Source organism: Solea solea, chromosome 4, assembly GCF_958295425.1.
Source record: "Solea solea chromosome 4, fSolSol10.1, whole genome shotgun sequence".
Lineage (NCBI taxonomy): Eukaryota > Metazoa > Chordata > Actinopteri > Pleuronectiformes > Soleidae > Solea > Solea solea.
The window spans coordinates 6,132,037-6,241,915 of NC_081137.1; the positions used below are offsets into that span (position 1 = coordinate 6,132,037).

The 109,879-nt window shown below is 40.4% G+C and overlaps 9 protein-coding genes across 11 annotated transcripts; 3 read left to right on the forward strand and 6 right to left on the reverse strand.

Annotated features, from left to right (window-relative positions):
* Positions 1–1,929: 1,929 nt before the first annotated feature.
* LOC131458553 (tripartite motif-containing protein 44-like) lies at positions 1,930–6,687 on the forward strand. Its single transcript, XM_058627727.1, has 3 exons — positions 1,930–2,393; positions 3,274–3,429; positions 5,326–6,687. Exons 2-3 carry the CDS (start codon positions 3,278–3,280, stop codon positions 5,546–5,548), a joined length of 375 nt encoding a protein of 124 aa, XP_058483710.1. The 5' UTR covers positions 1,930–2,393; positions 3,274–3,277; the 3' UTR covers positions 5,549–6,687.
* Positions 6,688–12,454: 5,767 nt separating this feature from the next.
* On the reverse strand, positions 12,455–17,243 carry htatsf1 (HIV-1 Tat specific factor 1). The gene is made up of 10 exons (XM_058627176.1): positions 17,072–17,243; positions 15,788–15,952; positions 15,059–15,287; positions 14,899–14,946; positions 14,638–14,792; positions 14,201–14,364; positions 13,999–14,095; positions 13,743–13,832; positions 13,507–13,644; positions 12,455–13,104 (listed from the first exon to the last, which is right to left on the reverse strand). Exons 2-10 carry the CDS (start codon positions 15,950–15,952, stop codon positions 12,796–12,798), a joined length of 1,395 nt encoding a protein of 464 aa, XP_058483159.1. The 5' UTR covers positions 17,072–17,243; the 3' UTR covers positions 12,455–12,795.
* A 117-nt stretch (positions 17,244–17,360) lies between these two features.
* On the forward strand, positions 17,361–32,557 carry LOC131458644 (uncharacterized). The gene is made up of 7 exons (XM_058627843.1): positions 17,361–17,648; positions 18,461–18,585; positions 18,700–18,911; positions 23,932–24,087; positions 27,066–27,208; positions 30,383–30,594; positions 31,581–32,557. Exons 1-7 carry the CDS (start codon positions 17,499–17,501, stop codon positions 31,909–31,911), a joined length of 1,329 nt encoding a protein of 442 aa, XP_058483826.1. The 5' UTR covers positions 17,361–17,498; the 3' UTR covers positions 31,912–32,557.
* Positions 32,558–33,345: 788 nt separating this feature from the next.
* On the reverse strand, positions 33,346–36,586 carry bnip1b (BCL2 interacting protein 1b). Its single transcript, XM_058627177.1, has 6 exons — positions 36,491–36,586; positions 35,664–35,756; positions 35,496–35,587; positions 35,253–35,357; positions 34,660–34,778; positions 33,346–34,525 (listed from the first exon to the last, which is right to left on the reverse strand). Exons 1-6 carry the CDS (start codon positions 36,572–36,574, stop codon positions 34,329–34,331), a joined length of 690 nt encoding a protein of 229 aa, XP_058483160.1. The 5' UTR covers positions 36,575–36,586; the 3' UTR covers positions 33,346–34,328.
* A 668-nt stretch (positions 36,587–37,254) lies between these two features.
* crebrf (creb3 regulatory factor) lies at positions 37,255–63,719 on the reverse strand. Its single transcript, XM_058627100.1, has 10 exons — positions 63,587–63,719; positions 54,461–54,698; positions 53,146–53,271; positions 51,278–51,453; positions 49,343–50,523; positions 49,013–49,210; positions 48,602–48,791; positions 48,431–48,504; positions 48,078–48,197; positions 37,255–47,234 (listed from the first exon to the last, which is right to left on the reverse strand). Exons 2-10 carry the CDS (start codon positions 54,467–54,469, stop codon positions 47,116–47,118), a joined length of 2,193 nt encoding a protein of 730 aa, XP_058483083.1. The 5' UTR covers positions 54,470–54,698; positions 63,587–63,719; the 3' UTR covers positions 37,255–47,115.
* Positions 63,720–64,587: 868 nt separating this feature from the next.
* LOC131458861 (prenylcysteine oxidase-like) lies at positions 64,588–73,890 on the reverse strand. Its single transcript, XM_058628166.1, has 7 exons — positions 73,522–73,890; positions 72,607–72,813; positions 71,139–71,313; positions 69,880–70,091; positions 69,381–69,521; positions 68,308–68,719; positions 64,588–67,993 (listed from the first exon to the last, which is right to left on the reverse strand). The coding sequence occupies exons 1-7, from the start codon at positions 73,628–73,630 to the stop codon at positions 67,744–67,746; spliced, it is 1,506 nt and encodes a 501-aa protein (XP_058484149.1). The 5' UTR covers positions 73,631–73,890; the 3' UTR covers positions 64,588–67,743.
* A 688-nt stretch (positions 73,891–74,578) lies between these two features.
* On the reverse strand, positions 74,579–89,846 carry tcerg1b (transcription elongation regulator 1b (CA150)). 3 transcript variants are annotated; one of them, XM_058627043.1, is made up of 21 exons: positions 89,753–89,846; positions 87,669–87,918; positions 86,434–86,586; positions 84,900–85,179; positions 84,503–84,745; positions 82,924–82,983; positions 81,775–81,975; positions 81,321–81,427; positions 80,732–80,820; positions 80,461–80,621; positions 80,141–80,222; positions 79,848–79,983; positions 79,589–79,678; positions 79,344–79,462; positions 78,776–78,926; positions 78,200–78,364; positions 77,570–77,752; positions 77,118–77,297; positions 76,886–76,969; positions 76,613–76,713; positions 74,579–75,341 (listed from the first exon to the last, which is right to left on the reverse strand). In XM_058627043.1, the coding sequence occupies exons 1-21, from the start codon at positions 89,797–89,799 to the stop codon at positions 75,140–75,142; spliced, it is 3,084 nt and encodes a 1,027-aa protein (XP_058483026.1). In that variant the 5' UTR covers positions 89,800–89,846; the 3' UTR covers positions 74,579–75,139. The 3 variants fall into 3 exon arrangements, with proteins under 3 accessions (XP_058483026.1, XP_058483027.1, XP_058483028.1); XM_058627044.1 differs by lacking the exon at positions 82,924–82,983; XM_058627045.1 differs by lacking the exons at positions 87,669–87,918; positions 89,753–89,846 and adding an exon at positions 85,863–85,918 and having other exon boundaries at positions 86,434–86,557.
* Positions 89,847–90,712: 866 nt separating this feature from the next.
* LOC131458189 (clathrin interactor 1-like) lies at positions 90,713–104,146 on the reverse strand. Its single transcript, XM_058627046.1, has 12 exons — positions 103,946–104,146; positions 99,010–99,114; positions 98,643–98,739; positions 97,884–97,992; positions 97,345–97,611; positions 96,619–96,787; positions 95,635–95,851; positions 95,467–95,548; positions 95,267–95,344; positions 94,813–95,132; positions 93,647–93,830; positions 90,713–92,782 (listed from the first exon to the last, which is right to left on the reverse strand). The coding sequence occupies exons 1-12, from the start codon at positions 103,984–103,986 to the stop codon at positions 92,424–92,426; spliced, it is 2,028 nt and encodes a 675-aa protein (XP_058483029.1). The 5' UTR covers positions 103,987–104,146; the 3' UTR covers positions 90,713–92,423.
* LOC131458192 (creatine kinase, testis isozyme) lies at positions 101,401–102,623 on the forward strand. The gene has a single exon (XM_058627050.1). It carries the CDS (start codon positions 101,484–101,486, stop codon positions 102,621–102,623), a length of 1,140 nt encoding a protein of 379 aa, XP_058483033.1. The 5' UTR covers positions 101,401–101,483.
* Positions 104,147–109,879: the final 5,733 nt, after the last annotated feature.

Genomic DNA, 109,879 nt, shown 5'->3' on the forward strand with positions numbered 1-109,879 from the left:
TGGAGCACAGTGTTTTACACAAACTTCCAGCCTCAGAGGATTTCACCGACGTACAAACACACACATTTTTAAGAAAAGGTCAAATAGAGCTCATAACTGACCATTCTGACACTTCCTAATTAAAAATATTTGTTCAGTACGTCCTCCATGACCGGAGCAAAGACTCAGTCTGATACAGTCACATACAGCGGCAGTTTATGCAGCTCGCCGCTCGCCACTGGCGATCAGCGGTGGCGATCAGCGGTGCTGTCCCTAAGTGTTTTTAACTGATTTACAGTTGGGCGGTGTTCGGCTTGATCCTTGTGTCGGACGTCTCTTCCTGTGACGGCACTCTCGCTGTTTTCCGCGCACGCTGCCATGATGATATTGTCAGTGAACTAGTGGAGGGAGGGGGAGAGGAATGGAGCGGAGGGAACAGGAGCTGAGCGAGTGAGCACTGTAAAAAGGACAAATCAGAAACCCCCTGGAAGAAGTGGGTGTGTGTTTGCCTGTGTCTCATTTGCATATAAAGGGACCATGCACAAAACCGAGCATTCTGAAAGGGGCAGGTTTAGCAGGGTTATTGAACTGCTATGGTGCTTCATCCTTATGGTATTTTGACCAAAGCATGCCACTGACATGTTCATTAGGACACCAGGGAACTCTTTTAACTTGTGAAATAGGGTATAATATGTCTGCTTTAACTCACCCTCGTTGAAATGTCAACTCTTTGATGTAGTACTACACTTTTACCACTGGAGGGTGGTAATTCTCTGCGATATGAAAGAACCCACTTAATCTCCCAGCCACCCAACATTTATAGGGGGTTATAAATGACAGTGACAAGAAGTAATCAAACTGGTATTTAAGAGTTAAAATCCTCAAAATGATAGAGTGTTTGGTAGTTTAGGACAGGGCTGAAGTTGTTTAAGAGACTTATCTAAGATTCTACTAAATTGGATGGACTGGGAATAAATTGGGGAAAAGATGTGGGTGGGAAGATAATAGAAGAGGAGTGGGAAGGGCGTGTTACCTTTTTCATGTGAAGCTCATACTCAGCGAATACAATATAAAATCTGCTGGAGGTGTAGGAGAGAAGCACATGGAACTGTGCTCCTGCCTCTTTGGGAGGTTGTGATTAACTTTCTTCAATCAAGTCGTTATCTTTATGTATTCTGGGTACATGTAGCCACAGGGTGTAGAATAATAATGAGACACTGGAAATCAACCAGCACCTGATTTTTTAGTGAGTGCATGGAATTATTGACAAAAATGGCTAAGTTTGAACATGTGACGTACACAATAATGTATGACCAGTATTTACTGGCACCTGGTTAAATAAACCAATGAGGGCATTTTCCTTTTTTTAAATGTATTTCTGCCATTTACTTGTTCATTTGTTAATCTCTAAGATTTATGTTTTTGTGTGTATGAGTTTGTTGTAAGTATATTTTGTTATTGCTAAGACAAAGCTTTTTAAGTTACCAAGGAAAATTGACCATAAGCAAACAATCTTTCTAAACACAGTGATCATTCAAAATGGACAGTACTTTATGAATAATCCACTGCTATACTAATATTGTTGGGGGAAGTAATAAACCTTTCCATTTACTTGAATGAGGAAGTGTGTCCAAACTTTTGACTGGTGGTTTTATAACTCCACATTCCTTCACTCAACCAGTGAAGGAATGTGGAGTTATAAAACTACTTTTAAACACCTAGTTATTGTTCCTAATAATATGATCATGTTAGAGTCGGCAGGTTTTCTGGCCTGACTTTATTTTAATATTTTATGATTATTATACTAACCATAAATTGTAATTCTAACGATAAGTTAGCTTTATATGTAAACCACCCCTACAAAAACACACAATTTGAACTTTGACATTTAAACCAAAATACAAAGCATAGCAATGAGACCAAAAAATCCTATTCATGGTTAATATCCAATGGAATTGTTTTGTTTTGTTTTTAATCATCATAAAAGTACTTAATGTTGTCATAATTTTCTTGGACAATAATATATAAAATCTCAGATTTCTGTGACAGCAAGATGTTGTATTTTACAACATTTTTGATTATTAGTATACAGTGTATCAGTGAATGGAAAATCAAGCAAAAAGCATCCAAGAAAACAACATGATTCCTGCAACAACACATATTAACTAATAGCCAGTCAATTAAATAAACCATGAAATTGATCATTTTAACCTTTAATTAAGTCATTATAATTTTCAGCTTACTGCATTCACTATCGATTGGTTTTGCCATTTATTTAGAAAAGTGGACTCCTCCTGGCTTAGTGTGGTCCGCGCCCTCCCCTCATAAATCTAATTGGAATCATCCACTTCCTGTTTGCCACTCGGACCTTCCACGCACGCGGAGCCAGCAGGAGCAGCGGGGACTAACGTATGGTAAGTGCTGCTTAAAAATGATCCACACATTTCTTAGACTTTCTGTTGACGCTCTGTTCACAGTTGTTGTTAACATTCGACCTGAGTGATCCGATCACAGGTGTTCAGATTACACCTGCGACTGACAATGTGACGTCACTGCTCCACAGCAAACACACGATCACCGTCTAACCATGTACGTGTGGTCAATGCGATAGTATGTCTTTAAAACTGTCATAATATGAACTTTTCGAGTATAGAGTGTCATCAAAAACGTTAAAATATAAATTGTCCACATATGTCGTCAAAAAACTGTCCAAAATGTCAAAGAATGTCCTCAACAATAAATGTCAATATACCATTAAAACTGTTATCTAGTCTAGCCAGTAGGGGGCAGGTTAATAAAAAAAACTTAAGGAGCAGTGATTTAGGAGAATTTGCAAAATAAAAGGACCGATATATAGTAAACAATAACAAGGTTTTAATGTATTTTACTCTCATTGTTTTCACTCATTTACTGCAATGACCACATTTTAACAACTGGACACTACTTTGTCTCATCATGTCCCCTGACTGAAGACCTCCCAACAGCTGCAGTTAAAGGCACAGTTCATTTGTTTTGAAGCATTGTTGAATGAGGACATTATCATCAGAATTTAGGGCAATAAGAAAAAAAAAAACACAAAAACAAGCGATGACTTTACAGTGAAGAGTAAAATGACACATGACACACAACTGACAATGGCAGCAAACTTTGTCTGTAACTGAAACATTTGCAGACATTAATCAGTTGACAGTTGACTGTCACTAAATACACCAGAATCCTCTGTTAAATATTGAGATTTTTAAATGTTTAATGTTTTCAGGATTTTTAAAGTCTTTGTTACTTTGTTTGGACCAGGACCATGAGCCGGCAGGAGCAGGAGGACCTGGAGGAGGACCTGGAGGAGGACCTGGAGGAGGACCTGGAGGAGGACCTGGAGGAGGACCTGGAGGAGGACCTGGAGGAGGACCTGGAGGAGGACCTGGAGGAGGACGAGGAGCAGCGCGGACAAACGTGTAGTAACTGCTGCTTAAAAATGATCCACACATTTCTTAGACGTTCTGTTGACGCTCTGTTCACACCTGCTGTTAACATCCCACCTGAGTGATCCGATCACAGGTGTTCAGATTACACCTGCTGCTGCTAATGTGACGTCACTGCTCCATATGTAAATACACACAAACCAAAAATGATTTAGTTTTAATTATTTCTTTGTTATAAAGAACAAAGAAACCGGAAAAAAAACAATCGATTATGAAAGTACTCGTACTCGTAATAGTTTAATAATTCAGTAATCGTTGCATCCCTACTTGTTTTATATATATATTTTTAAAAATCATCAGAGACCCCAAGTAATCAAGATATTTGGGAAATCACATGAAATGTTTATTTGTTCATTTAATGCTAATCCACAAAAATGTTTGACGTGTATTTGTAACATCAGTTCAAAAAATATACGCTAAAAAAAATTAATAACAATCTGTCCTTGGGGCTCATTTACACCTGTGGTCATGTGCTATCCCATTACAATCCCATCACAGAAAATATGCATTTTTAGGGGTGATTGGACTTTTTGACCATATCCAATATGCCCATATATCACAGTGCTGGGGCCCATATCAATACCAATATATATGTCTTTCCTTTTGCACAACTGCAGAGGTCATTAAGTCTCTTCTCTAGTCAAAATAACAGACTATGTTTCATACTTATGTCGCAGCACATGTGGATATGAAATATCTTTATTGTGCAAAATAAATAAGCAGAAAAAATAGCTGTAGGGGGCGCGAGCATACAAGTCAAGGAGGTAGAAACCTTTTCAGTCTACTATTGTAGTCATTAGTCATATCGGCACATCTCGCCGTCTTTGCCCACATCCCATAAAACTTTTCAAAGCCAATATCTGCCCATACCGATAATATCGTCATATCCCCACACATTTTCATGTCGGGTGTAAACTAACAACATCTTTTGCTCTCAACAAACTTCTTTTTTAAAGACTTAAATTAACCTTAATGATTTTACAGCTTCTTAAATGGCAACATGTTCTGCTTTCTTGACTCCATAGAACAAAGAAATCATTCAAACGCAATCATTTTTGCTTTCTGGACAAAACAACACATTTGACAACATCATCATTTCCATCTTTGAAAAACCCTCATCAACATTTGAGCACATTTTATGGACCAAACCATCACTCTTTCACCCGTCATTTCATCACCTCACACGGACGATGTTAACAGCACTTGTCAACAGAGCCTCTGTTTAATGTGTGCACGTCATTTTTACATTGTTAACAGGTGAAAACTATGGAAGACACAAAGTGACAAAATTCAATCAATAAATTCACCATTAAATAATGACTCAAATGTGCCATTCATTCATATTGAAATTAAATACATACATGTCTTATTAAATGTGACATTCATTCATTCAAAAGACAATTCATTTCATGTAAAAAAAACAAAAACATATAGAATTACAAATAGTCAATTAACTCCTTATGTTTTGGTTTTTTTTTTTACATGAAATGAATTAGTATTTGAATGAATGAATGTCACATTTAATAAGACATGTATGTATTAAATTCCAATTTGAATGAATGACACATTTGAGTCATTATTTAATGGTGTATTTATTGATTGAATGTTGCCACTTTGACTCGTCCATAGTTTTCACCTGTTAACAATGTAAAAATGATGTGAACACCTTAATGACACAGAAGTCTAATTAATGTGCTGATCATTTTTAAGCATCAGTTACTGGACACCGGTACCCCGACTGTGTGGTCAACAGTCCAGAGAGTGGACCCCTGTCAAATTATTATTTTTTTTTTTTTATGGCTTTTTTTGGGGAATTTCGTTGGCCAAAAATGTGAAATAAAATGGTATAACCCCCGGTTGTTATCAGTGTGGGGAGCCGGGGGAGCACAGCCCAGCCCCGGCCCCAGTTTGGCCCCGGCGCCGGGGCCAAGTGTTCGGAGCATGCTGGATTTGAACCAGCCACAGCCGGACTGGCACAACCTCCTCGCGGTTGCGAACCAACCCACCACGCCACGAACCCTTTGGAGGTGTGGGATGGAGCTCCGGGCGTTTTTGAGTCTTCACTTTGGCTGTGGAACCTTAAACGTTGAAGTATAAAGGAATTGAACTCTCAACGTCAGGACTGAAAGGCAGCTTTCTAAGCAGTTGAGCTAACTGTCCACGCTCTTCCTTATGTTTTCTCAGACTTATTTACTCTCTGCGTTGAATAGCGTGCCTAAAAATTCACTTCATCCAAGTTTCAAACCCATGACCTGAGGAACTCCAGTCTTTCTCTTAACCTTGTGAGCTATTTGTCCTCACATGGTGTGTGCCAACCTTTGGAAGTCTTTCAATGATAGATTACCCATGACTTCACAAACCTCAGACTGATGAGATATTTAAGGATGTCTATCCTCCCTCTTGGGCCAGATCTTTGGTGTAGTGGTTATTGCTCTTCCCTTTGAAACAAGAAGTCCTGGGTTCGAGACCCAGTGGGAACAAGTGTCTTAATGCATGGAGTTTTTCATGTTCTCCCCGTGTGTGCGTGGCTTTTCTCCCGTTTCTCTGGCTTCCTCCCACAGTCCATCAATCATCTACCGCTTTGTCCTACACTGGAGGGTTGCGGGGGGTGCTGTGCCAAGCTCAGCTGTCATATGGTGATAGGCGTGGTTCACCCTCGACTCTTCCCCAGTCCATTCAAAACATGCAGTACAGTGATGAGGTAAATTTCTGCTTAAACATTGACTTCATGTAAGATTCGAACCCATGACCATAGGAACGCCAGTCAACGTCTGAAACATGTGAGCTATTTGTCATTGCATGCTTTTTCGCACAATTTGGAAGTATTTCAATAATAGAACACATGACTTCAAAAAACGTCAGACTGATGATATATTTTAGAACGTTTGTCCCCGAAAACGGACAACATGGTTGGTGTAGTGGTTAGTGCTCTTGCCTTTGAAACAAGACTTTCAGGGTTCAAGACCCATTTGGAACAAGTATCTTTCTGGAGTTTTTCATGTTCTCCCCGTGTGTGCGTGGCTTTTCTCCCGTTTCTCTGGCTTCCTCCCACAGTCCATCAATCATCTACCGCTTTGTCCTACACTGGAGGGTTGCGGGGGGTGCTGTGCAAAGCTCAGCTGTCATATGGTGATAGGCGTGGTTCACCCTCGACTCTTCCCCAGTCCATTCAAAACATGCAGTACAGTGATGAGGTAAATTTCTGCTTAAACATTGACTTCATGTAAGATTCGAACCCATGACCATAGGAACGCCAGTCAACGTCTGAAACATGTGAGCCAGAACACATGACTTCAAAAAACGTCAGACTGATGATATATTTTAGAACGTTTGTCCCCGAAAACGGACAACATGGTTGGTGTAGTGGTTAGTGCTCTTGCCTTTGAAACAAGACTTTCAGGGTTCAAGACCCATTTGGAACAAGTATCTTTCTGGAGTTTTTCATGTTCTCCCCGTGTGTGCGTGGCTTTTCTCCCGTTTCTCTGGCTTCCTCCCACAGTCCATCAATCATCTACCGCTTTGTCCTACACTGGAGGGTTGCGGGGGGTGCTGTGCCAAGCTCAGCTGTCATATGGTGATAGGCGTGGTTCACCCTCGACTCTTCCCCAGTCCATTCAAAACATGCAGTACAGTGATGAGGTAAATTTCTGCTTAAACATTGACTTCATGTAAGATTCGAACCCATGACCATAGGAACGCCAGTCAACGTCTGAAACATGTGAACTATTTGTCTTTGTTTGCTTTTGTGCACAATTTGGATGTCTTTCAATAATAGAACCCATGACTTCAAAAAACGTCAGACTCATGATATATTTTAGAACGTTTGTCCCCGAAAATGGACAACATGGTTGGTGTAGTGGTTAGTGCTCTTACCTTTGCAGCGACAGGGTCCTAGTTCAAGCCCAGCTTGGAACAAGAGTCTTCGTGCATGGAGTTTTAGAGACTAACAACCTTTCAACACATTTACAAGTGTTTCAATAGCAGATTCACAGAACTCAGTTGGTCAATTTAGAGTGACCAATTAACCTCATAGTATATATTGCATGTTGTTCGGAGGAAGCCACAGAAGCCGGCGAAAAGCCACACACACAGGCAGAACATGAAAAACTCCATGCATTAGGACACTTGTCCAAACTGGGTCTCGAACCCTGAATGTCTTGTTTCAAAGGCAAGAGCACTAACCACTACACCAACCATGTTGTCCATTTTCGGGGACAAACGTTCTAAAATATATCATGAGTCTGACGTTTTTTGAAGTCATGGATTCTATTATTGAAAGACATCCAAATTGTGCACAAAAGCAAACAAAGACAAATAGTTCACATGGTTCAGACGTGGACTGGCATTCCTATGGTCATGGGTTCGAATCTTACATGAAGTCATTGTTTAGGTCGAAATTTACCTCATCACTGTACTGCATGTTTTGAATGGACTGGCGAACAGTGCAGGGTGAACCACGCCTATCACCATATGACAGCTGAGCTTGGCACTGCACCCCCCACAACCCTCCAGTGTAGGACAAAGCGGTAGATGATTGATGGACTGTGGGAGGAAGCCAGAGAAACGGGAGAAAAGCCACGCACACACGGGGAGAACATGAAAAACTCCATGCATTAAGACACTTGTTCCCACTGGGTCTCGAACCCAGGACTTCTTGTTTCAAAGGGAAGAGCAATAACCACTACACCAAAGATCTGGCCCAAGAGGGAGGATAGACATTGTTAAATATCTCATCAGTCTGAGGTTTGTGAAGTCATGGGTAATCTATCATTGAAAGACTTCCAAAGGTTGGCACACACCATGTGAGGACAAATAGCTCACAAGGTTAAGAGAAAGACTGGAGTTCCTCAGGTCATGGGTTTGAAACTTGGATGAAGTGAATTTTTAGGCACGCTATTCAACGCAGAGAGTAAATAAGTCTGAGAAAACATAAGGAAGAGCGTGGACAGTTAGCTCAACTGCTTAGAGAGCTGCCTTTCAGTCCTGACGTTGAGAGTTCAATTCCTTTATACTTCAACGTTTAAGGTTCCACAGCCAAAGTGAAGACTCAAAAACGCCCGGAGCTCCATCCCACACCTCCAAAGGGTTCGTGGCGTGGTGGGTTGGTTCGCAACCGCGAGGAGGTTGTGCCAGTCCGGCTGTGGCTGGTTCAAATCCAGCATGCTCCGAACACTTGGCCCCGGCGCCGGGGCCAAACTGGGGCCGGGGCTGGGCTGTGCTCCCCCGGCTCCCCACACTGATAACAACAGGGGGTTATACCATTTTATTTCACATTTTTGGCCAACGAAATTCCCAAAAAAAGCCATAAAAACACAAAAAAAATTTGACAGGGGTCCACTCTCTGGACTGTTGACCACACAGTCGGGGTACCGGTGTCCAGTAACTGATGCTTAAAAATGATCAGCACATTAATTAGACTTCTGTGTCATTAACGTGTTCACATCATTTTTACATTGTTAACAGGTGAAAACTATGGACGAGTCAAAGTGGCAACATTCAATCAATAAATACACCATTAAATAATGACTCAAATGTGTCATTCATTCAAATTGGAATTTAATACATACATGTCTTATTAAATGTGACATTCATTCATTCAAATACTAATTCATTTCATGTAAAAAAAAAAACCAAAACATAAGGAGTTAATTGACTATTTGTAATTCTATATGTTTTTGTTTTTTTTACATGAAATGAATTGTCTTTTGAATGAATGAATGTCACATTTAATAAGACATGTATGTATTTAATTTCAATATGAATGAATGGCACATTTGAGTCATTATTTAATGGTGAATTTATTGATTGAATTTTGTCACTTTGTGTCTTCCATAGTTTTCACCTGTTAACAATGTAAAAATGACGTGCACACATTAAACAGAGGCTCTGTTGACAAGTGCTGTTAACATCGTCCGTGTGAGGTGATGAAATGACGGGTGAAAGAGTGATGGTTTGGTCCATAAAATGTGCTCAAATGTTGATGAGGGTTTTTCAAAGATGGAAATGATGATGTTGTCAAATGTGTTGTTTTGTCCAGAAAGCAAAAATGATTGCGTTTGAATGATTTCTTTGTTCTATGGAGTCAAGAAAGCAGAACATGTTGCCATTTAAGAAGCTGTAAAATCATTAAGGTTAATTTAAGTCTTTAAAAAAGAAGTTTGTTGAGAGCAAAAGATGTTGTTAGTTTACACCCGACATGAAAATGTGTGGGGATATGACGATATTATCGGTATGGGCAGATATTGGCTTTGAAAAGTTTTATGGGATGTGGGCAAAGACGGCGAGATGTGCCGATATGACTAATGACTACAATAGTAGACTGAAAAGGTTTCTACCTCCTTGACTTGTATGCTCGCGCCCCCTACAGCTATTTTTTCTGCTTATTTATTTTGCACAATAAAGATATTTCATATCCACATGTGCTGCGACATAAGTATGAAACATAGTCTGTTATTTTGACTAGAGAAGAGACTTAATGACCTCTGCAGTTGTGCAAAAGGAAAGACATATATATTGGTATTGATATGGGCCCCAGCACTGTGATATATGGGCATATTGGATATGGTCAAAAAGTCCAATCACCCCTAAAAATGCATATTTTCTGTGATGGGATTGTAATGGGATAGCACATGACCACAGGTGTAAATGAGCCCCAAGGACAGATTGTTATTAATTTTTTTTAGCGTATATTTTTTGAACTGATGTTACAAATACACGTCAACATTTTTGTGGATTAGCATTAAATGAACAAATAAACATTTCATGTGATTTCCCAAATATCTTGATTACTTGGGGTCTCTGATGATTTTTAAAAATATATATATAAAACAAGTAGGGATGCAATGATTACTGAATTATTAAACTATACTTTAATAATCGATTGTTTTTTTCCCGGTTTCTTTGTTCTTTATAACAAAGAAATAATTAAAACTAAATCATTTTTGGTTTGTGTGTATTTACATATGAAGCAGTGACGTCACATTAGCAGCAGCAGGTGTAATCTGAACACCTGTGATCGGATCACTCAGGTGGGATGTTAACAGCAAGTGTGAACAGAGTGTCAACAGAACGTCTAAGAAATGTGTGGATCATTTTTAAGCAGCAGTTACTACACGTTTGTCCGCGCTGCTCCTCGTCCTCCTCCAGGTCCTCCTCCAGGTCCTCCTCCAGGTCCTCCTCCAGGTCCTCCTCCAGGTCCTCCTCCAGGTCCTCCTGCTCCTGCCGGCTCATGGTCCTGGTCCAAACAAAGTTACAAAGACTTTAAAAATCCTGAAAACATTAAACATTTAAAAATCTCAATATTTAACAGAGGATTCTGGTGTATTTAGTGACAGTCAACTGTCAACTGATTAATGTCTGCAAACGTTTCAGTTACAAAGTTTGCTGCCATTGTCAGTTGTGTGTCATTTTACTCTTCACTGTAAAGTCATCCCTTGTTTTTGTGTTTTTTTTTTGAACTACAGCTGTTGGGAGGTCTTCAGTCAGGGGACATGATGAGACAAAGTAGTGTCCAGTAGTTAAAATGTGGTCATTGCAGTAAATGAGTGAAAACAATGAGAGTAAAATACATTAAAACCTTGTTATTGTTTACTTTATATTGGTCCTTATCAACAGGGACACTTTTATTTTGAAATTCTACTAAATCACTGCTCCTTAAGTTTTTTTTATTAACCTGCCCCCTACTGGCCAGACTAGATAACAGTTTTAATGGTATATTGACATTTATTGTTGAGGACATTCTTTGACATTTTGGACAGTTTTTTGACGACATATGTGGACAATTTATATTTTAACGTTTTTGATGACATTCTATACTCGAAAAGTTCATATTATGACAGTTTTAAAGACATACTATCGCATTGACCACACGTACATGGTTAGACGGGGATCGTGTGTTTGCTGTGGAGCAGTGACGTCACATTGTCAGTCGCAGGTGTAATCTGAACACCTGTGATCGGATCACTCAGGTCGGATGTTAACAACAACTGTGATCAGAGCGTCAACAGAAAGTCTAAGAAATGTGTGGATCATTTTTAAACAGCACTTACCATACGTTAGTCCCCGCTGCTCCTGCTGGCTCCGCGTGCGTGGAAGGTCCGAGTGGCAAACAGGAAGTGGATGATTCCAATTAGATTTACCGAGAGGGGAGGGCGCGGACCGCACTCAGCCAGGAGCAGTCCACTTTTCCTCGTTGTGTTTTGTTTGTTATTTGTTGGTGTTTTCTTCCTATTTGTGGTAGTGTCGTCAATTTGTTGTCATACTTTAACGTAGAGACGTGATTGTAACTTCAAACGGGTCACAAGACTTGGCACTTTTATCACTTAAGTCAAAATGTTGATACATATTACGAATTTTCAACAATCACAGTCAATAGGTTTTGGTTTGCGTGGGCAGAAGAGTGGCCCACTGAGCTGAGATCCAGAAAAATAATCACAAAAATCTCTAAACAAACTCTTCTCCTGCCCACAATTTCCTACCTACACTGACCATTCTGCAGAAGAACACATTGCTGGTATTTTTTAAATTCTTATTTTCGTCTGAAGTTTTAAAGTTGTGTGAACTCACCACCTCAGAGATGGACATAGGCTTTTATAGACCTTTATATTCGATATTTTAATTCATGGAGTTTCATATTTGTAAAACCTTCCTAAAGTCCAGAAAAAGCCCAGAAAAATTTCCTAGAGTAACGAAACAGCGGTGTACGAGCACACCAAAGCGCAGTCATGTGGCGTCTCGGGAATGGCGCTACTTTCCAGGATCCATTCTTACAGCACAAGCTTTACATGAGTTGCAACAATTGCTCTGAAAGGAAAGGTTTTATCATTGTCTTTTTTTGACAAGTAAACAAATATTACATAAGCATTGTTTTTGTTGTCTTTATAATGTGTTTTTAATGTCTTCATCTGAAATGTCTCATTGGTTTTCATCTCCATGGTTTTGTAAAACACTTTACACAATCTGTCACGTATTCCAAGACAAAAAACAAACAAACAAACTGGTATTTAAAATAAATGTAATGAGTATTGAAGCTGAGCAATCTACTACAATCCAAACCAAAACAGATTCATTCTCAGTCTTCTAATTGTTTAGATTTACAACTCTGTATGCAAAGTGACACACTGCCTTTACAAGTCAAGACAAAGCTTGGAATTTAAGGAACAACCACTATGTGGAGTAGCAGTCAAATTGCATTATAAACCTAAATAAAGACGTTAAAAATTGCCCAAATCATCCAGATTCTCTCTCTTGTTCACAACACAGTTTTGCAGCAGTCCAAGTACAAACGCAACTGTCCTAATTGGCTGCCATGGCAACCATAGATGTGCAAGAAAGTGTCTTAAGCCTCTTCATCATCACTTCCTTCAAGGCTGCTGTCTGTAGAGTCAATGTCCTGTTCCTGCTCTGCTTTCTGTTTCCGTTTAGGTTGTGGTTCCTTTTCTGGGAGCTTTTCAGGCTCTGCTGGGTCTGAGGGCTCTGTCGGTTCTGCGACTGCTGGTTCTGCTGGTTCGGCTGGTTCGGTAGCTGCAGTGCTGCTGGGGGTGGGGGTGGTGGTGGAGGAGGGGTTCTTCCCGTCTTTATCATCCACCTCTAGAAACGTAGACCAACCCTTCAGTCGCTCCTCTCGCTCTCGTGACGTCTCTTCAATCTGCACAAAAACAATGAATGTAAAAGGTGTTTGTTTTGGTGTGCATTTGTTGGTTTACTAGTAATTAGTATTGTTGTAAATATATATAAATAATATAATCAGCCATTTCTGTATTTTCTTTAGCTGTATTTTTAAAAAAACATTTTTTTATTAAATTGCCAGTTATACAAAGTGTGAGCATCATGAAAGTGACTGAAGTTTTGTGAAGTTTTTTTTTTAACCACCACATTTCTTAAGGCCTGTACATACTCCACACGAACGGAGAGATTTGTTCTTTTTCTCAAGGTGGCAAGAACAAGTTAGTTCTGGCCAGAACATTTCATACTTTCATACATTTCAACTCCAGGGAACTCCTAATCACACCCGCAGTTTTCGGACACCACATAAAATATGTTTGTTTACCTGATAATCTGTAGTTCCGTCCCAAGCCTCTGCAGTCAGCTGCCTTCCTCCAAACCAGCGGCCATTGAATGACGAAATACAGGCATCTGCTTGATCGGGGTCCTTGAATGCAACTGACGCGACACCGTCAGGGTGTCTCTGCGGCACAAACACAGACATCAAACCCAGCTCTTCATTCATGCCACTGACAATAAGCAAATCCAAACTGCTCTACTATGACGCGACGTTAAACTCACATCAAAGAGGATGACCTTTTTAACCTCCCCGAACTTTTCACACTCTGTCCGCAGATCTTCGCGATACTCGTTCAATTCAAGTGGGTCTTCCTGAAAAAGAGATCGAAGCAGAGATCAAAACAGGTGACGCCCAAAGGTGTGCGTGTGTATATCTTGGTGAGGACCATAATACATGTGTAACCATAGGAAGTGAGGACATTTTAGCTCATCCTCACAACAGGGTAAAACCTGTGTATGTGCATATGGATCTGTGTACCTCAAAGTCACTGGGATGGAACATGTTCCTGATGATGACAACTTTTTCATTCCTCTTCCTCAGTTCTCCTTGCTTCTCTGGTCTCCAGTCCAACTGCCTACAGGGACAGAGACACACAGAAACAACACAGACATTATCAGTCAGGTGCTTCATCCTTGCAGGCAGAAAAGAAAAATAAAAAAGAACAGGAAGCAGACGCTACTTTTGCTGCTGCTGCAGCTTCTTTTTGTATTCTTTGTTCTTCTTTTTCTTCTTACTGGCGTCGTACTGGCCCTTCAGCTCAAACCGTGCCGCTTCCACGTGGAGCCTGTAACCTCTGACCTCTGACTCGTCGATCAGACGCATAGCTAACGCCACTGACTCCTTCTGCAGAACACACAAACACACACTAGCTGGTCAGACAAACATTCATGCTCAGTGTCTTTCACAGCAAACATGTTCACATTTTCAAGGTGATATGTTGACTCTTTTTCTGCCTTTTTGAGTTTTGTCTTTTGCATGTGACTGACTCAAAGGGCAGATAAGAGTTGCACATGTTGACACAAAGAAGCAGAAGGTTAATTTAACATTTTATAAACCCTCATTGACGAGAGGAAGGGGACATTCTAAAAGAAATAGAAGCAGAAGGAAAGGCTGAACCTTGAGGTAGCAGCAAAGGCCGTCGCCCTTCAGATTCCCTTGTTTGTCCTTGTAGAGTTTGACCTTGTATTCCTCTGTGATGGGATCCCGCATCACGATGCCACACTTGGACATTAACTCGGCAAACTCTTCATTGCTGATGTCGAGGGGCAGGCCTTAGGTAAGTGGAGAAAAATCCATTGATAGGATGATCAGAGTTAATGACTTACTGGACAGCTGGTCATCTTGACTATGAGGGAAAAAAATGAAAGCAGTGCTCACCTGATACATAGACGTTTGTGTTTTTGTGATCGTCAATATCAAACCAGCCTATGTTCACAGAACAAAGGGGAAAGGTACATTTTACACAAAGTTAGACTTGAATACTGTACATCAAACTCTACACAGTTTAGACTTTAGACAGGGAGAAATGTTGCTTTACCTGGCTCTGCTTTCCTCTTCTCTCCTTTCTGCTTGGTTTCTTTAGCTGTCGTCTCTTGCTGGTCTGGGTCCTCTGTGGAATCAGCTGCTTTCTGCCTTTCTGTAGGTTTGCCGTCTGGTTCAGAAGGTGCCAGGTCTTTGCTGCTCACTGCAGCACTGTTTGCATCTGGAGTTCCATCCTGAGTGAAGCCATAGTTGGCCTGGTAGGCTGCTATAAAATCCTCTGTTATCTAGGAAAACAGAGCAAACCTTCTTAACATTAACACAAAAACGGGGCTCTAAACTGTGATTCTGCCCATCTAAAAGAGTTATCTTCAGTGGGAAAGCACGATACTGCATTTGCAATCTCTCACAAATATATCAGGAGTGCTCTGGCAGATACCCGATACCTACAGTTTTACCCAGTACCCAACTGCAGAGCAAGTTGGTCTCTTCTGCAGTGAAAGTAACATAATATTTGCATACTCATGTTGCAGCAGCAGTAGATAGAAATGCATTTCTTCACAGTGTAAAGTACATAAACAAAAACATTAAAATAGCTGGAGAGGGTGCAAGCACAAAAGACAAGAAGGTAGCAGCATATTCTCGGCTGATAACCTGCTATCGTGCATCCCTAATCATCAGCAGAAAGTAAACTTAATACTGTATTGTACATATTGTAATTAATATGTATGAATATATTCAATAAATAGAAAAACAATGACAAAAAGAGAGGTAGAAATGTCCATACTTTGGGAAACCAGGCTTTCTTTTCATGGTCCCAATCATAGACGGTCCCGTCCTCGGGGTCAGTGAAGGTGTTCGGGTCAGAGCCATCGACGTTCTTCTGACCATAGAGTTCCTGCAGCCGCAGCTGCTCCGTAAACTCTTTGTTGGCATCTGAGTCACCACTCATCTACAACAAGGACATGATGAGGTTAGTAAGTTTATCAGCATGTATTAAGTGGTTACCATGTGGAATGTTTTATCCCACTACTGACACATAACTGTTCACTACTGATGAGACAAAAGTATTCAAAATAAGTGAATCCTTGGTAAAATTCCTTTATCGATCATCATAATGGATTTGTGTTGTTTTTTTTGCGTTCTACAGTATTTTATTGTTTTATTGTATGTTTTACATTTTGTTTTTTACGTCTATTAGGCATTAGGTTTCTATATTTATTTGTTTTACTTATATCTGATGTACAGCACTTTGTTTCAGCTGTTGTTTTTAAAGTGCTTTATAAATCAAGTTGGATTGGACATCTCGGACATACTGTAGGTTTCCGTCCATTAACGTGTATATCGCTAAGAGAATACCGTTATATTGAAGCAAGTGTTAAAGCAATAATATCGCGCATCTCAATCAATGTTCCTTTAGTCCCATGTCTACTAAACATAAGATAAAACTTCATCATACATAGTCCCCGTCCGTAACATTTAAACAACATGGGAATCCATCAATTCATTTTATACAGCTTTATCCCCCACACGAGGGCGCTGGTGGCAATCCCAGCTGACACAGGGCAAGAGGCGGGGTACACCCTTCTAGTCCATCATAACCATCCACTCTCACAGCGATGGTCAATTTAGAATGTCCAATTGCCTAATCCTCCAATCTGCATAAAAGTCAACGAGGTAGCAGTTTAATCTGTTTAATCTGATATTATCGTACACCCCTAATCTTCAACAGAAAGCAGCATGTTTTACGTGCACACAAGCAAACTCAAAACCACTGTTCCAACCGGGTCACGAACACGGGACTTATTGTTGCATGGGCAAGAGCGCTAACCACTACACCAACCGTATGACCCAACGTGGGAATCGAGCGCTCTACTTCAGCACACTTTCATTGTCAGGTAGTCTAATCTAGGCTTGTAGACACCACCCTTAATAAAACATGGTGGTCTTGTTTCCCCTGACATTAAAATAATATACAGTTGCACATTTAATAACACGTGAACGTATTTATTGGTGGGTTTAAACAGCAGAAGACTCGTAAATGTTAGCCACAATAGCTAGTTAGCGTTACCTTCTGCGGGGATAGTCCGACGTATCAAACGTCTGCGAAGGTGAACGAAACAGATGATGTTTTTTTTTTTTTTAATCCAAGAACAAATAACAGTGTTCAGATGTTGTAACTTGTGCTCTTAAGTACATTTAATACAAATGCGCTGCTATGACGCGGATCGCTAACGTTTACCCTAAATCCGCGACGGCGCTTGAATGAAGCACTTCCGAGGTCAGAGTCCGAGTGCGCGTGGGGGCACTTGATTTGTAGTACAGTATCTACCGTTTCACTCCCAATGACCGTCACCGTGAACAGTGATACTTTATAATCATAATAACTCCACCCGCAGTGTTTCAGATGGAGACTAAATCAAACGCAACTCCAACAAGCGCCCAACCTTCGCTAACTTGACTTGTTTTGCCGACAGGGAGCTGATGCTAGGACTGACATGGCGGAAGGTAACGCTAACGTGAACGTGAGTGCGCCGAACCTTCCACCGGGCGACCCGCAGCTCATCGGTATGATCGTGGAGCATCTGAAGAACCGGGGTCTCTTTGACGAGTTTCGCCGGGACTGTTTGGCCGACGTTGATACGAAGGTAGGCTGCTAACTTTAGCCAGAGACAAGCTAATAGTAGCGAGTGTTGAACTAGCTTAGTAATAACTCGTTAATTAAATATTGTGAATTACGAATTATTGATCTCATTATTAAGATCGTATACACTACGACTGCACATTTTATAATTGTTTTTACTTCATTGCTGCACAGTGTTATGTTCAAACACACTAGAAGTATTTACATATTTATGCTGACTTTTTAAGTACATGAAAATACAGAGAAAATTCGCATAATATTCTGTAAATTGTGATATATTTGTGCAAGTACTTGAACATAAAAATTCATGTCTTGCAGACAGGAAATATATAAACAATCAGTCAATCAGTGTTTATTTATATAGCACTTTACAATATCTGCAAGGTGCTCAAAGTGCTTTCCTAAAAAAGAAAGTAAGAAATACATGAGAAGTAAGTAAGAAAATAAGAAAAAGTAATAAAAAACACTTAACTAAACTGGCAGGAATAAAATATGCAGTAAACAGTAAGGAAATCCAATAAAATAGGATGTACAGTACAGTTAAGAACAGAGGGAAAGTGTCCCCTTGCTACTGAATTTTAAAAGACAGTTTACTTTTAAAAACAGGTCAGTGATGGAACGTAAATCGGGGGGAAACCTGTTCCAGAGGTTAGGAGCAGCCCCTTACCTGGATGTTACTGAACATCTGTGTAGCTCTTAAATATGCTGCATGTGTATGAAAGTGAAGTGATCTGCAGGAAGAATGAAAAACACCAGAGCTATTTCACAGTTTTGAATATACGTGTGACTCTTTGCTGTGTTTTTCATTGCTGCCAGCCTGCTTACCAGAACCTGCGTCAGAAAGTCGACAACTTTGTCACGTCTCACCTGAGCACACAAGACTGGAGCTCGTCCATCAACAAGAACCAGATGAGGAACGGGCTGAGGCAGACAGTTGTTCAGTGAGTGTTGCTTTTAGAGTTTTACTCTCTCCTGATTATAATATTATATGTGCTGTATAACTCATTGTCTTTTTCTATGTGTAACTCCTGTTTGTGTTGTTTTTGTTTTCTTAGATCTGGTATGTTGGAGTCTGGTGTGGACAGGATCATCACGCAAGTCGTGGACCCCAAAATGAACCACACTTTCCGGCCGAACATAGAAAGTGCCATCCATGATTTCTTGTCAGGTGATCGGAAGGAGGAGAACATGTTGGGTGGTAACTCTGCACCATCTGAACAGACTGAACCACAGGAGCCCCCCTCCACCTCTGGACCCAAAACCCCCTGAAGTCCATTAACAGTCTCAATAACAGTTAATAAATACAGTAAAGAGATCTGTACTCCCTCTCTCTCTCTCTCTTGCATCAGGTACACATACTGGTACCTTTTGAAAGTTGCAGGATCAGAGGGGAAATGGTTGTTTCCCACTATGCCAGTTTGAGGGGCTCGGAACGTTCAGCAATAGTTGTAGTTCTACACTACAGAGGATACAGGGCAATAAAGCATATTAAAAGATGGATGAACTCTCTTTTTTTACACCCAGCCATAGTTGTTTTGTTGCCCATCTGTGCTGCATGGAGGTACGGCTGAAGGAGATGCACTGTCACTGCATCACACAAACCTGGATTAATGTCTTTTATATGTTTAAGTCATTTCTTGTCATGTGTGATGTGCTTTTGACTTTTGAAATTCAGATGTTTTCCTCACAATGTTTGTGCACATGGAGACATTTTCCACCAATAAGGTATATACTGTATATTTCAAACTTGCAATCTGTCTGTTATGATTCACACTGACAAGTGAAGTTGATTTTCTCTTGGTAAAAACATCTGTAAATATTGTTGCTTCTGTGGCGAACGGTCTTCATTTTTCATCGCAAGATGTCAGGTTTCCATTGTGTGCTTTCATTTAGTTTTGCTTATAAAGCCCATTTTTTACTGAACACACTTGTCCTCATGTTCTTATTTTCCTTCTTAACTTCTGGACTTTTATCAGTAAAGATATTATGAAAAAGTGCACAGTAACAAAGCTGTACCACTAGGTGGGGTCATTGTTCTTGTTTGGGTTTTTTTATGACAGAATTCACCCAAGAAAAAAACTTTCCCAACATTATAATTTTAGCATCACACGTGTCCAATCTGCATATCCTATTTGGTTTATGCAATTTGTCATATATATATATATATATATATGTATTTTATCTCCACTCACACGCACAGAGATTGTTGTTTTTGTAGTAAAAGCCCCGTCACGATCAAAGCCTTAGACTTGAACCTCTGTCACTGTATCGTGTTTGTGTGCGCATCACCAGGCGTTGTGCAACTCTATTGATTTAACTACTTGTTTTTGGCACAGGACTGATCTATATGTTAACGTAAATTCACCTGGCAGAGTGTCCATGTGCATGAGAGACAAATAAACTTCTACCATGAAGTCTCAGTGGGTGCTGAATATTGAACTGAACAAATTGATGCATTAGTGTGTTCCTGTACAAATTAAAAAGCAGTTAATGAGATACAGTGGATTAGTTTGCTGAAAAACTGTAATTCTTGTATTATTCTCTGAAAAGTCTGAAAGTCTTAAGTAATCTGTAGAAATAAATAACTAATAAAGTCTCCTCAACGTGGGCGGTGTCATCATAGGCTGCACAAAACTGCTTTGATGTAATTTTATACATGATGCAAACACACATACTAATGGCAGTCAAAGCAGTTATTTTCAGTGTACAGAATCATTAGAATTAGTTGATTAAAAAGATTAGTTCAGTACTTCCTGTGTGAAATGTTCATGCTAAATGTTGGAGATGAACGCACATTTTCAGGATTTTTTTGAGTCTTCTTAACTGATCTACAGTTCGGCATTGTTCGCGTTGATTCTTGTGTCGGACGTTGCACTCGTGCCACTTGGAACCTGACCACAGCAGGTACTAAAAAAAGCACCAGGTACCAGGTACTTTCACTAATGGAAAAGCAAAATCAATGCCACAAGAGGGGAAGACAAAAAGTTCTACTGCTCAAAAACCTCGGTTGATAAGGAATTTGGCTGGATAAATGTTCCTTGTCCACCTCCACCCCAGAGCTACTGCTGTTTTCAAACAAACACTCCCTCAGTCAGGTCTGATAGTATTGCCTCAGAGTCTGTTTCCAGATGAAGGATGCAGCATATAAATAATAAGTGTTTCTGTTCATGAAGACCAAACGGAGGCAGAATAAAAACATCATCAACAACTAAAGTCACCAAAAGTTACACACTGCAGCTTTAAAACTAAGTGGGGACACAACTTTTAAACTCAAAGTTGATGCAAATGCTTAGTCGTCAGGTCAATTATCACAAAACAGATACACAGATACTGAGGCAGACGTATAGAATGTTGTTTACAACAACATCATGTAAAAGACAAGAGTTCAAAAGGGTTCCCGCAGCGTGTGCGGTGTTTGCACGCTGGTGTCTCTGTACACCGACGTGCCATTTTGGTCGCGTATGTGTTTGTTTCAATATTTTTGTGTGCATTCTGTGTCGGGGTGAGGGGTCGTTGTGTGGGTGGTCATCAGAGGTTGTGTAAGGGAAGCTGTGGGATGTTGTTCTGAAGTAGTGTGAGTCAGGGAATGAGTGGGAAAGGTTGCGTAAAAAAAAAGAAAAAGAAAAAAGTCCCCCAAACATTTAAACATTAGCCTCTGGAAGAGTGTGTCCTCCCCAACAGCGGGCCCCTGTAGGGACACACACACATAAACACACACACCCTGTCTGTCTGCGTTGACCACACTCACGGAGCCTTTACTGAATACTGGATGCAAGACAGAATAAAAACTCAGAAAGGCAGAGGTATTTGTTTGGCTCACATGGAAGTGTCAATGTCACAGTGTCACATAACTGTGACCTGTCCCTTTGTGGATGCCGGTGGTCGGAGGTCATGGCCATTATGAATCAAAACACAGTTTGTCACAAGTAGGCTGCAAAATGTGAACAAAACAAAGCTGGCCTCACTTTTGACTAAACTAACAGTCGGGGGAATAAACTACATGTGGGAGATGGAGTGATAAATACAGACAACTTTTAATTTATATCTTTAAATTAAAAGTTGGCATCAGAGGCAATGATTAAAAAGTAGAAAAACATCACCAGCTGTAACACAAATCAAATATTTGCCTTTTAGAATAAAATTTGTGTGTGTCTGTGTGTGTGTGTGTTTGCATCTTTTATTTCTATCTCTTTGAGGACTTATATCAATGAAACCAACATAGTGAGGGCCATGACGACTTCATTTTGTCTGGTTCTCACTCGTTCAAAGAAGATATAATGATTACATTAGGGCTGAAATTGTGATAATTACTTCAGGATCACATGACGTGAATAAATGCCTTGTGTAAGTGAAGCTTCTTAGAAGTGTAGAAACATAAATGCTCGTGTGCTCCAAGTAAAATGAGTGTTCAAAGTGTGAAACACAGCAACGTTTTAACACTAACATTTTAATTTATGAAAGAAATCTTGATTTCGTCAGATATATTTAGATATCTAAGTGTTGAGCCAAAGCTATTTGTTTTTTCAATCAAATTCAGCTTTCGGCCCCATAAAGGCTTGGACCGGCCCTGGTGAAACAAAACATAAGACACACTCAGCGATAACTCACACTGTGTCCCAGGCCAAGGAGATTGGATGTGTTTGTTTTTTTAAACCAATTTAAAAACAGGAAGTGATGAGGCCTCGAGTAGCAGCAGCAGCAGCAACTCACAACAACATTTGAATGGCTGACCATGAAAGGGACTGCACACATTCATGAGAGGATGAGCTGTTATCTGCAAGACATGACACTTAGTCTTTCTACACATTATGTTTTTTTTTATAATTGCTTTAAAAATAGCAGTCATTTGTTTTTCAGCCCTTTTTGCACTGCCCTGTTTTTACAGTCGCTCAAACAGACGAACCAACCATGTGAGGTGCTGGAGAAACATGGCATCCTCGGAAAAAGTACTGATACAATTATAAATAGAGCTTTTGTTTTAAAGCGATTATACATGTATACAAACATACTTGTGGGTAGCTATATTTAAATTCTGCTCATAAAGTCTCCTAAATCCTTACAAAAAGTGCTGATGTAGTTCGTAGTCATGGAAGAAGGATAAATCTAAACGAGCTCTTGAGTAAATGAGTAAAATGTGAGCCTCTCCTCATTCTGCTCTCTCTTTCAGTCTGCTGCTGATTCTGATACGTTCCTCACTGCACGTCCCTTTGCCAAAGCAGCAGCTGCTAACCCTCACACACACACACACACATACACAGGACTGGCTGGGGGGTTAATTGAGTGCGGATGTCTTGAGTGGTTGACCTTCTCCTGCCCCCACCGCCTCCAGGAAGAGGAAAAACTCAGACTGCTGGAACACAACTGAGGAGTTTGTGAGGGTTTTTTTTTTTTTAAATAAAAATACAATAAATGTGTCTTGCATTTACATTTGTGTACATATTTATCACGTCACACGTGTTTACATTTCTCTCCTCAGACAAATCAGACACTGTAGCACACATTAGCCTCAGCTCCGGCTCCTGTGACCTCACATTTCAATCCTGTTGCAAGGTTTTACATCAACAGATACTTATTCGTCCTCATAGATGTCTGCAGTGTCTTCTTTTTCCATATTCATGCAACTTTAAACAAAGACACTTTGGCCTCTATGCTTTTTCCAAAACACCGCTTTTTTTAATGTGCTTAATCTTGTCGTCCAGTATCATGACCTTCGACCTTCTCCCCTCTTTTCCTCTATGAAGTGCTTTGACAGAGAATACAATAAAAAATGACACATGACATCACATGACTCCGAACACTAAATGTCAAAAATAAATAAAGTAAAATAAAACTAATATAATTAAACACAAGGTAGAAAAGACAAAGGGAAGTGCCTTCACATATCTGTAAATACTGATATTAAGTGATTTATAGTCTATAAATGATCTATTAGGCATCCTTATTCATATAATACAAGTTATTGCAGCATTTGTAAAATTCAAATATTGGTGATTAATCAGTCACTTGATTGACACCAATCACTTCGCTGTCTGCCTTCTTCTCCCTTTAAAAAGCAACCTCTGACCTCAGCGCGCTGCGCGTTCACGTGGACGCGCCGTGATTGGTGGAGACACAGGCTCCCTTCACTCGGACCGTCGTGAACGCTCATCTCCTCAGCTTTATATGCACCAGCCTTCACAGTGTGTGTGTGTGCGTGTGTGTGTGTGTGTGTAGTGGAGGGCCAGCGCTTCAACAAACAAGACAACAAATATAAACAAAACAAACAAACATTGCGCTTCGAGACTGAGACGTGATGCCGCTCAACCTGCTCCCCGGTGTTTTGTTGCCTATTTTTCTGCTCCTGGTCACGACCTGTGAGCAGGTGCTGAGCGTGGAGCCGACGCACGATGTCCACGAGAAACAAGTGAGTCAGGCCAAGAGAAGACTCTCTCTGCAGAGCACAGGTGAGCTGCACCTGCACGCATCCACAGATTTAATCTGCACTGCACCTTTAACCTAACATAAACCTGACTCTCTTGGAGTTGAAAAGCTTTAAACTTTTATAGATTATATTTTGCTCGTCATTGAACTGCGCAGCTTGTTGTGTTTTAATTTGGTTTACTTTGCACCACAAGAGAAAAACAACCTTCTTTGTTTATACTTCCTAAATATTTAGTAGCCTTGATAACAATGGTTGTTATTGATATTTAATATTCATAATATCGTACGTTTATATATTATATTATAAAGTGCTCTAAAAGAGAAGGCATCATGATACAGGGACAGACGTTCCTTTCAAAGAGTCGTTCAAAAAAGAGACTGGCTCGTTCTTCTAGTTCATTTTTCACACATTTTTTATCAAGAAAATAATCACTTGTCTTAATTATGAGGTAAGATTTGGATCAGAATGATTCAAACTTACACATCCCACCGAAATATATACTTTATTGGTGGAAGTTATTCTGAAATATTGATTACATGTTCATTGGGGACGGAAAAACAGGATCACATGACTCGGTAAATGTCAAAATAAAAACTAACACAAACAATGAAGCACAATGTGACGTCACATACAGACAAATCTGTCTGTAAATGGTCTATTTAGCATCATTATTTTATATACTATATAACACGTTATTGCAGATTAACAGATTGTGACTGTGACCTCGTGGCACCTCTTTGACCTCTGACCACATGTTTTAAATGAATGCTCTGCAGGCTGCTTTTCATTCTGTTGGTTTTTAAAGCCTAAAGCTGCTTCTGCTGTAGTCACAGGTCGGGGCGCGCGCGCGCAGCAGCGGCGCAGGAGCGCGCGCCCCGCCGCGCTCTCGCTCTGTTGATGGAGCTTGTAACTCAATGCCCGGCTCCTCCGGCTCCTCCGGCTCCTCGATCCTTGTCTAAGCACATTCCCTCCGTGACCCGCAGCCTGCAGCAGATCCACGGCAGCAACAACACAGACCAGGCACACGTTTACAAACCCACAGATACACACTATACTGCTGCTGCTGCTGCTGCTGCTCACAGATTCACTCAAAATAGATTTATTAATCTCAGCTGTGTGGCCTCCAAAAAGAAAAATTCAATCTCAAAAGCAGGGCCGGCCCTAGACATGGGGACCTTGAGCATGAAGGATTTTTGGGGCCCTGCTGCTGGGCCAGTTTGAGACACCCAACATATGGATGACTTATTTTCTAATACAGAAACAGACTAAGGTCACACATTACTTTTTCATACATATAATCTTTTCTTTAACAGCACATAATGTGCCAACCCCGTACACAACATACAAACCATAATAAGGGGAGGATCTGCAGCTGGGGGGCCTAATGCTGTGTTCACACCGGAAGGGACGCAAAGTCGTCTCTTGACAAGTTATCATACAAAGTCAATGCACAGACGTGATATATACATCGGCCGGGGCCGAGCAGCAGAACAGTTTCTTTTCTGCAGACGTTTCCACAACAATGCTTTGGTTTATGGTGAAAATAGATGCCTGTTACTTCTGTTAATACGGAAAAATACGGGGACTTGACGCCAGCACTCCCATCGCGTCACGAAACGATCCTGCGGCACGATAAACACAATGGGCGCACCGCGACGTGATATAATTTGACAGCATAATCCTAACCCAGCAGACAATTTTTGGTTCCCAGAATGCTCTGGGAACATTACCATTTAGTCGCGGTAATGTTCCTTGGAATTTTGCCATGGTTTTTTCTAACATACTATTCACAACCCTTATTTAACCTTTGCAGAACATTCTGTTTTAGTCACAACCATTAGGGAACTTCTGCAGAACATTATTTTGGTTACATTATCGTATGAAAAATAATGCACACTCCTTATCTCAACTCAAAAGCTTACTTGTATTTAAAAATAACTTAAACTGCCTCTGTCAAGCAAAACTATCAGACCTGAATAAGGCTGCGTTTATGTGTGTCCTGTCAAACTATATATATTAAAACTATAGCAGGTGTGTCAAACTCAAAGACCGGAGGGCCAATGAGCATCTAGTCTGGTCAAGAGGGGGCCTGTCTAGAGAAAAACATGTGTTGAAAATAAGAACAGTACAGCAGTGGGTGGAGAATATGAGAATATGCTCAAAATTATAACAATATTCCCTCACGTCATCGCGATAAAGATCTTTATGATGATATTTCACAGAATGTCAAAGTAAAAGTATTTGTTTTGACATGTACACTTCATAATAAAAGCATATATATGGTGCAAAATTAATGTATTAATATCAAATACAGACAGAAATACATTTGAAATGTGGTCAATAAGAACGTGGACAACTGTAATTAAAACACTAATTCACTAGTTCATCTAGTGAAAACCAAATTTAAAAAAAACTACACCCCACTTATTTTATAATGTGTGAATTTATCTATTTTGTAAGACCATCATATACATCACGACATAACATCCATGAAAACCTTAACACTGCAGGATTTCTCTCTTAATTGACAACATAGAAAACAAAGTGCATAAAGTCTATATTGAACATGGATGGTGTCTCTGCCATTATCCCACTGTAAACTCCTTGTTCTTCGGCCAGGTAACGTCTACCCAAGTGTCCCTCAATCATTTGAGTGGCGCCGCCGTGAGGAGACATGAAGTAGTGACGCCCGGTGAACGCCTTAATTCGTTAAATGAAATATCGACATTTGCCCCGGTGTATCGATTATCACATTGCACAAGGGAGGACGAAGATATATCACCCAATCGATATTGTAACCCACTACTGGTGCGGACCAAACAAACCTAAGACGGTGTACTTAGCCAAATTGAAAACAGGAGCATTGAACTGACCACAACGAGGCTAAAAGGGCATCATCCTGATGTCGGATGTTATCACCAGTGTTGTCTTTACATACTGTATCCTGTGTCAGAACAGTAGTTCATATTTGGACGACATGTCCCTCTGTGTGTCTCTCAGTGGAGATTCAGAGCTGCCTGGTGAGTTCAGGCGACGTCGGCTGTGGGACGTTTCAGTGTTTCAACAACAACTCGTGCGAAGTCCAAGGGCTGCACCACATCTGTCTGACGCTGCTGCACAACGCCGGGCGCTACGACTCACAGGTGAGGGAGCGCCACGATCGTCTGGCATCATTCTGCACACTCAGAACTTGAAAAGGCACTTTTATAAAAAGGTCATGTGTTTACTATTACCTCGTGGACTCGGTGACCCCGTCTGAACCCGCGTGCAGCGAATAAGGGCAGACTGAGATAAGACCCGGCTGGGTACGTGTACGTATCACACCTAATCCCATCAGTCATTACTGTCGTTTGTGAGGAATGGGTGTTGCATAGTGAGCAGTGCATAGTTATGCATGGCACCAGTTACAGAATAAACTGACAGGGGAAGTGAAACGAGAGAGGGAACAGTTTGTCCACGAGAATAGACGCGTGTGAGAGAGTGATGCAAGGAGCTGGCACAGTGTGTGATGTACACCCAGTTTCTGTGAGCCATTATATATGTGACACAGTTACACCCTTAGGACTCTAAGGCTCCAGATTATAAACTGTATAGAGTTGTGGTTCTTATGTAATGTAAAGAATGCTGGACTTGTTTGTTTAATACAAGCAAGTGAAGCTCAGCTTCCTGTAAAATGTCAAATATGTACTGCGTTGTATTTACATTTCAGTGCTAAACGTGCGCTAGAACGCGTCACTAGTTCGTTCAGAATCAGCCGTTTATTGCAGATCGTCTTACATGGTTTTCCATGAACACAGAACACGTCAAGAACAACAATTTCCCCCATTTTAATTTGTCATCTGATTCTATAAACACATTTAACATTTAAATTTAGTATTTAGATTTAACATTTAGGTATAACATTTAATATTTAGATTTAACTATTTAATATATGTATAAGTTAACAAATATTGGAGTAAATGTGGAAAAAGTTAACATTAAAACACATTAAAACCACTTGATGCTCAGCTTCAACCGTTCAATATGGGGAAAAAAATCACGTCACTTACACGGACGCTCAGCTTCTCTGGAAGTCAATGGCGCAGTGGGCGGATGCTGGGCTTCTGCATGATGATTGGAGGAACTGTCTGAAAGGCGGAGACAGTTTTTGATTGACAGCGTTGCAGAAACATACAGTGAGTGAAGTCTGTAGACTAGTAGCTGGTCACTGGCCGATATAGAACATGTTTATTTGTATGTATACACTGCAAATATAAACACAAATATAGCATTAGCTTGTCCTGTTTTAAAGAACCAGCAACTGCCAGTGTTTTACAGTATACAGTGCCTATCATAAGTATTCACCCCCTTGGATATTGCTTTCATAAATCAATCATGGTCAATAAAATTTGGCTTTTTTCACACAAAAATGTATTAGAAAAAATTCTTTAATGTCAAAGTGAAAACAGATTTCTACAACGTAATGTCAATGAAACAAAAATATATAAAGAAATATAATTGTTTGCATAATTATTCACCCCCTTTTTAATTGAATGGTCTAATCCAATTGGTGCCAAAAGTCTCACAATTAGTGAAATGAAGATCACCTGAGTGGTGTGGGTGTGTCTCAAGTGATTGAGGTATAAAACACCTGTGTCTGAAGGGTCCAGAGACTGGTTGATCAGTATTCCTGGTTACCATTGCACCATGAAGACAGAAGAACACTCCAAGCAACTCAGGGAAAGGGTTATTGAAAAGTACAATTCAGGGGATGGATACCAAAACATTTCCGTTCAGTGAAATCAATTATCAAGAAATGGAAGGAATATGGCACATGTGTGAATCTGCCTAGATCAGGCCGCCCTCGTAAACTGAGTGACCGTGCAAGTAGGAGACTAGTGAGAGAAGCCACCAAGAGAAGGAGTTACAAGCTTCAGCTGCTGAGATGGGAGAGACTGTGCATATAGCAACTGCTGCCTGGGTTCTTCACCGGTCAAAGCTTTATGGGAGAGTGGCACTGTTGAAGAAAAGTCATATTAGATCTCGACTAGAGTTCACCAAAAGTCATGTGGAAGACTCCATGGTCAAGTGGAAGAAGATTCTTTGGTCTGATGAGACCAAAATTGGGCTTTTTGGCCATCGACATCACCAAAAACACACCATCCCCACTGTGAAGCATGGTGGTGGCAGCATCATGCTGTGGGGATGTTTCTCGGCAGCCAATAAATGTTTGTGTGAAAAAAAGCCACATTTTATTGACCATGATTGATTTATGAAAGCAATAAAAGGGTAAAACATCCAAGGGGGTGAATACTTATGATACGCACTGTATATACCTGCACACATTTATAGCAGTCTCACAATGTTTTTGTTTTATAACATTGAATCCCATGACAGGGTCTACAATACACATATGAAATCTTGCCACTGACCTCTTTTGCAATAAAGATCCTGTTGTTGTTTGTTGGCAAAGATCAGTACTATAGTCTTTAATTATTACAAATTTAACTTAAACAAAGGGAGTGGTGGCTGAGGTCATTGTCACTGACCCTGGATGCTGGTTGAGAGAGAAAGAGGGGAGGGGCTTGGCTTTTCAAGGTGACTCTCAGGTGCAGGTAATCAGAGGCTGCAGACTGTATGGAGGTCAGTCAGTGCCACTCAAACACATGAGGTATAGAGGTAAAAGAGTGCCTCAAGGACAACATCAACAGCATTCGTTTTGCTCACTTTGTGTGTCTTTGTGGTCATGTTGTCTATTTATTATTGTTAGTGTATCTTTCAGAAATGTTTAGGGCTGAAACAATTACTTGAATTCAACTTCCACCACATTCACGTGTGTATTATTCCCACAGCAATTGACTTTAAATGAATTGTGAACAATTTTGATCACTGATTGATCCGTTTTAGGGTTTCCTGCATTATTAAAACAGTTTTTTTTTCAGCTTCTTATATGTGAATATTGTAGGGTTTCTTTGCTCCGTATTACAAAGAAATGATTCAAACTGAATCATTTTGGTTTGTGGACAAAAGAAGACATTTGAGAACATCATAATGTTCAGGTTTTAAAAACACTTTTCAACATTTTCTGACATTTTAGTGATGACACGGTTAATCGGGTGAATAATCAACAGATTAATCGACTTTGAAAATAATCCTTAAATTTCAGCCCTAGAAATGTTCAGTGAGACCAGAAATGATCTTAAATATGAACTTAAAATAAATATTAACTTTAAGGTCATATGCGGTTGCTGTGATGCATTACACCATCTGTGTTGTGTCTGTCTGTCAAAGAAACTTGTAAAATGAGAACTGTACATGACATTATGCCTTTTCCTCAGGGTAAGTCTTTTGTGAAGGATGCGCTGCGATGCATGGCGCTGGGACTGCGACAGCGCTTCAGCTGCGTGAGCCGCCGGTGCTCTGCGATTAAAGAGATGGTGTTCTCGCTCCAGAGAGAGTGCTATACCAAACACCAGCTGTGCCTGGCACTGCGGGACCACATGGACACCACGGGAAACCTGGTCCAGTTCCACTTGATGTTTCCTCCTGGGTGAGACAGAGAGAGAGAGAGAGAGAGAGACAGCATGATATTTATTTGCACCAAAATGTAAAAAAACAAACAGCAGCTCCTGTTTAAAAGGAACATTTTACTTTTACATTTCTACATTTACATCTACATCTAATATCTTTTTAGCTTGTTACTGCCAAATACAATCAGAAGAAGAAGAGCTGGTAATGGTCTGTATTTATATAGAGCTTTTTTAGTCTTGATGAGCTCCTTTACACTATAGTTTTTCCATTCACACGCTTCAACATGGAGTTAAGTGTCTTGCTCAAGGACACATAGCAGAGCCAGGAATAGAACCCACAACCTTCCAGTTGAAAGACAACTTAAGTACATTTTATATCAGAAAATTACTTTTGATACTTAAGTACAGTAAATGTCATGTACTTTAAGACTTTTACTTAAGTAATATTATAAAAAGTGACCAAAGTCATTTTCTGGTAAGATACTTTAAAGTATTTTATACAAGACTCCTCTGAAGTCATGGAAACCAGACTGTGTGTGTGTGTTTAAAGCACAGGCGTAAAGGCAGAGCAATGTGGGGCAGGAAGTCAGCTCCATGTATCACACTGGTGGTCACTGATATTGCAATAAGGTATAAATAGTGTAAATCGTAAATAGTGAACTCTCCTGTGTATTTCAGGTTCTATTTTTTTGTTGTCTTTTTAACCGAGTTACCTGCACTTAAAAAGCTGACATGTAATGCGATGGAGGCACCTTACAAAAATAGTTGATAATTACTGTAATTACATTTAAGCTAAAATAATATTTAATTAAGGAACCTGGGATCCCAGCACTTGCTTGCAAAGATAATATAATACAATGAGTGTTTCCTGTTGCACACTATTTTGGCCCTTTCAAGAGGAAAAAGTCTGGGCAGCCCTCCTTTAAACATCTGTCCGACGGTGATGCTAATCTCACTTAATGTTTGTGTTCTGTACAAATAAATACATGTTCTGCGTGTCCCACAGACCCTATGTGGAGCTGGTGAACTTCCTGTTGAAGTGTGACGACGAGGTCAGGTCATGGGTCAGCCGGCGGTTGCGCGGACAGTGCGAACAACACTGGGGGGCGCTGTGCAAAAGCTTCGGCAACACCTGTATTCTCAGCCAATCGGAGGCTCCCCAGCACACCAGCACCCCTCCAACGCCCACCGGCCCCTGGCCAATCACTGCTCAGGAACCCACGCAGGAGCCAACCAGAGCAGCCGAAGCAGGAGACGGGGTTGGGCTTAATCTGAGTGACAACACCACCGAGTCTGGTCCTGAAGTGTCTGAGAAAACCAATGTCACTGCTTCATAAAGCAGCAGGGGAGGGATGTAGTTATACTGGTGCAGACAGGGTACACAGATACAAAGATCATGCACTTATTACTATTATATTCTGTAGTTGTAGTTGTAGTTTTAGTAACGTATTTGGTGCAGTATTGCTGGTGAAAGTGATGCAACGTAACTTATTTAATCAGTCAGGTATTTTTTTTCTTTACATTTGACGCTGATAAATGGATGCAAACCAATGATCTACCTCACTTACAACATCACAGTAAACCACAGTCCTCCAGCAGTGGACATGGACGCAGGGAAACACGACAGGGAGTTTGTTTTTAGCTTCAGTGCAGCTGATAGATGAACGTCAGTCTTCTACTTATTTAAGTCCATTTTTGTTTTTAAATGTATGTGCTCGTGTTGTTTTACGCACCGTATAGACGGCACGCTGTGTGTCAAACGGTATCATGAAGGCGATCACGGTGCAGTCTGCAGGGAGGGAAGCACTCTTCGGTTATGACGTGTAATGAAAATATGTATTCTTTTTTTTGATGTTCCATTTGAACAGTCACATTTCATACAAACCCCAGGTTTCAAGATATTTTGTATGTTTTTATTTAAGTGAATCTAAAGAAAATAGATTTGAGAGCAACGTTTGATTGAAATTAAATAAGCTACAATGACGAAGTTGCATAAAGAGAAGTATGTTGATTTGGAGTCACTCCTGACTGGTGTTGATGCTGGAACTGCTGCCACCTAGTGCCGATAGTATGGAACACCTTCACAACAACACAGTCGTCCATATTTTTAGGGGGAAAATACATTTGTTTTATTTAAACAAACAGACCTTGTTTTTAACATTCACACAGTCAGTGACTCTGCATGGTAGATGTTCTTCACAGGATGAGGAAGTCATTATAGTTTTGGTTTTGTAAGTAAGTCAAGTAAGGCACAAAGGAAACTAACACAATCACTGACACAATCATCCAAAGCAGACACGAACACAAATCTACCACAATTCAAATCTTAGCCTTAAACTAAACAGTTTCTCAGAAATGAGGTTCTGCCTCATTAGAACCAGGTTTAGGTCTCCATGAGGACGACTGGTCCTGACAAGGTCCAAATACAAGTACAAACACACACACTTTTAAACTAAGGTTTCTGCATTTTAGAGTCAGTTCTTTCAGTTCTGTTTGCTTCAAAGTGCGTTTTTTTCCATGCAGTCACCTCGAAGATTATGATTTTTACATGAGATTCCAACAGATTATTCCAGTAAGGGACATTAAACATTTTAAAACCATTAGATATTAATAATTATGGCAAAGAAGAAACTAGTTCATTGTGATTCTAAACTTCATGTAGAGGAAACGATAAAACACTCTTGCACACAGAAATATTTGACTAAATAAGGGATTATGAGTTTCAAGTGTTCAAGTGTTTTATGCATAAACGTAACTTTTTTTTGTGGAAATTAAGAAATTTGTATTGTAATTTATTGTATATTGTTATTGAACAATTATCCAGCCCTTATTACAGCCACATCCACAGATCATCTTATGACTCACATCTACTGCTGAGAAACCTCCGTCAGAACATCATAATCAGATTAAGATATCATTGTTAGACATATACACATCTATACATTACTAGACAAGACATAAACATGTCAACATTATGTGACTTCATGTGAGCCGAAATATTCCATGTGCTGTAATCCGATTATTGATTAATTGATTGATTGATTGATTGGTCACATTGAGTGACCTCATTCCGACTATGGTAATATGAAAATTCTGTACAAGACAGTGTCTTAGTCAGACTAATGTCTAAATCCGCTTAAAACTGGAATACTGCGTTTCATGTAAACATAGTCACTGTTTTCAGGGAGCTCAGGGAAGAAGCTCCGCCTCCAAATGTGACCATTTGCATCAAATATAAAAAACGTCTATTCTCCCTATTCTCCTTGCAATTAAAGGCAGAACGTGTACATTTTTTTCATAACCCCAGAATGAGCCTTTTAATATTTATATCAGGAGTTGGTTTAGCTCCACAGAGGTGACCATTTTGGACCACCATGTTTTTACAATAGCCCACAATAAACATTTAAGTTTTAATGCTAAATGCCTTCAACAAACTTGGAAGAAAAGAGCAAGGGGAGGGATATTCAGCTGCAAATTCACCAATAAATTTTACACACTGTTTTTTTTAAGACAGCGCTACAAAAACCCTTCATACTCATTTTATAAATCCACCGTTGCATTTTTCTTCAGGATAAAAACAAGGCTGCTAACCAACGTCAAACTATTTCACGTGGCATTACTTCTACGTGCAGCAGTCCAGTGTCAATGCTGCTTCTAACTAACACCATACACCGCTCTTAACTCTCTTCTTCAGGTAATTCCCTGCTCAGTATGATACCTGTAAAACATTCTTCCTTTTGACGCAGCCAGTCGGCTAAATGAAGGGGAAGAGGCGTTTCTTGAGGATGTAGAGGACAGTAGCGAAGAAAAGTGCCAGAGCCAGGAAGATGAGCAGCTTGTCCGTCAGCTCCCGCCGGTTGTACTTGAGGATCAGTTTCCTCCCCAGGTGGATGGTCCCTGTCATGCTTTTAAACTCCTCGTTTGTCTCCTGAACCGTCCTGGAGGAAGTGGCTGAGGTAGTGAAGAGGAGGGAGGGGAGAGGTATTAAAGGTTTTTCAAGGCCAGAGAAAATGGGACATAGAAGCACAAAAACTGATTTACTTTTGCAAAAATTGGAGTAAAAAAACGAAATACTTCTCCTTTACCCAGTGTGCCGATGGTGTCCTCACTCTGCTTCACCTGTTCAGCCATCATTCTACTGATAGACATCAGACTCTCTGTGATGTCGCTACTGGTTTCCACCAGGCTTTCTTTGGTCGCCTTCCTGAGTCAAGTACAGATCAAACCAGGTCACGCTTTTCCAGTTTCAGAAAAATGCAGCAGTAATATGTTGTTTCATCACTGTGTGTGAGTTTGTGAAAACAGTTTCCCCGGCAAAGCGAAAACTAACAATCTCTGAGCCCAAGTGTTTTCTAAAGTCACTAAAGGAAGACTTAATGTATTTTAAAGAGAGGCCTGTTTCCTTTCACTTTCAAAATAAAAGTTGAGACACAGATGAGGTGATTGGTTAAAACAAACAGACATTATAAGTAAAGGAGGTGCCGATACCTAATATGAAATATTTAACTAGTCCATGAGTAATTGTCTCCATGACAAAGTGTAGCTCGAACCTGCCTCTGATTATTCTTAAATGCTTCTCTGACATTAACCAATCACCACTCTAAATGCCTACAATGTCCACTGGAAAGGATTTTTATGGAAAAATACACTCTACTTCCACAACAGTGTTAGTACTTACCTTTGTCTGATGCTGTGGTTGTCTCCATGCAGCAGCTCATCTTTCTCCATGTTGTCCATGGCCAGTTTACATGCCAGGTTAGCTTTCCTCCACGCAGTCTGATTACTGATATCCACATAAAAAGAAGAAGAACAAACACCAACAATAAAAACTGTTGATTCTTACAAAGGGCACCAGTGTGTGCAGTGCTGACTTTGACATTGCAAAAAGTGTGTGTGTGTGTGAGAGAGAGAGAGAAGACACCTCATCATCTGCCTTCTCTGACTCTCTGTCTCTGCCTGGATGGCCTGTCTCTCTGTCTCTCTGTCCTGCTCTCTGGCCATCTGCTCCAGATCCTGAAAACAACAAACAACACTTCACGTCTTATTCAACTGTGTGGACTTTAATTATGAAATAATGGCGGACACCGACCTGTATTCTGAGCCTGAGCTTGTTGAACTTCTCCTTGACCTCAGAGTTGAGCTCTGTGAGAGAAGACTGAGGTCCAGGACAATCCCTAATGTCCTGCAGGTAAAAATTATTTAGAGTTTCTTTTCTTTCTTTTTAATTGTAAAATCCAACCTGAGTTACACCAAACAATGGAAGAAAAATCAAATATAGAAGAATAACAGTGAATGTTAAGTAATGCAATAGTACTGTCTTATTAAATCAAACTTATCAAACTTTGGATTAGGGTCATATGTAAAAAAAAAAAGAAAAAAGAATTGAGTAAGGCAGGTTTCAGTAAATATTTACGTGTATAAAATGTCAAAGTCAAACACAAAAAACATTTTGTAGTGGGCCATATGTAATTAATTTTGCTTATAAAATATAACAACTAACGATGAAGGCAAACTCTAGTAGCCGTTTTTGTAAACAAAGTTGTTTGATTAGAGCAAATATTTGGCACAAAGTACAAATTATTATTACAAATTTGTAAAAATAATCTCATTCCCAAACTGGACGAAACCTTTATTTTCTCATTCGCTCTCACACAAGTTAAGTTCGGTCGATATACAGTACATTTTAGAGACTAGAACTGCATCAACCAGCTAACCCAAATTAAATCAAGTGTAACTTAACGTTTGTAAATGCGTCACTAAACCGTGGGCAGTAAAAGCCGGAAATATCTTAAACACAACATACATTAAATAGCCGCCGAGTAAAGGTTTGAGGTACTTTAGCTTAACGGAAACTTAAAATGATACAAAAACAAACAAAATGCCCGAAATAACAGACAATACATTATCAGCTGTTACCTGGACGAGAGCTTTAATTTCTAGGTCATATTTTATAATTTCTTGTCCACAAATTCGGACGTGGACATCCACAGAAGACGCCATGTTTGTTTATGTACGGTGAGCCGGACGCCCAAAAACATGGCGCCCACTAAATGCGAAGCAAAAAAAACAAACAGAGAGTGAAACTCAGGAAAATGTTGATTAAAAAAATGTTACTATATGACTGTTTAATAGAACAATGTATTAGAGAGTTTTTACTCATGCTGCCATGGTAATTCGTAGTCTAATAGTAATATTACAACAATGACTTAACTGTAATTGCATAAAATATATATATTTTATGATGATATAATATATATTTTATGTTGGCTGGTCATGGGTGACAACTGTTGGCCACTTTGTAAGTGATTGATCTCAATCAATTTGCTGTTTTTCATGTGTGCACCATTAATTTATCATTTACCATTTATATTCACTTAAAAAGGTACAAACGTTACTAATTAAGCGTCTGCATACATAATGTAATGTAATTATTGAGCTTTACTACATGACATCTTACAACTCACTCTAAAAAACAACCTTTTATTTCTTACAGTAGTCATACTGGCTTATTATTTGACAATAATTGAAGGCTAATTGTTTATTCAGAGTATGTACTGACCTGAATTGGTTCACTGCAGAAATTCTGACAATAATAACATTACTAATGATAATAAATTAGTATGTACTGTATGTACACATCAAAAACATATAAACAATAGATAAACACACAAGACTCAGGGTGGGGGTGCTAATGGATTTTATTATTTTGATATTAAAATCAATAAACATAATCGGACTATTGTGGTTACAAGCAAAGTTGTGGTACCAACTCCTGGCTGATACAACAGAGAAATAATAATTTTTTTTATTTAAAAAAAAAAAAAAGAAAGAAAAAAAGAGAAAGAGAGGCACAATAACACAACAGAGATTCTGGGCAGGTGTCTACAGGATGTGGAGCAGCCAGAGACAAAACTGTCAGAAGCTCTGAAACAGAATGAGCTGTTACAGTACAAACCAAAAAAAAAAATGTCTCGTTTTTTTACATTTTCATGCCTGTGCATAAAGCCACCCATTGTGCCTCCAAGAAAAGAAAAGAAAAACACAATGCAAAACAAAAAAGTGAGTTAAAACAAAAGTATAAACCCAGCACGACATTTATTACACAACATAAATATAACAACTGTCAAGATATTGTAATAGAACAGGCATATATGTGAACTACAAATATAGACGTCATTGCTAAAGAGAGGGTCAAGTTAGTTTCAGCAGGATACACTTTCTGCAGGTTTCGCTTTTTTATGAAATTATAATCACCAAGAGATCTATTATAGAGCACTTAGCAATGAAGTACAGCCTTCCTACTGAGACTGGTGAGAGGAACACACACAGGACTAACTACAGAAAGATCCCATGCTGTTGATCTAGTCATATAAGTTACCATACAAGACCAGAAGCATCATAACAATGGCATGTAGCTGTGGAGCTCAGAGTGACCGATACATCCCACATCCTCTACATGTTTGGACTTGTATGGTTGGGTTTCCTATAAAATCGTCTCACTGTCTGTCATTGTTATCAAAAGTGAAAAAGGAAAAGAAATGGAACGCACGTTTCACGTTACATATTTCTGATAACGGTCTCCCACGTCATGCATTTTGGCAAGTCTGGAAGGAGATATAAATCATTGCAGTGTTGGATGATGAGTTGCACGTGAGTAAATATAGAAAGAGGGGGTTTTTATTGTTATTATCGAGGATGTTGTTTGTTTTTTTTTGTCTTTCGCCTGAATAGATTAGTCTGCAGATGAGGATTCAAAAGTCTCCCCATCATTCGTTGCAGAGGAGGGTGAAGAGTCTCTGCCCACCAGCCTTTAGTGACTCCTGTCTTATCTTAGGAGCTCCCTGACGAGACGACTGCGGACCAAAGCCCTTCTGAAGGAAAAACAAACACTCAGAAGGAGCGAAACCTCTCTGGTGCAGCGGTGAAGTTTTCCCAGAAAACATGATCGAACGCTCATTATCAATTTGTCTGTTTTTTTGTCAAATTTCCCCAAACTTAAGTTAGAGAGCGCAGGCAATCCTGACCTGAGCTCTAAGGCTGCGGAGAGTCATGACTTTAAAAATGTATGTCGAGGTTAGATTCTGTTTGCTGAGCCTGGTTTAGGGATTAACTCTCCCTTCTGATCACATCGAACCTCAAATAACACACTCCATGGGCTTCACAGACAACAATTACTCAAAGTCACAATGAAACTTCAAAGAAATGTGAACCTCTGGCTTCTTTTGGACATAGAGAAAATAAAGTGGCATCACTTTTCCAAATAACTCTGATTAAGTTTTTGTCCTCAGATAATTCTGTTAATCTTACATTAGTTGGCTAATTTTAAAGTGCAAAATAACTGTGCATTGAAGTGTTCGGCACTTGACCTCTGTGTTTATGGACTTTCATGTCCGTAACAATTCAATAAATTAAGAGTTTCCAGTCTGGAACTGGCTATTGGCAACAGCAAGGAAAGCTATAAAAATCATCATGATAATACATGCATAGTTTGTTTTTTTTCTCACAATCAATTAAATGTTATTTTAGGGATTCTAAAATGATCCATGTTAACGTTTGAAGGAGCAAATAAATCACAGTAATAGTTATAAAAAAAACGATTTCAAAATTGATGCTTAACTTTTGACGAGTCAACAGCTGTTATGCTAACATGGCTAATTAGATATAGCTTATGTAATCTGCCGTCCATTTTTCCAGCTGATAAATTACTTAATTTTGCGTACAAAAATATCAGAATACAGTGACATAATAATAAGTAATATGAAGTTGATTGAAAGAGGAAATGGCATTAGCTTTAAAATGACTAAAATGATCAACATTTTGTTTACTGGAGTAAAATCTGCAGCTGTAAACTGAATTAATTGACAAATTTCTACATTAAATGTATTTCTGTCAATTCACAATTTCTTAACCTGATCTATAGATTTTTTTTCCCTGTCACTGGAAACAGTTAGTTAAAAATCTGTGTACATCTAATAACATGTTATAAAACTTTAAGACAACACATTTAGCAGTTATGTGATTATAATGACACGTGTGTTTCACTGTGACTCTGATCTGTGTCTGTGAATCTCACGTTGTGAAGTCGCTGACTCAGGACAAAGCCCGCTTCAGCGGAAAAGCTATAAAGTCTCGTTAAAACAAAGAGAGTCTGAATTTACAGGACAAACAAATAAATATCAAAACAAATGGAATGAACACGAGGATCAGGGTAAAAAAAAAGGGGGGCGATAAAATATAATTTAGGAAAACAAAGCAACATTTGAGACTCAGAGCATAAATATCAAACTATAAACTCAATATTTAAAAAAAAAAAGTTTTAAACATAAAAGAAGGACAGCGGCCGTATAAAGATACAACATTCATGATCTTTCTGGATCCTGACAACAATAAGACTACATTAATCGGCAAAGCAGCAGCAGAATTATACCTCGCTATGTCAGCGTACAGCAGTGCAGCAGTCAGACACACGAGACTGACCAGAGTCATCAACAGAAGGAATAATATATGGCTAATACAGCTTTTTAAACGCAGCCATGTTAGCACCCAGCCACTGACAGATTAGCACCACAGTTTACCTCCTGCTCAGTTTGTCGCTTCATTCGCGACCTGCGACTCAGTGCCAACACTGACTTCGAGGAGGTTCTGGCACTTCATAAATAGCAAAGTTAAGGAACTGAAAGTTCTGTCGTGTGTGTTTTCTCTTCTTCTTCTTTTTTTTTTTCTTTTTGAAATCTTACTCGAAAGAGGTCTTGAGAGGCTACAGCACAGTGCCGCACGTCGCGAAACCCAAGGAGAACAATAAGAACGCTTTGTATGTAAGTGAGTCGGTTTTTTTTTTTAAAAAAAGCAGGCCCGAGTCTCCCTCTGCCTCAGACACAGCGGAAGTTTGCTCTTGTCCACATCGAAACACCAGCGGTGATAGCAGCAGCAGCCAAAACAGAAAACACAAGAACGTGGCGTAGTGGGCAGAGAAAGAGTTTAAAACAGAACCAGGTTTCCCAAAACAATTTAGTTCACACATTGTCATTTACGCTTCTTTTTTTTTCTTCTTAGTAAAACTCCACTCATTTGCTGTTAAAACCTGATTATTACAGAAATCTTATTGATTTGGAATTCAATTCTCTTTCTTTTTTTGTTTGTTCTATTTCAAGTTCAGGTTTTGGGAAACCCAGCCCCCTTGTTTCTGTCGGGAAACCCTCTCCAGACTGTCAGAATGTGCAGATTTGTGTTCTCATATATTTGATTAAGGCACCTGGTTCAGCAGGCATCATATTCGAAATATCCTTTTTTTTTTTTTCTCCATTGTACAACCAAGTGCAAGGTGAGAAACGCTGTTGGTCTTTTGACTGTCGAAGGAAAGAAAAAGTGCGGAAAGGGGTATAAAAAAAAAAAAAACTGGGTGTGTGTGGTGGTAATAATGATAATAATAACAATAATAACACACTATAATAATGTCATGGACACCCAAAACCAAAATCTAAAGTCTCTTTGTGCTCAATTCAATAGCAGCAGGTTTGAAATCATTCGACTGAGAGTACAGTGAGCCCAAAAAGTCATGCAACAACAACCTTGTGACGATGAATGTTGGCCAAAATATTCATCCATCTGCAAGAACGGCAAACATCACCAGATTCTCTTAGTTCTGTGCAGGGACTTGGCATTAAAAACATTAAAATAAATAAAACCATTCCAAATGCATCTTTTGTCACAGAGTACACTTCTGTTTATGCATCTAATTAGCTTTTGTTGTTGTTGTTGTTGTTGTTGTTGTTTTAGGGCAACAAACGTCTTTGAATAGGATTTGAAATGTCTCGGAGAAAAATAAAAGTTGAAGCCAGACTCTGAGATTTGACAGTACAGCCAGTAATGAGGTCATTTATTACGATGGTTTTGTCCCCCAAAAACCCAGCTTACGAAGAATATTTGGTAAAAGTGATATTACAGATATAGAATTTGTAGAGAGAGCACAACGCAAAATTTACAGGTAAACATATGAGTAAACATTATCAGAACTTTTTTCCACTGTAAACAGCCGCTAACGTTTATTTTCTGCCATTAAACTAAAGCAAATGGGCTAAAAGGTGCTAAAGTGGACTCCAAAAACCATAATGTATAATGATTTTAATCTTTTGTCACTTTTATTTGAATGAACTAATTGAATGTATACAATCTAAAACACTGCATAAAACCAACAAAACCAAATTTTTCCTCTTGAGGTTGGAAGTTAACATTTTAGGTGATAAAAGTAATGTCCTAAAGCAACAGACTACAGATATATACTGAATTATTTCGGCAGTTATGAGTATGGTCATCGAATGGAATAAAGACCCTTCATTGTATCTGTGCAGTGACATCAAATCCAGGAGTCTGGCTTTTACAAAAGAAAGAATGGTACAATGAACAGTAATGATCATACAAGTCAATAATACAGAAAGCATCAGTCTGTGAATCTGCCTCTGATTGATCCAACATGTCATTAACTGACAGAATCAATGAAAGTGATTGAGAGAGTTTGTCTGGTCTGATGACAATAATCAGCGTTTTTGTGACAGGTGCTAATTTCACTCGTGAATTTTTGATAGAAAAAAAACCAAACACAAAAAAAACCCCCAAAACAAATCAGCACCACGTGAGAGACTACACCAGCTGCGTCTCAGCCGAGAGTCCAAAGAACTGTGGGAGGAAAATGTTTGTTTCAATACCGATTTGGAGAAGAACAGAGAATGTGTTTTAATTCTCGTGACAAATCCGTTGGCCGGTTTTTTTTTCTTTTCTTTTTTTAAACTTTGTGTAGAGATCATTGCACCATAGTGATTGACATTGACAATTCATAACACGCACACACACACACGTACAATATTTTGTACAGAGTAAAGAATGGCGACAATAACTGGAATATAAATATATTTTCTTTTGATTTTCTATGTCGTCACATACAGTATGTCAGATAGAAGAACGATATTACCCTGATTTGCTGAAGAAGAGCTTTATGGATCCACTTAGCTTGTATTGGACAAGAGTAGCACAATGTTACACACTCTATTAGCTTAATAGTTGACTGAATAGGATTTATCAGAAATCAAAAAAAAGAAAAAAGAATAAGGAATAGTTTTACTGGCGTGGATTTTCACTCATTTCCTTGACGGTTTAAAAATGCCACAGAGTCTCCTGGTTTGAATGTAAAGTTGCACAGCTTGCGCCTCTCATGCTAAATGTAAAAACCTGTGAGGACTCTCTCTTGAACCAGCCTCGTGATCGGCAGCAAAACACACGCGACGCATTTCTCCGCCGGCCGTCAGCCAGCGGACCCTTTGACCGCTGCTGACCCGCGACCAGACCGGGGCAAAACCGCGGCTGAAAAAAAGAGGCGTCAAATGCTGTCCCAAAGGAAATGACTCGGCACAATGAGCTCAAGCTTTTGAAGCCGTTTTTCAGGCACGTTCTGCCACGTCTGCTACTTCAATCAAGGTTGTTTTGAGCGAATCAGGCTGAATGGATTTGTTGTTGTCGTCGTTGTTGTTGTTGTTGTTGTTGTCCGTATATTGGTAGAACAATATCATAAACCTCAGGCGCACACCCTGGGACGCTGAATTGTCTGCCGTGTTATTGTTTTTGTTTGTGAAGTTATTTAAGAAGGCAATAAGTGTCCGGATTGAGTCTTCATTTGTAATTGGCTTGCCATACAGTACAGTGATATAGTAACTTCCCCCAAGGCGGCCAGGAAGATCTTTTCAAACGAGCTCTTCCTGGCCGTCCCAGGCTAAAACCCCCTCCTCATTAAGTCACAAGTAGAAATCAGTTTACAAATGATAACAATATAGCTCTCTGGAGAAATGTGTCTACACTGTACATCACCCTGAAGAGGAAGCCAAAGCAGAATCAGTTTTTCCATAGGAAACCTCTACTGAAGGCAAATGGATCATGACGCCAAGGGGCTCAGCATCAGGATCAATGTAGGGGCCCTGGAATCAAAACCCTAATTTTTTTTTAAGACCACAAACACACACTGTCCACACCGTCTCTGACCAGGATATAGATCTATCGTCTCTCAATGCCTGTAGCAATGATTCGCTCTCACGTATCACCTGGCATCACTACGACACTCCAGAAACACGTAGATCCAACCCTCGTCAGGACATACGACTCTACACCTTCTTCTCGCTAGTTTATAGACCTAGCCGCTTCAGGTAATAGACCAATCCGAGCAAGTAGTCATCAAGTACACTTGCAGCATTCACACCAGGCCTTTTAGCAGCAAATGGAAGAAAAAAAATGCTTCTTTTTTTTCTTTTTTTTTTCTCTTTTTGGACAAAGTGCTTTTGTTTTCAAACATAGAAGATATAGTATTCTATACATATATCTAACATTTATAAGATACATATTAACTTATAGTGTATTTACAAAAACGAATCACTACTAGGAAAATAGCTATGGACGGCAGGGGAGAGCAAGTCATTAGGCTACAACTAGACTAAAGAAGTCAAATAAGAATCATGGATACTCGTTGTTCTCCTTTCAGAAAAAAGCACCATTTCTCCCTTTTTAGACAAAATGGAAAACAGTAAAAATATATACTTTATATACTGTATGTAGCACTCGCCGTTATTCAATCACATGGTACACAAAGACCACAGCTCTGCATCACCATCATCATTATGCGAAGGAGCACTTCACACTAACCTGAATTCAGCATCAATAAAGTATTTTTTATTACATTTGCCCACTAAATGCGTGAATTCAGGCCGAATTCTGAAATTCCTGGGAATGGCAGAGTTCCCTCGGAGCAGGCAGCAGAGAGGGACGCATACACAGGCAACATGCATCGTTAAAGGTCGGACACGCTGCCAGTTGGTGGCCCGAACTTTGTAACGCTGTGTGTTTTTAGTGAGCAACAATTGCTGTGGACCAGGCAGATTAAGATGAGCAGGGGAACCTCTGAGGAAGTGATGCCAATCCCAGGAAATGCAGAATTCAACCCGCTTCACGGTTAAAGAAGGAATATGTGTGAAAACCGGGAGGACCAAAAAAAGGCAACGCATAGTGCTGAATCTAGATCAGCCTACGACGGAATCGAGTGGCTTTGGCTTTCTTACAGCGTCTATGACAACACCGCGGCTGGTTCCTCATCAGCCCTCTCATCTCCACGTCCCTATCTGTGCTAAAGACGGCCTGTTCTCATTCTCTTATAGACTCGACTTTAGACATTCGACTGTGTTGCATTTTGTCTGGAATAAATTCTCTGTAACCCAAAACTCCTTCCCTCCATTTGGAGAATCCGACCAGCAAATACTTCCAAACCATCAGGAAAAGCGAGCAGGCAGCTATAATACAAAAATATAACAAGAACCTTTTTTTTTTTTTTTTTTGGTTTTCCTATTTTTCCTCTAATTTTCTGAATGCAAGGAGAAGCTATAGAAATGTTTCATGCTTAAAATGAATCTTGAAAAGTGGCATTTCACCTTTGATAGAGATATATCATTGATGTTTTTCGTATATACAGTACTTAAAAAGACAATTCAGTTAATATTTTGTGGATGAACTAGACCTCGTCTACGTACAGCCTTCTACACAGGAACAAAACATTTTGGTTACTGTTGATGACACTTTGACAAACAAGCAAAAAAAAAAAAAAAAGAAGTAACATAGCTTATCTACTAGTGCTCTTGTTTTTTGTCCTAAATAAGAGCGTTAACACAATTAGCATGTGGATAGAGGAATCAGTTCGGGAATGAAGTGCTTCATAGGCAACTAATTAACTGGAGAACCCCACAGATGGGGTAAAATTTTAGATAAAAATAAAAAGTAATAATAATGAATGTTCCTTTTCTGTACAGAATTGGACCCAAACTAATTTCACAGTTCTATGAAGTTCCCTGACCCTCCCACATTTCTTACATTCAATACGGCGTCAGGTAAGCTGTGCAAAACCTTACTTTAACTGGCTGGTCGCCGTTTTTTTCGTTGCATGTGTCTTTGGTACAAAAAACAATCAAAATATAGTGTGCAAATATTATTTTTTTGTAACTCTTGAACGAAAATATCCGGTAAACCCCTAACCCTTACCCTCAAAGACAAAAGTACCAAAAACCACAAGTAATCTATTGCAGAGCCCTCCTATATACACAGACTCTGTGGCATCACGCAACGAGAGCTTCCACTTGTTTTTATGTACATTCAGAATATCTTTAAACAACTGAAATACACACTAAACCCCGACAGGTGTCTCCCTCCTCACATTCACTAACAATCACCCTCAGTGTAAAGTAGTCCTCGCCTCAAAATGGAACCTCAAGGAGTTCTGTCCAATCACCTCTCCTTGTTCAGTCCCTCTCACATCCTCACTCACACTCACAGAAACACACACATACATAAAAAAGGCACAATGAATAGAACTTTGATCAAACACTAGTATGAACACACCAAACTGTTAGCCTGGTCACCTCTACTGTACAAAAAAAAGGGGAGCCGGTGCTGCTTTTCACTGGGAGACACCTCTATGTACATGTGTGTGTGAGACTGTTGGAGGAGATGGATCACTGTCCGTGTCTTCTTCATCACCACCATGATCTTCCTCACAGTCCACTCCCAGTCCCAGTCCAGTCATAACCAGCACAAGGCCAAAATAAGCACCAAACTACATGTGCTTCCTCTCCACATGGTCAACAACTGAGTCACCAACCCAGCAGGATGCCACATACTGTAGTTTCTCCTTTTTAACTTTCAGCTTCAGCAAGTGCTTTTTTGTTGTCGTTGTTTTGTTTGTGGCATTAATTTGTGAGGAGATAACGCCCACATTTCAACAAGCTGATTGGCAAACAGGGGATGGCAGGAACATATTTAGGCCTTCAATACAAAATATTTCCTGCCACCCCATAAGGCCTCAGAACATGCAGAATTTTTTTTTCCCTCTGCAGCTGTCTTTGCAACCAAAGCTTTTTTCTTTTTTTTTTTCTCAGTGAAGTGCTTTTATCGGTGGGTCAATTTTGAACATCCCACGTTTCGCTTTCGTTGCCATGTGAAGTGAAGCTCTTCGAGGAAATGATACCCGGAACCCTTTTCAACCTTTGATGGTGTAACAGCTCTTCCTCCATCATCAGTATTCCAGTGGTTGCACTCGTGTGACTGTCTCTGTCTCAGCCCTGGAAGTGAACCTCCGACTCAACCAACCCAACGCAATGCTATGTTAAACACATCTAAGAATCACCAGTGGATTTAGGACGTGCTATTAGCTATACACCCGACCATTGTTTGCTTTGAGAGGCGCGTTTCCCAACAGATGCTAATGATGGGTTGGGGAAACGGTGACGGGCCGACTCTGCGTGCAGAATGCAGAGGCAGGAAGCTACGTTGTATGGGCCATACAGGTGCATGGCTGTTAACAAGCACACATACATACACACAACATGTGGTATGTGTGTTTGTGTGACTAAGAATGTGTACATGTGTGCGGGGTTGGAGGGGCATGCAGAGGGGAGCATAGTTACAATGGGACAGCACGGTGGTAATATTGAGTCCACTCCTCTCGGTGGACAGCGGCTTGTCTAGATTTTGGAAGTGGGCACTCGCAGTCCCACAAGTCCTCCAGTGGGGTCGCCGCTTCCTGTGTTCTCCAAGATCTTGTTGACAAAGTCTGACGTCTCCCCAGCAACAGGTGATGCCACTTCACACAGAGACACATAAGCATACAGTCAGACAGTCCATTTTTTTTATGGAAGAGAGAACATTTCTGAGAATTCTGACTTTAATCTCAGAAGTCAGTGGGTTTCAAAATTGTTTTTACATTTGGCCCTAATCTGTACATGTTTAGCTCGTGTGAAGTGTCTGAATTTCAAGTGCAAAGATGATGAACTTCACGTCTGGAATAAGTCTGTTTTTGTTGTGTACTGTAATCTGCAAACTAATTTTGAGAAAATGAAGCTCTGAACTCAATCTGAATTGATTTTTTTCAGTATGTAACTTCTGTTGCCCATACTATTGTTGTTACCCCAAAGACTTACCCATTGTCTCAGGTGAGCCTGTAGAGCTTTATGAAAGGACGACTCTAGGTCCACATTCAAACTGTTCTCTTTCAACATTTGTTTCCTTATCACAACCTCACTCGTGTTTCAGAGAACCTGGGCTAAATCCTTCCTAAAGTTCTCTTTTAATTAATTGTGATGTAAAATGCATCACTCTGTGTCTCCACAGACACAAAAACAAAACACTGTTATACTGACACAGGGAGTCGTGTGAAGCATAGATACTTCAAGCCTTAAATCTAACATAATTTTAGGTTAAAATGTAGGCAACTGAACTGAACTTGCTTTACTAACCATTTGTTATCTTTACAAAGTGGGTCATCATATAAAATACTTTGGAAACACTGTTTTTTTTTTAATCATGATGGCCTTCAAGAAAGAAACTTCAGGTCCCTTTGCCACCGTTTTGGATAACATAAAAAATAATCTGCACAGACATAATCATATGAACTTTACTCAGTAGGGCTACTTTTTTTAATCCTCACCAAGTGTCTCCTGGATGAGCCGCTCCAGAGTGTCAGTCATGTTGGTCGGCCGGGGAGTAGAGTCCTCGACTCGTGCCACAATCTCCTCCTTGATAGTATTGATCACAAAGAGCAGCCGATCTACAAGGACATACAGGAAGATGTTAGAGCTCAGATTACCATGGACACAAAACATCTAATACTGACATACTGTCATTAAGACTTCAATAAAATTGTAATAGTGTTGACAGTATTTGTTTGACATAAGAGTGCTGTAATTATGGTAAAATTACCTGATGATGATTGACATAACTAAGATGTTTTTAGAGGTTGATGAACTTGGTATAAATACAGAAACAGGTGTAGTAACATACCGTATTCTGTACTGAGTCCCCAGAGTTTCACCTTGTTGGCTTCGTACTGGGCTTTCTTTTTCAAACGACAAGCTCTGCAGAAACACATCAGATTGTTGGCATCGCGAAATGTGACACACCGCTCTCGTATCAGCATCTCGACTTCAACCGCTGCATTTGTGCACATTTTACCTGGATGCCAGCTTGTTCTTCTCCTTGCGGGAGCGCGGCCGTGCAGTCAGCGGCAGCTCGCTCACCGGCGTCAAGTCGCTGATCACCTTGTTCAGTTTGCGGAGCTCGGTGCCGATCTGCAGCAACTTTCGCGGATTGGGAGTCAGGTCTTCCACATCTGTGCGACGCGACTTTTTCAACATGTACTTTCCTTCATGGTGAAAAGAAGAAGGAGGAAAGAAGGAAAAAGTTTGTGTAGTCATCTGCAGCTCAACGTGGAGTACTGACACAGCACACGGGATGAAACCTGTTGTGTTGTGGCTGCTACTGTAGAAAATCCAAACCATAACTTCACAAGAATGTATTTTAAACCCTCTAGAAAAAGACATATACATATAGTAGAAGTGTCTGTATGTGTATATGTATGTATACCATGGAGAGGCCCATTCTTCTGGTACAGGTTGCTAGGCAGCGTGTGTCTGTCCCACTCAGAAGGCTTTAGCATACGTTCCTGTTTGGAGGGGGTGAGCTGTTCGCTGTACTCCCAAAAGTAGCGACGCTTGCCTCTTTTCCGGGTAGAGACTCCTGCTGTCAGGCCTTTAATGTCTTCCATCAGCTCCATGTCACAGCCTGAGAGAGGTGAGAGAAAAAGAGACGAGAACTTAAGAATATGTAGGTAAATTAAGGAAAACAGAGAGTAATAATTCAGTGACAATTTGACAGTGATATGTTACACATTAACCAGACTTTAATTGAGGATACCTGGTTCAGAAAAGGCATCACTCATGTCGTCGTCCTTGTCTGCTTCATAGTCATCATCCTCCTCCTCTTCCTCCTCCTCCTCCTCCTCTTCATTCTCAGAAAGCTCATGCTCACTGCCAAATCCTTCATCGTGGTCTTCGTCGTCTAGTTCCAGTCCATCAGCTTCCTCCTCCTCATCTGCCTCTTCCTCATCCTCCTCTTCCTCATCCTCGTCCAGCAGGGCATGGGTTCTGCCGGCCTGTTGGGTGCGGGTCAGGAACAGCGAGTAGTTGTGTTCCTCCTCCTTGCTTTTCTCCACAGCGCCCTCGACAACCAGAACACCAGGACTGCTGCTGCTAGCCACTGCCACAGTTTCACCACTACTCACCAGCCCAGAGGTGCTGCCCTCCAGGGCCTGGTTTGTCTCCACTAGTTGAGGCACAGAGGAGGACCAGCCAACAGGCATCTCTTTCTTTCCTGTCCCCTCTGCCCTCCTCTCAAAGCTTGTCAGGGTGCCAGAGCCACCGGCTGCAGCACCAGGAAATCCCACTAATGTAGCACAAGCTGAAGTGGAAGCCTTTTCGTCTTGGGGCTGGGAGAGAGGTAGAGGTGGAACTGACTTTGGATCTGGCTGGATGGGAAGGGTTGGCTGAGCCTTTTGCACGGCACTCACACGAACTTTAGCTTTCCGAACGAAGTCAGAACCATGGGATGATGGAGCAAGCATCTTGGTTCCTCGCACTGGGGTCTTGCTTTGAGCCTGGCTGTGGTTCTGGGTGAGACTTAGATGGTTCTGGTTCTTAGCCACAGTTTCAGTGCTGGAGGGCACAGGCCTGGTGGCTTTTTGGGAGCCTTCAGGGAAGTCTGGGAGAAGACTGCGGGAGGGACGAGAACCAGATGTGGAGCTTTGGGAGGGCCGTACAGAGCCAGGGCCAGATCCTTGGCCTGGGTGCATGGCTCTCTTACTGTGCCAAGGAAACTGGGAGGGCTGAGTCTGAAGCTGGGGGGTGGGCAGGGTCAGGTCGGCAGCAGGGGGGTAGAGGGTCTCAGACACAGGCTGAGAATCCTCACTATTGAGTTGAGCCAGGGTCGGGGTTCGACTGATCACCTCCTCATCCTGGTAGGGACTAGAAAAATCATCCAATCCAAGGAAATCCACCTCTTTAGTTCCCCAGATATCACAGCTGGCCAGCCGTGTGTATCTGTAGGCACAGAGGCACACAGTGGAAACTTTACTTTACTCATGTATATACAAAGAGTATAGAGAAACAAAGACAATATGTGATAATGACTGATGAGATGAAATTTCCCCGTTCCTCTTCAAAATACTGTCTTATTAAAACCTGTCAATATTTTCCGGGCATTTGTTGAAGCAAGTCAATGAGAATAATTGTGTGGTGGCAATTAGGTTCAAATAAAAAGTGGACATACTCATCTTCCAGTTTGCTGGTTGAAGCTTATCAATAATATACTGAATAGCCACCAGGGGGCACATTCGCTGCTTGTAAAGATAACTCAATTTGAATGGAAGTCTATGGGAAAATATGTCTGCTTCTCACTTCTGGCCTGAGAAGCTAATCCTGACAATCGCTAATATCAGCTCTTCTTTAATAGCACATGTTACGTGCTATTTTTATGTTACTAACCTTACAATGTAAATTTCCCCACTGCAGGACAAATGAAGGACTATCTTATCTTACATCTATTGTTCCCATTGAAAGAAAAATAGACAATAAGATATCGTCCAAAAGAAGCCCAGTAGCAGGTGACTCATGATTCTCAAGGCATCGAAATGGAAGTTAAGACTGTTAAGGGTGACGTTATGACTTGTTGCCACCTTACGAATTAATATCGTGCAGGTTATTTAATAATTATCTATTTATAAGTGATGTCATTAAAAATGGTTGGCCAACTCTAAATCCAATAAGCCCCAGCAATTAATAAATAACCCAGTACCTGGTGAGGTCTTCCCAGTAGGAGTCCCACTGTTCAAACGCTGAGCTGCTGCACACCGTCTCAGTCTCGCCGAAACCCATGAGCTGATCCATGCTGCCCTCAACCTCCTTTCCTCCATCACCGGCCCCCACTACACTGTCCCCACAGGGACTCTGTCGGTGGCTCATGTCCCTATCCTGGAGAGGGAAGAAAAAGATAAAAGGTGAGTCAAGTGAGTTCTGGATTAAAGATGAGAATCTTTGCTATTTAAGATCTTACGTAATTCTTCCAGCACAAAAACTGCACAAACAAACTAACAAATCTGTGATGTTTTGGATCTGTCAGCTACCTGTCAAAATGTAACGCACTTCACCTCTCTGAGGAAAATGTGACCTGTGTTGACGTTTGTCTTAACAGGAGAAATGGGGTAGATCACATCACATCACCGATTTATTTCACACATAGTCAAAGAGTTAACAGGAGCCATCAAGCCAAGCCGCATCTGTCAGTTGTTCACGCTCGAGGGATGAAAGCTCATCCTGCATATTAAAGTGTTACTATGGAGCAGGGACGGTGAATCACTGTTGTTTAGTCTACAGCAGGCAGGAAATAAAGGTGGACACCTGCAGCTGACAGAGTGAGTGGTGACAGGTGATCTGTCTGTGTGAAGCTGCCTCACATCACCCACCTGCGACTCTGGCAAATGACACACACACACGATAAACAATTAGACACGGATCAATGATTTAAATGCCACGCTGGCAGATGGGCTGACCTGACCGCTTTCATTTATTTATTTCCATTATAATGACATATAAATTCATATAGATCGCTGCTTACTTTTAATGCATGATTCAAAATACTGATTCGAGGAGAATGTCTAAAAATGTCTTGATTTTGAAATTTACAAGCAGGTAATGGTGAATACATATTTCTGGTGTTGCAGCAGAGTAAGCACAAGGTACTAATAACATTAAGGCATCCCAGTGAGCCAAAATGTCTTCCTCTACTCTGCATTATTTAAATTCAGTCCTTCATGCATTCCTGTTTTAATTTAAATGATTGTAAAGGTTGTGTAAAAATCATATCCAAGTGTTTTTTTGTAGTACATACAGTGCTTGAATTATATGCTTCCTAATGCTGGTGTACTCTGTATCATATTACCTATTTTTTTCCCATAACAGCTGGAGATTGTCATGCTGAGCTGAGCAACTGTGACCACTCAAGTGTGCTTCCACTGCACGTCGCAGGAAGGTCAAATGTGTTGTTTACCTTGATGAGGTGTGGCGTATCTTGCAAACCACATTCAGAGCCTGTCATCTGCAGCTCTGCATTGATCATCTCACTGCAATAGTTTCTGTTTGTTCTCTTCCTCCCAGCAATCCCTTAAAAGTGACAGCCTCGCTTTGAAAAACAACACGACTAACTGTGATATCCCACTTTCATAACGTAAAGCAGCTTCACTTTTAAAACTGGTTCGCCAGTGAAGAGCGGTAGCAGCAACAGAAACTTCACACAGCTCAACACTGAGGCTGACAGCAATCAGTAGAAAGAAAAGGCTGATATCTGCAAATATGAACAGGAAGTGAAATTATACTCCAAACTACAGAGGCTTTGTTAGATGACTTATGTGTGCACGCACACGTGTGCATGTGTGCCTGTATGCCTATAGTAGCCTGTGAAAACAAACTTTAAAGGGCTTTTTGAAGACTTGGTTTTAGGGTTTGGGTCAGATTTGGATTTACGTTTAGTTGTGATTGATAAAGTTAGAATAAGGGGCCAGGGAATGCAATGTCTATGAGTGTTCTCATTAAGAATTCTGTACAAGAATGTGTGTGTGCGTGTGTGTGTGTGTGTGTGTGTGTGCATTTGTGCGTGCAGTCACTCACCAGTTCGTACATGAAGTCTGGGTCAGAGCTGGTGGCAAGTAGCTCAGTGCTGGTCAAAGCCTGGTCAGCAAATGAGTAGTTCTGAAAGGCGTCCCCAAAGGGAGGCTCCATCCCACTGACGCTGGGCTGCAACACAACAGGAGGAAAAAGGATATTCCAAAAATGAATCAACATTGCATTACATTGTGTGTAATGAAGGCTGACTGATACTGGAATAAACATTTGTGAATTAACACATTAGTCAATGATAATTTTAGAAATACAAAGAAAAAACAACAAGCAATCCTGACACGAGCATTCCGGTTTGTTACTGACGAGGATGTTTTGACGCTAAAAAAGAAACATTGCGAGCAGAGAGCCGCTGGCTGCAAACGTCAGAGATGCAGAATGACACCGAACCTAAAAAGCCTCAGTTCGCCTCTCTAAAGAATCTTGACCAGAGAAGAGGAAACATTTGCCCCTTCAGCAAAGATATGTTTAAATATAAATGATTGAAAAAAAAGAGAGGGGAAATTGACAACGGACCACAACAGACATGTCAGTGTGGATACTTGAGCCAAGGTTAGCCAACGCTCTCCCACACAAGCTCTCTTTTCCACATTTAACATAATGTTTTTATTGTCTGTTATTGTTGTCTTGTTGTTCTTTAATCATGTGACAATTCTAGGCTGCTGCTCTGAAGCAGACACAATTTCAATTTCAAACTTCTGCCTACTGCTAAAACAGGATCATTAACCAAATGGGTTCAACGTGTATAAAAAATAAAACAGATGTTGAGACAATTAAGTTTGTGGATGTGCATGAACACAGTGTAATTCCAGGTATAAGTGCAACTTCTTTAATTTCCACATTTTGTAAAATCTGGCAACCTACTGGATCCACGCTCAAGCAATGTTGATGTGATTACAGGGACAGTTTTAAACACTAAAGGTCGCTGCTGTACATATTCTACATATTATATCACCTTCAATTGTAGTTTTCAATCAGTTTATTGACAGAAGACAACAAACATGTTAAACATGATTTAACAAATCTGAGGCAAAACTTTCACAGCAATAATGTGTTGCGTCTCAAATTGTGTTATAGTGTGTAAACATTATATGTACTGAAACTGGGTTACATTGATACCGAAGAAAATTACACCATGATATATATTGTTATTAAATTATTAACCAGACCTATTAATATTACAATAATATTTCTTGTTGATTTTGCAAGTTTTCAACTGCTGGAAATAATCAAACATTCAGGCATTTGCAGCAGCCAAACACCCGTTTGTCATTAACAGCCTCCCTCCATCTGTCGTCCTTCTTACCTGAGGCATTGCCAGGCACAGCTTAGAGCTCCAGCGGGGGGAACCTCTGGGTCTCCTGTCCAGTCCCAGTGGCGTGACTTTGTCTGATCAGCACAGTAAATTACTGCTGAGTGTGACGATTGCGGCGAGTTGGTGGATGCAGCCTCTGAGGCTGGAAGGGGGATGGGGGTGGGGAGAGGGAGTCAGTAACTGGGCTCTACCTGGTCTGGTCTGCTGTGGCTCTCTGTGTGCTGTAGGTCTGTGGCGAAAAACATAGACAGACAGAGAGAACAGAACAGATCTATTAAAATCAAGCGGAAACAAAGTGACAAGCCACCGAAAATGTGCAGAGACAATTTAACCACAGCCACAGAGTTTGTTTGTTAGTCTGCACGAAACCTTAAGATGTGGAACTGATTGATGATTCTTTCAAACAAAACAAAGAAAAGGTCTGTGACGTGTAATCAAAATAAGGACACGATCGTGAAAAATCAATATAGTAACTGTGAAATCATCTGAATCCATTAACCAATGAACAGAAATGTAATACATGACTGTAATTTTGTTTTTAAATAAAAATAAAATGCTCACTGGTATTTCTATGAATGCATACTGACATCTTTAGGATTTGGTATACGTGAAACACTAGTTAAAAAAAGACTCAATAAATATTTTCACATTTTACAGACAAAATAAAATAAAACAAACACCAAAATATTCATTTGTTTTCAGAGATAAAACACAAAAGACACAAAAGAGATGCAAACTTACAGTGGACTTTAAATAACTTTTTACAGATAAATTTGGATTACTAAATCCCCACACACTTTTGAGTTTTAACGCATTCTTGATACCTCGAATTTATCAGGTTATTTCACCAATTACACAAACATTTTATTGAAAACAAAATTAAGATTTATGAACAAGAAAAAACTGGAAAATGTGAGAAAAGTTGAGAACTATTCCTTTATTATTCCTTCTCCACTGCTTGTATTATAATAAGCAGCTACACAAACAAATGTTTTAAGTGTAGTGCTGCAACTAATCAATTATTTTCATAACTGATCATTCGATTATTTCCTTGATTAACCGATGAGTTGTTAGGCTCATAAGATGTCAGAAAATGTTGATGGATGTTTCCCAAAACTAGAAATGATGATGTTCTAAGATCCACAAACCAAAATGATCAGGTTTTAATGACTTGCTTTTCATACAGAGAAAAGAAACCATAAAATATTCCCAATTAAGAAGTGGAAAAATTTGCTTGTTTTAATTATACATTAAACTAAAGCAGTTAATCAAATAGGAAAATGTAATAATCAATTAATCATTGCAGTCCTAAATTAGAAAAAGCACTCAGTAAGCCCAAACCTCAAATGCACCGTTCTATCAACAAAGGAGATCGGTAAAGGAATCACAAGATCATCAACAAAATCAATCTATCTCTACTTTCTTCCTTGGGCCATGACCTACTCCCACATTTTCATCAAAATATGTTCTTGACTGTTTTGAGTTGTGCTACTCACAAACAGACAAACCAACACTGAAGACGTGCACTATTTCACATTGGAGCAAACTCATCACTGCCCTCTGTTCACTGAAATGGGGAGTGAATTCCGGTAATGTGGTCACTTATGGACTCCAGAATGAGTTTTATTAGAATTGGCCTTTTTTCCATATGACAACAGTCAGGCCTTTTGGCACATGAATAGCCCCTCTATCTTTCAATGAACACAACATGTAAAACAGTGACACGGTGCTGCCGGGAAACCCTGGACTGCTGCCTCCAGGGTCCAGGCCTCCCTGTGTTTACTGATAACTGCTGGATGAGAGGCTGGATCTCCAGCACTGGATCTGAAAACAGCTTTTCACTAAAGCACTTAAAGTTTTCCATCCCGGACAAAACCAACACTTTGCACAAACTAGCTCATGCCACAAAAAGTCAAAAGCCCAAATTCTGACTAATGAAATCCCAGGAAAGAACTGAGTCATCATTTTAAATCGATTTTTTTTTCCCAAAAAAAAAAGAAGAAAAAAAAACACAGGACAAGCTGCAGCTTTACACTTGCCAAATTGTCCCAGTAGCCACTCATAGTAATACATCAAAAATAATCCCCTGCAGCCCAAGATGCATTTTTGCCATAGATGTGTCTAAGAATGTTCACGACACTGGGAGCAAATTATTACTTCTACTGAACTATTCTGATTGTATTCTGAGTCGGTGAGTGTTTTCATCAATGATCACAAAATAAAAACCCAAAAGACGCAGATTTAATCACTTTTATGTGTTAATGTATGTATTTACATACATTGTACATAATTATGTGTCCACTCAATCTCTAACATACATCACTGGAGTCCATTAAGAGTCTTTTACAAACTCTGATGCATTTATTTTCTCATAATTTTCAACATGTTTACATTTTTGCTCGTCTCACACCACCTACCAACTGCACCACAACCATTGGTCCCCCTCTGCTTTTGCATAGCAAACAAATGAGAATCTACATGGAGACATGATGACCCTGGCAGCCAACAGCTGACACACATACAGTACACACACACACACACACACACACACACACACACACCAGTGCCACTCCTCCACAAGGCTGGAGGACAACATCACTTCCCCTCTATGCTTGCTGACTGACTGAACTGAACTCTTCACCCCTGAGATCTGTCCTCGTCTATTTATTCATTTTACATGGGAACAGGAAGTGACAGAGAAAACGTATAGCCACATTTACAAATGCAACACCTCTACAAACACCATGGCACATGCTAACGCACAAGTTTAGGCACATTAAGATTTATGCAAACACATGACCATGGGTAAATTTAGAAACTCGACCTTGCAGACATACAAAGTGAGATTATCATCGTATCTCAGTGCATGTACTTCCTTCCTGGGCAGCTGTGTCTGGATTTGTTTGGTGGCAAAAGTAGAATGTGGAAACACATGGCCTGAACACAACAAAAACAAAAGCATTAATCTAGACTATGTGCTATATTAAGTGAGGAACAGAACAGCGTTCACAACCACGGAGCGAACATGCAGAAACCGAGTCACTGCAATTCTCACCTCTCCAGTCAAAAGCTGCACTAAATTTTTCCAGGAGCTGAGTCGGCTCAATAGCTGACACAGGCTGTGATGTAGAACCAAGTATTTATGACCGAGCATGACAGGGCCCAAAAAATCCTAGCTGCATTTCTTTCTTATGGTTTGATCAAACGTACAGTAGTACAGAGATGCAAGAATTAGATCTTTTCTATTAGCCAATTTTGAGGGATTAAGCTAAAATCAGCGGGAATGTGTTAAATCAGCATTCACTCCCGGGTCAAATCACTCAGCAATACATGAGGCTTTTGATTATTGTTGGGGCTAGGTGTTGTTGTATATCCCCCCCTGTTGGGGAACATACAATTTCAGCTTTCTTTGATAACCGCAATCAACACGGACAGTTAAAGGTGCAGTGTGTAAGAATTAGTGACTTCTAATGGTGAGACTGCAGATTCAAATAAATAAACTATAGTGGCTTTTACATACCAGAGAGGATGTTTGTGTGACAAGCTTCCACTTCAAAATGTGAAATGCACTCTCTGGTGGGTTTGTCTAGTCAGCTGTTGTCGAAACATGGTGGAGTTAAATGGTGGCCTACAAAAAGGAAGGGCGTTGTCGCGACCCAATCCGTACCGGAAACCAAATTTGTTCTACACATGTGCTACTTACTTTATTTACGGCAGTTTGGGGGTTTTCAATAAAGTAAACACTCTAAAGAGGTTGTGATAAGGATTTCTTATTTCATTGAATAGATCTACACCGTAACAGGAGGTAGCTGCACGTTCACACATGCTAAGAACAAATCGTGTTTCCTGTACAGATCGTGTAGTGACAGTTCTTGCTTAAGTACACATGATAGGCTCAATCTGAGGCGACAAAATTTAAATAATTTTTACCATACAATAACAGGTAGGATATTCTGTTTCTATTCTAACTATAGATAACATGATGACGCAGCATCAAGTTTACATGAGTCTGAGTCTGAAACAAGAAACGGCTTCTATTTTTCCAGCTCAGGTAATAAAACACTCTCCTCACTCTCAGTAATTTGATTGACTTTTTTTAATAGGCTGTCGTGATGCACTGTGGATACATCACTCTCTACGGCTGCAGCTCAAATGTTAGACACATAATCTGTCTTCTAATGGAGTTTTGTCTTTTACAATAAGAGCTTTTGGTTTTTTATAGCCTCCACTGACAACTGACTAACATGTGGCGTCACAATGCAATCGGTTCACAAAAATATGATTTCCTGTGTGGATGACAGATTCACACATGCAGTTAACAGGTTCCTCCACCAGCTCATGTATGTGTAGCAAAGTTGAGCACCACTTCACAGTATAATCTGATAGACAGAGAGTATAGTAATAGAAAATAAAATTTACGGGGAAGAGAGAGAAAAATAAAATTCACACATTCTACAAATGAATAATCGGTATTAATACAGCATTTATAAAATGAAATTGTATTTGTATAGCACCAATAACATACATTATCTCAAGGCACTTTTACAAGACCTAACAATTATTACAGAGAAACCCAACAAGAACACAATGAGCATGTACCAGGGGTGTACGAACATCTGCCTCAACCGATTGGGGTAGAAGAAAGGAGAGAATGGTTGTCGGTAGCATACCAGACTAAGTGCCGGAGTTAATTGAATCCCTGTGGATAGAACCAAACTGTCATATGTCATAGAAATGTCACTCTAAAAGATAAACGTAAATCGATGGGTAAAGCAGTTATTATTAGCTATATGACAAAATGTACAGTTCAATGATTAAAAACTTGTTTTTATCCTTATCTCACGCAAAATCACGACAAATACAAGCAACAAATATATGAGGATATTTTTTGAACTGTTGACAAGAAAACTCTGCTTGTCTTCCCAGCTAAATGAAAACAGAGCAGTTGTGACTGTGCTCTGTTAAACTCACAGTTCCTCTATCATGCAAACAGTTCACATTTGCTACCTCACAACACTGGACGTGATCCAAGTAGGACAATCACCAGTGTCTTATTTGGAATAAAGTACCTTCTGATAGTCAGGTCCCGATACCTACAGCGATAATAAGCATGAGATGCCATATCTGTTTGTTAAAACAGAGAAAGCAGGAAAATCTCTGCAAATGGCATGAAAGGTCATTAAGCCACAAATCATATATGTGAGTACAGCATGGGCACAGACAAACAGACACTAAAAGCTCACTCAATGCCAAGTATGCTTACAGGTTTGTGTTATTAATTATTAATTTATATGGCTTTTTGTGCAGTAATACTGCTGGTGTGTAATAAACAGACAGAGCTACATTACACTGTTATTGATTAAATATTGACTTTCAGTTTTCTTCACCACTTGACAAAGAAAGGTGTTCATCCTAGCAAGCGGTATAGCAACTTCACATCGATATTATTACAACGCTGCTGTTTGATTTGACCATTTTTAAGTGAGTTATCAGAGAAAATGTCTGAACTATGTCAGTATGTATATCATGATGTTCAACAGACTTGATGCATCAGTTAATGGGTCATAAATAGAGAGACCAGGATGCGCTACAAGTGCAAATTCTTTCTTCTGTTCTTAGCAACTCTAGCACCAGAGTGTACAACTCATTTGCAAATTTACAAAGCAAACCTACTGTGATTGGTTTACTGTTCTAACTTCTTAATTTCAAGAGTTTGGGCTTCTCCAATTCCTCACACTTTAGTTAACTCTGCAGCTCAGAATCACAAGACTCAGTGTTCAGCATTTGAGAAACAACAAGAAAAAATTTTTTTTTCTCAAATGTCTTGTTTTGTCCACAGAGCAAGAAAAGCTTAAAATATTCTAATTTAAGAAGCCAAAAAGTCAGATAACTTTCATTCATTGTCTATCACTTTATCTTCCACGCGAGGATCGTGGGGAGCTGCAGTCAATCCCAGCTGATCCGGGGAGAAAGGCAGGGTCCATTGCAGGGCCACCACACAGAGACAAACAACCATTCACTCTCACACCTACAGTCAATGTAGAGTGTCAAATTAACCTCTGCATGTTTTTGGACTGTACAAGGAAACCAGAGAATCCAGAAAAAAAACTCATACCCACATCAGGAAAACATGAAAACTCGGACAGACCGGTTTCACAAACCCACATTTTTTTTGCTTAAGGCAACAGTGCTAGCATGACAGCGTCAATTTAGTAATTCACTAATAATCGATTATTCGATTGTTGTTTCAACCTTAGGTGGGATGTCATTACAGTCATTACAGTGTGGTGGTAAATGACTGTTTTCACAGTGCACATTTAAAGTTGTCAAACACAGGTGTAACTATCAAATATCCTTAACTAAGGGATTGAAAATTTTGTGAAAAACTGTTATCTCCACCTATGCTTTTTCTGACAAGACAGGTCATAGCAGTGGTCAGGATGCAGGGTGGGTCATCATTATGTCTGCTATTTTAAAGATTCATTTATCTAAATTATTTAGGAACTATTACAAAGTCACTAAATAAATAGTGGGACTAGTTGGGTAACAATTGATGCTATAATAATCTGATCATTTGACAATAGTTTTTTTAAATGAGTCCTCTAATCTTTACAGAAATTAAATGTGAAAATGCCTATGCCAATGTCCCTGAGGATAATGGAAGATTAATACATTATTTTGTCAAACCAAATCAATAATATTTAATTGAATATAATAAATCCAATAGCAGCAGAGAAACAGAATTGTGTGGCTTCTGCTTCAATAATTAAAAATAAAAAGACTATACAATTTGTGGTCGAATCATTATCATTGTGTTTGGCTAATGACTGGAGCACAGAAAACATAATGACAACATGCATGAAAGACTTAACTGGTGGTTGTAAAATTTGTATCTCATCTTGATCTTGTGATTTTCTCAACATTAAGAATACAATTTGAACATAAATTTTCATGTGAAAAATTGTGTATTTAAATCAACAGTTATGTTTAAAACCGTAATGCGTAACTTTTAAACGTAAACAAACGTCCCACATTTAAATCAGTGTCAGATCAGTTCACAGAAGGCGGATTATGCCTATCTGCTCCACATGACTCTATATTTTGTTTGATGTCAAGACAGTCGGAGGCAACAGAAACACAAAGGAGCGACAATGAAAAGTGAATCCTACTACCCAAAAAACCCAGTCGTTCAGCAGTTTGACGGGATAAACACTTATTGTTCTGCCCTAGAGCTGCTTGTACACACAAACACTCCCTCAGTCAGGTCTGATAGTTTTGCTTTGACATCGCCTATTTTCAGACAAAGGATGCAGCATACAAATAAGGTTATATGTTTCTTTTCTAGTAGACCAAACAGGCAGAACAATAACATCATCAAAACGCCACTAAAAGTTACATACTGTAGCTCTAAATGCTGATTTGTTTGCACAAAAGTTGAAGTGAAAAGGGTTTATTTGAAGCAACAAAGAATAATTCAATTAAATAGGAATATATAGAATTAATTTAACCCACATGATTATATAACTGACGTGTGAAATCGGCACAAATATGTTATTTAAATGTTGTTTTCTTCCCCACTGTTACAAAGCAATTGTAATGGACGAGCAGCTCTGGTAGTGACAGTGCATCTGCAGATGAAAGCACAAAGGGCTGCAGTTTCCCAGAAAAAAAAAACCTTATATAAAAGATCCACAATGCCAACACATAAAGACAAACATGACACAGAAAGGTGTGAAAGGGTAAACAGATAAAACCTACACATATTCATAGAATCATCTAAAAAAAAATATATCTCTTCTCCTGGAGATGCATTCAGTTGAGGATGCACAGCTTAACAGCACAAGCAACCACATCACAACAAACACCACTCTCGTGTAAGCAGGTACGTGCAGTTTACAAACGACCCATAATAAACACCAATAAAGACATAAAAGTCACCAGTATGTCTCCAGTCTCTGCACTCAGCACAGATCCTCAGCAAAGCATAACAAACCTCAATCTAACACGCTGTGCCAACACCCACGTAATCTCCCCTTCCTATTGGTCCGTCGAAGACAAAGCCCCGCCCCTGCGAGCGTCTGACTGGCTGCCAGAGCTGTCAATCACGGGAGAGCTGCTTTATAACAAACAGCCTTTTTCATCCTAGGTTGAGGCAGAAGATAAACAAGTTGGAGGCCTACATTGTGCCCGTGGCCTACATAGCCCCATATTTAACACATTTACAGCCAAATCTGCCACTTTACCAGCACAACCTGAATTCGTAAATTGTTAGCATTTCCATACACAAGGAGATGCGAACTATAACGATTATGTCAAGTCAAGTTAGTGGAGGAAAAACAGTTAGAATATTAATTTAGTTTTTTTTAAATCATATTATAGAAATCATATACGACTGTGTAAATATAAATCAGGTTAGGGTGTTTGAGTATTTGAGGTCACATGGAAAGTTCTGGCTGTGTCGAGTTTTTTTTTTTTTTCCTCCAGCAGCACTGAGTGAATGTGTTTGGGGTTGGGGGGCGTGTACCTCGAGCTGCTCTATCTGCAAAAAAGTCAGCATATGGCCTTAAATTACCACATTTACGCTCTTTTTACCGGAAATACACATCAGTAATGACACAAAAGACATATTTGATCCGTTTTAAGCCTAATATAAAAGACACGGGGTAATTTAAAGATACAGTCCAGAGCTAATAGGCTTACATAAGAGCAGCTTTTTAAGCGAGTTAAAGGAGAAATATAATTTTCTAATTTTTTTTTCTATTAACTGAGGGTTATTTTTAATATTGACAGGTTTAGCCCCAACATGTAAGGACGCGATCTCAGCCTGGAGCTGTTAGCAAGCGAACACAGTGACAGAATACATATGTGTGTGTATGTAAACACAGCACACAGACAGCGTTAGCTTCAACCTCCTGTGTGTTTAAAACGCGGAACACACTGGCTGTGTTTTTCCTTTCACCCACCGCAGCTTCCCCGTGAGTGAGTGAGTAAGTATGGCCTCCGTCCGTCCGCCCCCTTCCTCATCCCAGCTGAAGCCCGATACACAACAACTGACCAAGCTGCCGTTAGCTGCGAGGCTAATCCTCCACAAATACACACCAAACCGCAGCCACTCACCTCAAGGAAAGTCCCCTCACGCGCCTCTCCTCGCCCGGGACCTCTGTGTGCTGTCGAGTTGGAGGTAATAAGGCCCACTTTTCAATGGAGTCTACACGCTGCCGCAGCTCTATCGGGTTTGTTTTGTTTTTCTTCTTCCTGACGGGTTCCTGGAAGGCGCGTGACTGCCCGACCACGTGGTCCGCCACTGAGCCAATCGGAGCAAGAGGCTCGATGAAAACACTCAACATTTCACCATTACGCTCAGTAATAATAATAATAATAATAAAATCTCATAATAATAACAATATTTTTGCACACTTCCATATCAGCACATTATGTCCATGTTTTATAACCAAATATTACAAAAAATAGAAGTAAAGCAATACAATATAATAACAACAGGAGGGTTATATATCCCATGAAAAATAGACCCATGCCTCTAATAAACAGAGCAATATATATATAGTATTACTATTATTAGTATTACTATTTCTAGTTTTTGTAATATTTGGTGCTTTCTTTCCAGTAACTATATATATCTTAATCTGGCATGTATATTAATAAAGCTTAATAAAGTACTTTGATCACATATAACAATGATGTTATACATGATTAATATTTATTATGGTTAATTTTCAATAGACATAAAATATGTACAATAACAAAAGAACTATCTAAATTCTCACTAGTGAACCGAACAGAGTGAAGGCTGAAGCTAAAGCTTCTTTAATCCCACCTCTTACCTGGCACAATCTTCATAAAATGTTTACAAAAATATTGCTATGGTGACAACATCACCAACAAACAATTAGTTTGTGTCAGAACTAGTTTTAACATATTTCCATTAGCGTAAATTTGTAATAGTTTGCTGCAAAGATGAATTATTCTTATGCAGCTTTTGAGACTATCCACAGTATAATGCATGTTTTAACATGGTCTCTGTTATTGCAGCGCATAACAAACTACACAAATTCTAAAACATACAAGATAAAACACACAAAGACAAATAAAACAAAAAATTCAATTCATAACCTTTATTTAAGACTGGAAACAATTGAGAGAGACCCTCAAATTGAATGATGCCTCGAATGAACATCAAGCAACATCAAGGCAAAACTGATTTTGTAGAGTAAAATGTCAGTTTTGTTTGACTCATATACATATATATATTACCAACATGGCATATACATTTCATAATTCTGTCCCACATGTGTTAAACAAAATCCCTAGTTTGATTTCCATCTCTTTAAATGTCTCTCCATAGAGTAATTCACCAGGGTGATGGGAGCAGTTCTGGGCAGCTCCCTCCCCTAATTTCACTGGAAACCGAAACAATGGCTGCAGTCAAAATAACCATGCGCAACAGAGACCAATTAGGAAGAAATTTGCCATTTTTAAAATATAGCCTTGGTCTGAGTCAAAGCTTTTACAGAGGGAAAGGCTACCTAGAAGTAGCACTTTCTGTTTCAGAATGACTCCAGAGAAATACGTGGATCCATCTATCTAGATCAGCTGATCCGTTTTACTCATATTAGCAAATATTTATATATTTGACTGAATTAAATAACAGAAACTGCTGCTGATGAGTGAAAACCCTGAAATCAAAAGTCAAGACACCATTTTGGCTCCACCAACGTCATGTCTCACGCCATCGTGGGGATGTGAAACAGTTTCATAAAGTTAAAGGGTTGCAGCATTTTCTTATCGCATGCCACAATCACATCCATCAACAAGGCTTTTTAAGAGTCACAAGGATTTCAGAGGGAACAGTCCTGGAATCCAAGTCCAAATCCTCTGTTATAAATTAAGAAGAAAATAAAACAAGACATTCAATTCATAATAAACAACAGTCCGCAGTTTCTTGTGGTATCACAATCTTATTTTGTAATCACTCTTCATTTGTGGAAGTTGAATGTTTTTTTTTACAAGATTACAGCACTTTATCTGAAGAAGCAGGATCTGAACCAGGCATTAGGGCTTGAAGAAAAAAAAAGGGGGGGGGGGGGTGTCATGAAGCTCCACAGATCTGTCCTCTGCTTTTATTTTATCAAGTGTGAAAGCTTGTTGGCTCCATTCCCCCAAAAAAATGTTTCCACTGGATTATGCAACAAAAGCAGCAGGAAGGAGAGATAATGAAACAGTCTGATGAAAGGGGCAATAGAGCACAGCACCAGTGGGTGCAACCAAGAGTCACTGAATAGTAATTTTTATTAATTTACAAAAATCCTACTGAAATTACATTAATCAGTTATCTTTTGTGCCAAAAGCAAGTCCATTAACGGGCCTTAATGAGAAGACGGTACAAGCAGTGCTGCAGTTGTTTTTGCTGGTTAATGTGCCTCGAGTTAAATCAGTGACTGCACTGATCTGTCTCAGTCTTCACCGCTGAGCTGCTACACATTCAAAAGTGTCTGACTCACGCTCCGATTCTGAACCTTGAAACCCACGAGCGTCAAGCCATTCTCTTGTCTTGAACACAGGAATTTTTATTTACACGGGGAATCAGCAACCCAGGAAAACCATTTCCCCCTCAGCCCATTCACTTTCTACTGAGATACAGATCAGCTGGTGTTTACGTGGTTGCTCGGTTGCCTAATTTCTTGGCAAAGACATGCTGCCTGTGGCTGGATTCCTGGATGAAACCACCACTTTTGTATTAGCAATCAATCCCCAACCCACACAGGAGTGTGTCTGGTGTATTGTGTTTGCTGTGTCACTGATACAGAGAACACAAATTAAACACAAAATCAAAACAGGCTTTTGAACAGTGGCACAATACCAGTCACCTTTAATGTTTTCATTTTTGATCCAGGTTTAAAACTAACTTAAACTTTGCCTCTCAGTCTTGGGCTAAAACAAAGACTGGTATATATTAGTGTTCCTGGCTACTTTTTGAACTGAACGTGACTGGCTGTTTTATCAAAGGATCTCCTCCTCTGTTGGGAGGACATTCCATTCAACGTTTCACAGATAACTGCAATCTTAGATAGTTAAAAGGTCCAGTGTGTAAGCACTAATGAACTCTAACGCGAGACTGAAGCTTGTAATAAGATAACTCCTCCCTTTCCCAAGACCATCAGGGAACTATGGTGGCCTTTGCCAGAAAGGATGTCATTCTTCCTTGTTTATGTAGTAATCTTCCACTGCAAAATAGAAAATGCACATTCTGGCTGGATTTGTCTCCTTGGGCTGCTGCAGAAACATGGCATCACAAGACAGCAGCCTCCATCCTACAGTGCAATTAAAAAGCTAATTTTTAGGCTACAAATACCAGACCTTTTTTATTCTAAAGCAATTAGAAATCTATATGAACCTACTTCTAATAGTACATTCAATTTCTGACAATAATCTCTCCTAAAACAATGTACCTTTAAGTGCCCTTATACAAAGAGTATCTGGTTCAAGAAATCAACAGGATTTAAAATTAGCTTTGAGATAAAATATCTTCACCAATATTTGTGGTTTTTCTATACAAACATAGGCTCAAATAAGCAATGGGAGAACAACAAGCTCAGCAGCGGCATGTTGTACCATCAACTTAATAAGTTATAATTCACATCACATAATCCATATCATCCTTAATAGTAATAAAGACAAACTGACGTGCTTGGTTTCTATGAATCAGATTTCAGAAAGCTGCTAGCATAAATCTTACACACAGATTTGCCTATAATAAGCTTGGCTTTAGTTTCCCTTCGAGAAGAAAGCTGCTCAACGTGTTGCCTCCTCCCCCTTCTTTGGTGTTTCATAGCAGTTGGCATCTGTAATGTTGCATTACTGTCTCCCTCTTCCTTCCTTTCCACACCTAAGCCATGTCGAATCATATCTGTTTCGTGTTCAGTGTCGCCAACTTGTCTAAGTTCAGTCTGATCTCATCACCAATTTACTCACACAGTGCGTGTGTGTGTGTGTGACCTCATGTCACAAAGGCTCAGACATCTTGACACAAAGACCTGCAGCATTGAAACAAGACCAGCCACAATCTGGACCCAGTCTGACATGGGTTCTGGGGTCAGTCTCACTTTCAGAGGACTGGGTGGACCACTGAAGTCCTCTCCTTTGAGAAGCTATCATACTGTAGCAACAATTACCCAGAAACCATCTTTCTCCCGCCCTCCATGGACACTTTGATCTGTATCCTTGCTGAAGCCTGTCTTGGGTTTCATGTGATGAGGTCATAATTCAGTTTTAATTCTGTGCATCAGATCTTTCTGGTCCACCATGTCCATCTGTCTGTTCCAGCGGTGGTAAGCGAGCAGGGCGATGTTTTTAGCAGCCACTGAGCTCATCTCCATGGCAGTGCCGGCCCACTCGATTTCATTGAGGTAGTAGAGATTAGGGTGGAGCTCCAGAGGCGACAGATCCTGGCTGCTGCCATAACGAGGGCAGGACTTCCACTCCGTCATCTGCACCGAGTAGTACGACCTGAAGTGGCAAGTAAAAGTAAACCATGTTCAATAACTGCGATTTTGCTGTTTGTCCTTGACTATGGCTTTGTGCAGTGAAGCAAGAGGCTTCCAGGTCCCTATCCAAGTTAAATTAGAAGCAATTCTGTTCTCAATGATGAAAGGATGGAAGAAGGAAAAGACACATATCCAAAAACATGTACATGAGTGTTGAGATTCTTAGTTTTAGGTCAAATGGAAACTTAAATGACACATATTGTGCCCAATTATGTAGAAATGAAATAACAGCCCAAGTTCAATGTCAGGATTATTGGATGAAATGAAGAGGCTGACCTGAAGAGAGTTTTGAGATGAGGCTTGTCCAGAGGCTGTGGTGAAAATATTCTGTAAACTCCAGCCTCTTGGGGCTGCTTTCGCCTGAAGCCTGCCGAGATGTTGACTGGACAAACACTAGCCACACTGTTGAAGAACAGATCAGGTGCCTCTGTTGTCAAGATGCTTGCGAAGGGGAACAGACGGGGATCCGGGTAGCTGAAGAAAGATGTGTTGAGGTAACCGTGGACAATGGTTGCTACAGTGGTGTGATAGTGGCTGGGGAACCGGTCAAAGGGAGGCGAGAAGCCTTGGAACTGGATCTCAGACGACACATTGCTCTGGAGAGGCATCGCCAACACGACTATGTCGTACAGCTCTGATCCTGTTCCTGCTGCTGTGGTGAAGCTCAGCTGGTACTGGAGCGCCTCCCCTAAAGAACAAATACACACAATCAGTCAGTGTGTAATACATGCATGTTAAAAGTCCAATTTTAGTAAGTAAGACAATCATTTTGTTTTCTTAATGTCATACAAAAACATTAGTCAGACTAAAATCGAGCTTGTCTTAGACGGACTAACACATGTGGATGATGCGATTCATAGTCTGATTACTCCTTCATGTACACACTTAGTCGGACTGGAGTCGGTCTTGGTGTTCTGCACGTACCAAAATTAGGAGACTGCGTATAAACTGCAGTACTGGCGGTGGTGTCTTTCCTTGGACAACACAGCAACCACAATAGCCATGCTCCATCTCATTTGCCAATAAATGGATTTTCTCCTCCGTATGCATACTCGGACTTAGTCGGACTACGGCCTTAGCTCGAACAAACTGGGCATGTAAACATACTGAGTGTTAACGCTACACAACATGTTTCATGCAGTGTCAGCATGTGCTGGCAGATATAATGTAGAAGAACTCCACACCTGTTAAGACACGGGCATGCAGGTATGCATTTTTATGCCAGGGCAGAGTTTGTCAAAGACTGTTGTTAATATTGTTATTGCATCAAAACCCTCTGTATAAAACATTATTCAAATGAGCAAGTGGCATGGTGTGTAAATACACTCAGACAGCATTGGGCAAAGTACCTATCTGGACGGGGGAGATGGTGTTGACTTCTGCCTGCAGGAGGTTAGCGTTGGCCATTTTCAGCAGGCCAGAACACACCAGTTTGTTTCCTCCTTCCACCGCCCACTGGTTGTTCTGGGTGCCAGCTAAAGATACAGCGCCTGAAACACACAGACACACTCCCTCACTCACTCACTCACAACAGACGGTGCCAAGTTCTCCAAACCAATTACAAGCTGCCCACATGCTTTCCTGTCTCTCACGCTCCCACAGGCCACCCCCTCCTCTCACCTTGCTTTCCTCTCTTCTATTCTTGACTGCCAGCTCCTCCCTTCCTTGTCTCCTGTTCCCTACACTGTTTTTCCCTGTCTCCTGACCTACATCAGCAGGGACGTAGATGTTCAGCTCATAAGTGGCCTTTACTTCAAAACTGCAGCCCCCACTCTTCTGACTCTCCTACAGCCACTTTTCTCACTCAGCACACGTTCCCTTCACTGCTCATTCCATCACTCATCTGACCTATGAAGGCAGGAATGCTGATGTTCTGCCCGTAGTTGACCCTCATGGTGGGCGCGATGACCTCATCGATGAAGCGCTGCGACACACCCAGCTCCAGCAGCGAATCAGAGAGAGGCCTGCGGGTCATGTTGATGAATCCAGCCCCTCCAAGAGAGTCCAGCAGCTGCTCCACCGAACTGAAGGCGTAGCCATGGGCCTGGTACTTGTATATCCTTATTACACATGTACACAAAGACAACACTTACTGTAAGTGAAAATAACTATATGGAGTTTTTTTTTCTCTTAAATTTGAAGCCAAATGTCACAATATTCTCAGTTATTATTGTGTTGCACGTAACAAAGAAACTCTAAGTGCCTTTTTTTGCACATTTTTGTGAAGTGAAATTTCTAGCATTTCTCATCCAAATAACTTTAAGTCGGCACTGCACACACACTGGTGCCCTTGGTAGGACACCAGCCAAGTTTGAAGTCTGTCAAGCAACCTGTCGGACAGTTATCCAATTAGCAGACAGATGTTTCTTGCATTTATAGATACTGTAGATACAAGAAACAGACGGGGAGGGATACATATGCTCACTGTTGTTGACTGAGAGAAAGACATAGAATAATTTCCTGAGGGAGGAAATAGAGGTTGATAAGTGGTAATGCAGGAGGGGGTTGGTTCGTGTTTCAGGCAGAAATTGAGTCAAGGTAACATGCAAAGATTCAACATCTTGGCCATAGTTGACAGATATGTATGAGGTTGTGCTTCACTTGATATCTGGACCAAGTCCACTTGACCAAAGGCATAATATTGTGATTGTTTTATACAGTGTTGTTAAAATGTTGGAAGGTGTAGAGCACTGAATTTTCATCACAGTGGCCCGAAGCGATTTCCGGCAGATGGTTGTCGATATGTAAAAGAGACATCCTGCTCCGTCACACATACTGAGAAGAGGTTCTGAAATGATTACAGCTGCACATGCCAAAGCCGTAGGAAACAATTAGTGGCTCTGCACAGGCTTTGCCCATTGACTGCACAACACTAGACGGCAGTGTTGTGCAGTCATTCTATACCTGTTTTAACAGTCTATGAGTCACTTTGTGAAAACAAAAGGGATTAAAACTAAATAACACAACTGAAACCACGGAGAAAACTTGATGTCATACCACATATTATTTTTAAGAGGTGTGGGAATATGTAAATGACATGCCTGACATCTACTAAAAAAGTACATGCAAACTAAACCCCAAACAGGATGCTCAAATTTTTCGCTTACCTCATGAATTTCTCCATAATCTCCTCCACCCACATCTGCAGGCGTATGAAGCTGATGCCGTAGCGCCACCACAGGCGGAAAAGGTCCAGTAGGTACCAGTCTGTTTCCTCTAGAATCACCTCATCGCCATTAAACACCGCCATCTTGCCCGCCACACTGCGACAATACTTCAGACCTTGAGGTGCCGACAAACGAACAACACACATTAAACACAGAGAAACAGGGGCGATGTAACATTTCATAAACCATGATTCTACATTGAGACTAAATTCTCTGAAACCTCTCTTTCATTTAAATCATGCTTAAATTCCCTGTAATGATTCTCCTCCTCACAACTGTGGAGGTAAGAATTATTGAGTAAAGACTGAAAACAACTGAGACACCTTTGTCTTACATCTGTGTCTCACCAAAACACACAGAAAACTTCTGTGACATAATAACATTCCTAAAGATGATGAAATGAAGTAGAGAAGAAGCACAGGAAGAGGAGCAGACTCCTGCTGTGAGGCTGCATGTACCACTGACAAACGAAAGAGGGAGACAGAGAGCAGGACTGAAGTTAAACCAGCTCTGTGTTGTACAAACATTGATAAACAGCAAGTTTTACAGTAAGGCGAGTATGTGGCAGTGTATTAGGAGGAGATGACAGAACTCCTTCAGTGGACACAGACTTGCATACACACTTGAGGTGAGATCAAAGCAGGTAAACATCACTTCTCTACATGTTTGTTGAACAGGAAATTTGAAACTGGTACAATTACATTACTGTTCCCGAGTACAAATCAAGACGAAAAGCGACTTTCACAGACTTTGGTCCCCTATAAAGGGTATAGGTCCGTCTGTGTGTGGCAGCTCCTCCAGCGGACGCTCCCCCAGCATCTCACAGCAGACAATATTCTGAATTTTACATGATTTGAAACCATACGTGACTTAATCATTCATTCAAATTTTGCAAGGTGGTTAGTAACACATTTTTCTGTGTCAGAGGAGATATTTTTGTATCACTTTACAAGGACTTTAAATGCACCAAGACAAGGCGCCAGAAGCTTGGAAGTAGAACCAATATGGTATGTCTTTCAGTTAAGAAGATGCAGATGTGGTGCTGTTTAGTTAATTCAAACCATCGTTCTGTCTTCTTGACTGATGTTCGATGTTCCTGTCCAGCGTGTACACTGGAGGCACAAACAAAATCTGATCAAGCTTAATACTTATTTCCATTGTTGTTATGCATCGATGTACCTCTATTCCACCAGTTTTCCACAACTTGTAACTATGAACAGATGTTTCCTGGTGTCACTGGGAGTCCATTTTTGTCAGGCCAGCTTGTTTTATTTTGCTTCTCATGATTTAAAATCCATCCTTCCTCAAAAAGTAGTAGTAGCAGTCACATACATTCTATTACAAAGTTACTGTTTCTTTGGCCTTTTCTTCTGTTTCTGTGTGTGTGTGTGTGTGTGTGTAAACCCACCAAGCTGTTTGACAAAGTCCTGCATGTGGAGGTTGAGGGAGTGAATGATGGAACCTCCAGACTCGTATTCATTGTTATTGACAGAGATGGTGGCAAGACGCCCCCCGACTTCACCCTTTTCATACACGTCCAACTGTACTTCTGGACCAAAGTGCTGGCGCAGGAAGTGGGCCGTGGTGCTGCCTCCTATCCCTGCCCCAACCACAGCTAGAGCAAAGGGTTCAAAGAGGAAGAATGGAAAGAGTTATTTGAAGGTAAATACTAAATGGTGTGTATTTATACAGCAGTTTTCTTGTCTTTATGACCACTCAAAGCAAAGCTGATTTACACTACAGTTCTGTCATTTGTCCATTCACATGCATCATATTTGGGCAAACTGGGGGCCCAATCAGCACCTTGCATAGGGTCCCCACAAAGCTAGAAACAGCCCTGATATTTGGTACAATTCTATAGTTTTATATTAAGGTGGAGGCAATTTAGTCCAATGCAGTTTCTGCATTTAACTGCACTATATCTATATTTCTCTTCATTGTCATGTTTATGTAATATTATGACTGTACAAAGTAAAATAAAGATATGTGTATAATTACACAATTAGAAAGAGTATTAGGGCAACATGTAAAAGAATTGAAAGAAAAAAAAGAACAGTATGAATTCTGAGAAAGTCCACTTTTAAAGAATTTAGACTTTTATCCCCTCCCAGAATTATGACTTTTTCTCAGAATTCATGCTGTTTTTTTTGTTTTTTTTAATTTATGTGGCCCTGGTACTCTTCCGTACACAATCAATATTCTAAAGGGGTGAACACATGTATCCTTCAGCCGAGTTAGCATGTGAGGCTCTGAATGAAGGCTAACGTTAGCAGCAGGCTATGATGCCAACAACACACTTGCTCTCCTTTTCCTTCATCTTTACCTATTCTGGACGGCGGGGCTCCGTCGACATGAGCGTGTTCCTCCGGCTCTCCGACAACCACGCAGGCTGACAGCAGGACGGCGAACAGCGGGAGCAGAGAAACGAACATAGCGGCTTCAGAGCAGAGGTGACCGGGGAGAGGACGACCAGTGACCGAACTACCACATGATTACCATTACTATAATCTCTTTTCTTCACAGACAACAGTACGACAACAGTAAACACATATCAGTTAACTATCACTGCACATATATGTGTTTTTTCGTTTTAAATGTTCGCAAATACTGCACAAAAATGGCCTGTGATTCGTGATAACAAGGCGTTGAACAGCATCACTGTCCGGCAACATCCTGTTAATTTGTCTCGTCCAATCACAGCCGTCTAAGCTGCTTACGTCAGATAATAAAGGATTTACGTGCTTCACGTGCACGTCCGCTTTTTACGCAGCGCTGCATGACTGAGATGAGCCATTCTGACTTTTATAGGCTAAATTTGACTTTGAATTGATCAACATCAGAATTATACCTGGTGAAATTTACATTTATATACGTCTGTGATTTTTATTGGGAAGTATGGAAGTTAAGATTACCTCTAATTCAAACTAATTTGAAGATAGTGTCCATAACTTGATACAATATATTCATAAAGTTAAATTATGATTAAATTGGGCCAGTTTAAGGTATCATGACATTGTTTGACAAGTTAAAATGTATTTTAAGGTGTCGGAAAAACGACATCTCCCAGTTTAACCTATTTACATAATTTCTATCCGATAAACTGTTTAAAGTCAGTTAAATATTAAACATAAACATGTGTGAAGCTGAGTTTTTTTTACAGGTCTGCTTAAAAATTGTTTACTGTACATACTGTATTTTTTGACACAGGATCCTTAAGCATCTGGATCAATTAATACTAATCTGTCCAGGGTGTACCCCACCTTTAGCCCTGTCAGCTGGGATTGGCACCAGCAACCCTCATGTGGAAGATAAAGTGGTAGAAGATGAATGTATGTCTCCATTGCAAATTAATAAGTTTTAGAAAAGAAGTCCACAGGATGTTTATTGAAAAACAGTGGAAGTTGCCTTTATTTCAATCACCAGAGAAAACTGCTGCAACATTGGAGTAAACCACTGGGCAGAAACTAACATTCACACTGAGCCAATGACTGAAACAATGACTGGCACAGTGGAGCTGTAAGGCTTGAAGATGCCTCAGACACATGCGCACGCACACACGCACTCACAGGCACACACTCAACTTCATTTACATCAGCTATCTTACACCTCTGTCGCTGCTTAGGCAGCAGCCTCATCACTGTCCCCTCTCCCTCTGATGTGGTCAGTCAGAGGTGAGGGACTAAGGATCACCTTGAGATCGGGTGACCTTGGTTTCCTGCCGTTGTCTCAAACGCAGGGTTATCTCAGAGCTAATGGGCGACATAACAAAGAGACCTTAACCGTTCATCTCTATGGTACATCTCTAAGCAACAGAACCCCCAGTAATAACGCTGTGAGGCCAGCTGTGGGCCTGGAGGGTTCAGGGTGTTGGGGAGGTCATGCTCTGGCCAAAGGGTGGACAAGAAGGGTTAGGACACTGGCCGAGAAGCTGAAGTGACTGGTCACTTGGTGGAGCGTCGTGTGGGCTCGGAGGCGGTGGGGGGAGGTGGCGGGCCACGACGGTCTAGGTCTTCAATGTAGAACATGATGAGCTTCCTGCGCTCCTCTGGGACACACTCCAGAACAAGGTAACGCTTGTCATTCTGAAGGATTTTCTCCACGTCTTTCAAATGCTGCTCTGACTCCTGGATGAGCTTTCTCGACCTGGAGAGAGAGGTGAATGTGAGAGGGGCCAGACGGGAACATTAATTCATATTCAGCGATTACATTTCTTTCCTTCTATTAAGACAAAGACACAATGGCGATGTTATAATTTTTTTTCCTGTGATTTTCCTTTTATAATACAATGTAAAAATTCTCTTTCTTTTGCAACAAGGACTTATGCAATGTTGTATTAGGTACTACTTTCATGTTTCTAAATTCAATTTTACCATTAAACCCTGTGTCTGAGCAGTTTTCAAAATAATGAAAAAACAAAAAGTCTAATGAATATGTAAATGGCAGTGCATTCTAAAAGGTTCAATGAGTAACAGGAAGGTTTACTGGCAGACTCAATTTACTACAATTAAGTGTTTGTGTAAAAGAATATAGCTTTGAAATAAAACATGTTTGGTTTTCGCAGCCTTCGGGGAAAAAAAAACTTTTGTATGTACTGTAGGCAAGGGACTTATTTAACTAGCTTTCCATCTTGTGTCACCATATTTTTTACAGCCCATCGAGCAGATAAACCAGCCAGAGCACACATTTTGCATTTTGAAGCTGAATATTACTGTGCAAACAAAGAAAAAAAAAGTACTAGTCTCACCACTAAATGTCACACATCTTTTCACAGTGGACCTTTCATTAGAGGGTAATATTAATATATCTAATATTTATGTGCTGCAAACATATCAGGGTGTGCATATTGAATATGTTTTTGTATATATGCAGTAAAATACACTGCCTGGCATTGTTTCCATAAGCTACTGCAATGTCACAAGATTTATTTCCGTCCAGTAGTGCATTCATTTTTCACCAAGATCTTGTATTGATGATGGGAGAGTCGGGCCACTGAGCAAAGCCTTCTCCAGCACATCCCAAAGATTCTCAATGGGGTTAAGGTCTGGACTCTGTGGTGGCCAATCCATGTGTGAAAATTATGTCTCATGCTCCCATAACCACTCTATCACAATTTGAGCCTGATGAATCCTGGCATTGTCATCTTGGAATATGCCCATGTCATCAGGAAAGAGAAAAATGCATTGATGGAATAATCTGGTCATTCATTATATTCAGGTAGTCAGCTGAACTCATTCTTTTGGCACATAATGTTGCTGAACCTAGACCTGACCAACTGTAGTAACCCCTTACCTATATGCTTAGTTAAATCCAGGTGGCGACTTTTTTTTTTTTGGCCAGGCAGTGTACATGATATTATAAATGCTACTTTTGACACTTGTTTTGATTATGTATATCTTGTGTGCGTGTGTACAGACCTGTAAGTGATGAACTTTGTCTCCTTTAGCAGAGTTCTGAAGTCAGCTTTGGCTATGATGTACTTGTCCTTGATGTAGTCTTCAAACTCGCGTTGTCTCTTCTACACACAGACACACCAGAACATTACACAACTAAATTCACAGAAAAAGCATATGAAATAACTTTACAATACAGTACATATGCACATATTTGTGTTTTATTCACATAAACTAGCTAAAGTGAACTCGAAGTAAAATAAATACAGGGATTCTGCAGTAATACCAAAGACTTACTCTGTCACTAGAAGAAAACTTGATACAGCGAGGATCCTCTTTGATGACCTTCTTCACCCCCTTCCATGTAGTAGTCAGTGTGATCTACAACATAAACAAAGATCTGTCAATACAATAATTAAATACATATATGATTAATCTAAATCATGTTTTATAACTAATGTGTTACTGCAGAGGTTACTGTGTCCAGATGTGTTAGCGTAGAAATGACAGATAATATTACAGATCTGACCATGCTAGTCTCGTCCAGCAGCAGCCTGAATTGTTCTTTCTTCTTTTTGGCCAGAGCTTCGACGTGTTCATTAAACAGCTTCTCCTTCTCTTCTCTCTCTAGCAGCGATGCCGACTCCCAGCGATGGTCCTTCCTCAGGTTACGACGTGTGTCCGACCACGTGGCATCTGAAGAACGTACCTGAGGAATAAATAAATAAACAAAAATGGTTCATTGCTGTAATTAATTCCAAATATTTAACACATTACAGAAAAAAAACAACACACTGTTTTATATTGATATTTTATATATTAAATGTCTAAATAAATGTTAAGAAAGTCAAATTGCAGTTGTAAAACATGACGTATCTGAGCAGAGATCAATTTTACTAATAATATCTTGTACAAGAAAATAGGACAGAACTAAATGAAAAGACAAGAATGCACCGAAAATAAAAATCTGTGACGTCTCACCATATCGGACATGAGAGCTTTGAAATGTTGGATGGCCTCTTCCCTCTTGTGCTGCTCCCTTTCCCGGTCGATCTCTTTGGTCTGTTCTGATCGAGCCTTCTGCACCTCTCGTTCCCTCTCTCGGAGACTGGCCTCGATACGAGCCTGTCGCTCCAACTCTCGCTCTTTGTCGATGTCCACGTTCTGTGCAGGTGACACACACTCTGTTCTTTACCTGATGTGCTGGATGGATGGTATAGTAATCTAACAGTAATAATATCATTTATTTATTTAGTGTATTAATTCTAGTGGGGCTGCAACTATCAATTATTTTCATATTTATTTGTCTATAAATTATTTTCTTAAAATGTTGTTCTCAGAAAATGTTGAAATGTGTTGCTTGGTTTGTCCCAAACATTGAAATTATATATTTCAATGTCTTGTTTTGTCCATAAGCTAGTTATTCAGTTTGAATGATTTCTTTGTTATGTGGAGCAGAGAAACCAGATTAACAATTATCAAAACAGTTGACAATGACTTTAATCTATTAATGTTGTCAGTGAGACGTGTGCTTTTCCTCCTAAATCATATCAAAATGCCTGTGCTGATAAAGTCCTGTTCTTTCCATCATTCAAACAGACATGCTCCTACCTTGGCTTGTTTTTCCATGTACTGTTTGAAAAGTTCTTCTCTGTGCGCAGAGCTGTCCACAGACTTGTATCGAGGGTCAGTCTCCAGCCTCTCTTTAATTTTGCTCCATCGCTGGCCTCCCTCTATGTGTTGCTCATTGAGCAGATCAAAGAAGTCTTGCCTCACCTGAAACAAAACATACACACATAGAAAGGGATATTCCAAAATGTCATTAAGTCAGTAGCAACTGTTCAAAAACACATGGATCTGGACGAATGACAGTGTACACAGTCGAAACTAGGGATGTTACCGATTAACACAATGTTTATTCAACTTCTATTGTTTGTGATTCTTAACATGAATGTCACACAGCTAATGTGTTGATAATATTTTTCACTGTTTAATAAAGTCACTATTGTTTATTAAACAGTGGTTAAGGGAAAAAAAAACTAAATTTGCAACCTTAATCAAAGCCAATTTTAAATGTGTGAAAAATCATGTCCTCTGCAGGGAGACAGGAACCAAGCAGAGTCTCAGTAACATGTCAGCAGTACAAAAGACAAGATACTGTACACATTGTGTGAGAGTGAGTCATACCTTCTCTCCTCTGGACTTGGAGTCCTCTTTCTCTCTCTTCTTCATAGCTGTGATGTATTCCACAAAGATGGCCTCCCTGTCCTTCATCTTCTCTATGGTCTTAAATCGTGGGTCTCGTCCATGCTTCACTGCAAATTCACTGAACGTTGTTCTATAAACAAACAAACAAAAACACACCCTTTTTTAGTATAACAAGAAATACAAAACGTATGAATTACTTACGTCAAAGACATACATGCTTACATACTAAAAAGTGTATCTGTGGAAGTTGTCTCCAGATCCACATTTTGACATGATGAACACTCTCAGGAAACATTTTTATTGTATATTGATTTTGTTGTATATTAAGTTAAGTCCCCAAATGGTTAAAGAGACTATTAACTAACTCTACTAAAGTTAAACTTTGAGCTAAAATCAATCTTCCATCTTCTCTTATTAGAAGGTAGGTACTGACTAAATATTTGCACACAAGATTAAATATCAGCAGTTGCATACCACAGATATAAATATTAGCTAATAATGGAATGATGACAGACTCTGGTGAAGGAAAACAGGCCGGTCCCTTAACCTTGGTGTGAGCTTTGAATCCTCCATCATCCTCCTGAACTCGTCTTTGGCCTGCATCAACTTGTTCTTCTTTTCTTTCCTCTCCTCCTCGGCTCGCGTCTTCACATACTGATCAAACACCTGCAGAGGACATTGATCAGGATTTTTGTACGGGTCTTTTAATGATTATGTCAGTGCTATGAGACAGTGAAAATGTGCAACGGTGAAACGGGAGATAGAAACATGAGACAGAAAGAAAAACTGAACCTGTTTTCGCTCTTTTGGGTTGAGCAGAAGGTAACGTGGGTCAAACACAATCTTATGAAGCTCTTTGTCCCAAGTAGAGAAAGCAGACACCTACACGTACAGAGACAACAAGTGCATTAGACAGGCAGACAGTCAGGTGTCACCATGAACAAAAAAACTTGAAATTAAACTGTATAGGTCTACAAAAAACAGACAACAAACATCTGCCCATTACGTTATAACAAAATCATTTAGAAACATCAGCAAGACATTTGTTTACCCCTCTTTCCAGTAACATGTCTTTGAACTGAGTCATCCTGGCCTCCAGGGGCACTACAGCTCGTTCTCTGGCAGCTCTGAGTTCAGCCTCCATTGCTGCTTCCTTGTCTGAGTCTGCCTCCTTCACTTCCTCCTTCCTGCGAAGATGAAGATGGTCAGTAACAAGAGGTAAATAAAAATCAAATGTGATAGAGAAAGACGCCGTATGGAGAAGAGGCCAAAAAGAAAAGAAGGGCGTGAACAAAGACAACTTAACAAAATGTTTGACAGTTTTAAAACAAGTGAGATACTTACTTTCTCTTTTTAGCTTTGGTTGGCTCCTCGTCCTGATTTTCTTCTGTAGCCATAGCTAATTCCGGCTCTTCTTTATTGATTCCTGTGAACATACAAGTGTTAAGAACGGTGTTAAGAAGTGATAGCACCACATAATGACCTGTTTACATTCAAATCACAGACTGGACTTACGATTACATGAACCATGAAATACCTTGCTCATAGTAACAAACCATTAGTGCACCTATGGTTCTCTCACCACTGGTTTTGTGCCTATATCAGATAAAGTGCTAAAAAATAAACACAACCAACACAAGTGCTGTGTGTGTCTTTGTCCACACCTGTCTTCTTGCTGTCCTCCAGGCCTCTCTTGTGTGGCGGCTCCTGGATGTGCTTGTCGACGTCGGCTCGACCAACCAATTCCTCGGGTCGGTCCCACATGGACAGCCGTGTTGTGGGGTTGTAAAAAAATACACGATCATCCCCGGTCCACACCACACACCTGCCAAGAATTGATCGACACACAAAAGACATCAAGAAGTGCTAGAGAATGAAGGAGAAAATAAGAAGAATTAAAGGGAACAGTGGAGTTCATGTGGGCTGTGTGTGTACCATGGTGTGCCAGGAATAGGATTGGTGGCTATAGGCCGGGCTTTCTGAGCTGCTTTTTCCTCCTCTGTCATCTCCTCTTCTTTAGGCTCCTGGATGAAGATAAAAACATTTAAGTATTAAACTGCACTACAACTTATCACCTGTACTGTTTTATTTATCTATTCTTTAGGTTTTATTCCGTTCTTCAACTGCGTAAAAAGTAAGTACATGTTCAAATGTGTTTGCCTGCCTCTGTAAAGCAAGGCCCTTGCCTTAAGTTTAAGAAGTTTATTGTAATGCTATAAAACCAAACACATTTTCCTTTTAAAGTTATTATAAAGACATATAGACATACATGACTGAACCTTTAACACATGTTGTAAGACAGGCTTCTTTGTAAGTTATTCTTCATACTTGTAATGTGTCATACCTTTAAAACTGAGAAACTAAACATTTATTTAAAGAAAATATATAGATATTTCTTTTTGATCTCCCTCTGAGAATCAGTCCAAATCTAAAAATATGTGATTTTTGTCTGTTTAGATTTGACAGCAAGGAGAACAAAAAAGTATGAATAAACAGAATGCTTGTATTTCAACCTTTCACATACCTCCTTCTCATTTCTTGAGTTTTCATTTTTGTTTTCTTCAGCCTCCAGCTCCATTGCCTCGGCTTCTTCTTGGGCCAAACGCTCTTTTGCTTTTTGTGCTTCTTTTTCTACGATGACAGTGAGGAGAAAAAGTTCACACCTACCCTTGTTTTTAATAGCCTCACAATTGTACCAGTCGTAAAAATGTCATGGCTGTCTACTCATAGACTGAATATACAATAGTCACATTCCGGTTTGAAAAGTGAAGCCCAGGAGGCAGCCACTAGGGGTCAACTCCACTGGTTGCAAAACAAACTCTGTTTGAATGGAAGCCTTTGGGAAAATGAATTATGTCATAATTTAGAGGAAAAAAACAGATTTGAGTGGACACTAGTGTGATGATCAGGTAATACCTGTTCGCAGACTTCCAGGTGCTTGCGAGTATGTGAGAGCGTGCACAGTGCCTACTGCCTACCTTTCTCCACTAGGGCATGTGGTTTCTCCCAGGTGGACTCCAGTGTTCGGTTGTTGTAGTAGTATGTTTTCCCATCAGCCGTTTTGTACTCTGACCACTCAGGAAGGTGCAATGATCCGGCCATGGAGGCAGGAGCTGCTGATAGAGCCAGCTGGGGATGCATCATGGAAACTAAAGGCGGGCCCATACCAGGAATCATACCTGAAATTAGTCAGAGAAAAGACACAGACCATGATTAACTGATGACCATATAGAAAATTAGAAAATGCAAAAACATGAATAAGGGAAACACAAACTCCACAGGCAGTCTAAGACTGATTCACTGCAATTAAAAATAAAAAAAGAGCTATAATCTGTTGTCACCTAAAAAGTAGATTATTAGGCAAGTGAACCAGAAATCTGTATTAATAATTTGGCAGAAAGTCCAAACATAGTTTACTGACCATAAAGAGACCACTGCATACATAAACATATAAGGCACTGACCACACACACACAACCATGCTACAAAGAGAACAACCACATGACCACAATAAGTAACTAAAGCACGATCAGACAGCAGCTAGCATTTATAATGGGACTGCCCTCACAAACATGGTGTGTGACTCACACATAAAACAAGGACTGAGCCTAACAATCAGTGAATTGGTCCAATTATCTAACAATTTGGTGGCTGATTTCTCAAGTGTGCTCTGATTTACCAGTCACAGTAAACAAAGCAAAACAACTGCCTACTGGGCCCCGAAGACGACACGCAAACAAAGAGTATTTACTAGTCAGTGAAAAGATTTAAACTCTAATGTTTGAATCTGAGATGACTTTTATTACTGGCTTGCTTTAAACAATGCTGCAATAAACAATGCTCCAAAACAAGGCCTGAGCACACTGTCCAGTACAACATCTAAAAAAATATGTTGGTGGTGATGAAAGGTTTTATGTGACTCAACTCAACCTGAAGTCATCTCTACATACTGTAATATCAGGTTCATTTGTAGAAATGGGAGCAATTTTACTACTGTACACTGAAGGGATCATGTTGACAGCATTCACCACCGTGCCACTGCTGGAGGTTCCCATATATTTCATGTGGACATCATGCACTACCATGCCATCTACTGTAGATCTGAGAGGCGAGCGGTTGGGTGTTTACCGTTGGCGCTGGGGCCTGCCTTTACACACGGCGCACCTACTATCTGCATCATTGCTACACCTGAAAGAACAATGGACAAGCAAGCATCTGGTTGAAGACAGCAGGACACGAGACATCAGCTACTATGGTGTGTAACACTTTGTTTGTGGCCCTCAAACAAATAGAAGGCCAGAATTTTGGATTGTGCACTGTTAAAACAACTTCTCAGTCTCTGGTTAGGTTTATGTGTTTGCAGAGCACACCGTCTTTACAGGTTAAAAGTAATATTGATTGATAGGCCAATATATCTACATTTTAATACAAATAAAGAAAGAAAAAACATAAAAGTCTGAATACTAAACATCTCAAACTCAATCGGGAAGCTCCCAATCTGATATGTATCATCTGAATAAACCCAAGCCCTAATTTAGACCTAGACCTATCTGACCATATTTTTGATTTGATTATGCCAAGCAATACTTCAAGAGACAAACAGAGCAAAAAAACAGACCTAAATGAGCCTTTTGTTAGAATGAAGGATAGAGAGAAACAGAGGAGAGGAAAAAACGAACAGATCAGAAACAGACACAAAAATAAGTGGCGCATTTAAGTGAACCTACATTTAATTTACGCCACTGCATGTTACGTGACCCACTGCTGACTAATGCAAACAGGTTACAGTGGAAACCTATAACATTTACATGTATAATCTGTGAAAGAGTCAGTCCCTACAGCCACAAAATAATTCTCCCCTCCTGTGGCGTTCTGGATTATGTACCTTCATTTACTGTTGTCACTATAAATATGTTCATGATGCTGAATCAGAGTTTCCACAGAGACAGTAAACTAAATTGCAATTGTCACAAAACAATACACAGCTAAGACGCATCATCAGAGTAATTCAATAATCAAAACCAAAAATATTGTATTTTCTATGAGCAGTAACCCGAATACAAATTACAGTCAAATCTGAGATAATTACAGCCAATAAAATTTGTCAGACTTTTTAAACAAGGGCTGCTTAATAAACATAATGACATTAATAGGTTGAGCCAAAACTATTGATCTGACTGATATGTTTGACGGGAAATGCAAACACCAAAAAAGAAGACACATAACTTGACTAGAGGAGCAGAGTTAGAAATATTGGGTGGTGAATATACAAATTATTTTAGAAGATCCAACATCAATTCATAGAATACCATTTTCTGTTCCCTGAACTGAAATTAGCAAGACTTGACTTTCGCATGACCACAATAGTCTCCCGTGACAGCGAGCTGGAGCTCACTGGAGCTAACAGCTCGGTCACATGAGACTCAGCTAACATGTTTGGAAACGTGTTAATTACTTTGCAATCACTATTGAAGAATCAGAAATACTTAGACACACTGCTTATCAGACGCTTTGGTGTCATGATTGTTCGCTCAGGGGGACAGTTTTGTTTGTCCTTAATTGACACCTCAAAACAACATAACATCACTGTTTTCTTCTGATAAGCAAAGAGGACAGGTTGACAACTTAGTAATTACTTTAAAATGTCTGTTGCGTTTGTGCCAGCCTGATATTGTGACCTGAACGTTTCTGAGTTTGCGGTTCCTACCTGGTAGAGGAATGTGCATGCCAGGCAGGGGCACCCTGAAAGGTGGCACCATGACAGGAGGGAAGGCAGGTATGGCTGTGGTGGGCTGGGCCACACTGTGAGGCAGGCCCGCGGGCAGCAGAGACATAGTCTGCACCGCTGTAACAGGCGATGGCATCGTGGAAACAGTCACCACAGTGACTGGAGAAACTGCAACAGTTGAGGACACTGTGGCAACAGGGGGATGGTCTGCTACAACAGAGGCTGTTGGGAACACAAAAAGAAGGTGTTTAATTTCTGCTTGTGTGTAAATAATAATGATAAATAAATAATCCACTTTATTTATAATGCACTTTACATTATCAGAATCTCACAGTGCTAATGGCTGGGTGTATGCTGGATTAAACACTGTACTCACCTGCAATGCTCACAGAAGGCGAGAGGGAGGTGATGGAGTCTGGACTTGAGGTAATTGTGCGGGAGGGGGTTGTGGACAGGGCTTGAGACGAGGAGGCAGCTGTGCTGGCTGTAGTGTTGACAGTGCTCGAGCTTGCAGCTGCAGTCACCCCCCCACTTACCCCAGAACCCGCAGTTCCAGCTCCGACCAGAAGAGGGTTGAGCTCAGACTGTTGGATGATTTTCACACCATCTGGTTTGCTCCACGATGACTCTCTGGTCCTGGCATTGTAGTAATATGCCTGTGGAAAGATAACAGGGAAAATGAACACCTGTAAATTGGTGGAAAACAGTGCGAAAAGAAAAGTTAAAGGTCCAGTGTGTAACATTGAGGAAAGAATTTCCTCAGACAGAAATTGAATAAACTACCCAAAAAAGTGTTGGCAATAGTGTATAATCACTTACAAATAAAAATAGTTATCTATATCATCAGAATAAGCCTTTAAGGTACTTAAGTCAAGGGCCTTGCTTTACAGAGGCCACCATTTTGTGCCACCATGTTTTTACCAGGGTTGCCAGACATTTGCAACAAAATGTCACAACAATACGGTGGAAACCAGACACCATTTTTAAAGTCCAACTGCATTACTATCATTGCCAAATGGATTGTAACATTGATTAAGACGGGACAAAAAGCATAAATGTTCCCGTGCAGATCAATGGCAGATGAGGGTGCACTTGATTTCTAATGAGAAAATTGCAGTGTTTCAAGAATTGCTTGAATGAGATAAACGTTCTGATAAAAAAAACTTGTTAAAACCGTATGGAAAATGTAAAAAATACAAGGAATTAGAGAAAATGGAGAACACGGAAAACTGTTAAAAATCCGCAGAAAACCGCGGAACTGGCAACCTCAGTTTCTACAGCAGCCCAAATGGACAAACCAGCCAGAGCGTGCATTTCACATTTTCAAGCAGGAGCTTACCACGCAAACAAAGAAGAACGACATCCTTTCTGGTATGTGAAGGCCACCGTAGTTCCCTGTTCTCGCATTGGAAAGGAAGGGGTGAGTGGAGGAGTCCTCCGTTTGTTGCACTCTGCAGTCTCACCATTAGATGTCACTAATTTGTAAACACTGGACCTTTAATTATAAATCTAGACATTCAATTGATAGTGGTTTTAAACCTGTGCAATGAGACCTCAGGTTTACCATCATAGACAGGTAGGAAAACAGACAATTTACCACAGGATTCACTGTGTGTATGAGTGTGGAATGGGACACAGCTGTGCAATTTTAAGTTGATTCCTTTTGGCAAAGTTTATCAATTCAAGTCCCCAGTTTACAAGCTTTATCCTGACAAAATGTCAACTCAAAATGTTTCCCTTGGACTCGAAATCATCGCACAGCCTTTTGCAACAGTAATGCTGTTTAAACCAACACCTCTGGCCATTACTATATTAACGTACCAAAAACAATATTTATTCCTCCAACCTCTTTGTGACAGTTGAAACATACAGAAACACTGCTTTGTGTTTTCATATCACTTTCAGCTTACCTTTCCCTCAGACGTCTTGTTCTCTACCCAGATTTCCTCAGCAGGGTTGAGTGCAGGGTTTCCAGAGCTAGGAACAGGAGGCATCCCCGGAGGGAACAGCATCCCTGGAGGAGGTGGGAGGTTACCAATGGGTGGGGGAAGGAAAGGAGGTCTCTGAAAGACGAGAAAGACATAAACCCAGCATTAGGTCTAAAACATGTAAGAAAAAAAGCAAGGATTCTAAATTCACCACAGCGTCCTCTATCACAAAGAAAAGCCTGTGAATATTTCACCCCATGAATTCAAATTAGGATGTTTGCGCATCAATATTTTATCACTGAAAATAATACTGCAACTAAGAACCAATTAAGAAGAGCAGTTTATGAAAAGCCATATCCCTCCTCTGCTAGAGATAATACTGCTGGTATACATACAATGACTACAAAACATAATATGGACCATACCTCTGCTGAAAGATTCACCCTTTTCTTTGGACATAATTCACACATGTAAATATAGTCTTGAGGTATTTAACCGACTCTTGACTCTGACAAACAGAAAGAGGAAAAAAATCTTAATAAGTATAGTTGGAAAAAGGCAGCCAACAGTCACTGTTTTTGACATTATGACATTGCAATACATGTGGGGGACTTCTGAAATAAAGGACAGAATTAAACTCTTGTGTGTAACTTAAACAAATATCTGCTACATCAAAACCATTGTTAAATGAATTCACACAACACTGATTAAGTGTTTCACACTCCTCTCTCTGTGATGTTTTGTTTTTGTGTCACCTGGTGAAATCCTTTTGCTGCACAGAGTGACACACTTTTTACGCCATGACTGAGAGGTAAGGCGGAAGAAAGTATTTCTGCCATGCATTTTGTTAGAAACAAAAAAACAAACATTATTGTCAGCTTTTTTTTGGCTGAAACAGCAGTAAACACTGGCTAAACAATATTTGTTGTAACTTTCAAAATGTAATGTTGCCATAGTGATATTTAGATCTAGATACAAGTTATAGCTACGCACTGCAAAGTCTTGCCTTAGAATGAAAGTCATACCACCCAGAAATTGAGCTTAAAACAGAATTTTGACACAACAGTAATATTCTAATACAGCTAGCTGCAAGTTGAATTGACTTACATAGAAATAAAACTTGCATTCTTTACTAAAATATACTAATAAAAAAATGAGCTCTGTGTAACATTTTCTTTTTTTTTGGCATTTTTCTTACGGGAGAAAATCTTGCTTACCTGTAAGTGAGGAGGTCCAATGGGTGGGGGCATGGCTCCCGGAGGAGGGATAGGTGGCATGTTGGGGTCAAAGGGAGGACGTGCAAATGGGGGTCGTGGCGGAGGTCCCCTCATCATCCCAAAAGGAGGCGGCGGTGGCCTAAGAAGTGGTGGTGGACCTCGTAACACCGGGGTCTGGGCAGATGCAGGTGAAGGGCTGGGTGCAGGGCCAGGGGCAGGACTGCGGAACCGCACTGCCTGCTGCACCATTCTAGTAGAAAAAAGTAAGCTTTAGTTAGAATCACTGGCGAAAAAGGGTGCACATATCCCGAAAATGCAGTGGGAAACTAACGATGTTGCTCTGAGGTGTTCCTTGTCTACCTTTGATCTGACCATCATTCATTCATATACTTGGAAATTAGAATCAAACTATCAAGGCTATGATGCCAATCATAAAAGCCACACACACACACTCATGACATATTTAAGTATTCATGTCAGGGCCTCCATTCAACCATGTTCAGCTGAGAAACAGCAATTACTTTGTCTCGGTGGGTGCAGCAATACTACCGTTGATAATGCTTACTCAGCATTCCCAAGTAATAAATAAATTACTTCCGACTTGACTAGTGTTAAAAAGCATATTGATATTACGGCTTTTCTTTCAGCTGCCATTCTCAAGTGGGTCTTGAAAAAATACACATTAATAATTACTCTTTAGCAAATAGTGCATGAAGACTGTCATAGTTTAAAAAAGGTAAAAATGAAATGTGTATGTTATAATATATTTCAGGTGATGCAATAAAACCATTTATAATATCATTATGATTATCCAGGCAATGCTTGTTATGCAGCAGCAAAATCTGGGAGAGTTTAGAAAAAAATTACAAAAACTTTCAAAATCACAGTCTACACGAAAGCATTTAGAATTCATGGTTCTGCTGATCCATGTCCAATACTGAACTACTAAATGTACGTTTAGCAGGGTTGGAAACACCTTTGAGTATCAGCCTCCGTGGAAAACGGTTCTGTGTGTATTACATCACCTGTTGTACTACATAATTTAACCATGTGAGTAAATTCAAGTCTGGGTCTATATTTAGGCTCAGTGTCACCACACATAATGAGTTTGCTAATAGATCAGATGCTTCACCACTGATATTGTTGTCTTTTAAAGGGGACTGAGTTTTCTGTGCAATTGTTTTGTAAATGTTGAGTGTCTCTAAAAACCTTTAACACACACACACACACACACACACTCGATGAGATTACATTTTAATTACCCCACCACACCAAGTTAACTCATTTGTTATTGCAGATAAAGTGGGGACGAGCTACCGTTGCCCCACTTGTCTTTCAACTGAAAGGTTGTAGGTTTGATTCCAGGCTCTGCTAGTCTACATGCCGATGTGTCCTTGGGCAAGACACTTAACCCCAAGTTGCTGTACCAGCAGTGTGTGAATGGGTATGAAAGATGTGTGACAGAATGACTGTATGGGTGCACAGCATTACTGCACATATATATGAATACACACAGGAGATGTAATATAGCCGATGTTTAAATGCTGAATTAATCATAAGTGTGTCCTATTGGTTCAATGGACGACTATATATTTGGTACAAAAACAAAAAGACAAACGTTTAATAAGACATTCGGTCACTAACTTGACAAACAGAAATCCAAAACACTGAGCAGTCACGAAGTTGTGCGCCCCTGCTTACTAATGAATATAGCATAGCGTAGCTAGCGGGCTATTATGCACCAACAACACAGCGCACATTGTTAATGTAGGGGCTGTGTCTGAAAAGGGCGCCTGTGATTCAAGCAGTCCGTCCGATATAAGAGGAGAATGTGTGGCAGCAGTGTTTGGTGTGGCTGCCGGTGTCTACCGCGTGCCACGAGCTCAGAGCAGAGCCAAGCCGCTGGGAAACACAGGCTAGTTAGCTACAAGCTACTTAGCTAGCTTGGTCACACTCCCACGTAAAACCACTCTTTACCAAAACTCTTCCACCAAAAGCGACTTTGTACTATATCGCAGTGTTGTGTTTTCTTGTGCCGCGAAGTAGATTCATTTGATTTCACATTTCATTGGCTTTAATCTGACCTGTTGTCGCTGAATCCAATAGTCTCGCTCTCCGCCTGGTCCGCCATTACAGGAAAGTGTAACCACTGTCTTCCTGGAAACGCCCCTTGGTGATTTCTGCGTTTCCTATTGGCTCAAAGTGAATGTCAATCACAGAGTCCAAGCTACGTGAGCTCTGATTCGATGGCGATATTTGCGATTAGGTCCAGTTTTTCATTGCGTCTTTGTTCAAGTGGTGTGTGTCTGTTCTTGTATTTGTTGCCTCTTTAGGACATGTTCTGGTGTGACTGACCAGTAGTCCTCATGGAGACCAAAACCTGGTTCTGGGGTGGCACCACCTCATTTTTGAGCAACAGGTTAAGTGCTTAGGCCCAGATTTGCAGCCTGATTAGGTTAAAGTTAGTGTTCGGCATTAACTTGTTACGGTTAAGATGGTATAACGCTTTGCTTGGGTTGTCCAAATGTATGGATATATGGTGTGTGTGTGTGTGTGTGTGTGTGTGTGTGTTGGAGAGACCATCAGTTTTAAATGTGGGACATTCGGGAACTAAAAACCCACATCCACAGAAAATCTCCATCAAGATCCATTGTTTACTATCCATTTTGCACCAAAACCATCCGTTTTGGTGCTTCGTGACAAACACAGGCAAAAACATAACCTCCTTGGTGAAGGTTTAAAAAATATCCACATTAAATCAACAATAATAGAATACCTGCACAAATTAGCACATATTTAAATAAGAAATGAATAAATAATACATTAAAACAAATTTAAATTGTACTCAAACAGCAATTGACAAACTTAAGGTGTTTTCCTTTAGTTTTACATCTACCAAAGGGTTAGGTTATAATTACATTAACCCATTGTGCTAAATCCAATGAAAAAATAAACATGTGCAGTTCAAGATTAGATTCTGTTCAGAATCTAATGTGCAAACACCAGTAAGAACACAAGACTTAGAAAAAGGAGGAAACATAATCTTTCATGTTATAATTTAATATTGAATGGTGTACAGAGTACAAAAAAACAAAATAAACTGTACCAAAAAGAAAATAAATCCTTTAAACTAAATCACGTTTTTTATTCGTCATCTTCCATAAAAACAAAAACTTACATGTAAACTAGTAAATCATTAAACTAATAGCTGTGGAATCATGATTCTGGGCGTAACAAAATAAAGATTTGGTTTTTTGTAGCGCAGTGCCTGAGAACATGACTAGAGGCTCTGCTAAGTTGTTTGCACATCAAGAGAAAACTAAAATTCATACACAAAGTCACACACACTCACATTCATTCATTTCGCACACATATAGACATCACCCAAGATCCCAAAACCCTTTTGATTGGTCTCAACTGGCCATAGAATCCATTTAATAAAACTAATGGAAAAAATATTCTCCTGTGATCCATATCAAAAGGTAGGTAGGGGTGGTTATTTTTCTAGCATATTATTTTTTAGGTTCCAGAAATGACAGAGACTGAAAAATAGCTGCAAAGTGAAATGTTTAGTGGGGAGAAAATACTTACTGTGGTGTCCTGAAAGCTCTGCTGGGGGCCACTGCCTTAAATATTAAAGAAATGTAGACAATAAAGGAAGATGATGCTCAGATAGTGACACTCTTTTCCCACAGCAGGCTGGAAATACTCTTTAAAAGACCATGTTTCGCTCCTCTGTCCATTAACAGTGTCTGTTATGCACAAGCATAAATGTTTAAAATACTGACTGTCACTGTAATCAGGCATAAATAACAGGAAGAGGATAAGAATAACCTGTAACAGCAACCTGTCCTACTGCACATCCATCTGTTCAGAGCCACTGCTCTGGAAATGGCTGGCAGCCAATGAGTTAAGGCAGCAATGCCATTTTCATCTGAGTTAACCTGACTGATTGAATCCTGCATGTGGTTACAGAGAGAAATGTTTTGTAATGTTTTGTTAGGAAACGGGATACACAGTAGTTCATATACAAGTAAAAAATAAAATGGGTAAAGACAGGAACCTTTATTTCCACAGCAAAGTTGTGACTAAACGCTGTGGGTTGACAACTTCCCTGCTCTTAAGGGAATAGTAGCAGGAGGCGAGGGGCACTAGTGGGCGCTCTCCACGATTTAGTATGTAAGTATTGAAGTAGTATTGAAATTTCAAACAATGCTGCAACTTAGGATATAAGTTGTAAAGCATATCTGATCCTGGTTTTACAGTGTATCTGTGGATTTATTCAACCTATTTCAGGACCAATCACAGGTTTGGATAATTGTTCTATTTTTCATTGATCTATGTTCTATGCCAATTCAAAACATGTCATTCATACATGTCGGAAACTATTTGTATGTTTTGGCGTTCTCATCCTTGCATTACAAATATATAGCGGAGTCGATATTTTGATGGGATAGTGTTTTACATTTGTTACACAGCAAATATTTAACTGAAGCTTGACTTCAAAATTAGGTGGCAAATCAAATCATAGTCGCATTATCTGTCAGAAAAGCACAGGGAGATAGTTTCAGCCCTACTCTCCAGTGTATCACAGAATGTGTCATCAGACAGGATAAGTCTGATGACACTTCCCCCAAAAGAGCAGACGCAGAGAAACATGCAAGGTTTTCTTCAAGTACAGCAGTCCCTCTGTGGTTCACACTCTCGTATGTGTCAGACATGCACACTCACACTCGCACACTCATTTGCACTCCTTCATTTCCCAAAACTGCCAAAGTTAGCAAAGGCATCTTGTTTGGGTGGAACCACAGCTGGGGTGATGGAGTGAGTTAGGCCCATCCCGACTCCTGGTGCTCCCATACCACCCATCATCACTGGAGTGGTCATGCCCATATTCATGCTCATGTTCATTCCCATCATGCCTTGTTTTACAGGAATCCCGCCCATCCCAATGGTACCCGAGGTCATTGTTGCCATGGACGCAGGCATACCCATTGCCATGGCACTGCCTGCCATCATGGGATTGGCTGGCGGTCTGATGGGTGTCGCATGAGGTGGGGAGCTCAGGTTCAGTCCTCCGAAGTTCTGGGCCAACAGGTTGATGGGAGGCACTCCTGCACAAGCAGGGAGGAGTTTTATTCTATGAATTCTGTCAAATTATAACACTGATCTAAAACATACGTACACGATATGTTCCAGCTCAAACACACATTTTTATTCATTCAAATCTCCGTTTTAAAATGTCATGTAGAAGCCTCGACCTCAACCAGGCTTCTAGTGGATGATACTACACTGTTACTTTTTAAAAACTTTAAAAAGGTGACAGCCCTGGACGATAGAGCTGTCAAGCACACTGTGTCTACTCATATGTGGTGTGCTTCATTGTCCTTTTGCCTCTAAATGGGAACACAATTTACAAACTCAACTTCACGTTCTTTTGAAGAAGCCCTGAAACAAGTAACTCCTAAATGGTATCAAATGAGAAGTAGAAGCTAATTTTCCCATGGACTTCAACTTAAATGGAATTTTTAGTTTTTTATGTCCACTATTTATATATTACTACTGTCACAGCAACAAATCATTATTTAAAAATCCATGTCTTACAATTTATCATCTCATCCATGTTAAATGTATCAGTAAATCTCGGTTGTGTAAATCAATAATCTCGAATAATCCCAATAAATGGAATACCAATTTAACAAACAGATAACCAATTTCATTTTCACCTATGAATGTTAGAATAGAAATAGAGGAACAGGACAGGTTTTGCTAAAATAAAACATACATTGTTTTACAACCCATACTGAAATTCAAGAATTTGTATTCAGATACGTCAGATCTAATGTATGTTCATATGCTTGTTTTTAATCTGCTTTGTGTAGCATTGGTCTTCAAATGTAAAGTGCTTCATAAATCAAATAAATTATTATAATCGTTAAATCTAAACACAGGAAATTAAGTCAGACAAAATGTTATACCTTGTTGCTGGATGATGTTGTTGAGAGTGGGCGGTGTCTTATTGGGGTTGAGGCCAGCTGACAGGAAGTCCAGACTGATGTTGACCGAAGGATCGGACCATGTCGACCCCAACGATCCTTGACCTCCAACCCCTACCTTCTGCTGTTGTCCTAATGGCTGCTGAGATGTCATGGCTCCCAAACTCTGGAAAAAAAGGACACGCATTTTATTTACACTTTGATAAATACACAAAATACAAGTTATACTAAAACAATACACATCGAAACCACTTAACTAAAAGAAGAGCTAATGTTCAGTTCTTAAGTCAAGAGCTTCATTTCAATGTGATTTTTAGAGAACCAGTTTGTAAGAATTAGTGACTAATGTTCTACCTAATGGTGATACTGCAGATTTGAAAATTTGAGGACTCAAAATGCATACGCTGGTTTGTCTCTCTCAAAACTTGGTGGCGCAAGATGGCAGCCTACGATAAACCCTTGCCTAAAGTACATACACTACATAAAGTGATTTACAGTATTGTATATTCAGTATCTTTTATTTATAAACCTTGCCAATGTTACACACTGGACCTTTGTTATTATAACCTATGCTGGTCAATGTTTTGGATCCAGTTTCTTTGTTCCCTCCACAGTTAAAACCAAAATAGCCTTCTGTTTCTCAGTGAACTCAGAGACTAAGGCTATTTTAAAAAAGTGTGATTCCAAGGAACAGTCTGAACCGTCTCTGTCTTTTTAACCCCTGTGATGCCGTAAAGTTTTTATTGGGTTTATTTTTTAGTTTGTCCTACTGAAATTATACTTTATATTACACACTACATCTTTCAATTTCAATTACAAAAGGTTAAATCCTATTTGTAAAGATGCCTTATATTACTGAAAACCAGAGACTAGTATCTTTCCATTTCCCCATGTATTGTTAATCCACCCAAAAGGAGCTATGTTCTCCAGTTCAACTGCCTCCGACTGGTTTCTTACCATTTCATGTTAGAGTTATTTTGATTCTCAGGGATAAACTAGTCCTTCCTCTAATGTCTGTGTAAATTCTCATCAATCCATAGTTGTCCAAACGTCATTGAACCAGGAGGAATTGGACTTGGAGACGTTTAACTTGTCATCCAACAGTTGTTTTCATTTCTGAAGAAGATGAAGATGTGTCCCTTACTTACCTGTTGTGAACGAGACAGTGGCATGGTGGGCATGGCAACAGATGCTCCTGGTGTTGCTCCTCCTAGAGAGAAAGTTAGGCTCTGAGATGCACTCAGTGTTGCATGTGGATTGGTTAACTGAGTAACTCCACCCATCAGGTCAAACAACTCCGCAGAGGGAGGGACGGGGGGAGGATTTGAGGCTGAGACTTTGGGTGACTGGACGCTGCCAAACAGGTCAGTAATGGGCTGAGAGGGAGCGGAGTTAGATGAAGCGGGAGGATTGGCAGAGAAGGTGCTCCAGTCTCCAAATTCTCCATTTGCATTGGATGATGCAGCAGCTGGTCAAAGGAGAGGAGTGATGCGTTTAATTATTAACAATTGGAAATAAAAAAAAAAAAATAAAAAAAAAATATATATATATATATATATATATACACATACATACATATTACAGCAGAAAGAAACACTTTACCTGTGGAGGTTGGGAGGCTAGCTGAGGCGGCAGGAGAGGAGAAGTCAGCAAAACCAGCAATGAGGTCTGAACCTCCACCTGGACGGAGACAAACACATCTGTATTCATAAAAAAGCAAGAACCTGACAGCTCATAAACCACGGCCCGATGCTTTAAAGCCATGTCACCTTATCTTTGTGAGTGCAGATGTTTGTTGTTACCTGTCGTGGTGCTCTGATTGGATGAAGGGTCAATCTCTAACAGGTCAGCAAGGCCACTACTGGATGACTGCTTGGCTGATGACTAACAAGGGAAGAGAAGGCAGTAAAAACATGAGCTGCTGACATTGGGTGTCACTTTTGGAAACATGCGAGTGTCACCACAAGTACCTTCTCATCTGGGCTCTTGTCTCCAGTGTAGTGAGCTGCAGCACCAAGGTCCAGAGTCTTGTTGCTTGAGCCGCCACTGCGTTTCCGTGTGGTGGTGGTTGTGGTTTCTGTTGCTTGTGTGATCTGGATACTCTTTGTCGTGACGGTCTCCTCCTCATCTTTGAACTCCAGGGTTTCCTGACGGCCATTTCTAGATGCTCGGTCCTCCTCGTTGTCACTATGGCAACCAGAATATGGATATATGAGAAACAGATCTCGACAGAACTGATATGGGTTTTCCACTTGCTGAAGCGAACCTTTAGGAATCAGGGTAGATGTTGGCTTATACTATAAACTAAATATTTAAGTGCACGTAAAGCCATAAAAATATCTTCTACCTTTGTCACCACACAGGAAAATGTGCAATTAACCACCTTGCTGATTTTAAACGATTAAAAAGTGTTTAAATATGGTTCAAATTTATGAATTTCAGCAACATTCACACACACACACACACACAGACACTTTAGTGGTGACCAAAGCAGGTGCATATCACTGTTTGACAGTATTTGTAGAGAACAAAAACATTAATGCTCTAGTATCAAATGTCCTGTGCGACGTTCACCTGCTTTGGTGAACCTGGAGCATCACAGAGCCATATTTTTAGACACACCTTTACTCAGCCACTATTTTCTAACATATGTGTGAAGAGGAGAATCTCTGGATTTGCTGGACACGCACTTTGAATACTGTACGTAAAACCAATAATTAGAAAACAAAGCTTTGTCAAATAATCTTTTGGATTAAAAAGGTTTTTGTGCACTTATCAGCATTTATTAAGTTTCTGAAAACAAAAATGTATAAACTTGCATAAATCTGTAACAATAGGCTGATCAATTATATACTAAATGGCCGATGCCAATTATTAAAAAAGTGGCGAAAGACATCTTAGTTAATTGGTCGACTACCTCTATCTAAGAACATTCCATGAGTGTGTTTGTAAACCTGATTCTGTCGGGCGAGTCGTCTCGTTCCTTCTTCCTGAACTTGTTGAGTGTGTCGTCAATGGTGCTGCCAATCTTGTCACTGATCTCTCCAAGCTTCTCACTAAAGGGAAAAGCTCCTCTGCTCTTATCCCAGTCCTCGTCCCACTTACTCCGATCCAACTCATTCGCTGGGAGGAAGGAGACAGGAAAGGGCAAAGAGAGACGGACACGAAAGACGTCCAATTTATAATTATGTAAAACAGCAAATCTTGACATGGCAAATGAATCATATAAGTTCAATAATCAATAATAAAAATCATTACATTTATGTTGATTCATTAAGCTAATGATAGATTCAACATTAAATAATATTTTCTTATAAAAATATCACAAATATCAAGTAAATGGGAAGATTAAATATTAAAAATAATGGAATAAAATCACATTTTTTGTACTGATCCAGCAACTTCAGTGTCCACAGGGTTGGTTGAAACAACTTGCCATAATACTGATCAATAGCCAATTTGATGATTACTAATTGTTTAATTTAAACTTTAATTTAAATTTTAATTAAAACCGCTCAAAAATTCAAGGACAAGGGACTATGGCCCCTGAGGAACTGATTTGCTCTGATCATCAATAAATACATGTTTCAAATACATTTTTTAAGACAACAAATATATTTTTAATCCCTGTGGATTTGGACAGTGGCTGTTATGTTATCACTTTAATCACCATTACATACAGTTTTTACAGCTGCCTCCTCCACCTCCGCCACCGCCTCCTCCTCCTCCACCACCACCACCTCCACCGCTGATGCCGCCTCCTCCTCCTCCTCCTCCTCCACCGCCACCTCCTCCTCCCATACTGTCAGAGGAGACTCCGATGTATTTGTCTTTGTTCTTCTTAGCTTTCTTTCTTTCCTCCCTTAATCTGTCGTCATCCTGGATGAACTCCACCATCTCCTTCACCTTCTGACGTACATTGATGCCCTGATCCTTTCCATTCTCATCTATAAACAGACACAATGAAGAACACCCACACCAATGACTTCTGACCTCTTAATAGAATCCCAATCAGGCCATAATTTTTACTTATAGAGAAGAAAATTCAAGGTTTCCTTTTTGCTGTGTACTGTATTCATGCTTTTATGTACAAATTCAAAACAAAAGTGCTCAATGTTAGTCTGGAATGACTCAAATATGCACCATGGCTCTTCAGCTCAGACCGGAACAGAAAAAGTTTAACCATTACCTGATTCGAATTGGAAGTTTAGAAACTCACCAATGAAGTGGTAGTTTTCTAATGATCGCAGGTCATAAATATGTTCTCTGGCACTGGTGACGACTCTTTCAGACCCATTCCTGATCAGATAGGCCAGCAGCAGCAAAGCCTGTGAGAGAAAGAGATATAACGCGATGGAGGGAACACATAATCACAATACATCGGTTATCTAATGAGGGAAATTGGAAGCCTTCAGAATTAAAATAATACGCGGGGAATAGAAATATAAGAAATAATTAATCAAAACACAATATTAGCTTTACATAAAATATGTAAAATTCTGTGTCACAAAACAAATAATGGATAGTGTTAAACAAATAAATTATTCAGCAGTTTAAAATCTGAAACATATATTTAAAGTTTTCTACTTTAAAAAACAAAACTTCTTTTATGTCCTGCCCTGTCTCGTGTCTTAAACACTGGTGTCCTCAGTGGGACACAAGAAAGTAGATTCGCATTGCTCCAAGAAGGAACCATTAAACTGCTCCATTACACTACTTCTACTGTAATAGACAAAAAGCACATCAAATACGTGACAAGAATAATATGTACGGTTTTATTTAAAACAAAAATAAGAAAATATTGTATCATTTAGTCAGAATTGTCTTGATCCAGAGAGCACCAGGACTCAGATTTAACACAAACCTGACAAAACAAGGCAAAACTGAGCTGCTTGGCACAGGTTGCACAGTGGAGACACACAACACCAGCACATGTGGAGAACAACTAACCAAACAGCCCACCAGAGTGGAACCTCACCTTGTAGACTCGTCTCCAGTTCTTCTTGTTGTCCTTGAGCATCCTGGTCCACAGCATGTTCATCACCTCTGGGAACTGCTCATACATAAAGGTAGACCTGCACACGCAAACACATACATCTAAAGTAACAAAAGCCTCTGACGCACAGAAGAATATGCTGGGAAAACCTGTGAAAGTAAAGCAAGGCAGAATAAGATCTAAGGAAGGTAGCCTGGTGAGAATTCACCTTATCTGTCTTTTTAATAGAAGTAAAGTTTCTCCTTACTAACACACTAGGGGTTAAATGTGTATCTACTGCCTCAGAGAAAGCATCCATGCACACGTTTACATACAGATATAGCAACTGTTAATTTCATGTCCCACATACTTGGCTATTTCTCCCATCAGTTGTCCAGATGGTCCCCAGGGATCATCATTGGTGGCCTCTCTCACCTTGGACTCGATCTCCGAGTAATTCATCACCACATTGGTGCTGTCGATACAAACACATGGATTTCTTCATAAAACAACAGTGTCATCTGACATCCAGACACACTATACTGTATACACATGTGAAGAGGCTGGGAAGAGGGAAAACAGATGTGTCTTATGTCTTGATATGGCTACAATATCGATATATTGCCCAGCCCCAACCTCAAGCAAAGGATGCATTCATGATGTGCTGAGTAGGAGAGGCACGTCAGAACACCAGAGGACCTAGCTGTTGCAAATACATTTTTAAGATAGGATAGCAATCACTTTTGTGCTGATATTTCAGGGTTTTTTTCTTTTTCTGCTGCTAACTTGTGAAAAAAAATGTTAATAAAGACAGCAGCATTCATATCAGGGATATTCATTTGCTACACAGTTGGAGAATTCTGATTTTGAAACAGCAGGCTGTGGCTTGATGGTAAATGCATCAGCACAACTGTGCCATTAGCAGCTTAGTTGTTTTAAAATGGGTTTAAAGACAGTATAAGACCGACATCGGTATCAGCAGATATCAGACACAAAAAGTTTCAGAGCATCCAAGTTACAACTGTGTATGTATACATTTATGCTTCATTTATCCAAACACACACTGGAATCCAGTAAGAGAGAATGAATGCTTTTCTAATGAAAAGAAGAATCCCAGTTCCCCGAATAACGAATGACTGTTGTCTTAAAAAGCCTGTGTCCTGACTCCTGATGTGTGCAAAAATAAACACAAGTGTACACTGTGTGAGATAACGTTCAGCTGTTTGAGACAAGTCGGTTCATGACCTTGTGACCAAAGATTCTTGGAAGCAGTGGCTATTTCCAGTCCTGTGTTTCTGTGGGCTCACCTGCCCATGTGTTTGTTTTTGCCGTGTGTGGCTTGTTTTACGCAACAACATAGCTAAAAAGCCGCCAAGAGCAGTGTACCTAGAAAAAAACCCAGCTCTTTCATTATTTTAAATACAAATAATTCAGCTCCTTCTTCAAATTTCTATCAATACTCTAGTTAACGGACAATAACAGATGCCTTTGACTCCATTATCACCAACAGACGAGGCAGACAAACATCAAGGGCTCTATTATAACATGACGCTGGATCTGCATGGAAAGCCAAGCCTGCCACTGCCAGTTCTATTGAGGTAGATCAATAATGGAGTGTATTCATCATGACCAGCCGGGCGCAACAGACAGCTGATGCTAAAATACAACTAGTGTCTGTTACATCTGCTTGTACATCTTCATGTTCTCTGTTCTTCTCAATACTTTACTTTTTTGTGGCCTTTTCCTCCATTTTTCCTTCTCTCTTCTTCATCATTGTTTTAAAAAAAATTGCATATCAAGGTTGTTTTATAATTAATTTGATAAACAAGGGGAGCTACACAGAAAACCAGGTGGTTATGTAAAAAATTAAATCTTCATTCTTGCTGTCGCTCTGACGACATTACAAACAGGGTAAAGGTCTAATACAACATTTCAGAAAAAGGTTCAACAAAAATATCAATACTGCTACCTTGCAATGTGATGCATTGCTGGCAGCCAATGAGTTAATAAACTAGCATCTTAAGACAAACTATTTTTAGCCCCTTTATCAGTCTCTATAAACATTAAGATGCTGTGGCGTTTTTCCATTTCACTTTTAAATATTGTTCAGGTACAATATGTGCACTGCAGTATGAGATAATACAGCGCCCACACATAATGCATCCCCTAGAAGCATGCACTGCACTGAAATGTAAGAAAACATTCAAAGACAACACTAATTTAGTTGGAAATGTATCGACCAGTTGAATGAAGAAATACTAAAACTTTGTCCTCACTCTAGACAACCACTTCAATTTAAAGCAGCAAAATTCAAAACAGAAGGTTTCAGAGAATTATACTGCAGGTCCTCTTGCCACTGTTTCACAGCATTCTCTTTACAAACATTAAAACATGCATCCTTTCCTAGACGAACCTTTAGTCGGTTTGTCCGACATTTCATTTCCTTTGACTCCTGCCCAGGGACCCACATAAATATGCCATTTTCTCAACCCTGAATAGGTAACATGAGATTTCAACAACCAAGTCAGGTCAGGCCCTTGATTTCCCATCATTCAACACCATCAGAGCAGATTATAAACTTAGCAGATCCTCCCCATTGCTTGTCAAATGTTAGAAATAGATTGCCAGCGTGTCACATATTCATATGTCTTACATCATCTGTGAAATCATCGGTGATGTCACATTTAAAATCAAAGGCATTTTCTAATAAAAACTTTGTTTATGCATTTGATAAACATAACAAAACTTAACAGAGATCACTGCTACTAACCCACTATCTGCTAGAATTTAACATCAGAGCTCCTGAAATCTTTTTGCTTGAAAAAATCCAAACAAACTGAAAATATGGCAAACACCTGTGAGTGTGTGAACAAGAAACTGTCTGCTGAGGAAGAGTTCCCAGATCTCAGTCAGCACAACAACCACATGGCCAAGGTGTTAACCCTGGACATGTACAGGAAGCTGAGAGAGCAGGCGACACCCAGTGGCTTCACCATCGACAACGTTATTCAGACAGGGGTTGATAATCCCGGCCACCCCTTCATCATGACCGTGGGCTGCGTTGCCGGTGATGAGGAGACTTATGAAGTCTTCAAGGACCTGCTGGACCCCATCATTGAGGACAGACATGGAGGATACAAACCCGGAGACAAGCACAAGACTGACCTTAACCCTGACAACCTGAAGGGTGGTGATGACCTCGACCCCAACTATGTCCTGAGCTCCCGTGTACGAACAGGACGCAGCGTCCGTGGCCTCTCCCTGCCACCATACTGCACCCGAGGCGAGAGGCGCGCCGTGGAGAAACTCTCCATCGATGCTCTGGCCTCCCTGAGTGGAGACCTGAATGGAAAATACTACGCCCTGAAGAACATGACGGAGGCTGAACAGCAGCAGCTTATTGATGATCACTTTTTGTTTGATAAGCCTGTGTCTCCTCTGCTGCTGGCCGCAGGGATGGCTCGTGACTGGCCCGATGGCAGGGGTATCTGGCACAATGACAACAAGACCTTTCTGGTATGGGTGAATGAGGAGGACCACCTGCGTGTGATCTCCATGCAGACAGGAGGCAACATGAAAGAGGTGTTCACTCGTTTCTGCACCGGACTCACCCAGATCGAGAGCCTGTTCAAGGAAAAAGGCCAGGCTTTCATGTGGAATGAACACCTGGGCTACGTCCTCACATGCCCATCTAACCTGGGCACTGGTCTGCGTGCAGGTGTGCATGTGAAGCTGCCAAACATGGGCAAAAATGATAAATTCGAGGAGGTCCTAAAGAGGATGAGGCTCCAGAAACGTGGAACAGGTGGCGTGGACACCGATGCTGTGGGAGGAGTGTTTGACATATCTAATGCTGACAGACTGGGCTTCTCTGAGGTGGAGCTGGTGCAGATGGTGGTCGACGGACTCAAGCTGCTGATCGAAATGGAGAAGAAGCTGGAGGGGGGCCAGCCTATTGACGACCTGATGCCTGCCCAGAAGTAAATGCCATTTGAGACTCAGCCTCCTCAACTCTACCCTCAGATAGGTTGGGGGAAAAGTTGTGGAGAAGAAAGAACAAGTTGAAGAGGAGGCAGAAGAAAGAAGGAAACATAAATAAGACTGAAAGGATATCCAGAAGGCCAGTAAACACCTCTGTTTACTGCATCATTAAAGGAAAACAACAACCTTAGATTTACACAAGAACTAGAAAAATACACATTCTGTTTTACATGTAATGAACCACCGACCCATTAGGTTTAGGTAGTATACTGATTTTGGTTATTGTCTCAAGGGAGTAAAAGAGGTCGTAAATACTGATTAGACTTAAATGCAATACTTGTACTATGTTGATTAGATAGACCTTTATTAGTCCCTCCACGTGGATTTCTGCAATTGTATAATAACTTAGTGAGACAATCTAAATGGACATCAAGGTATTGTTGATATGATAGAATCTTGACAAAAGCATGTCCTCCCAGCTCAATCATCCCGTGATGGTATACTGTAGTTCTTGGCCAGACAAAACTAGCATCAGGAGTAATCGACATTGAAGTTGATATTAGATAATGATAGTTTATTTATATATTGTGCGGCCATAATAAATATATTTAATATAGAGTAAATTGTCTTTCTTCTTTTTTGGGTGAGGGGATCCCAAATGTATACACACAATCACAAACAAATCCATAAAGTAAATAATCACAACAGCAGCACTTTACAAAATAAACGACACATTCTTTTTAAGCATTGTTGTTCGTGCTCAGGACCATGGGGGGCAGGGGCCTCGTCAGACTTGGGTGGCGACTTTAAATAAGCATGGTAGGTAACTAATTGGCAGGAAACTGTCAATTATCTAGTCAATGGCTGTACACTAGCAGCCATTAATGCTGCACTTTATACTCGTAGTGAAATGTCAGGTGAAAGCATCACCGTGCGTATTCCAGCAACAACAGCAGCAGCAGCAGGACACAAATAACACAGACGAGCTGGGTTAAGAAATGATGGCCGAATTAGCTAGCTGGATAGCTTTCATTCTGGATCGGAAACAACTCGATTTCCGGTTTAAAATATCGCGGGGTTCATATCCCATGCGAACCAGAGTGGGGGGAAAGGACACAAGAGCAGGTGCATCTGTTAGACACACATGTACAGCAAATGTACGCTACAAGGTTGAAAACTGGCAGGTAGCCAGCTAGGCTAACAGCTGAGGGCTAGGTCCGTGACGTCACGGCCCGTATCCTCTCAGGTCGGCGGGTAAAGCTGCTGATGATGCCCGAGTACTGGCAGCCGGTTAGCTTAGCATCCACCTGCCCCGCGGTACTCACGCTTTGTCCACCAGCTCTCTGACTTTCCACATATTTAGCATCTCCGCGCGGGACTGCGGGCTCGCCGCCTCGATACTGCGTCACCCCCGTGTCTCTACGCCCCACAAGACAGCAGTGGTATCCGGTTATTGACAACGACAGTCGCCCCCTTCCCTGAGCTCCACGATGGGCCCTGGGTGTTGTACGGCCGATGCGGTTAACGGACCGGCCCCAGTTGCTACGGAAACGTAGGTCCTGCCTACGTCACTGAAACGTCCACGCTCGCTTTCATATATTATATAAAATATATATTTGATATATAAAACACATATAAGAAGTTAGACGGAGTGTATATATAATGTATGCATATAATAATGCAGTGTATAACATTCCCATACGAAGTATGTACGTATGATGTGTACATGAAATTGCATTGACGTTTCAGTGACGTAGGAAATGAAAAAATACGGATATATAATATGATTGTGTGGAGTACAGAGGTTGTCAAGAAAGCAACATGCGACCTTCCATCCTATTTCATGTGGCCAGCCACTTAATATTAATTAGGGTTCGAGCAACAAGGTTGCAAGAAACCTATTGAAACTGGAAGGATTATTAGGGTTCGAGCAACAAGGTTGCAAGAAACCTATTGAAACTGGAAGGATTATTATTATTATTATTCTTATTATTCCCCCAAATGAATTGCCTTTTTGAGGCCTTTCCCATACCCCAAAACTCACCAATTTTTGTGACCGCATCAATCCTGGTGTAAATTTACGTCTGAAAAAGGTTCGGGGAATGTGCGGCGAAAATTGAATGTGGGAGGGGCCAATAAGTGCGGCGCCACCTGTCCAAATTCACCATGACCAACACAAATATCGCACATGCACGAAATTCGGTACACATGTGTAGTGGGTCAGGATGAAGAAAAAATTACATTATGACCATGATCCAAACCCAACAGGAAATCCGCCATCTTGGGTTGATTGGCCATTTTTTGGCGATTTTGGCGAATTCGCAGCAATGGTATTTGAACTAACTCCTCCTAGAGTTTTCGTGCGATCACCTTCAAACTTGGTGAGGTCCCTGTGGACCAGTTGAGGAGCTCACGGTATCAAAAGTTTTTTCAAATGTCGCACGGCGCACGAGATAGGGGGCGGCAAAGTTCGTGATGATTCTGATGTTTCGCATCAGAAAAACAAAACTCTTATAACTTTGCGATGGAAGGTCCGATCCGAACCAAACTTGCTACCATTGATGATGGGCCATGGCTGAAGACGTCTATGAAAAAACGGTGAAGTTTGAAAACAGTGCCTCCTTGTGGTGAAAGAAAATACACAAAAAAAAAGTTTTTTTACAATTTCGGGAATAACTTTTACACAGATAATCGTACCGCACTGAAAATTGGTGACAACAGTCAAAACACATGGTAGATGATGCGTGATCAATATGACAACAAATCGTTTAACGGTGTTGCCATGGCAACGACGCAAAGTCGGATTTTTGGGACAAAAAATCTAACTGCTACAACTTCGCGAATCCTGGTCCGATCCGAACCAAACTTGCTAGGATTGATGACAGTCCGGCCCTAAAGATGTCTATATAAAAATATTCAATTTCGAAAACAGCGCCCCCTGGTGACAGCAGACAATATGACAGCTTGTATTTCAATTATCTCCTCCTAGAGCTTTTGTGCGATCACCTTCAAACTTTGTGAGATCAATGTGGACGAGTTGAGCATCAAAAGTTATCAAAAGCTTTTTAAAATATTGTATGGCGTACGAGATAGGGGGCGCCAAAATTGGAGATAATAATAATTTTTTATAACAGACAATGAAACTCTTATAACTTCGCGATGGAAGGTCTGATCCCAACCAAACTTGCTATAGTTGATGATGGTTAGTTGCTGAAGACGACTTTGTTGCTGAAACGGTACATTTTGAAAACAGCGCCTCCTGGTGGTGGTAGAAAATTCTAAAAAAACAAACTGTTACAACTTTGCCAATCCTGGTCCGATCTGAACCAAACTTGCAAGGATTGATGACAGTCCGGCCCTGAACACGTCTATATGAAAATATTCATTTTCAAATACAGCGCCCCCTGGTGACAGCAGACAGAATTACATTTATAGTTTTTGATGCTGCTCCAACAGGGATTGTTGTATCCACTTGAAACTTAGTATGTGGGACCCCAGACCCTTCCTCAACATGTCCGTAAAAGGTCACCTCCCTACAGGAAGTGGAACGCCCGAAACAGGAAGTAAAGTCTTACATTGTCCGATTGACACGAAACTAGATATGTGAGTTACTGGACCTTCCCTGAACATGTTTACGGAGACGCCGTTGACCGAACAGGAAGTCGGCCATTTTAAACAGGAAGTGCCCTCTAACTTTGCCGTACGTTGTCCGATCTGCACAAAACCTTATATGTGACACCAGGGACCTGTCCTGAGCATGTCCGTAAAAGGTCACCTCCCTACAGGAAGTGGAACGCCCGAAACAGGAAGTAAAGTCTTACATTGTCCGACTGACACGAAACTAGATATGTGAGTTATGGGACCTTCCCTGAACATGTTTCCGGAGACGAACAGGAAGTCGGCCATTTTAAACAGGAAGTGCCCTCTAACTTTGCCGTACGTTGTCCGATTTGCACAAAATCTTATATGTGACACCAGGGACCTGTCCTGAGCATGTCCATAAAAGGTCACCTCCCTACAGGAAGTGGAATGCCCGAAACAGGAAGTAAACTCTAAGATTGTCCGATCTGAACAAAACTTGATATGTAAGACAAGGGAACTTCCCTGAACACGTTTACGGACGCGCATTTGACCGAACAGGAAGTCGGCCATTTTAAACAGGAAGTGCCCTATAACTTTGCCGTACGTTGTCCGATTTGCACGAAAGCTTATATGTGACACCAGGGACCTGTCCTGAGCATGTCTGCAAAAGATGACCTCCCAACAGGAAGTGGAATGCCCGAAACAGGAAGTAAACTCTAAGATTGTCCGATCTGAACAAAACTTGATATGTAAGACAAGGGAACTTCCCTGAACTCGTTAACGGACGCGCATTTGACCGAACAGGAACTTAGCCATTTTAAACAGGAAGTGCCCTATAACTTTGCCATACGTTGCCCGATCCCCCCGAAATTTGGATCGACATGCGCGGGGACGCCGCTGAAAATAACTAGTACTGAAAATAACTAGTACTGAAAATAACTAGTACTGAAAATAACTAGTACCGCGCGCGGTGAATGAACGGGTGAGAGCGCGAGGCACGCGGGGAGCCGTGGCACACGGCGACCCGCGTGGGTCGGCTCGAACCCGTTCAGAACCGCGCGCGGTACTAGTTATTTTCAGTACTAGTTATTTTCAGTACTAGTTATTTTCATTATTATTATTATTCTTATTATTCCCCCAAATGAATTGCCTTTTTGAGGCCTTTCCCATACCCCAAAACTCACCAATTTTTGTGACCGCATCAATCCTGGTGTAAATTTACGTCTGAAAAAGGTTCGGGGAATGTGCGTCGAAAATTGAATGTGGGAGGGGCCAAAACGTGCGAAGCGACCTGTCAAAATTCACCATGACCAACACAATTATCGCACATGCCCGAAATTCGGTACACATGTGTAGTGGGTCAGGATGAAGAAAAAATTACATTATGACCATGATCCAAACCCAACAGGAAATCCGCCATCTTGGGTTGATTGGCGATTTTTTGGCGATTTTGGCGAATTCGCAGCAATGGTATTTGAACTAACTCCTCCTAGAGTTTTCGTGCGATCACCTTCAAACTTGGTGAGGTCCCTGTGGACCAGTTGAGGAGCTCACGGTATCAAAAGTTTTTTCAAATGTCGCACGGCGCACGAGATAGGGGGCGGCAAAGTTCGTGATGATTCTGATGTTTCGCATCAGAAATAAAAAACTCTTATAACTTTGCGATGGAAGGTCCGATCCGAACCAAACTTGCTATGATTGATGATGGGCCATGGCTGAAGACGTCTATGAAAAAACGGTGAAGTTTGAAAACAGCGCCTCCTTGTGGTGAAAGAAAATACACAAAAAAAAAGTTTTTTTACGATTTCGGGAATAACTTTTACACAGATAATCGTACCGCACTCAAAATTGGTGACAACAGTCAAAACACATAGTAGATGATGCGTGATCAATATGACGACAAATCGTTTAACGGTGTTGCCATGGCAACGACGCAAAGTCGGATTTTTGGGACAAAAAATCAAACTGCTACAACTTCGTGAATCCTGGTCCGATCTGAACCAAACTTGCTAGGATTGATGATAGTCTGGCCCTAAAGACGTCTATATGAAAATATTAAATTTCGAAAACAGCGCCCCCTGGTGACAGCAGACAATATGACAGCTTGTATTTCAATTATCTCCTCCTAGAGCTTTTGTGCAATCACCTTCAAACTTGGTGAGATCAATGTGGACGAGTTGAGCATCAAAAGTTATCAAAAGCTTCTTAAAATATTGTATGGCGTACGAGATAGGGGGCGCCAAAATTGGAGATAATAATAATTTTTCATAACAGACAATGAAACTCTTATAACTTCGCGATGGAAGGTCTGATCCCAACCAAACTTGCTATAGTTGATGATGGTTAGTTGCTGAAGACGACTGTGTTGCTGAAACGGTACATTTTGAAAACAGCGCCTCCTGGTGGTGGTAGAAAATTCTAAAAAAACAAACTGTTACAACTTTGCCAATCCTGGTCCGATCTGAACCAAACTTGCAAGGATTGATGACAGTCCGGCCCTGAACACGTCTATATGAAAATATTCATTTTCAAATACAGCGCCCCCTGGTGACAGCAGACAGAATTACATTTATAGTTTTTGATGCTGCTCCAACAGGGATTGTTGTATCCACTTGAAACTTAGTATGTGGGACCCCAGACCCTTCCTCAACATGTCCGTAAAAGGTCACCTCCCTACAGGAAGTGGAACGCCCGAAACAGGAAGTAAAGTCTTACATTGTCCGATTGACACGAAACTAGATATGTGAGTTACTGGACCTTCCCTGAACATGTTTACGGAGACGCCGTTGACCGAACAGGAAGTCGGCCATTTTAAACAGGAAGTGCCCTCTAACTTTGCCGTACGTTGTCCGATCTGCACAAAACCTTATATGTGACACCAGGGACCTGTCCTGAGCATGTCCGTAAAAGGTCACCTCCCTACAGGAAGTGGAACGCCCGAAACAGGAAGTAAAGTCTTACATTGTCCGATCTGAACAAAACTTGATATGTAAGACAAGGGAACTTCCCTGAACACGTTTACGGAGACGAACAGGAAGTTGGCGATTTTAAACAGGAAGTGCCCTCTAACTTTGCCGTACGTTGTCCGATTTGCACGAAACCTTTTATGTGACACCAGGGACCTGTCCTGAGCATGTCTGCAAGAGATGACCTCCCAACAGGAAGTGGAATGCCCGAAACAGGAAGTAAACTCTAAGATTATCCGATCTGCACAAAACTTGATATGTAAGACAAGGGAACTTCCCTGAACACGTTTACGAACACACACTTGACCGAACAGGAAGTCTGCCATTTTAAACAGGAAGTGCCCTATAACTTTGTCATACGTTGCCCGATCCCCCTCGAAATTTGGAACGACATGCGCAGGGACGCCGCTGAAAATAACTAGTACTGAAAATAACTAGTACTGAAAATAACTAGTACTGAAAATAACTAGTACCACGCGCGGTGAATGAACGGGTGAGAGCGCGAGGCACGCGGGGAGCCGTGGCACACGGCGACCCGCGTGGGTCGGCTCGAACCCGTTCAGAACCGCGCGTGGTACTAGTTATTTTCAGTACTAGTTATTTTCAGTACTAGTTATTTTCATTTATAATGGAGTTTGTTGGTTTTTTTTCTCTTAAATTAATATTTGCATCATAAATACATTTTTATCATGGACTGGCAGACTGTGTTTA

Coding starts and splice junctions, on each gene's coding strand:
- LOC131458553 (XM_058627727.1), top strand. CDS start 3,278: ATGAGCCGGCAGGAGCAGGAGGACCTGGAGGAGGACCTGGAGGAGGAC. Junction 3,430..5,325: donor GAGGAGCAGCGCGGACAAAC/GTGTAGTAACTG, acceptor GGTTGTTATCAG/TGTGGGGAGCCGGGGGAGCA.
- htatsf1 (XM_058627176.1), bottom strand. CDS start 15,952: ATGAGTGGTGACTCAGATGCCAACAAAGAGTTTACGGAGCAGCTGCGG. Junction 14,947..15,058: donor GAAGAGGAAAGCAGAGCCAG/GTAAAGCAACAT, acceptor CTGTGAACATAG/GCTGGTTTGATATTGACGAT. Junction 13,645..13,742: donor AAAAGGTCATCCTCTTTGAT/GTGAGTTTAACG, acceptor TTTGTGCCGCAG/AGACACCCTGACGGTGTCGC.
- LOC131458644 (XM_058627843.1), top strand. CDS start 17,499: ATGGCGGAAGGTAACGCTAACGTGAACGTGAGTGCGCCGAACCTTCCA. Junction 24,088..27,065: donor ACTCTCTCTGCAGAGCACAG/GTGAGCTGCACC, acceptor TGTGTCTCTCAG/TGGAGATTCAGAGCTGCCTG. Junction 27,209..30,382: donor CCGGGCGCTACGACTCACAG/GTGAGGGAGCGC, acceptor CCTTTTCCTCAG/GGTAAGTCTTTTGTGAAGGA.
- bnip1b (XM_058627177.1), bottom strand. CDS start 36,574: ATGGCGTCTTCTGTGGATGTCCACGTCCGAATTTGTGGACAAGAAATT. Junction 34,779..35,252: donor AACCACAGCATCAGACAAAG/GTAAGTACTAAC, acceptor TACTTGACTCAG/GAAGGCGACCAAAGAAAGCC. Junction 34,526..34,659: donor GGACACCATCGGCACACTGG/GTAAAGGAGAAG, acceptor TCACTACCTCAG/CCACTTCCTCCAGGACGGTT.
- crebrf (XM_058627100.1), bottom strand. Junction 48,505..48,601: donor AAGAACAAGCTGGCATCCAG/GTAAAATGTGCA, acceptor GTGTTTCTGCAG/AGCTTGTCGTTTGAAAAAGA. Junction 48,198..48,430: donor GGGACTCAGTACAGAATACG/GTATGTTACTAC, acceptor ATGTCCTTGTAG/ATCGGCTGCTCTTTGTGATC.
- LOC131458861 (XM_058628166.1), bottom strand. CDS start 73,630: ATGTTCGTTTCTCTGCTCCCGCTGTTCGCCGTCCTGCTGTCAGCCTGC. Junction 71,314..72,606: donor GGACTTTGTCAAACAGCTTG/GTGGGTTTACAC, acceptor CGGCACCTCAAG/GTCTGAAGTATTGTCGCAGT. Junction 70,092..71,138: donor ATTATGGAGAAATTCATGAG/GTAAGCGAAAAA, acceptor ATGTGTAATAAG/GATATACAAGTACCAGGCCC.
- tcerg1b (XM_058627043.1), bottom strand. CDS start 89,799: ATGGCGGACCAGGCGGAGAGCGAGACTATTGGATTCAGCGACAACAG. Junction 77,298..77,569: donor AAGCTCTCATGTCCGATATG/GTGAGACGTCAC, acceptor TTTATTCCTCAG/GTACGTTCTTCAGATGCCAC. Junction 75,342..76,612: donor ACAAAGTTCATCACTTACAG/GTCTGTACACAC, acceptor CTCTCTCTCCAG/GTCGAGAAAGCTCATCCAGG.
- LOC131458192 (XM_058627050.1), top strand. CDS start 101,484: ATGGCAAACACCTGTGAGTGTGTGAACAAGAAACTGTCTGCTGAGGAA.
- LOC131458189 (XM_058627046.1), bottom strand. CDS start 103,986: ATGCTAAATATGTGGAAAGTCAGAGAGCTGGTGGACAAAGC. Junction 95,345..95,466: donor CAATCAGAGCACCACGACAG/GTAACAACAAAC, acceptor GTCTCCGTCCAG/GTGGAGGTTCAGACCTCATT. Junction 95,133..95,266: donor TAGCCTCCCAACCTCCACAG/GTAAAGTGTTTC, acceptor TCCTTTGACCAG/CTGCTGCATCATCCAATGCA.